This window comes from Myodes glareolus, chromosome 2, assembly GCF_982192425.1.
Source record: "Myodes glareolus chromosome 2, mMyoGla1.1, whole genome shotgun sequence".
NCBI lineage: Eukaryota > Metazoa > Chordata > Mammalia > Rodentia > Cricetidae > Myodes > Myodes glareolus.
The window spans coordinates 110,480,381-110,622,100 of NC_142027.1; the positions used below are offsets into that span (position 1 = coordinate 110,480,381).

At 48.8% G+C, this 141,720-nt stretch overlaps 3 protein-coding genes, 2 non-coding genes and 1 pseudogene across 5 annotated transcripts in view; 3 read left to right on the forward strand and 3 right to left on the reverse strand.

Annotated features, from left to right (window-relative positions):
• The first annotated feature begins 18,983 nt into the window (after positions 1-18,983).
• Positions 18,984-44,778, forward strand: Ywhag (tyrosine 3-monooxygenase/tryptophan 5-monooxygenase activation protein gamma). The gene is made up of 2 exons (XM_048433852.3): positions 18,984-19,285; positions 41,456-44,778. The coding sequence occupies exons 1-2, from the start codon at positions 19,199-19,201 to the stop codon at positions 42,110-42,112; spliced, it is 744 nt and encodes a 247-aa protein (XP_048289809.1). The 5' UTR covers positions 18,984-19,198; the 3' UTR covers positions 42,113-44,778.
• Positions 44,779-47,463: 2,685 nt separating this feature from the next.
• LOC125400221 (U6 spliceosomal RNA) lies at positions 47,464-47,570 on the forward strand. The gene has a single exon (XR_007231906.1). It is a non-coding gene; the product is annotated as a U6 spliceosomal RNA (small nuclear RNA).
• A 12,659-nt stretch (positions 47,571-60,229) lies between these two features.
• Positions 60,230-62,110, reverse strand: LOC125400188 (small ribosomal subunit protein uS17 pseudogene; annotated as a pseudogene).
• A 4,607-nt stretch (positions 62,111-66,717) lies between these two features.
• On the reverse strand, positions 66,718-68,428 carry Hspb1 (heat shock protein family B (small) member 1). Its single transcript, XM_048433851.3, has 3 exons — positions 67,852-68,428; positions 67,146-67,209; positions 66,718-67,030 (listed from the first exon to the last, which is right to left on the reverse strand). Exons 1-3 carry the CDS (start codon positions 68,249-68,251, stop codon positions 66,856-66,858), a joined length of 639 nt encoding a protein of 212 aa, XP_048289808.1. The 5' UTR covers positions 68,252-68,428; the 3' UTR covers positions 66,718-66,855.
• A 14,396-nt stretch (positions 68,429-82,824) lies between these two features.
• The window catches only part of Srrm3 (serine/arginine repetitive matrix 3), a 71,575-nt gene continuing 12,679 nt past the window's right edge, over positions 82,825-141,720 (reverse strand). The window contains exons 2-15 of the mRNA XM_087903540.1: positions 121,378-121,639; positions 117,437-117,538; positions 104,625-104,753; positions 104,467-104,547; positions 104,044-104,073; positions 102,857-102,919; positions 102,679-102,714; positions 101,095-101,145; positions 100,453-100,557; positions 99,752-99,929; positions 88,952-89,298; positions 88,350-88,574; positions 88,126-88,263; positions 82,825-84,504 (exon numbers count right to left, since the gene is read on the reverse strand). Of these exons, the coding sequence (XP_087759666.1) occupies positions 84,276-84,504; positions 88,126-88,263; positions 88,350-88,574; positions 88,952-89,298; positions 99,752-99,929; positions 100,453-100,557; positions 101,095-101,145; positions 102,679-102,714; positions 102,857-102,919; positions 104,044-104,073; positions 104,467-104,547; positions 104,625-104,753; positions 117,437-117,538; positions 121,378-121,610 (1,947 nt within the window). The 5' untranslated portion in view covers positions 121,611-121,639 and the 3' untranslated portion in view covers positions 82,825-84,275. The remainder of the gene's footprint in view (positions 84,505-88,125; positions 88,264-88,349; positions 88,575-88,951; positions 89,299-99,751; positions 99,930-100,452; positions 100,558-101,094; positions 101,146-102,678; positions 102,715-102,856; positions 102,920-104,043; positions 104,074-104,466; positions 104,548-104,624; positions 104,754-117,436; positions 117,539-121,377; positions 121,640-141,720) is intronic.
• On the forward strand, positions 131,517-131,620 carry LOC146895463 (U6 spliceosomal RNA). Its single transcript, XR_015000691.2, has one exon. It is a non-coding gene; the product is annotated as a U6 spliceosomal RNA (small nuclear RNA).

Genomic DNA, 141,720 nt, shown 5'->3' on the forward strand with positions numbered 1-141,720 from the left:
TGGAGGAGCCCATGTCCATGCCTAGTTTGACAGCAGTCAGCTCATGGGAGCGCTTTTCCATGTGATATCTTATCCAATCCACCTGGACACCTTGAAAAGCGCGAGTCGTCTCTACTTAGTGAGAACCCTAAGCATCAAAAATACAGCTTTGTGTGGGGCGGTGATGGCGCACACCATTAATCCCAGCAACTCAGGAGGCAGAGGCAGGCAGATCTCTGTGAGTTCGAGGCCAGCCTGGTCTACAAGAGCTAGTTCCAGGACAGGTTCCATAGCTACTGAGAAACCCTGTCTCGAAAAACAAAACAAACAAACAAATAAAAAATCACACACAAATAAACAAACAAACAAACAAACTAATTTTGGGCCAGTGATCAAGCTGCAAAAGCTTGGCAACCGGACTTCAATTCCCAGAACTAGCTGGGCGGTGGTGGCGCACACCTTTAATCCCAGCACTCGGAGCAGAGGCAGGCGGATCTCTGTGAGTTCGAGGCCAGCCTGGTCTACAAGACCTAATTCCATGACAGGCTCCAAAGCTACAGAGAAACCCTGTCTCAAAACAAACAAACAAAAATTAGGAGAGGACTGACTTCCTAAAGTTGTCCTCTAACTATTTCATGTACACATCTGCACTCTCTCTCACCAGACACCATGGAAATCTATCACACACACACGTTCTTACGTGCTCACACGTGTGTGCACACACACTTGCAGAGCATGCACCATAAAATAAAATGGGAAATACTAGATCTGGGCATCGTAGCTCATACGTTTAATCCCAGAACTTTGGAGACAGAAGCAGAGGCAGGTGGACCATTTTGAGTTCCAAGCCTGGGCTATGGGGTGAGAACCTATCTGGGGGAAAACAAACAAACAAACAAATACAACAACAGAAAAACTTGGCCTGGGTTGTGGCTCAGTTGGTAGAGCGCTTGCCTAGCACGCCTGGAGCCCCGAGTTTGATCCCCAGCACTGCTTAAACTGGGTGTGGCGGCAGACAACTGTGGTCGGAGCACTTCAGAGGTGGAATCTGGAGAAGTCTCCGAAGGCGCAAGTTCAAGGTCAACCTGAGTTACGTTAGACTGTTGCAAACAAACAAATAAATAAATAAAAATAGCGTTGAAGGTCATGGATGTGAATAGATGGAAGACGGCTTTCTCCGCGTCTGACAGGCAGCTTTTAGTCACTATGACAAATACCTGAAAAAGAAAAAATTAATTTCCATTTTCTGTTATTATTGTGTGTATGTGTATATACTGTATATGTATGAATGCAGGCATGCCTTGGCGACCACACACAAGTAGGGGGGTCAGTTCACTCCTACCTCCAACTGAGGCTCTTAAGGCTTCGCATCAGGCACCTTTACCTACTAGATCACCTTGCAAGCCCCAGTTGGTTGGAATTTTAGAAATTAAGAATCCACCAGGCAGTGGGGTTGCATGCCTTTAATCCTAGCACTTGGAAGGCAGAGGCAGGCAGGTCTCTATGAGTTTAAGACCAGCCTTGTCTACAAGAGATAGTTTTAGGACAGACTCCAAAGCTACAGAGAAACCCTGTCTTGGAAAAAAAATAAAGGAAAGGAAAGGAAAGGAAAGGAAAGGAAAGAAAAAATGAAATTAAGAATCCATGGGAGCTGGGTTCACAATCAGACGGCCTGGCTAACTTTTCCCCCTTAAATTTGTTCATAAAGCGGGGTCTCCTATGTAATGCAAGCTGCCCACAATGTCCTGAGCCTCTTGCTGCCACCTCTTGAGGACTGTGTTTACAGGCACTCAGCGGTATGCATCATTGCACCTGCCGAAATCTTTACTATCTTAGCTGAGCATAGTGACTTGAGCCTTTGATCCTAGCACTACTGAGACAGGAGGATCTCTGTGAGTTCTAGGATAGCCAGAGATATTTATAGCGAGACTCTGTCTCAAAATAAACCCAAAAACAAAACCAGAAATCTTTGCACTCTTTTTTTTTTCTGTCTTTCTTTTAGCTTAAAACAATGTTTATGGGGGCTGGAGAGATGGCTCAGCAATTAAGAGCACCGGCTACTCTTCCAGAGGACCTGGGTTCAATTTTCCAGCACCCGTATGGCAGCTCACAACCATCTGTAACTCCAGTTCCAGGGTATCCAACACCCTCACACAGACATACATGCAGACAAAACACCAATGCACATAATGTTTAAAAAATGTTTATTTATATGTATTTGTGCCTGTGTGCATGTATGTGTTACATGTGCAGGAACCCTTGGACGTCAAAAGACAAGTCAGCTCCTCTATAACTGGAACTTGTGAACTACCAGGTGGGTGTAGGAACCAAAACTAGGACAGTAATCACTTTTAAAGACTGGGCCATTTTCTCCAGCCCCCCCCCTTTTCTTTCTTCTAGAGGAGCCTGGTGCAGCCCAGCTCATCCTTTCTGTGTAGCTGAGGATGATCTTGAACTGCTAATCCTTCCGCTCCTACTACCTAGTGCTGCGGTTACAGGCTTGCACTACCCTACTGTGCCGTGCCTGCTCCAGCCTGGGCTTTTTCTGCACATCACACCGAGAGAGGAGACAGGCCAGCTGCCCAGAGTGGTGACTGCTACCTTCTCAAAGCTGCCATCCATCTTGCGCTGATTGGGTCCAGCCCAGCAGTTTCCAGGATGACCCTGGCATCTGACCAACTTGCTCAGCACCTTGTCTTTCACTGTCTCTGTCCCCATCAGGTTGACTTCCTGCTTGTTCTTCTGTGGGCTCCCTCTCTCTCCCCCTTCTACTCCCCCCACTGCCTCTTCCTCCCTTCCCTTCCAGAGTCTCATATTTCACAAGCTGTCCTCCAATCTGTGATATGGCTAAGACTGACCTTGAACTCCTGATCCTCCTGCCTCTACTTCCTCTGCTGTCAGTACACAATCCTAAACCTTGGTCAAATAGCTGTTTCTTTATATCTGCTCAAGAGGGGGAGAGAAAAAAAAAACTCACACAATTATAGTCAAGGTGCAAGTCCCCCCTTTTTTCTTTTTTTTTTTCTTCTTGTTTTGTTTTGTTTTGTTTTTTTGAGACAGGTTGCAGGGTTTCTCTGTGTAGTCTTGGCTGTCCTGAAACTCTGTAGACCAGGCTAAACTCGAACTCAGAGATCTGCCTCCCGAGTGCAAGCAATGAAACTTGGGCCTTGCTCATGATGGGCTGGGCTCTACCACTGAGCCACACCCCAGCCCCTCACTGGGGGATTCTAGGCAGGTGCTCTACCACTGAGCCACACCCCAACCCCTCACTGGGGGATTCTAGGCAGGGGCTCTACCACTGAGCCACACCCCAGCCCTCACTGGGGGATTCTAAGCAGACACTTTACTCCTGGGTCCTCAGCCCACCTTCCTAAGAGATCCTGGGAAGGCACTCTACCGCTGAACCATACCCCCAACTTTTGTCCAGGTCAGCCCCATTCTCCTGAGTGTTCTCTGATTGTCTAGGGGACTCTGCTCTTATTCTGTCTCTGGATTTCAGAGTCCACAAGGCTTCCAGTTCCCTACTGACTCTTTCCTTCCCTGCTCACACAGAGGTAAGGCCGATATCTACACCCACTCCTTGCCTGTACTATCCTTCACCCATCTCGTGGCCATACTGAATCCTTTCTATCCTGGTGGTCTGATTTCAACTTTCTCAACCTAGCGCTGTTAGAGAAAACCTCAGGGTGGGACAGATGGCTGGCTCCTTAGGACATGGCTTCCAGGCCCAGATGACTGCAGAATGGTCAGTCTTTCTAAGCCCTCACCCCCACCCACTTCAGGAGCTCCGGGGAAACCAGCAGCCTATCCTCTTAGCCTCCTCCCCTCCTCCTGCCATGACTCAGCAATGACTATAGCTTCTACTTTCCAGAGAAACAGGTTCCCAGGAACCTCCCTGCTAGTCACTCTCAGCCCAATCCCACTCACCTGCCATCTCTCAGGGTGCTCCTCCAGGGTCAGATCTTCCCCTCAACACCTCAGATGATCCACCTGTGCCCTCCAAACCACCCCAACCCTCCAGGCTGATTGTTTCCAGGCTCCTACATTTATTTTCAAATCTGTGTTTGTTTTGAGACAGGGTCACACTATAGAACTCTGGCTGTCCCGGAACTCACTCTGTAGACCCAGGCTGGCCTCAAGCTCAGAGATCCACCTGCCTCTGCCTGCCAATGCGGGGATTAAAGATCTGTGATGTTACACCTGACCCCAATTCTTGATTATTATTTTATTCAGGACCAGGTCTTGCAAACCCAGAGATCCAGAGCCTACACAACCCAACAGTCTCAGTATGTAGCCCAGACTGGCCCTGAACTCTTGCCTCAGCATCCTGAATGCTGGGATTACAAACATGATCCATACTAGGTTATCTTCATTTTTTTTAATTTATTGGTTTTTTGTTTTGTTTGCATTTATATCTTTACTGTGTTTATATATCTGGCTGTGCTCAGTGGAGGTCATGCGGACGACAGAGGACACTTACAGAAGTTGGTTCTTTCTACCATGTGGGTTCCAAGGGTCAAATTCAGGTCGTGGGGCTTTGTACCCAGCTCATTTACCAGCTGAACCATCTTGTCAAGGCTGAGACAAGAGGATCACAGGATTGAAGCCAGCCTGAGTGACTTACCTAGCCCAAGGCCAGCCTGGGCTTCATTTGGAAACCCTGCATCAGAACCAAACCCACACAAATAAACAACATAAAAAGTGGCTGGTAATTACACGTGTAATCTCAAGACGTGGGAGGCTGAGGCAAAAAGATCAGGAGTTCAAGGTTACCCTTGGCTACAGAATAAGTTCAAAACTAACCAGGGACATATGAAGCCCTTTCTCAAAGACAGGGCAGGGGCTGGTGTGATTGCTCAGTGGGCAAAGCACTCACTATGCAAAACTGATGAGTTCCATCCTAAGAATCCAAGACAGAAAGAGAATTGACCCCATAAACTTTGCCCATCCCATGGACAAACAGTACACACACACACACACACACACACACACACACTCACATAAATTCACACCAATCCAGTTTTAGGGCCAACAACATGGGTCAGTCAGTAAAAGCTCCTACCTAGAACCCTGATGATCTCAGTTTGGTCCCAGGGTCTTACATGGTGAAAGAAGAGACATGACCCCCACAAGTCAACCTCTGACTTTCACACATGTGCACACACAAAAACCCAAAATAAGTAAAATAAATAATCTAAATTTCAAAAAATCAAAATAGCCGGGCAGTGTTGGTGTATGCATTTAATCCCAACTCAGGAGGCAGAGGCAGGCGGATCTTTGCGAGTTCGAGGCCAGCCAGGTCTACAGAGTAAATTCCGGGACAGCCGGGACTGTTTCATAGAGAAACCCTGTCTCCAAAAACCAAAATAATAATAATAATGATGATAATAGCAATAAAATAACTAGCAAGTGCAAACCTGAGCCCACATTACCCTTGCTCCAGGTTCTTCCCCGCTGAAGAATCTGAAGGAGCAGCCGCTGGCCCACTGCAGGCTCACATCTCATGCTCCTCTCGAAATCAAGTGAAGTTTTAGGGCTGGTGACATGGTTCCATGACACCAACCTTGAGGCTGCAACCGTTAGTGCTCTGCTGGGACTTTTTTTATTTAATCCTCTCCTCCTCCACCCCTGGGACCCAGGAAATCTCCCATGAGGCCATTGAGAGCCAGAAAATCCCCAGGATATCACTTTGTTCTTCTGATCTGGATGGGACAGGTGGAGTTCAAAGGGTCTTGGGAGAAGGCAAGAAAACATGACGTTTTTAGTATTAGCCTGAAAGGCTTGTTCTGAGCCCCTGCACCACTGGTCTGTCATCTTCAAAACAGAGGCGCAAAGACCAGAAACTCAAGCCCTTTGGTTGAGGTTAATCAGGCTTTCTGACTAAAATGAAGTATAGAAACTTAGCCTCCTAACTTATATGTGGATAGTGTTTGGTAGCGGGGCCTTTAAGGAGAGAATTGGGAGAGGATGGTGTGGTCAGGCTGACTTTAGTGGTATTTGAGAAGGAGAAGCCAGAGTGAGTGGTGACTCGTACCTGGTATCCCAGCACTCTGGGGACAGTCAGGACCAGAGTAGACTATGGAGCTAGACCCTGTCTCAGAACAGCACACTGTGAGTTCAAGACCAGCCTGGTCTACAAGAACTACAGAGAAACCCTGTCTCAAAAAAACAAATAATAGAGGAGTCAAGTGTATGGGGGTCACCAGCTTAGTTCCCGTGTCCTGGCCATCTTTCTCTTTAGCCACCTTTCCCATTCCCATTACGCAGCAGGCTGTGTGGATATAGAGAAGAACATGGCCAGGTCAGGTGTGGTGCATGCAGAGGATCAGGCATTCAAGATTAGCCTCAGCTACATAGTAGGTTTGAGGCTAGCCTGTGCCACATCAGACCTGCTTTAAAATGAAGAGGGCATGGTAAGAATGTATGCTTCTCTCTTGGGGACTGTCCAGTTGTCTAGTGTGGAGGCAAATAGACCTCACATAGGACTGGTGGCCAGTTCATTAGTAGAGTGTCTGCCTAGAATCCTTCAGTGAGGGACTGGGGGTGGAGCTTAGTGATAGAGCACTTTCTTAGCATTACTGATGCCTTGAACTCTGTATACAACTCCACACAAAAAAAGAAGGGTTTCAGGTGGGTAGTGATGGTGCACATCACCCAGTGCTTGGGAGGCAGAGGCAGGTATCTCTGAGTTCGAGGCCAGCCTGGTCTACAGAGTCAGTCAGGACATTCAGGGCCACACAGAGAAATCCTGTCTCAAAAAAAAGAAGAGGGGGAGGGGTGAGGAAGAAAGACGGGTAGTGGTGTCACACATCTTTAACCCCAGCATTCTGGAGGCGCAGGCAGGTGGACCTATGAGAGTTCGAGGTCAGCCTGGTCTATAGAGCTAATTCCAGGATAGCCAGGGCTATGCAGAGAAACCCTGTCTCCAAAAGCAAACAGGCAAAAATAAAAAGAGAAAGAAAAGAAAAAAGGAGGAGGAGAAGGAGGAGGAGGGTTTTACACCTTCCCAACCTCATTGAGAAGAAAGATTATCCTCCTTTCTCTTGTAACACCCGCGATCACAATGAAGACACATTAGACACAAGGGTGTGGCCATTTGAAGGCTGTTTCCACCAAGCAAGAAGGACCCCCAAAACGGCAAATTGCTTGTGTATGGAAGTCTGCCGGCGGGGACTGACAGCGAAGGGATGGGTGCTATACTGCAGTAAGGGCTTTCTGTTCCGGATGAACAAGTTCCTCTCGCTGCCCCATCCAGTCTGCCAACCCCCGACTCCCAACAGGACAGAGAAGACACCTGCCTGGCTAAGAAATTTAGCTGCTGTGACGAGCTCCATGCCCTGAGTCACGTTGACTCAGAGGCTCAGGCTGGAATGGGTGCCTCTTGTCCTTGCCCGTCCCCATGTTTAGGGCGAGGAGTGGGTGCTGGGCATCCAGGCCTCCCTCCAGGCTCTGGCACGGCCCAGGCTCCCGTCTGCATGCTTCGTCAGCACCAGTGTTCCTATTACATGACCGAGTGGGATTTGTACTCTCCAAGCATTAGCGCCGGGCTGACTCTGCAGAACAGGCCGATGCCAGCTCTTTCACCCTTTCCAGGAGATTCTATGACCACTTGACTTCCTTATCTGACAGTTCAGCCTGGCCTCCTTTCAGGGACACCCCCCTGCTATGATGCTATGATTTGAATCAGGAACATCCCCCCACAGACTCATGTTTTGAACACTTGTTTTCCCCATGTGGCGTTGCTATTTTGGGGATTGTGGTACTTTTAGATGGGAATTAGCTGAGGAAGTCAGGTCTTTATTAGTATGTAGAACTTTGAAAGTTATAGAAATTTATAGACTGTTCCTTCCTTTTCTTCTCTTCCCTCATTTCTTCCTCCCTCCTCGTTTCCCTCCTTATCTCCATCCCTTCCTTTCTTCTTTGTCTTTATTGTTGTTGTTTTTTTTTTTAATTGTTTTGCAGTCGGGCAGTGGTGGCACATGCCTTTAACCCCAGCACTCGGGAGGCAGAGGCAGGCAGATCTCTGTGAATTCGAGGCCAGCCTGGTCTACAAGAGCTAGTTCCAGGACAAACTCCATAACTACAGAGAAACCCTGTCTCGAAAAACAAAAAACAAACAAACAAACAAAATTGTTTTGCTCATGTAGCCTAGGCTATCCTCCCTCAACTGACCAAATAGTAGGGTTACAAGTGTGTGCTACCGCATCCAACTCTCCATCGTATTATTAGTGATATCTCCAGTAGCCCAGGCTGGCCTTGAACTGACGATGTAGTGGAGGATGATGCTGAACTTCTCATCTTTGTTTTTCTGTCTCTCTAGTGTTGGGATTGTGGGTGTGTCTCTCCACATCCAGTTTATGTGAATCCTTCTTGCACAATAGGGAAACACTCTACCCATGAGCTCTAGCTCTGGTTGCACACCTAATTTATCAGTTGTTGTGTATATATAGGAATGAAGGCTGCTTGGATTGGACTGAAACTGGCCAGCGCTTAGCAGTTAGGAGTCCTCTAAACACACCCAGCACAGGTCTCTCTGCTTGTGGTCAGCAAGCTGTGCCCTGTTCCCAACACTGTAACTGTCCCATGAGTCTTTGGCCCTCTGCTGGAGTTCCAACTATCAAATCAAATACTTACTTCAGACTCTTTCCAAGTCCCGTACTGCCATTCTAGGGACTGGACTGAGGAGATGGCTCAGTGGGGTTAAGTGCCCGCTGCACAAGCCTGAGGACCTGAGTTCAGATCCCCCACAACACACAGAGCTGTAACCCCAGCTCTTGGAAAGGTGGAAGTCGGAGGAAGCTTGATAGTCAGCCAGCCTAGCCAATCAGTGAACTCCATGTTCAGTAAGAGACCCTGCCTCAAAAAATACCATGGAGATCTGGGCCTTGGTGGCACACACCTTTAATCCCAGCACTGGGGAGGCAGAGGCAGGCGATCTCTGTGAGTTCAAGGCCAGCCTGGTCTACAAGAGCTAGTTCCAGGACAGGCTCCAATGCTATACAGAGAAACCCTGTCTCAAAAACCAAAACCAAACAAACAAAAATACAATGGAGAATGATAAATGAAGATACTCAACTTCGAACTCTAGCTCACGTGCACCTTGAGAGGTAAAGAAAGGAAGATTGAAAGTGGTTTAAGGCAGGCTAGAGAGATGGCTCAGGGTTTAAGAGCACTGACTGTTCTTCCAGAGGTCCTGAATTCAATTCCCAGCACCCACATGGTGACTCACAGCCATCTGTAATGAGATCTGGAGCCCTCATGAAGGCCGAATGTTGTATACATAATAAATAAATAAGTCAAAAAAAAGAAAGGGGTTTAAGGCTACCCTAGACTACATGGCAATTATTGTCTTAAAATCACACCCACATACAGAGTGGGGAGAGAGGGAGTGGGAGAGAGAGACATGGGGGTCGGGTCGATTTATCCACAGTGCGATTCTGAGAGCCAGTTGCCAATTTTGGCTTACATGTTATGGGAAACCAAAGATCCCAATTGGTAAAGCCTGTGGCCACACTTGAACAACTCAGGTTGCTAAGAAGTTTCTAGCTCAGATCACATTGCTCCTCTCACTCCTGGAAATAATTTGTCTCTCTATTTGAGGCAGTGGATCTTCCCCTCCTTTGTTTCCTACACAAAGTCTTACTTTATAGCCCTAGCTGGCCTGAAATGTGCCATTTAGATACCAGGCTGGGGGCCTGTGAGATGGTTCGGCAGGTAAAAGTGCTTGCCACCAAACCTGAGGACCTGACTTCAATTCTCCAGATCCATTTGGTAGAAGGACAGAACCAGTTCCCACAGGTTCCCCTTTGATCGACACAGAGACACAGAAATATGAGTGTGCATATGTGTGTGTACATGTGCACACACACATACACTACCACGTGCACACACACACACCACATGGTAGTCCATATGTGCCATCCCACTAAAAAAAAATAAATGTAATAAAAAGAAATACATACTATACTGCTCTCAAACTAGTTTGGTACTGCCTCTTCCTGATCACTAGGAATATAGGTAGATTCCTCTGTGCCCTTCCGTGTGTGTGTGTGTGTGTGTGTGTGTGTGTGTGTGTGTGTTGCTATGTAGCCTATAGTGGCCTTAAACCCTCTTCAAATCAAATCTCTTTGTCTCTATCTCTCAAGTACAGGAACTACAGGCATGAGTCAATTCACCCATTTTGTATTGGCCATTTCTTTTTAGAAAGATTTGCTTATCTATATATTTTACATATATGAGTGCTCTATTTGCACATATGCCTGCAGGACAGAAGAGGACATCAGACAGAAGAGGGCCTCAGATCCATTATAGATGACTGTGAGCCACCATGTGATTCCTAGGAATTGAATCCAGGACCTCTGGAAGAGCAGCCAGTGCTCTTAACCACTGAGCCATCTCTCCAATCCCTGCCCTACCCCCCTTAAAGCAATGTCTCACGTAGCTAGGGTTGATCTCAAGTTCACTCTGTAGCCAAGGGTAACCTTGAACTCCCATCCTTCCGCCTCCACCTCCCCAGTGCTGAGATTACAGGTGTGTGTCACCAAGACAGACACCTAATTGTTCCCCTAGATGACAGAGTAGCGTGTTTGGCCCCCACACAGTGGGTGTGGCATCTGTGATGCAGCCAAAGCAGCAGATGGAGAAGCTATGACGTACATCTTCAAAGGCCTTTCAGATAATCTAAGGCAGATGGAAAGATGCTGATACCGTGGGCTTAGCTGCTGCAAACTTCAAAACCCTTCTCCTCCCGCCTCTTCTCAACTCACCTCCCTTCTTCCCTCCCCTCCTCTTCCAGATGGGTCTTGCTGTATTGTCAGCTGGTCTGAACCTTGTGGGCTCAAGGGATCCTCCTGCTCAAGCCTCCTTAGCAGCTAAGACTTCAGATGGGAACCATAGCTTAGACTGGAATATTTTGTTGTTATTGTTGTTTGACACAGGGAATCTTTCTGTAGCTCAGCCTGTCTTCAAATTCACTATGTAGTCTGCAGACTTGAACTTAGAGCAGTTCGCCTATTTTAGCCTCCCAAGTCCAGGGATTACTGTTGTGAGCCTAATACCTAATTTTAGATTGAAAGGATTTTTTTTTTTTGAGGCAGGGTCTCACTATAAGCCCTGACTGACCTAGAATTTGGTATGTAGCCCAGGCTGGCCTTGTATTTGTAGAGTTCTACTTGCTTCTGCCTCCTGAGTGCTGGAATTAAGGTGTATAGCATCCTCTTTTTAAATTTAAATTCTATTTATAATTATTCTTGTGCTTGTGGTGTGTTTATGTGTGTATGCGTGCATGAACCACAATGTGTGACGCCCACCATAGTTTCTGGGGATCATACTTTGGCCTAAGAATTGAATACCCTTTTAATTTTTGGACAGCCTCACTATATAGCCTTGGCTAACTAGACCTCACAGATCTGCCTGCCTCTGCCTCCTCGTACTGGAATTAAAGGTGTGCTCTATCTTTATTATGGAGCATTGATTTTATTTAATTTTACTTTTATTTGTAGAGGTGTTTTGTCTGCCTATGTGTCTATACACAGTGTGCACTGCTCTCAGAGGCCAGAAGAGGGCAGCCAATCATCTGGAACTGGAGTTACAAACCATTGTGAGCAACAATGTGGGTGATGAGAACCAACCCGAGTACTCTTTTTTTTTATTTTTTTATTTTTTTTTTTTATTTTTCAAGACAGGGTCTCTCTGTAACTTTGAAGCCTGTCCTCCTGGAACTAGCTCTTGTAGACCAGGCTGGCCTCGAACTCACAGAGATCCACCTGTCTCTGCCTCCTGAGTGCTGGGATTAAAGGCGTGCACCACCACCGCCTGGCCCCAAGTACTCTTAAAGAACAACCAGTGTTTTTAACTCTCCAGACCCTAGATTGGATTTTTTTTAAAAAAACAGAGTCTCACTGTGTTATACTGGCTGGCTTGGAACTCACTATGTAAACCAGGCTGGCTTCCTGAGTGCTGGAGTTAAAAGCATGCTTAGCCATGCCCCACTATAATGTAACTTCGTAAGAATCATTCACCTGGATTGGAAAGACAGCTCACTGGGTGAAAGGCTTGCCTTGCAAGCATGAGGACACCAGTTCGATCCCCAGCACCCATGTAAAATGCTATGTGTGGTAGTGTGTGCTTGCGATCCGGGCACTAGGGAGTTGGAAACGGATCCCTGGAGCTTGTTGTCCAGCCAGTTTAGCCTTATCTGTGAGGCTGTTTTAAACAAGGTGAGTGGTATTCTTGAGGATGACACCCAAGGTTGTCCTCTGGCCTCTACACGTGAACCTGCACACACACAGAACACAGATATACAGACATATACTTGAATACAAAATAATTATATATCCATTTTTTTCTAAAAATATAATTTCACAATCTGAGACCCAGAGAGAGAATGTACTTGCCCAAGGTCACCCTGCAAGTCCAATGGCAAAGTCAGGGTCTTACTATTCGAGTCCTGCCTCTCAGCACAGGCCTTTTCTGCTGATCTAGGACCTCTGGGAGAGGCTTGTACCAGGCTTTTTCTTTGGGGTCACCACCCAGCTCCCAAATCATGACACAAAGAATTAGCATTAGTTTTGAATGCTCTGCCTAATTTAGGCATATTTCTGGTTAGCTCTTTTAATTTAACCTGTTTCTCTTTATCTACTTTTTGCCTTGGGGCTTTTTACCTTTTCTTACTTTCTTGTTGTCTCTAAGTCTGGCTGGCTGGGGCTGCCTAGCTTCCTGACCTGGGTGTGTCCTTTTTCTTGTTCTTTCCTCTCTAATTCTTTTCTTTTTTTTCTTTTTCCTTTCTTTCTTCCTTCCTTCCTTTCTCCCTCCCTCCCTCTCTTTCTTCCTTCCTTCCTTTCTTTCTTTCTTTCTTTTCTTTCTTTCTTTCTTTTCAAGATAGGGTTTCTCTGTGTAACATCCCTAGCTGTCCTGGAACTAGCTCTGTAGACCAGGCTGGCCTCAAACTCACAGAGATCCGCCTGCCTCAGCTTCCCAAGTGCTGGGATTAAAGGTGTGCGCCACCACTGCCCGGCTCTCTCTTCTTCTCCTCCCTCTCTTCTTTTCTCTTGAACCTAGATTTCTCCTCCTATAGTCTCTCTCCCTACCAGCCCCACATACCCTTTTTTCTTCCAGCTACTGGCCATTTAACCCTTTATTAGACCAATCAGGTACCTCAGGCAGGCAAAGTGAAACAGATGCAACATATTGTTACATAATTAGACACTTATCCTTACATCCTTAAACAAATGCAGCATAAACAATGTAACTGTTAAAGTAACATTCTGCAGCATAAACAAATGTAACACATCTTTGCCTACTTAAAATAATATTCACAGCAGAGTCTGTCCACTGAGATTCTTCCTTCGTCTGAACCGGTATTTTCTGCCCCTACTGCAAACTGTCCACGCTAACAAAGTGACGGTGAAAGCAGTCCCAGAACACAGGATGGGTACATTGTTGGTAGGGTGTGGTTGCTGCTGCCACTGTTACCTAATTTGGGGAGGTCTTCAATTTCCCAAGGAAGCCAGCAGCCAGGGTACAGGGCTGTGATGATTTAGGGCCGCATAGAAACTGCAGGGCACTGATTTCCATGGCTGACCCGTTTGTCTGCCAACGGAGGCAAAGACGCAGTTAGAAGGTCATGCCCTTCAGCGTCTGAGAAGGATGGAGGGTGCTCTTGCATCAGATCAGTCAACGCAGCCAAGGCCCCTCCCTCTTTTTCTGAGCAGGTGCCAAGATAGATCAGGCCTCACGGCTGGACCTGGAGTGGGTGATTCTGCTGCTGAGAACCCAGAAGGCCTGCCAGAGTTTCATTTCATACTCAAGCTAGTCAATGTCCGTGTGAACTCTGGTTTATCAGGAAGCCTCTTTGTGCCTGAAAAAACGGGAACAGGGCTGGGGGCATAGCTCAGTGGAATGTAGCTCAGTTGAGGAGTGTCTGTGTTTGCATAGCATACGTGAGGCCCTGGCTTTAAGCCCTAGCACTGCATAAATCAGACCTGGTGGCTCACATCTGCAATCCTTGCACTTGGGAGGCAAAGGCAGGAGGATCAGGAGTCTAAGACCCTTCTCATCTATGTATTTTGTTTGTTTTGTTTTCACAGGTTCTCAGATTGTAGCCTTGGCTGGCCTTAAATTCACAGCGATCCTGCCTCCTGCACAAGTTGGCATTAAAAACAGCTGCCACCACTCACAGCTCCTTTCTTGTTTGTTTCCCAAGACAAGGTCTCTCTGTGTAGTCTTGGCTGTCCTGGAACTTGCTCCGGAGACCAGACTGTCTTCAAAGTCAGAGATCCTCCTGCCTCTGCCTCCTGAGTGCTGGGATTAAAGATGTGCACCACCATCATCCAGACATGTACTTAAATTTTTTTTTACATTTTTATTTGAATGTGAATGCATGTGCATGTGTGTGAGTGTGTGAGTGTGTGAGGCATATGGTGGTCAGAAGGCATTTTCTTTGGAGTCAGTTCTTTCCTTCCACCTTTAAGTGGGTTCTGGAATCAACCCAGATTGCCAAGCTTTCTCTGCAAGTGACATTATCCACTGAGCTACCTCGCACACTCCCCATTCACCCCTCTACTCCCCCCACCCATTTTTCCTTTGTCGCCTATCTTGGTGATAAGGTTTATAATCCAGTGTGTGGGAGGTGGACTGATGGGGAGATGCAGTTCAAGGAGTTGAAGGCTAGGTTGGGGCCACAAGGAGAGTTGAGAAACAGACCATCTCAGAAAAGAAATAAATTTAAAAAAATTCTTTTTTCTTTTGAGGTAAGGTCCAAGTTAGTCTAGAGGTCCTAAATAAATGAGTAAACAAATTGTTTCTTTTGCTTCTCTGAGACAAAGTCTCACCCAAGATGGCCTTGAACTCCAGTTCTTCCGTCCTCCACCTCCCAATTCCTGGATTTACTCAGTCGCTCTGCTCCACTACACTTTATTTATTGGCCTTTTGAAGGGCTCTCAGGTGGCACTGGCGGTGAATCAGCACAGACTGGATCGGATCTGGGTTTACAGAGAGGAAGACTGACTCCCGGAGGCTTCTTCTGAGCCAGAAGGAAGTGGGAAGGATTTTTTTTTTTTAACAACAGGGCTCTGAATATTGCCCAGTGTTGTAGCAGGAGAAGAGGCAGGGCCAGATCCTGTGCAGGAGACGGTGGAGAGCAGAACCATTTCTAGAATTTCTCTCCTCACCATCTGTGTCTTACACACGCACTAGAGTGGTTCCCTCAAACTGCATTCATTCACTTACTTATCTTCTCATTCATTCATTCTTAAAAATGTTTTTTAATGATTTATTTATTAGTATTTCACTTGTGTGTATGTCTATGTGAGGGTATCAGATCCCTTGGAGCTGGAGTTCTGGACAGTTGTGAGCTGCCATGTGGGTGCTGGAAATTGAACCCAGGTCCTTTGGGAAGAGCAGCCAGTACTCTTAACTGCTGAACTATCTCTCCAGCACCCAATCGTTCTTTGTTTGTTCATTGTCAGATTTTTCTTTCCACATTTTGTATGGAGAGGTGCATACACCATTATGTGTGTGTGTGTGTGTGTGCGTGTGCATGTGTGTGTGGTGGGGTGGATTATCTGTAGGGCAGAGGACAACTTATGTGAGTCATTTCTCGCCTCTCAGCATGTGGGTGCCTGGGATTGAACTCTCGTTGTCAGGTTTGGTGGCAAGCACTTTTACCCACTGAACCATCTTGCTGGTCATCTTTTGGGATTAATTTTTTTTAATTTTTAATTTTATGTGTATGGATGTTATGTCTGCCTGGATGGTGTGCACTCTGTACATGTCTGGTGCCTATGGAAGTCAGAAGAGGGTGTCAGATCCCTGGGAACTGGAGTTACAAATGGTTGTGAGCCACCATGTGGATGCTAAAAATTGAACCCAGGTCCTATGGTGCAGCTAGTACTCGTAAACACTGGGTCATCTTGCCGGCCAATCTTTTTGGACTTTTGAGACAAGCTGCTATTCTGCAGCTGAGTCTAGTCTTGAATTTATAGGCAATCCTTCTGCCTCAGTCTCTCTAAATGCTTTGATTAAAGGATTTCGATGCCATACCTACATCATTCATTGATTTAAAAAATTTTAATTTATTTATCATTTGATGTGTATGAGCATTTTGCCTGTATGTATGTATGTATGTATGTATGTATGTATGTATGTAATTGCATCACAAGTGTGTCTGGTGCCTGCAGAAGTCAGAAGAGGGCATCAGAATTCTCTGGAGCTGGAGTTATTGATGGTTGTAACCTGCCATGTGGGTACTGGGAACTGAACCCAGATTCTCTGAAAGAGCAGCCAGTGCTCTTAACTTCTGAGCCATTTCTCCAGGCCCTTCATTCATTGCTTGATGTTATATGTTCTGTATACTTGCTGTGGACCAGGTCCTGTGTGAGGCTGGCCTGGCTACAGAGTGAGGCTGTGTCAAAAGAAAAAAAATAATAAACAAATAAGACCAAAAGTAAACATCTGATACATACCCTAGTGCCTCAGAGGTGGAGGCGGGTTAGGCGTTCAAGGTTCTTCTTGGCTACCCAGGTAGAAGTTTGCCTGAACTATGTGAGGCCAGGTCTCAAAACAGAAAACAATGACCATTTTATAAAAGAGAAAGTTGCAAAGAGAGACAAACCACCACCAACTACGTGAAGAAAATTGCTCAAAAAATAATATAGAGGTTTTGTTTATTATTTAGAAATGACTTGATTCCTGGGCAGGGGAGGGGCTAGTTGAAAAACAATTCCCAGGCTAGGGAATATTATTCAGATGGCGAACATTCCTGTAAGACCCTGAGTTGTAGACTCAGCATTCTAAAACTAAAAAGTGAAAGCAGTCCCGCCCGACCCCATCTCCCAACTCCTGAACTACTTAGCCTATCATTCAATGCCTCTTAGAAATTAATGACTCCATTAGAATTTCATGAGACAGCCAGACAGCCAGACAGCCGATCAATAAATATGTCCCAACTAGGTGTGACAGCACATACCTTTGATCGCAGCACTAGGGAGGCAGAGGCAGGATGATCTACCTGACTTTGAGGCTAGCCTAGTCTACAAAGGGAGTTACAGGACAGCCAGGACTACACAGAGAAACCCTGTCTCAATATAAAAGGAAAAAAAGAAGAAAAGAGAGAAAAAAAGGAAAAAGGAAGAGACTAGAGATATAATCCAGGTCCAGAGTGATAGTTAACATGTTTAATCCCCAGTCTACAAAAAACAAACAGACTATAGCTGGGCGGTGGTGGTGCACACCTATCTATCTATCTATCTATCTATCTATCTATCTATCTATCTATCTATCTGGTTTTTGGAGACAGGGTTTCTTTGTAGCTTTGGAGCCTGTCCTGGAGCCAGATCAGCCTGTCTCTGCTTCCGAGTGCTGGGATTAAATATTGGAACTTGCTAAATAAATTAGCCTTGCTGGCCAAGGATCCCCATGAATTTATTTTCTTTTGCAGTGTTGGGATTACAAATCTGTGGCACCACACCCTGCAACTTGTTCTTGAGACCAGGCTGGGCTTGAACTACCTATTTCTATCTCCTGAGTGCTGAGATTAAAGGTGATGGTGGTATGCCTTTGGAACTCACAACAATCTGCCTACTTCTGCCTCCCTGATGTTGAAATCAAGATGATTACTACCAAGCTTGTTTGTCTCCTGTTGTCTTTCCTTCTTTTTTCTTCTTTCTTTTCTTTTCCTTTCTTTCTTTCTTTCTTTCTTTCTTTCTTTCTTTTTTTTGTGTAATCCTGACTGTCCTGTAACTTGCTTTGTAGACCAGGTTGGCCTTGAATTCAGGTAAATTTGCCCGCCTCTGCCTCCCCAGGGCTGGGACACAGCCTGTCTCATTTTCTTGGGCAGAGTTGTCTATTTTGCTCATTGTCGTGCTCCCTCTGTATATAATCTGTAGATGCTCAACATGTTGAATAGATGAAGCAACTAAAATATGGAGTCAACGTCAAAGTGTTGGTACATGCCTCTAATTCCAGAATTTTGTGTGAAGGAAGGAATTCAAGGCCAGCTTTAGTTATGTAAGGAGTTCGAGGCAACCTGGAGAGTAATGGGACTCTGTTTCAAACAAAACAATCCACAAAAACCTAACGAAAATAAGATACGCAGTAAAACTATAGGTGGGGGTGTTGGCGATGAGCTTAGGCAACTGAATTGAATCTTCAGTACTCTCCACTGGAGAGGAAGAAGGGTGTTCCCCAGGGTCAGCCTGCACACAGCTACATCACTGAGGGAAGTTAATGAATGTGCAAGGCGGATATGTGTCATTCTATGACTTCACCCAGTGAAGCCTCATGTCAAAGTGCAACCTTGGTGTGTGTGTGAGACAGTACTCTGAGGGTTGCATCATTTACGCAGCCATCTCTCAGGCAGGCTCACCCCTTCAATGATGCTGATCGGGCAGTTTGGATTTACCATGTCTGCCCCTATCTTGCCTACTCTATACCTGTGATCTTCCGACCATGATCTGTTTCCCAGAGTTCAAAAGTGAGCCCCTGGACTTCTCTCCTCTCAACTGCCCAGAAGCCATGGGGCGGGGCCGTGAATCAGCACTCGCGTTTGGACTAGTACAGGCTGCATCCCCGCCAGGGGTCCCCAGCGGCTGCGGGCTTAGACCCTACCCCCACCCGGTCGGCCTCTGCCTGCGCTATGCCCGCTGGGAGATGTAGTCTCCACCGCCTCTTTGTCCTTAGTCTCCTCTGCCGGTCAGTTCGCTGCGGGTCGAACTACTACTCCCAAGAGTCCACGCGCCAGAAGCGAGGTGAACGGTGGGGGCGCTCAGAGGGCGAGGAACGATTTGAAGAAACTGAGGCGAAGGATTTGGGGTGAAGAAAGGGGTACAGTAGAGATCAGTGGAGAATTGGGGAAACGCTGAAAAAACCTCTAGGAATTACAAGTTGTGTTCCAATAGGGGAGAAGCCCAGTAAAGGAAGGGTCGGGCGGGGCCGGGCGGGGCGCGCGCATGCGCGAGTGGGAGGTGACTTTTACGTCACTTGTGTGGGCGGGACCGCAGGGGGTTGTCCGCCCGCGGCACGCATTGGAGCCGCAGCCTCCTTGCGCCGGGTCCCGCGGTCGCATCTTGTGCCGCCTTCTGCGAGTCCTCGCCTGAGCAGCTTGCTTCGTGGGTCGGCCCTCCGACACACGAGCTCCAAGCCGCCTCTCTCTTTCCCTAAAGCCTTTCAAGGCGGTCTTCGGTTTCCTTCTTTCCAGCCGACCCGCTTCAGCCCAGCGAAGATGGTGGACCGCGAGCAACTGGTGCAGAAAGCCCGGCTGGCCGAGCAGGCGGAGCGCTACGACGATATGGCCGCGGCCATGAAGAACGTGAGTGTCTCCTCCCCTCCCCCCTGCCTCGCCCTAGCGCTCCCTACACCACGATCCTCGGCGTGGAAGGCATGCCCAGGGGCAAGTCGCCTTGTCGTGACTGTGGGGTCACCTCTCCATCTACTCTTCGGAGGGATTAGGGACGGGTCCTAATGAGCGACTCAGGCACCCGAGTGGTGACGCGGCCTCTTTCCCAGCCTCTCCGAGCTCGGGGCTGGGGCGGGGTCTTGTGTGGCTGCTCTCTGCTCGGGGTGGGGGGTGAGGGGTGGTCTCTATGTGACCCTGAATGTCCAGGGATCTGAGTTGGGGGCCGTGCGCATCCTTTGTGCCCCACTTCCCCTCCTCCCAGCTCAGGCGTGGGGGCGGGGGGACCGCATGGATGCGGTTCCTCTTTTCTCTCCCTGGTGTCTGGGCGGCGCCTTTCCCATTCACTCAGCAGGTCTCCCAGTTTTCCGCCTCCCCACTCCCAACAGCCCCCATCATCTTCCCCACTGACACAACCTTTAAAGAACATTTCGGGAAGAAAAAAAAAATGTAGATCCCTTCCCCACAAAAAAAAACCCGAGCTTAATGGTGTAAAATCGAAACCACCTTGCTCACGTTTTCTTAACAAAAGGTTTCCCTTTACCCATTCCCCAAAGCAAGTCCTCTGGTTTTTACGGAGGGAGGGATAAGGGTGTCGCTGGCATTTCCGTTCGTGGCCCTCAATATGCCATCTTCATTTTTCTTTTTTTTTTCATTGAAAAGGGTTAAATATGCCTTTGAACGTTAACTGATTCAATTTGTGACATGCAGTTTCTCTTTTGAATGTAGGCACGAGTCTCCCGAAATTCCCATAAGTGTAAAAAAATATTCTGTCTGATCTGATATTGCAAACAAAGCGCTGGTGGGAGGCAGTATCAAGTCATTCCAGAAGATTCTGCATTTGTCATATTGCAGAGAGCCTAGACTGGGTGGAGGCTGGGAGGAGTTATTTTAAAGGGGAAAAAGTCTTTTAAATTTTTTTTAAGTTAAATGTATCAGAGGCTTTTTCCCTCTGACCGAATGCATCCTTACACTAATGATAATACTAGTCTCCGTCTCCAGTTGTCGCATTTTTGTCTTAGATGCAAAATCCTTCCTGTTTGCACCATTTTGTCAGTAACACTCATTTATTAATGAGTTGGGGATCAGTTTGCCAGCAGAGGAGGGGGCAGTACTGCATATTGCAAAATTAAGTAGGCAAATTAATAATTTGGTTTCCCACTCCCTTAATATTTAACTTCCTACCTTATGTAACAAAGGTTGTTAAATGCAGCTCCTGGTGTGAAGTGGATGCCAGAGTGTGCCTTGCATGTTCAACCTTTCAAGGAAAAGAATAGAGAGATGGTATTTTTTTAGCTAATTTTTTCTAGTTTTTTTCAAATGCCAGGTGCTTATATTTTCCCAATTCAATGAGCTACAATTTTTTTGTCATCTCTTGAAAAATAATTGACTTTAAAATTAGAAATACTGTTGTATTAGTGTGTTTCAGTTGCATTTTTGTAAGGGTTTAGCGATTAAAGGATACAAGCTGGACTTCAGTAGGTCACTAATGTTGGAAATGTCTTCAGATTGTGATATTTAGACTCTAATTCTCCCTTATTTCTAGTTCCACAGGAGAGCGAGTGACCTCGCACCTATATCCATAGCAACCCAGTGATGTCACACACAATGACACAGAGGCTGCAATGCACCTAAGGGCTGGTAGGGAGTTTTCAGATGGCATTTGTCCAAGGTAATGCAGAAATGAGCTGATAAGCCAGGTGGCATCGAACATCTTCTACCATATAGGCCTTAGTCTCCAAAATAAAAAAAAAATGATTTCCCTGTAGACACTCACAAGGACAGTGACTTCTGGAGACAAGCCCATTCACTGTAAATGTCCCTTCACAAAGCACCATAGGATACTTTCATATTTTTTTTAAGTATTCATCTCACTTATTTTAAAAACCCAGCAATGAAGAAGTAAGGGAATTTCTAAATAAGAGATGTCTCTGTGGTCATAGTGCAGAGGTGGGGTGTGTATTTAGGGTTATCTCAATGAGGCAGGCTTTCATAAAAGCCGTAAAACTGATGGCTGACCCTCTGCAGTCACTGTTAGGAAATAGGCACCCGATACACAGTTTCCCATCTAAATGTGGGGAGGTGGTGCTCCGCTCAGCTCGTGTCTGCTCATGCTCACCATACTGTGAAAGGGAGAATTGATTTGTAAAATAAAGGTCTCAGTAAACATGGTTTTCCAAACCACATCAGCTTGCCTCTCACCCCCAGTTTCCACACAGTACTAATTTGAAACAGTGAGGAGCAGAGTTGGTTCCCCAGTGTGGTGCTAGCTCACCCACCGTGTCTCAAGTGTGACTCTCTGGTTTCAGCCCCCGCCACCAGGAAAATGGAACAGTCGTCATTTGGGAGACTTTTAGTCCTCTTGCCCCAGTTGAGCTTCTCTTAACTTTCGATGGTGAAAGAAATTAAGGTTTAGTTGCTTCTAGGGGGATTATTCTGGGGAAGCCATGTTTAGAATCCATGCATAGCCATGTGTGTAGGTGACTTGGATAGGAATAGTCAAGGAGCAGGATTCTGAACTGGGGAAGGAGAGTGAGATCATTAGGATAAATGTACTCTTGCAGTGGAGCCGAGTGCCTACAGGGTTCCAGCTTGTTAGGTAGCATCCCCGCTCCCCTACCCACATTGTCAGTTGCTGTCTTCTCACTTGCCTTTGGCTACTCACAGGCCAAAATTATTACAGTGTAATAAAGTCTTCAATCTCTGTTCCAGTCTGTTGTTATAATTGTTTTATTATCAGTTATTACTCTTACTGTGCCTGTCTTAGAGATTAAATTTATCACAGGTATGTGTGAGAGATGCAGTATTTGGGATTAGTTGCAATTTCAGGACTCTCCTAAGGATCTTGGGACACATTCTTTTGGGCGAGGGGGAGACCACTGGGCTATCCTGTCTTTGGCTTTCAGTAGCCTCTTGAGAAGTTAATATATACTAAGTAGGCCGCGGGTACTTGTATCATGGGGGAGAGGAGGTTCTGGACTCCTCAATTCCTTGGAGTTCCTGGGTTAGGAACTCTCAGCTGGCTGAAGGCGGCCATAGTTACATAAACAGATCTTCCTGGTGGAATCAATGGATTTCAGAACCCTTCCTCTCTGCTAGTTCTTCCAGGAGGCAGATCAATAGCTGTTCCCCTAATGGAGTAATGCTGCCTTCGCAGGTCCCTCCGAGGCGGATCCCTGCCAGCTCTTCTCAGTTACGTGGTTTAGGCTGCTCTCTTTAGAGTGGAGAGAGCGTATAACTTCCTCACATTATCCTTCACAACACCAAGATGAAGATTAAATTCTTTTTTTCTTCCTTTAAAAGTTACCAGCCAGAGGACCAGCTTGCAGGATTTGGTTTCCACCATGTAGATCTGGGGGATTGAACTCGACTCATGAGGCTTGGCTGCAAGCATCTTCACCTGCTGAGCCAACTAACCAGCCCCGAAAGTACTTAATTCAACCAAATAATCGAAAAACAAAACACAAAAAGCCCTCATGTGCTTCCTGAATTCTTTAAAAGATGTGTTTGAATATCTGTTATTGTATTCTTTTAAAGGTAGAGCCCAGCAGCTGGATCCCGAGTCTAATACTTGAGCTGTCATTTATGAAGAATACTTCTATATTGTTGAAAAGAAGGGCTGGGCAGTGGTGGCGCACGCCTTTAATCCCAGCACTCTGGAGGCAGAGGCAGGTAGATCTTTTGAGTTTGAAGCCAGTCTGGTCTATAGAGAGAGTTCTAGGACAGCCAGGGATACACAGAGACCCTGTCTTGAAAAAAGAAAGAGAATGTTGTTTTTTTGTCCCCCCCCCCCTTTTTTTGAGTCAGGTTCTCACTGTGTAGACCAGATTGGCTTTGAACTCAGTTCCACCTGTTTAGCCCCTTTGTCTCCCAAGTGCTGGAATTAGAGGACAGACACCACACCCAACTGATGTGTGTGTGGGTTTTTTTTTAATGAGTCACATTTTAATCTCACCCAGTCCAATAAAAAAATTTAACAGTATAATTTAGTGATATTTAATATTTCCTACATAGTTAAGCAGCCATTGCCCTTATTTAGTTCAAAAATGGAAGCTGGGTATGGCTTGGAAAGTGGAGAACCTGCCAAACAGGAGGAAGACGAGGCCATCTGTTTAAAAAGAGATACTGGCCTATCAGCTCTGGATTGTGCCCACTGCCACCCTCAGCCATTGGTAATTAATTGGTTGTTCCGTGGTCTTTATTTTCAGATGTCTTGACTGTTTCCTAAAGCAGAGGAAGAGACCTAGCTTTTAGCTGGGTTTGTATTTCCATGTAAAGAGTCACAGAACTTAAAAACCATATGATGTTCACCTAAACAAACGAGAGTAATTCATCTGAAATCTGAGCCAACTGTTAAGCCTTGGGAGATTGTGGAAACATGGCTGGTGTTCTTACAAGCCCAAGACTGACTCTTGTGAATGACTTCCCTGCTGTGTGGTAGTAGGTCCCACACGAGCACTCCCCAGGCAATGATTGAGCCTGGTGAGCTGTAGAAGCCTGCATTCTGCACAGGGAGATGTTGAGAGTGTACCTTGGTTCCCGGCATGTTCTGTGGCTTGTCAGGCTCAGGGCACATGCTGCCTTCTCACTCACCTGCAGTTCCCCCAGCCATAGCCCTTTATCTGACTGGGCTCTGATTGTTCTGTATTCAAGCAAAGGATTTATGTGAGTGCTTTGCCTCCATGTAAGTGTGCCAGGTGCATGCAGGGCATTTGAAGGTCAGAAGAGGGCGTCAGACGTCAGATTCCTTGGAACTGGAGTTACATAGAGCTTTGAGCTGCCGTGTAAGTGCTGAGAACTGACCCAGGTCCTGTTAAGAGCAGCCAGCCATTGTTAATTTAACAACCAAGCATCTTTCTGGCCCTTTTAGTGTTTGGTTAGTTCAGAGGCAGGTCTCATGTAGCCCAGGCTGGCTTCAAACTTGCTTTGTAGCTGAAGATGATCTTGCATTACTGATCCTTCTGCTTCTACCTTCCAAGCCACCTTTCCCACCATCTTAAACTGTAAGCTGTATACAGCTACTGTATGGCCTTTAGTAGTCATTTTTCTGCTCTCAGATTTCATTTTAGTTATCAGGTATCATCTGGTTGGCTCTAAAAAATACTTGTTTTTATTTTGGTTATTTTTATATATGTGTCTGTGTGTAGGTATGTGCATGTGAGTGTAGGTGCCATAGAAGGCAGAACCAGTGACTCCTTCTGAACCTGGGGTTAAAAACTCAAGCCCTCAGATTGGGTGGTGGTAGCACACACCTTTAATCCCAGCGTGTGGGAGGCAGAGGCAGGTGGATCACTGTGAATTCAAGGCCAGCCTGGTCTACAAAGTGATGTCCAAGGCAGGCTCTAAAGCCACACAGAAACCCTGTCTCAAAAACAAACAAACAAAAAAAGCCCAAGTAGTCTTAATCAGTACCCTGGAAACAGGTCTCAGGCAGGCAGCCTATGCTGTTTTAAGGTTTACTATAGTAGAAACTGGCCTTGAATTTAGTATCCTCAGACATCTGGAGTGCTGCCCTGGTAGGCCTGTGTCCTTGGACTCAGTGGGCCCTGTAATTTTACAAAAGTAACACAAATGTAGCCTTTAAACATTTTCATGTAGACTTTAAGCACTTTTTTCTTACTTGCGGGGCTGGAGATTGAAGCCAGGTCCTCTACATGCCAAGCACGTGCTTTAGCTGAGATAGATACATGCTCAACCCTCTTGCTTTTGAGACAGTTCTAAGTTGCCCAGGCTGCCTTGAACTCTATTATCAGTGGGCCTTGAAATTGTGGTTGAATTGGGGTTCAACCATCAGCAGACCCCCCCCCCCCTTTATGTTTTTGGAAACAAGGTCTCTAGTCCAAGACTGTGTAGACCAGGGTAGCCTTGAACTCATAGAGACCTATTTGCCTGCCTCTGCCTCCAGAGTGGTGTGCCCCTGGTTTGTGACACCATGCCTTTTCAGATTAGTTTGCGAGGGAGCTTTAGACTAGGCAGTAGCTGTTTTACTTGATTGATTGACTGAGGCAGAGACACTGCCCCTGAAACTTTGTAGCCCAGACTGGGTGGTGGGATTTCAGAAATAAACCACTATGTCCAACTCTTGTAAGGGGCTATTGGAGGTAAGCAAATTACCACCAGCATTTTACTTGATTTGAATGTCTCTGTGCTGTGAGCATTAACTTTGTGAAATGGTAAAAAGGAAAAAGTTGTTTTTCCATTTGTAAACGTGTTCTCGCATATGGAAAAAAGAAAAAGCCAGGTTGGCATTGTACTCACCATGTCACCTGATCTTCAACATCTGATCCTCCTGCTTCCACCTCCCTACTACTGGGGTTACAGGTACCACCAAGTCGGACTTTAGAGCTTTTTAGATAGAGGTTTTCGTTGGCTTTTTTTTTTCTTAAGATTTACTTGTGTGTGGGTGTGGGTGTGTTCATTCTGGAATGTACATAATGTGTAACACATGCTTGCACATGCCTTCAGGGACCAGAAGAGGGCGTTGGTACCCTAGAACTGGAGTTCCCGGTGGTTGCCAGCCATCTGATATGGATGCTCGGAACTCATGCAAAGCCCCCAGAGCTCTTAAACTTCTGAGCCATCTTTCTAGCCCTGTTACTGGCATTTTTTGAGATGGTATCATGATGAAACCCAGGCTGACTTGCTGTGTAGCTGAGGCTAGTCCCTGGATTTACATTTTCTCATGCCTCTCAAATTCTGGGATTATAGGTGTGTAAAAACATGCCTGGTCTTATGCAGTGTTGGGAATGGGATCAGGATTTCTGGATGTTAAGTGGGCCCTCTGTGAACTCAGCCACATCCTCAGTCCAGGGTATAGAACATTTCTTTGGATGCCGTGGAAATCATTTTGGTATCCTCAGCTTGCTGAAAGCTGTGATTGGTGCTTGGGACGCCATATTTAAACATCTTTATCTGCGAGATGCGCCCTGTGGTGCTGTACTTTTGAGGCTGTGGGAGGCCAAGCTGTGGGTTTTTTGTTTTTTGTTTTGTTAGTAATTGAACTCAGATGTTTACCTGCTACTCACCTAGATTAGATTTCCCTGTGTTGCTGAGTCTGGCTCCATACTACTGAGCCATCTCTCTAGCCCCTAAACTTGTGGGGTTTTTTTTTGTTGTTGTTTTTGTTTTGTTTTGTTTTGTTTTGTTTTGGGTTTTTTTTTTGCATTTATTGGGGTAGGAGAAATGGCTCAGCAGTCCCTCTTGTCCCTCTTGCAAAGGACTTGGGTTTGATTCCCAGCACCCATATGGCTCACAAGCATCTGTAACTCCAGTTCTAGAGGGCTTGACTCTGCTGACATCTGGGCATTACACACACATGGGACACAGACATGCATCCATGCAAAATGCCCATATACGAAGGAGGAATGTTACATTTTTAAAATAATTTTTATCGCATTGTGCCTTACTTATATTGAGAGTGTATTTAGGTCTGAGACTAATGTGGGGGGTGGCTGTCTCCTTACACCATGGAGATTTCAGAGAACAAACTGGTGTTGTCAGACTTAGAGACAGACACCTTTACCCCATGAGCCATCTCACTGGCCCCGAATACCTTTTTCCCTTACTGACAAGATTCTACTGTGTAGCCTAAGTTTTCCTGGAACTTGATGTTTGCCTTAGCCCTTTGAATTCTGCAATTGGATGGCGTGCAGTTCAGTGGTTAGAGTATTTGCAGCTCTTTAGGAACACTCATCACCCACACCGGGCAGCTCACAATGTTTCTTACTTTGTTGTTTTCTTTAATGGAAACTTTCAAAATCAGGCCTGGTGGTATGATAAACAAACCCCTCTACCCCCCCCCCCCCCACACACCAGTGTCTGGTATGATAAACCCCTCTACATACACACACACACATACACACACACACACACACCAGTGTTCCACTTTGCAACATTGGCAATCTGTGTCTAAATACTTTGTTGCTCTCTTGGCCCCCTTTGGGATTATTTACCATTTCAGAAAATGGCTTTTTGACTACTTAAAATTACCCTTTATTTGCCACAGATGCTCAAATTACCAGCAGTATCTTTACATTCACAGTTAGCAACCTCAGAGTGTAGTGTTTTTTTTCTTAAGGCATTAAATGCAGATGGTAGGTAATTTCCTTTCTCCCTTGGTGTTAAAGAGATGCTTGCCCACAGCTCCTGCTCCCATGAGGGACCTGAAATCTTGGGTGAGTTGGGAGTGGGTGGAGAGGGTGATGCTGACTACTGAGCTGGTTGGTAGGTGAACTCTGCTCCGTATGGGGTGGGCTCCTCTGCCCTGTCCCTGCTGCTCTTCTGCTTGCTTGCTCCTCCCCCCCCCCTTTTTTTTGGTTCTTCCAGACAGGGCTTTTTTCATAGCTTTGGAACTCACTCCATTGACCAGGCTGGCCTCCACCTCACAGAGATCCACTTGTCTTTGCCACCCGAGTGCTGGGATTAAAGGCAGGCACCACCACTGCCCAGCTCTTTTCTATCTTTTTGAGATAGGGTCTCACTGTGTAGCTTTGGCTGCCCTGAAACTCGCTATGTGGACCAGGATCTCCTTGAACTTGGGGATTGACCTGTTTCAGCTTCATGAGAACTGGGATTAAAAGTATGCACCATTGTGCCTGCTTGGAGCTGCTTCTTTAGGGGTAATTCTTGTAACTCTGGTAGACTAGTAAACACCCAGTTGATTTCTTGGCAACTACATGTTTTCAGTCCATTTTGCTTTTAGCTTGGCACTGTTGCCTGCCTAGCGTGTGTGTGCACACCAGTGCGTGTTTTTTCCTCCTCTGTAGCTTTGGGTGGAACTCCTTGAAGAGTCCAGGTTGACCTTGACTTTCTGTTCTGTTCTGTGTGCTGGGATATCAGGCTGTTGACACAAAGGCTTATGTTTTTCTTCCAATGGGGTCTCTCTAGGTAGCCAAGACCGGCCATAAATTTCATCTTTCTTTCCCAGTCTCCCAAGTGTTGGTACAGATATTCTCAAATGGTTTATTAGTTGATGCATGTGTTAATATTGGTATGTATTCATTGCAGGTGCATGTAAGATTCTTCGTATTTGTTTATTTGGCCCCTTGCCCTTGTAACTGCTGTCCAGTTTAGGGCTACTTTGTTTGGGGAATCTCAAGATTCTTTTATTAACTATCATTGACCCCCATCGTTCAATATGCTTAAATGTCATTTAACCAAGGAGAACTTGGACTTTTTAGCATGAGGAGGTAAGTGCTGTAGTTTCACTACCAGTCCTGGAGGTATTGTCAGGAGGGAAGGGATAGAAGGTAGACAACTAAATGGAAGCGCCTTACCAGAAAGAAATAGATCTGGGAGAAGGTGGAGCCTTTTTGACACCAACAGTGTTGCACCATAGTACAGCTCTTTGGGAGGCCTGTGCAAAAGAACTGCTTGAGCTCTGGTTGAGGCCAGCCTGGGTAACCTAGGGAGTGAGTCTGGGTTTAGAAAACAACAGATGGGCTGGGGAGATGGTTCAGTGCTGAGAGGCTTAAATTTGGAATTTCTAGACCCACCCAAAGCTTGATGTGGTAGTGCCCATCCGTGACCACGTCGTGCTACCTTAGTCCAGGTGGGATGAATTAATTCACAGCCTGGTGTATTATGTGGACAAAAATGAAGAGACCTCATTTCAAACAAGGTAGAAGGAGAAGACACATTTTGGGAGCTGAACTGTGGTGGTGGTTCACACCTTTAATTCTGGTACTCAGGAGGCAGAGGCAGGCAGATCTCTGTGAGACTGAGGCCAGCCTGGTCTACAGAGTGAGTTCTAGGACAGACATTGTTACACAGAGAAACCCTATCTCTCAAAACCGTGTTTGGGGGATTTATGGATTATCAAAGGGGAGAGATGGAAATTGTTTTTATTTCTTTTTCAATGGGATGTTTTTTTCAGATGGAGTGATACCTGGGCGGTGTTTGGCAGGGTTGGGAGTTTGAGATGTAGAAGGAACAACTTTTTTTTTTTTTTTAAGATTTATTTATTATGTATACAATGTTCTGCCTGCATGTGTTCCTGCAGGTCAGAAGTTGGCACCAGATTTTATTACATGTGGTTGTGAGCCACCATGTGGTTGCTGGGAATTGAACTCAGGACCTCTGGAAGAACAATCAGTGCTCTTAACCGCTGAACCATCTCTCCAGCCCCAAGGAACAACTTCTTAAACAATTCTTATCACCATAGGCAGCATTCAAGGCTGTAGTCTGAAGTGGTTAGTACCAGCTCATGAGGGAGGCTCTCTTCAATGTTTTTTGTTAAAGTTATGTGGAAGAAGTGTGTAGTGGTGTGAGTTTATGTAATCTTAGCATTCAGTAGGCTGAGGCAGGAGAATTGTGAGTCCCAGATTAGCCCTGACTACATAGCAAGAGCCCATTTCAGTAAACAAAGTCTGTAGCCAAGGCAGCCATTTGAAATCATAAATGTGTAAAAAGGAGGTGTCGGGTGGGAGGGATTAATTAATAGGGGCAGAGGTTGAGTGCCTGGCTGAGGCCCCTGAGAAAAAGGAGTGACTGGAGAAGAGATGGAAAGAATTGTTATCACGTGCTCAGCAGTTGACACGTTAGGTGGCAACATGAAAGACCTAGAGTAGTGCACACACTCAGAAAAGGGTTGGTTCATTAAGTTAATAAACACCAGGGTTGGAAGTATAGTCCAGTGGCTGCATGTGGGCTTGGCATGTTCAGGGTCCTGTATGGTTTGTCCCTGATAGCTCAGGCTGACTTCAAATTCACGGTAATCAAGGATGGCCTTGAATTTAGTCTTCCAGTCCTGCACCAGCAAAAGCTGTCTGACTTCTGATACATCTCCAGCCCATGTGTGCAGCTTTGCCTTTGAGCCCCAGGACCCTCTTAAGAGTGAGTTGGTTCATTAATTTCCAGGCTGGCCTAAGACCCAAGCTTGGCATCTTTCTAACCATGTTCACTACAGCTGTAAGGTCACCACAGGAGATCGGATTGAGATGGAGTGCCGGTTACATAGGGACTGGGACAAGGGCGGACTAGAGAGTGCTGGATGAAGAAGTCGGGGAAACCATTAGCAGAGGGGAGGTAGAGAGAAGAAAGGGCATGGCTAATGGAGCTTTGTTCCCGGATATTGATCCCAAGGCTCTGTGCGTGCTAAGGTACCATTGCACCTTATTCCCAAGCTCCAGTGAATTAAAATATAAGATGAAGCAGATTTCCTCTTCCCAAAAAGTCAGCAGGTGCGGAACATGGGAGATGATGAGTGACAGTGGAGTGCTGCTGTGCTGGTAGACAGACCATGGGAAGGGTGGGGATGCTGGAGACCGGCTTCCCATGCGAGCTCGGGGATCCATCTGCCTTCCTAGTACTGGGACTAAAAGTATGTGCCATTGTTCCCAGCTAAGGTTTTTTTGTTTTGAGACAGAATCTTATTGTGTAGCCTGGCTGGCCTTGCCTCTACCTCCCTCCCTAGTGCCAGGATTAGAGGTGTGCCATCACCTTGGCTGTCCTCTAGGTAAGTATTTAACAACGTAACAACAGTTTGACTACAATCCATTAACTGAGAGGAGGGGTTTGGATGTGTGCCTGTGTGCACCCTGGAGCTTGTGGACGTCAGGATACTTGCAGGAGAAGCAGGGGGAGGTTTTTCCTTCAACCACCTGAATCCTGGGGACAGTCATCAGGTTACGCACTGAGCCATCTCTCTGGCCCCATTTATTTACTTGAAACCTAAATTTGGACTTTTAATCTGGGTGGGGGCAGGAAAGAGGATGTGGAGAGCAGAAATCAGTGTTGGTTGGCTTAGCCCTCCGGGTTCTTTGTGTGCTTGTGCTGTGGGGTCCAGGGAGAATGGCTGCGAGTTCTTAGGAGGAAGACTCTTAGGCACAGGGTGTGCGGGCGCTGAGAGGATACAGTGTCCTGATTGGGTCACAGTCCCCAGAAAAGGCCTAAGGAAGGACCATCAGGTATTCTGCAGTAAAGCCAAACCCTAGTTCCATCTACATCTTGGCTGGAAGAGGAAAGGCAGGGACTGAAGCAGACGTCGTGGGCCTTGCCTGTAACTTTAGCACTGGGGAGGTGGAAGCAGGATGAAGAGTTCATTGTCATCCCTGACTTAAATACACAAACTGCTGGAGAGCTGGCTCTGCGGTGAGGGCTTCCTGTTCTTGGAGAGGACCCAGGTTCAGTTCCCAGCACCCCAGCTCCAGGGATACCTCTTCTGGCCTTACACACACCCACATGCAGACAAAATGAAGCACAAGCCCAGGCACATGTGAGATAGTTTCACTGTGTAACATCCCTGGCTGACCTGGAACTCTTAACATAAAATCCTTTTATTTTTTTAATTTTTTTATATATATTTATTTATTTATTATGTATACAATATTCTGTCTGTGTGTATGTCTGCAGGCCAGAAGAGGGCAACAGACCTCATTACAGATGGTTGTGAGCCACCATGTGGTTGCCGGGAATTGAACTCAGGACCTTTGGAAGAGCAGACAATGCTCTTAACCACTGAGCCATCTCTCCAGCCCCCATAAAATCCTTTTAAAACATTTTTTTTGCAGTTTTTATTTTATTTTTGTTTGGGGGTCAAACTCCTCAAAAACAAAAGTACATAAGGCCCAGAGAGGGATTGGAGAGATGGCTCAGCAATTAAGAGTACTGGCTGTTCTTCCAGAGGACCCAGGTTCAGTTCCCAGCACCTACATGGTAACTCACAAATTCCTGTAACTCCACCTTCGGGGGATCTGACACCCCCACACAGACAGACATACGGGCAAAACACCAGTGCACACAAAATAAAAATAAGTCATTAAAGGGGGGCACAGAGGTTTAAGGAGAAAAGTCTTTGACTTTAGGAGACACTGAAGGAGCAGAGGGGAGGGGAGAGAGGAGGTTATGATTCTGTGCAGCTGTGTTTTAAGAATATTTTAACTAACTTGGGGTTACCTAGTTTTTGGGAAAAAGCTGTTTTGATAGCTAAGCCAGTAGGATTCCTGGGCATGGAATATCTTTCCTGGACATGGATTTTTCTTTCTCGCTGGTTGGCTACTGTCCCTTCCTCACCAAGCTAGTGCAAGTTCTCCACAGGGAGCTACTTCCTCAGTGGCTATTTTTTTTAAAAAATGGTTACTTTATATGTGTGGGTATTTTGCCTGCATATATTCGTGGACCTCGTGTGTTCCGTGCCTGTGGAGGCCAGAAGAGGGAGTCAGACTCAGTGATGATTGATTGCTCTGTGGGTGCTGGAAACAGCCTGGGTCTGATGGAAGAATAACCTGGTGCTCTGAACCCGCTGAGCCATGTCCAGCCCGAGTCCATGGCCGGGGTTGGGGCATGCTGCACAGCTGGAAGGAAAGGGGTGGGTGGTGGGTTCAGGGCCCTTTTCACAAACACTGGGTTGGATTGATCCCGTGCATTGAGAACTGCCTGTTAGGACACTGGATCACGGCGAGTCACAGCAAGCTTGGGGTGCAGGGTAGAGGACGAGTGGGGCGCTAGTGAAAAACGGCCTCTTGGAGGCCTGCAGCTGCAGAAGAGAGCTGCCTGGAGGTAGGAACCAGGTCGTGACTCAGGTGTGTGGCCTAAAGTAGGCTTCGTCCTGACCCTTGGTAGAGGTGCAGTGGTGCCTGTGGCCCCTCGCAGGAGGAACAAGCATGGGGCTGGGGAGTGCCTGCCCCGGGGGAGAGTTCGCAGGTCCAGCACCCATATAGAAAGACACGAAGGATGGTGCATGTCTGTAATCCGGGCTCTAGGGAGGCGGCGGCAGGGGCTCTGTAGAACCTCCTGGCCAACTGATTTTGCTTACTCTGTAAGGTTTCGGTTCAGAGAGACCTGCAGAGTTGGTCCTGGCCGCCATTACACATGTCAACAAGGACACAGAAGGCAGGTGCTTTGGAGGGTGGTTTTTTTAATTTAAGATTCATTATTTTAACTTGTGTCTACAAGGAGATATGTGCCCTTAGAGGCCAGAGGCATTGAACCCCCTGCAGCTGGAGTGGGCAGACCTGAGCTACTTGACCTGGATGCTGGGACCCCGACTGCTCTGAAAAGCAGCAAGTGCTTCTCCCTGCTTAGCCATCTCTCAAGTGCTGTGCTCCTACCCCCCCCCCCTTTTTGAGACAGTTTCTTTATGTACCCCAGACTGCCCTGAAACTTAATGTATAGATCAGGCTGGCCTTGAACTCACAGAGATCTACCTGCCTGCCTCTGCCTGAGAGAGCTGGGATTGAAAGCGTGCTCCATCACACACAACTTGTTTTAGTTTTTAAAGGTGAGTTCTCTTCATTCCAGGCTGGCCTAGAATTTGTGGCAATGCTCCCTCCTCGGTCTTCCTAGTGCTGAATTTCCTGGTTTGGGTCACCCTTGCTTGTGAATGGCAGTTCTTTTTCTTCTTCCTCTTCCTCTTCCTCCCTTTGAGATAGGGTTTTTCTGTAACCTGGCTCTCCTGGTTTGTAGACCAGGCTGGCCTTGAACTTAGATACCCTCTTGCCTCTGCCTCCTGAGTGAGGATTAAAGGCGTGCCTGTTGAGAAGAGCTATTTTTATAGTGGAGAGTGTTTAAGATTTGGAACCAGTTGATGTGAGTTCTGATTTTTGGCTCTTAAGTCGGTCTCTTTAATGGGAGCTTTATTTTTAGATACATTTTTATGAGATGGGGGTCCCATGTAGCTCAAGCTATCTTCAGAGTCACTGTGTAGTTGAGAATGACCTTGACTTTCTGATCTGCCTGTCCCTACTGAATGCTACCACAGTTTTATTGGCGGTGGGGGACACAGGCTTAATACATGCTAGGGAAGGCAGCCCTGTATGTCTCTACCGACTGAACTGTACATCACAGATGTCAAAAATTTATTGTGATTTTTAAAAAATGATTATTTTTTGAGATAGGATCTCACTGTGTAGCCCCAGCTGCCTACAACTTGCTGTGCAAACCAGGCTAGCTTCAGACTCATGGAGGTCCGCTTGCTTTTGTCTCCCGGGTGCTGGGATTAAAGATCTATGCAACCATGTCTGGCCCTATTGTTTTGAGACAGGGTCTCACGTAGCCTGGGCTACCCTTGAATACACTCACTTCCTGCTTTCAGACTCCAAAATGCTGAGATTACAAGCCAGCCTGGGTCACCACACCCAGCTTTATCTTTCTCGTCTTTAGGAATAACAGCGCTTAGTCCAGTTGAGGGCTGGAGAGATGGCTCAGGGGTTAAGACCACTGACTTCTTCCAGGGGTCCTGTGTACAATTCCCAGCAACCACATGGTGACTCACAACCACCTATAATGAAATCTGACACCCTCTTCTGGCCTGCAGGGATACATGCAGACAGTATACTATAAACATAATAAATAGATCTAAAAAAAAAAGACAGTTGAGTAGGAACCCATTTCTGATTATAAAGTTTGAGAACTTTATAATGTGGAACCCAGGCATTTAGCTGTAATCTCTAACAATCTCTGCAAGACCTCCAAATGTCGAAGAACTGCACTCATTCTTTTAAAAATGTGTTTGAAGCAGCTTGAGCCGTGGCTCAGGAGCTAGGAGCGCTTAACGCTCTGCTCTAGTGCCAGAGGACCCGGGTTCGAGTCCCTTTGGCTCTACTAGCGATCGATCAGCGATCAATACGGAATCACTATCGATTGATCAGTCGGAAAAAAATACAAATGTTTTTGAATGTATACCATGTATATGCAGGAGCCCTTGGAAGATGGAAGAGGGAGTTAGGTCCTCTCCAGCTGGAGTTACATAGAGGAGTCTGAGCCTTCTGAGGTCCCCTGGGAACCAAGTTCAGGTCCTCTACACTAACCGTGACTGTTTTAGACTGCCAAGCCACCTCTCTCTGGTTAGTATAAAATCTTCGAGGTAGGGTTTTTATGTAGTCCTGGGATGGTTTGGAACTTGTGATCCCCCTGCTTCAGCCTCCAAATACTGGGATTATAGCAGTATGCCACCATACCTGCTAATCCTGGGATTTTTTTGGGGGGGGGTCTTCTGAAACAGGGTTTTTCTGTGTTGTCCTGAATGTCCTGGAACTTGCTCTTGTAGACCAGGCTAATCTCAAACTCACAGAGATCCTCCTGCCTCTGCCTCCCGAGTGCTGGGGTTAAAGGTGTGTGCGCCACCTGGTGATCTTAGGAATTTTTAGTCTTTAAGTATTTGTTAGTGAAGTTGCCGTTTTCTCTGATATGACTAGACCTACATCATCCTTTGCTCCTGTGCAGAACACGTGTGAGCTCTGGGACTGGGGAAGGACATTTTCTCACTCGTGGTCACACTGTAAAGTGAGTTTAGTTGCCCACTTTACAGGGTGGTTGAAAGACCTATGGACTCAGTGGCCGTTACAAAGTCTTGGGTTCTAGCCCAGTTTTATCCCCTTTGAGACCTTGATCTTGGGTCTGAATGTGTCCTTAGTGTCTCGTGATTCTTGTAGGATTTTTTCTGGATTGTTTCCCTTTTGTCCCATTTGACCCGGCGTGATAGATGTTAGCCGTTTTGTAACTTTCCTGAGCTAAGTAAGCCTGGTGGTCCACACTGTCTCTCCGGAGGTGGAGTTTGGAGGATCCAGATCAGCCTCAATTTTCTAGTGGCTTGGAGGGCAGCGTAGGCTACGTGAGGTCCTGCCTCAGACAACAACAGAAAGAACAAAGCCTGATACACAGTGAGCCCTGGAGCCTGGCTCCTCAACGCAGCACAGGGCAGTGTGGCTGACTCCGGTGCTCCGTGAGGCTCAGTGCTGTCCCTTTAAGGACGAGTTCCTTTGTCGTGCTTTTTGACAGAATCTCACTGCATAGCCCATGGTCTTCCTCCCCTGGGCTGCTGAGTGCTAGCTCATCAGATCTTAAGAGATGTGCTGCCTCAAAATTTCTGGGATAAGCTTACCTTGGGGTCCCCAAGTTATACTTACATTCATTAATTATTCAAGGCCAGTTTGCTCATGGCTAAGATCTGGTGTGGTGAAAGTTGTCCAGGCATAGGCTTCCAGGGACATCACATGGGGTGCACTTCAGCCAGACAGGTGGCAGATGACCAGTGCTCACCAGGGGAGTCCTCTAAAGACTAGTACATTAGGTGTTTCGGGGGACCTGTTCTAGCACCCAGAACTCCCAGAAAGACTTCGGCCTAAACCATATAGTTTGTACAGATGGATCAACCTTACAGAAAGGCTTTCTAAAGATGGGCAGTGCTGAAGCTGTCATCTCAACCTTTCTGCACAGATGATATTCAAGTTAAAGGCTCTTCGGTTATCCAAGGTACAGCATTTCTCAAGTTTTAGTTGATTAGTAAGTATGGGCCATCTGTTCACTACATACAGATTTAGAACTAAGCAGAACTGTGCCTGGTTATTTTTCAGTGGGTCATTCTATTAACCCAAGCAGAATGCACACTCTGGAACATTCTGTAGATGCCCATGCATGTCTATGGAGAGAAAGTATGTGTGTGTCTCACTAGGTGAAGCAGGCTAGCCTCAGATTCCCAAAGAGCTCCTGCCTCTGCTTCCTGGGTGCTGGGATTAAAGGCGTGTGCTGCTACGGCTGGCCTTATTCTTAGCTGGCCCAGTGTTGTGTTCCAGGTATGTGGTGAATGACGTGGTACTCCAGGGCTTTAAGGTCTCCATAGCTGCTGATCTTAGGGAAGATTGTGCAGTGCTGTAAGAACTCGGGGAGAGCAGTTGGCACTACCACTACCTGGCTCCTTTCGAACAGCAGACTTTTAACATGGTGAGAATTACAGATTCTCAACCCTTTTTACTCAAAACTTTTTATTCCTGCCATTTTCAGTCACTAACAGAAATTTGAACTTGAGTTAGGAGTTCAGAAAGCGTTTCCCTCATACACACACACACACACACACACACACACACGGCTGCAAATTAAACCCAGCATCTTTGAATGATTCCAGGCTGGCAGTCTTGTCCGTCTCCACCATCTCAGTGTGTTTAGGCAGAACACACAGCTCTGAAGAACAGGGACTTGGACTCTACCTTTTCTAGTTACTAAGAAGGTAGACTTTGATCACGTTCACACAATAAACAGGCACGTGAAGGACACTCAATCCTAGCACCCCGGAGGCAGAGCCAGATAGATGTTTGTGAGTTCCAGTCCAGCCAAGGCTAGACAGTGAGATTTGTGTCCAGAATGGAGGTGGGGCGGAGGGACAATTTAGTGGTGGTGCTGACCTTTTCCTCCCCAGTGTCAGACTCTTTGTTCCATGGGAATAGTCTTTCTATCGTGGTTGAGCCTTCCTTGAATACCACTAGATTTTTTTTTTTCCCCTCTTTAAACAAAACAAATCAAAAAAGGCTTTGGGGCCAGGTAGATGATTCACCTAAGAAGTTACCTTAGTTGAGTCCCTGGAACCCAAATGATGGAAGGAAGGATGAACTTTTACAAAGTTTTCCTCTGATTCCCATAGATACTACATGGAGAAAAAGTTCAGAGCTCTTGATGGGGATCCAGGTTCAGTTCTCAGCACCCATACAGCAGCTCACCACCATCTGTAACTCTGATTCCGCTACCTTCTGGCACCTTCAGGCACTGCACACACTGTGCACCTACATATATGAAGCACAACAGTCATACACATAAATGAAATGCTTAGGGGCCTGGAGATAGCTTGGTGGTTGGAGTGTGTGCTGCTCTTGCAGAGGACCTAGGTTTGGTTCCCAGCATTTACATGGGGTAGCTCACAACTGCCTGTAACTTCAGCTCCACAGGACCGGGTGACCACTTCTGACCTCCGAAGGCACCTGCACTCAGGTGTACACAATTAAAAATTGAGTAAGTTTTAAAAGTTAACCATAAATAGTGTGGCTAAGTATCTTTTTTGTGTTTGTACATAAGTGTGTGAGCATGCCTGGTTATGGGTGCTTTGGCCTTCTTTGTACTGGAGTTAAAGAAGGTTATAGGCCGTTGTGTGTGTCTGCGAGCCAAACCTGAGTCCGCTGAGAATAGAAGGGCTTTCAAATGCTGAACCATCTCCCTTCCTGACTTGAGTTGTCCTTCGTTTTTGTTTTGAAATTGCAACAGGATCTCTGTGTACCTCTGGTCATTCTGGAATTTGATTTGTAGCCTTAGCTGGCCTTACATTGCCCCCTTAGTGGCCCGGATTGCAGGTCTGCCCCTTGGCTCCTTTTTCTTTGAGCAGACGTCTTAGAGCCTAAGGTTTCCCTCTAACCCTCTAACTTAGTTTTCACTGGCAGAGAACATGGAGACTGTCCCAGATGTGGCTGAGTTACTCTATCTAAAGGTTTCTGTTGGCCTTGCACAATCTCCATGTTGCAGCTGGTGGCAAGGAGTCTTAAACTCTGTCTCCATAATCGCCCGCTGCTGCTTCTGAACTCTGCATCCAGAAGTCCTGCGGCAAGAGCAGAGCCAGTGTAGTGTGCTGATGAGGTCACTGGAGCTTTAAATAGCGCCAGGCTCTTGAAATAAGGACAGCATGATTTAGGGCAAAGGCCAGAACTGGATCTCTATGGCTTGCAGGCACTTGAGCTGTCCTGGCATCTGAGACAGTGATTGGGTTGCACTGCAGCAGGGCTTTAGTTTCTGCAAAGACCTGAGGACAGGCCAGGGTGGTGGCCTGAGAACCTCAGGGACCTGGGTACTAGGAGTTCGTTTTTTTACAGGCTGCAGTTGGGGTTCATCGAAGGCTAAAGAGAAGACCTCAGAGGTGGTTCTGTGGGATGCTGGTGCTGAGTGAAGAATAGTCACGGTCTCAGAGGCGCCATCCCACACCTCAGCACTGCAGTGTCTGCATGGGTGCCAGAGCCAGAGACAGGTGGATAAGTTAGAGATCAGCCAGGGCTGTGTTATAGTCTCTCTCTTTTTGTTTTGTTTTTGAGACAAGGTTTCTCTATGAAGCCCTGGCTTCCCAGGAACTCTCTATAGACCAGACTAGCCTCAAACTCCACCTGCTTCTGCCTCCTAAGTGCTGGTATTAAAGGTGTGCACCACCACAGCCTGGCTAAGGGCTATGTTGTAGTGAGACCTTGTCTCAAAAAAAAAAAAAAAAGTCTCAAATGCCTGAGGATAGCAATGAATATGTCTAAATAGTATGTGGATGAAAGACTGACTTAGCATGCCAGGGCCCCTGGGTTTGCTCCCCAACACCACCTAAAATGTAATGATGACCACACAGAACAACGAAAACCCCGAGAAATGGAGGTCACTCAACAAGCTCCCCCTTCGGGAGTTTTGTACTGACTTAATAGGCTCAGGAGTGAGCAGGAGTGAGGCAAGTTGGCCACATATGCAGTCCATCCATGAAGAGGCTAAAGCAGAGGAAATGAAAGGTCAAGGCCAGGTGCCCTGGCTGCTTTGGGTTTTTGTTTTGTTTTGTTGTTGGTTTTTTTTGGGGGTGGGGGGTGTTATTTTCTTGGTTTTTGTTTTGTCAATTTGACACAAGCTAGAGTCATCCGTGGGCAAGGCTGTGGGGTGTTTTCTTGAATAGTGATAGATGAAGGTCCAGCCCACTGTGCGGTGGGGGGGTCTTAGAAGGGAAAAGTTGAGTAAGTCATGAACAAGCCTCTGTGGTCTCGCCTGACACCCCCCCAAAAAAAACCCCCCAAAAAACCAAAACCAAACCAAACCAGTGTGATCTGAGAGCTCTAAGAAGAGACACTGCTTTTGGTCCTGTGTTCCTCACAGCAACAGCACCTGACTGAGGTGATGGCAGCCTGTGTTCTTCAGGCTGCGGTTGGCACAGAATAGTAATACACTTACAGCAAAAAGTGCTTCTTGCTTGACTTCCGTCTTTGAGTCTTAGCAGAAGGAGAGCCCAGGTCTTTCCTCTTCTTGACTGTATTGAAATGAAGAAGGCCAGAGGTTAGCTTCACATGCTGGGCTCAGCATGGTGCAGTGGCGGGACGGCTTGCGGCTTATCACCCTGGGTTCCGTCTCTAGCACCAAGTGGCTGCCTCTCTTGTCCCTGCTTCTTTTCCCCAGTGCTGCAGGTTGAACCTGGAGGACAGTGCTCTGCTGCTTGGCTGCGGCCCCGCCCCGAGAGCTGGTGTAGCCCTTTAGAGATTGTTAGTCCAGTTCCTCGGCCTGCTGCAATCGCACGTGATCAGAGTCTTACATTGCTAGTCTCGTTTTCTTTTGAACTTACTATGTAGACCAGACTGGCCTCAAACTCAAAGATTCTATGTATATGAATATTTTGCCTACATGTGTTTGTACTATGTGTGATATGTGTGCCTGGTACCCGCAGGGGCCAGAAGAGGGCATCAGGTCCCCTGGTCTTGTGGTTACATATGGTTGTGAGTCATCATGTAGGTGCTGGGAATCGAATCCACGGTCCTGGAAGAGCAACCAGTGTTCTTAACCACTGAGCCATCTCTCCAGCCCATTTTCTGAGACAGGGTTTCTCTGTGTAGCCTTTACTGTCCTGGAACTTACTCTGTAGACCAGTTTGGTCTCGAACTGAGATCCACCTGCCTCTTCCAGAGTGCTGGAATTAAAGGCGTGTTGGCACCACTGCCTGGCCCCATTTTTAAATTCTTTATTCCATTTATGTTTGTGTGTGTTGGGAGCACATTTGTATGGCGTGTAGAGGTCGTCGGACAACTTGGGAGTCAGCTCTCGCCACTGTGGATCCCAGGGTCACATCCCAGTTGCGAGGCTTGACAGTAGGCGGCTTTACCCTCTGAGCCATATTGTCTGGCCCAGTCGCCCAGTGTTGACTTCCTTTCTGTGATATGTCATTTGTTTGGTGTTAGCGAAGGAGTAGTTTAAAAAGTTCCTTTTTTTTTCCCTCAAAGGTCAGTTTGAGGGTGAGTCATTCTTTCCCAGAGGGACTAGGACTCAAGGGAACAGAGCAGGTTGAGGAAACTTGCTGGCTTCCTATGAACAGCCATCTCACGCTAGCATTGCCGTGTGCCCATGGCACATGAGAGCCCTTGACGTTTGCACGTGATGGATCTGGCTTGTGTAAGACCTGGACTGACAGGCACACTTCTGGGGGCACACTGGTGCTCACTGCTGTGGAATTGATTGCTTTTCTCCCTTTCTGTCACTTCTTCCCCGTCTGCCCAGCAGAGCAGTTTGTCTTCCTGCTTACTAGCTCTCTGGGTGGGCTGGTGGGAGGATTTGCTTTTCCCATTATCATCACCTAGTGTCCTAAAGATGCTTGGTTCCTTCTTCCTCCAGGTGACAGAGCTGAATGAACCACTGTCCAATGAGGAGCGGAACCTCCTGTCAGTGGCCTACAAGAACGTGGTGGGGGCTCGCCGCTCCTCCTGGAGGGTCATCAGCAGCATCGAGCAGAAGACCTCCGCGGACGGCAATGAGAAGAAGATAGAGATGGTCCGAGCCTACCGGGAGAAGATCGAGAAGGAGCTGGAGGCCGTGTGCCAGGATGTGCTGAGCCTGCTGGACAACTACCTGATCAAGAATTGCAGCGAGACCCAGTATGAGAGCAAAGTGTTCTACCTGAAGATGAAAGGGGACTATTACCGCTACCTGGCCGAAGTGGCCACTGGGGAGAAGAGGGCGACCGTGGTGGAGTCGTCTGAGAAGGCCTACAGCGAAGCCCACGAGATCAGCAAGGAGCACATGCAGCCCACCCACCCCATCCGGCTGGGCCTGGCGCTTAACTACTCCGTTTTCTACTACGAGATCCAGAATGCCCCGGAGCAGGCGTGCCACCTGGCCAAGACCGCCTTCGATGACGCCATCGCCGAGCTCGACACTCTGAACGAGGACTCCTACAAGGACTCCACTCTGATCATGCAGCTGCTCCGAGACAACCTAACGCTCTGGACGAGCGACCAGCAAGATGACGACGGCGGCGAAGGCAACAATTAAGGCCCAGGTGGACTGGCAGCGCACGCTGATGCTACTACTGCAGTCTTTATTTTTTTCCCATGAGTTGGGGGTCGGGTGGGGGAGGGGAAAGGGAGGGCTGACCTTCCCAGGGAGAAACCCACGACTGTCCTGTCTTTGATCGCCTCTTTGACATTTTTGCCAAAATACCACTAGTGGAAAGTCAGGCTTGCTATGCTGGTATCGGAGTAGCAGCCTCACACGGGCACCCGGACTGTTGTGCAGGTTCGTGCAAGTGGAGCTGTCTGCCTTTAGTTTAACTTATTGCTAGACGGTAGGGTTGTAAGATGAGAAGAGAAACCGGAGATGGATGGCCCTCATTCAGTGTGTTCTGTGGTTCCAGGAAGGATTCTTACGTCCATACGCTCTCCTCTTCAGCTCTGTGGCTGTTTTCTCTCTGTTGTGGCTGTGCTGGTTTTTGTTTTGTTTTGTTTTGTTTCCCCTTTCCCCAGGGTGATCTCTACCAGAGAAAGAGCATAGTTTAAATTGCCCAAGTGGACAGGCTTATTGTGGAAGACACAACGTTTATTGACAGGTCAGACCTGGCCCCAAGTCTGGAAGTCTCTGATAGGTTAACAGTATTAACACTAAATTCTAGTTTACAGTATTTCTACATGACAGCCATACATGACATCAAGCCATTGGTTCTGGGTTTTTCTTCGTCAGCTCAGCTTTGCATCCATATTCCACTGTATCCAGGTTGGTCTGACGGTTCCTCAGCTCCTTCTTGTTGAGAATCAGAACTTCTTAGGTTTGGTTAATGGGTGCTTGGCAGGTGACTGGCCGTGGATACTTTTCTTTCTTTCTTTCTTTCTTTTCTTTTCTTTTCTTCTTCTTTTTTTTTTAAACTCTTTACGTTAAACCCATCACAAACAAACTGTTAAGCAGCACACACAGAGAAGATGGAGAAGAATCAGGTCTGTATGTCGTTTCTCATGTTGGTATTTTCAGAGACTCCGCTCTCCAGCAGCTGGGGCTCCTTCCTCAGTCACTGCCTGTCTTAGTTTCTCAGCACTGAGTCTCCCCCGCGCCTTGTGCTGGCAGCGTGCAGGTGTCTCGAGGCCACTGAATTAGATAGTAGGGCTGGGTGGTCATCAAGAAAGAGGAGCGTCAGGTGCAAGCAACCGAGCCAGCAGGAAACCCACTGGGAAGAGACAGCTTCACTCAAGCCTGTCCAGTGTGGGAGCCTGGTCCCCAGGTCAGTTGTCCTTGTCACCTTCCCACGGCCCAGCGCTCCTTCTCCAAGTGCTTGGTGAAGGGTAACTGATGTTCAGCAGGGGGCAGTGCTCACCACCTGTTTGATCTAAGCTTTCCTGTTTTTCCTTTTGAGTGAAAGCATAGATGCTGGAGATGGGCTTCTCAATCGTGAGGTCACTGTACATGTGACGTTGATGGAAGCTATGCTGCTATGTCCTACATGGTCTGTCTCACTTAGAGTCCTAGGTCCCTCATTCTCACTGTGGATAAGTTACCCACAAACATGCCTTGTTGCATGGAGAGTGTACAGTTTGTCTTATAGAGGATCCATGGTCGTGTGGATTCCCAAGATGGGCAACACCCCAGACTTGGTTTCCTCATGCTCAGACAAAGATCTGGCAGCCACCTTTTCTCATACCAAAACCAAGCTTCCACTCACGAAGTGAGTACCTTGCAGGATGCTGGTGATGTCCCTCTGCACAGCCCTAGCATGCCTTTCCTCAGAGGCCCCTCCTTTGTTAGTGCGCAAGGACCCACTAACTGAGGCCCACGGAAGAACGACTGGAGGAAGCTTGGTCGCCAGAGCCGCCATGGACAGAGGGGTCAGTGGGGCTTTCCCTAGTTTGTCTCTGTCCACAGTGGGCCTGTCCTTGTCCCGCCTGTAGCGTTTGGAAATGACCTACTGGAATTGCAAAACCTAGTTTCTCTTTCAATGTCAGCCTTTGGCTGCGCTCAAGAAAAATCATGTGCGAGAGTAGAACTGAAGAGGGAAGAGCGGGACCTGATCTGATGTTTGAGCTGGGATGGTTTCTTCTCCTCTCCGTTCCTGTTGAGAAGCGCACCTGCCTATGACGCTGTCTCCAGTGCCGCGGTTGCTCCTCCGTCCTATTGATACAGTATTTGTGCATGCTGGTGTTGCATTTCTATGCGGTAGCTTGACATTTATTAACTTATACTGTAGGTGTTATGTATTCCTATGACAAAAAAACTAAGACTTCAAAATTTTTTAAACTTTTTTTTTTAATTTAATTTTTTTTTCCTTTCAGGGTAAAGTTTGCTTTACCAAATAGTGATTGTAACAAATTGACCCGTTTTGGATGTTGCTATAGTGACATGCAGTTCTATATTTTGTTTTTCGGGGGGAGGGGACAAAAGAAACACCAGTGTTAGCTTACTCTTAATGTCTGGTGTTTGTCATGGTGAAATTCTAACTATTGCAGTGCAGGAGAACGCCGCGGACGTTCTCTGAATGCCTGTGCTTTCTCGTCATGTATGCAGTGAACTACTTTTAAGGTCTAATCAAGTGATTTCCCCCCCAACTCCGTGTTTCGCTAAGGAATTATTTCGCACACGGACCATTCTTAGCAGTTTTCCTCAGTGATGGAATATTCATGAATGTGAGTCACTATGTAGCCGTCGTACATTGAGCAAAATAAACGTGCAGATCCTGATGGCGGTGCTCCCTAGCTTCATTTAATAGGCCTTAACTGCTTTGTTGTTAAGGGTTTGATTGGAAGTGGGTGTCCTCCACCCCCACTCGGGAATGAGGCTGGGTGGTGCTGTGGGGGCATAACGATACATAAAAATCAGGGCGCGGGTGGCGCTTGGTGGTAGAGCACTTGTCTGGCAGGTGGGCGGATTTAGGTTTGATTTCTTGGCACCACACACACACACAAATGACAAAGCAAGTTGAGTGTGGAGGTTTACACTTGTGATACCAGTACTTTGGGGTCTGAGGCAGGAGGATTACAGATTCAGGGCCAGCCTATATTCTACAGTGGGCCACTTGTCTCAAGAACCCAAGAAGTGATTCAAGTGTGGTGGCATATGCCTTTAGTCCCAGCACCTAGGGCGGAGAGGCTGGGGGAGCTACTTCTGTGAGTTTGAGGCTAGCCCAGACTTCATAGCAAGTTCCCAGGCTAGTGAGACTCTTCTGGGAACACAAGAAGTGGGGATATGTGTAGTTTAGCTGGCCTAGATGCTGAAGGCCAAGTTCAGTCCTAGCACTTCGGTATTCCAGTACCGTGGGGGTCCCTTGTGCAGTTCCTTTGTCCTCTGGACTCAGGTGCACATTTCCCTCTTGATGGTTCTGTTGACATTTCCGCATCGCAAGTTTTTAAGAGGGATGGATGAGCCTGGGTTGAGGCCCATAGAGACAGGTGCCAGGGACCAGGGTAAGGCTCTGGCTTTCATGTTTTGAGACAAGGTCTAGTCCCTGTCAGTTAGGCTGTTTAAAATGAAGACCATCATCCATCCTGTTTGGCAGCCACCTGAGTGTTGGGAGCTGATGCCGGTACCTCTGCTGCGGGCTGGTTTAGAATATACTGCCCAAGAGGCACAAAGCACCTTGGATCCTGACACCGGGTCTCAAGTTCAAAGCCAGGCTAGACAACCCACAAGCAGAGCCTGTCTCAAAAACAAAACAAAAAAGCAATAAAAAAGGTGATGGACAGGAATGGGGGAGTGACCTAACCATGTGTTCGGGACCCCTCTCCACCCAGGTAGAGCTAGCTGCATCCAAGAACTTTGGAGGTGGGATCACGGCGGGACCTTTCTGCCCAGCAGATCCTTTGCTGTTTGAAGTGTTTTCTCCACTCTATTTATATGTGATTACCACATGTGTTGGCCTTGACACTGGTCAGCTGAGTCTCCGTGTTGACTCAGAGAGTGATCTGGGTGGCTAAGAATGACAGCCTAGACCTCAGAGCAAGCTTGGGGAAATGGCCTCTGAAAACTAACCAGATAATGCTGGTCTCTATTTCTGGGTGTTGACATTAAGTAACCAGCAGACTAATCAGAACCCTGAGGTAGGATAGACTGCTCGGACAGACAGTGTGCCTAGTGAGCCTGCCGCTGTCCTCATTCTAGTGCTTGGGAGCCTACAGTTAAATCTGAATGACCACAAATTTGGCCTGGTCATAAACTGGATATCTGTGGGCAGAGCAAGGGTTGCTGCACACAAGACAGAGCCTTCCCAGGGCAACCTTCCCACTGTTCTCAACCTTCTATGCTGTGACCCTTATGTACGGTTTCTCATGTGACCCCAACCATAAAATTCTTCTGTTACGACTTCATAACTAATGTTACTACTGTTAGGAATCGCAGGTAAATATCTGATATTCAGAATGATAAGCAACCTGGAAAGGGGAACTGTGGGGCTGGAGTGAGAGGCCCTGACTCAAAAACACAAAACCCCAAACCAGCTGGGTGTGGTGGCACAGACTTTAATCTCAGCCAGAGACAGGCAGATTTCTGAGTTGAGGGTCATCTAGGGCTACACAGTATGATTCTGTTTCAAAAAACCAAACTGATTTGCATGTGAGACGGAGATAGGATTCTATGTAGCCCAGGTTGGCCTCAGACTCCTAATTCTGTGTCTACCTCCCAAATTCTGAGGTGGCAGGTTTTGGTCACCACACCCACTCCAATGGCTGGAGACTTTGCTTTGTCCTCCAGTCTTTGCCTGACTCTTAAGCAGAAGTGCCCATGACCTATGCTGCCAAGGCCCTAACTGCAGCAGTGGGTATTGCCAGCGCTCAGAAGAGACACCAGATCTCTAACCTCAGACCTTTAGAGAGGGAGGTTTGACTCCCACACAGTTCCCCCACCTCCCGTATGTGCCTGGTGAGGTCAGACTCTGCTGGTCTGGAGTCATCCTGCCTCCAAAGACAAGGCCAGGAAACTGTAGCTCCCCATGATCCCAAGGGACCTCAAAACAGGAAAGCATGTCTGAGAGACACCTTCATTTTGAATCTACATTGTTGGAGTCTGGCTACCAATGTGATGAACGTGACTGGATTTTTTTTTTCCAAAAAATGATTTATTTACTTTATGTGCCTTGGTGTTTTTCCTGCATCCATGTCTGTATGAGAGTGTCTGGTACCATGGTATTGGAGTTACAGACAGTTGTTAACTGCCGTATGGGTGCTGGGACTTGAACCTGGGTCCTCCAGAAGAGCAGCCAGTGCTCTTAGCCACAGAGCCATCTCTCCAGCTCCTTGTTATTTTTGAATCACATATAGAGCCAGATTTTCAGGAGGGGTTCTTGAGGTTGTAGGTTTTGAGGTTTGGGTTGTTTGGGTGGTTCTGAGGATGGAACTCAGTGATTCAGACACTCCTTAAGAATCACTCTACCAGTGCTCGCTTCGGCAGCACATATACAAAAATTGGAACGATACAGAGAAGATTAGCATGGCCCCTGCGCAAGGATGACACGCAAATTCGTGAGGCATTCCATATTTATGTAAATTATAATTTTTAAAAAAGAAAAGAAAAAAAAAAGAATCACTCTACCACCGGGTGGTGGTGACGCACGCCTTTAATCCCAGCACTCAGGAAGCGGAAGCGGATCTCTGAGTTCAAGGCCAGCCTGGTCTACAAGAGCTAGTTCCAGGACAGGCTCCAAAGCCACAGAGAAACCTTGTCTTGAAAAACAAATACAAGTCATTCTCCTGGGCTGGAGAGATGGCTTAGTGGTTAAGAGTACTGGCTGTTCTCCCAAAAGACCTGGGTTCAATTCCCAGCACCCAAGATCTGATACCTCACACAGACATTTATGCAGGTAAAACACCAAATGCACATAAAATAAAAATAAAAAATGGTTTAAAAAAGTACTGGCTGCTCTTCCAGAAGTCCTGAGTTCAATTCCAAGCAACCACATGGTGGCTCACAACCATTTATAATGAGATCTGGCGCCCTCTTCTGGTGTTCGGGCATATATGCAGGCAGAACACTAAATACATATAATAAATCTTTAAAAAAAAAATCAGTTTACATCCCTACCCCAGCCAGTCACTAGGGAATGCTAGACAAGTGCTTTGGCTGAATGACCCCTTGATGGGGACCACCACCAACCTATGCCCTGGTGTTCTTAGTTGGAGGACTGTCAGCTGTTTGGATCTCACGTGGCTTATCAGAACAGTAAGTAGTGCTTTCTAAAGGTACCCTTTCCATGCCGGTTAGGAGTTTTGCCAGCTGAGTGGTGGCACACACCTTTAATCACAGCAGAGGCAGGCAGATTCCTGAGTTCAAAGCCAGCCTGGTCTACAGAGCAAGTTCCTGGTCAGTCAGGGCTATGTAGAGAAACCCTGTCTCCAAAGAACCAGGAAAGAAGAAGGGGTTTGGCCTGCAGTGCCAGACTGCCTGCCTCGTCCTGCAATGCTGATTGTTGGAAATACTGCCATGCCTTCTCAGTGCCGGCGAGTTCAGCCGGCGAGGAGTAAGGCAGGGGTAACGGAACAGTGAGAAATCTTTACCTGGCCCTGAATCGATGAATTAGGGTCAAGAGAGATTTAGCAACCAACAGCTGGGTAAACCTATAAGAAGGTTCCAACGAACTATAAGCATTTTAGGTCAGTCCTTGAATATTATCATCCTAAATGTCCAAATTACCACAATGCCCTGTCCTACTGCTGGGAAAGAAGCAAGAGGAGCCATAAAAGACAGGGCCACACTATGTAGACCATGCTGGCCTGGAAACTCGGCACCATGCTCCCACCCTCACTGCCTCCCAAGCGCTGGGATTAAAAGCAGGAGCCAAAGACTGATAGCCTAGTGGTCGTGGACAAAACGAAGCCGGGTAAGTATAAAATAACAACATGGGCTGGAGCTCAGTTGGTAGAGTGTTTGCTTAACATGCACGGAGTCCTGCGTTCCATGCTCAGGACGGCGGAAACCCGTGTTGGGCACACCTGAAACCCCAGCACTCTGGGAGGTCTGACGATCAGTTCAAGGTTGAGGGCTGGGGCCGTGGCTCCGCCGTCAAGAGTGCTCCATGTACCCATGTCTGTTCACCAGGACCCAGCATCCACTTGGCAAGCCCGGTGACCTGTGCTCCAGAGCACCATCACCTGGAACTTTCTGGCTTCCAGGCTCGCTGAGGAAATTCAGATCTCAGGCTCAGGAGAAGGACCCTGCCTCAGGAATAGGTAGGAAGTGACAGTCCAGCACCCACTTCCGGCCTCCGCATATGCCTGTGTACATGCACCCACACAAAATCTTTTTTTAAAATTGCAAGGATATGTTCAAGACTAGCCTGGATTCCATGAAGCCAGTCTCGGAAATAAAATGAAAAGATGAGGCACAAAAGTAATGTGTGTGTGGGGGTGGGGGGAGGGGGGTTCGGCAGGAAGACCTGGAGTTCAAGCCTGCTTCTGTAAATTTGAGACTAGCCTGGGTTGCGTGTGACCTGCTCTCAAAAAAACAAAACAAAACAAAACAAAAAGCAAGTCCTGCCAGTCCCTAGGAGGAGTCATTCATCTGTAGTCTTTGAAGGAGGAGGTAAGGAGTGCTGTGAGTTCGAAGCCAGGTCACCCAGAGCTACAATTACACCACCCTCTCCCTCCCTCCCTCCCCCCCCTCGACATACACACACACACACACACACACATATTGTCTCTCTGTCTCTGTCTCTCTCAAACACACACACACACACACACACAGGCTAAGGAAGCAACAGTGTTAACTGGCCTGACCTTGAATCATTACCTAGTTACAGTGAGGCTGAACGCAAGGGTTGGGGCGGGGGGCGGGGGGGGGGTGAGGTGGAGGTGCTTGGGATTCAGGAGTCTTCCTGGCCCAAGTCTGGGATCCGTTCCCCATAACTCTAAGGGACTCCAGCACCATCGTCCTCTGCCTCCTCCTGGTGGACACTGCCAGTTCTGCAGCTGTCTCTGTTAGTGCGAGTGTCTGCTTAAAGAACCCTGATGGCAGCAGCGACCTCGAGCCCCGCTAATCAGAGATCTCCATTCCCGAGTGTCTGAGTACCTACACCTCTCCCCAAACACCTGGACTTCAGACGAAGTATTGTGCTACTTGCGTGTGCAAGCCATCCTAGAGTGACCACTACCCCATCTCTGGCCATTTCGGGATGCCCAGGTACCCGGATGTGAGCTAGGCGGGGCCGCGGCTCAGTCACGCTCCACCCCGCCAGGAGATCTTCCATCCTGCGCGTGGCAAGAGCCAATCACAAACCAGCATTTTGCCTCCGTGCCAATGGCCGGCCTGTTGCTGGGACTCCCATCCCTGCTTTGGAATCTGCCTGCTCAGCCGGCCAAAGCGCTAATGCGGGAGCTTATCCCGGCTTTCGGGACCTCTTTTCTCCCCTCCGTCTCCGCCTTTGCGGTCTTTACGGAATAATCTGCTCTGAGTTTTTTTAGGGCGTGAAAACCTTCACGGGAGTTGTCCCTGGAGGATGGGGCATCAGGCTCCAGGTGGTCCTTGCCGTCCGGGTTGCCATAGGAACCTCTCTCCGGCCTCTTAAAGCTTGCCACTGTTCCTCATCTCCAGATTACTGTCTGGAAACCACCCAAGAGGCCTACATTGTACCTGTCTCATAAAGTGGGGAAGCAGGGCTCAGTATGTTCGCATGCCAGTCCACACGCTCTTTGGGAGGGCTCAAAGGTGGGTGGCGAATCTGTCCATTTTCATCTCCTCCCACGCTGGCTCTTTGACAATGCACTAAGTGGGCGTGGGGCACACAGCTGAAGTCCTGAGGACCTGAGTCCCTTCTCTCTTTAGTATGCAAGGCTCCCAGCCTACCTGCCAGCCCTGGCCAAACATTGATAGCTTTAAATGAATGGTGGCCAGTTAGGAATTAGCTTGCAGTGAGGTCAGAAGAAGAAAGGATTGAAGGCCCCCTCCCTTGTCACCTCCTAACATAAAATTAGGGAAATGAAGCTAGGCGGTGATGGCCCATGCCTTTTATCCCAGCACTCAAGAAGCAGAGCCAGGCAGATCTCAGTGAGTTCGAGGCCAGCCCGGTCTATATAGCTAGTTCCAGGGCAGTCAGGGTTACACAGAGAAATCCTACCTCAAAAAACAAACAAACAAACAAACAAAGCTGATTAGCAAGTTCTGCCTCATGGCTCAGGTTTATAATCCTAGCTCCAGGGGTGCGGTTGGCATATGTGGGTGCTGAGACAGGAGGATGGCAAGTTGAAGTCCAGCCTGGGCAACTTAATGAGATCCTATTTGAAATAAGAATGGATAGGGAAAAGGGGATTAGATTAGCTCAGGGCAAGTAGACCTCTTGCCCAGAATCCCCCCGTGAGGGGCTTCCTGGGTATGTGACCCAATAGTAGAGCACCCGTTTAGGTTTAGAATCCCCCAGTAAGGAGATAGGGGCTTGGCTTAGTGGTAGAGCCCCTGCCTAGAATCCTTCAGTGAGGGGCTGGGATGTGGCTCAGTGGTAGAGCACCTGCCTAGAATCCCCCAGTGAGGGGCTGGGGGCGTGACTTAGTGGTAGAGCCCCTGACTAGAATCCCCCAGTGAGGGGTTGGGAGCGTGGCTTAGAGATAGAGTACTTACCTAGCATAAGTAAGGTTCTAGGTTCCATTCCCAATGCCACAGAATCAAATACTTGGAGCTCACTGTTTGTGCACACACTAAAATGGGTTCGACCTCCAGCACCGCAAAAATGATAAAAGATGAGTGTGGCTTTTTGCTTGTTTGTTTGTTTGTATTTGATACAGGGGTTCTCTGTGTAGCCCTGATTGTCCTAAAACTCACTCTGTAGACCAGGATGACCTCAAACTCACTGAGATCCACCTGCCTCGTCTCCTAAGTGCTGGGACTAAAGACTAAAGGCGTACACCACCACTGTCATGTCATGTATACTTCTAATCCCAGTATTTGGGAGGTTGTGGCAGGAGGATCAGGGGTTCAAAGCCAACTTGAAACAAAACCAGGTATCTCAGTTAGCAGAATGCTTACCTAGTCCTCACAAAGCCCGTGGCCCCACCCCCACATAAGTCTCCTGTGAAGCATGCCTGTAATATTGGAGGCCAGAAGATTAAGAATACAAAATCCTTCTAGGTTACATAGCAAGTTCAAGATTGGACTGCATGAGACCCTGTGTGTGTTTTTTTGATTTTGGGGGGTTTGTTATTATTGTTGTTTGTTATGCCCAAATCCTCGAAGTCCCTGCAAAAGCCAACAAGGAAACCGAGTCCTGTATGTAAAAGCAAAGAGCCTTTATTTTAATCAAGTTTGCAAACTCGGTCTCTTCGCATGTCCAACATATTGTAATAACCGGAGAGCCCCGAGCTCAATTAGAATTTTTATAGTAGTAAAGGTGAGGTTGAGGGGTTTCTGAGGTTCAGGACCCCTGATTGGCTGACATTTGTCTAGGTGTTCTGGTGAATGTGCGCTGGCAGGTGATCCTATCTACAGCGGTTGGAATGTTAGGCATTTCCTTTGGATGTCTGTTCTTGGGCGGTGGTCGGGCCCTGCAACCAGGTATTGCCTCAGGGTAAACTACTGAGACTCGGGCCTCTTATTAAATTTATCGAGGGCCGAGTTCTACTCTGGCGGATGATAATGGTTAGAAAATAAAGAACTTTCTTTGGGTGACCTGTCCATACTTAGCTTATCATGGCTGGCCCCTACATTATTATTTTGTTTTTTGAGACAGGTTTCTCTGTGTAGGCCTGGCTGTCCTGGAACTTTTTCTATTAACTGGGCTGACCTCGGACTCAGAGATCTGCCTGCCTCTTCCTCCAGAAATGCACCACCACTACCAGCTGAGAACCTGTTTTTAAAAGGGGGAGGGGTAGCTGAAACTGGGCGGTGGTGGTGCATGCCTTTAATCCCAGCTCTTGGAACGTAGAAGCAGGTGAATCTTTGTGTTCAAGACCAACCTGGTCTACACAGTGAGTTCCAGGACTACTAGGACTACAGAGAGACCCTGTCTCAAAAACAAAACAAGACAAAACAAAACCAACCAAATAAAGATGGGGAAAAGCAGGGGGTGATGGATGGTTCAATAGTTACAAGTTTGTATTGCTTTAGTAAAATTCAGTTTTCAGTACCCACCTCTGGTGACTCAAAACTACTTGTAACTCCAGTTCCAGGGGATCCAACGCCCTCTTCTGGCCTCTGCAGGCACCTACACTTATGTGCACATACCCACACACAGATTTAATTAAAAAATAGTTTTTAAAGGAGGTGGTGACACATGCCTTTAATCACAGCACCCAGAAGGCAGAGGCCAGTAGATTACTGAATTTGAGTCCAGTCTGGTCTAATAGTGAGTTATAGGACAGTCAGAGCTACACAGAGAAACCCTGTCTTGAAAAAAACAAAACCAATACCCAACACAAAAGCAAAAATCAAAACAACCCCCAAAACTAAAACACTAGGGCTGGAGCGTTGGCCCATCTTTTAAGACTGTATCCTGCTGTTGCAGAGGGCCTGAGCTCAATCCCCAGCTTCCATGTTGGGTGGCTCACACTCATCTGTAACTCCAGCTCCAGAGAACTCGGTGTCTCTGGTTCGTCAGGTACCTGCACTCATAAGCCTGTGCCCAAACACAGACACATACATACACACATAATTAAAAATGAATAAATGATACTCAGGAGGCAGAGGCAGGTGGATCGTATGAGTTTGAGGCCTGCCTGGTCTACAAAGTGAGTTCCAGGACAGCCAAGGCTAAACAGAGAAACCTTGTTTTAAAGAGGAAGAAGGAGAAGAAGAAGAAGAAGAAGAAGAAGAAGAGGAAGAGGAAGAGGAAGAGGAAGAGGAAGAGGAAGAGGAAGAGGAAGAGGAAGAAGAAGAAGAAGAAGAAATTAAATTTTAAAACACGCACAAAAAATGGCCAGAGATTTGATTCCAGGCAGTTTGTCTCAAATGCTCACAAGTACAAGAATGGTCCTCTGCTGCCTCTTAGTGGCCTAGCATTGCTGATGAATGATTGGCAACTAGCAGGTGCCGGCTGGGAGCAGCAGCATTAGACACAGTAATCAACAATTCTTGTCCAGAAGACACACCAGGGAAGGCCAAAGGCCTAGAACCCAGATGTGGCTGCCAGACCTACGATAACAGAATGGGCTGGCAGCCAGGGGGCTTGAGCACAGCCAGTCTCACGGCAGAAACAGGGTTTCTCTGTGTAACCTTGACTGTCTTGGAACTTGCTCCGTACACCAGGCTGGCCTCAAACTCACAGAGACCTGCCTGCTAGGAACTCCTTTTCAATACTAAAGATCTCTCTTTCTTTCTCTCTCCCTCCCTCTCTCTTTCTCTCCCGCTGTTTCCTGCATGTGGAGGGCAGAGGACAGTGCTAGTGTCCAGAAATGCCACCGTCTGCTTCCTTGGAAGCAGGTTCCTTCTTTGGTCTAGAATTTACTGATTAAGCTAGGCTGGCTGCCTGCGAGCTTCTGGAATCCGCTATTTCCGCCTCATTGGAATGGGATTACAAGCATGCTCCACCATGCCCAGGATTTTCACATGAATAAAATCCCCCAGAAGGGATCGAACTCAGGTCTCCATGCTTGCTAGGCAAGCTCTTCACCAACTGGGCTGTCTTCCCAGATCGTAAAACTTCTTCTCTAGTCTGATAAACCTAAGAAGTTGGGTAGAGATCCCCTGGGTACTGTGGAGTATCTGGGCAAGTATCTGGGGACTTTGGTGGCAGGGAACTAGGAATATGGGCATCATTCAGGGCTGTCTCAAAGCCTGATGAAGGTGGGCTTCTTCCCTGGATATGACTTGCTCAGCCCTGAACTTACCCTCTGAATTTACCTGAGCTTACTTGAGCTTACTTGCTGAGGATCAGGGACTTTTCCCCCAAAGATCACTTTCTCCTTCCCTGAGGCCATGGCTCTGGGACTTCAGGACACCAATGAAAGATCAACCTGTGTGGACACTATCTGGTCCAAAAGAAACAAGAGACATATTGCTCTTCCATTAACACATGCCCGGGGGGCCTATGCCAGCCTCCAAGATCCATGTTAGCCTCCAGGCTCCCCCAGACCTTACTCACAAGTACTTGTTTATACCTCAAAGCCCCCACCCAGCTCACAGGCTCTCTCCTTACTAGTCTCTTATAACCATGAAGATTCTACCTCCGGCCCCAATTCTCTGCTTTCCTGAGAGACAGCCTGGGCAGTTTGGAATAAACTTTCTCCCCTTTCACCCACAGAGTGACTGTTTTGATTTCTTTGTTGTTGTTGTTGTTTTTCCAGACAGGGTTTCCCTGGGTAGCCTCGGCTGTCCTGGACCTCGCTCTGTAGGCCAGGCTGGCCTCAAACTCAGAGAGTTCTGCCTGCCTCTCAAGTGCTGGGATTAAAAACGTGCAACACCACTGTCTTGTTTGTCTTGGCTTCTCTGCCTGTGCCCCTCAAATTCAGACCCCAGCAGGGCTCAAGGCCTGAGGCTGGGATGCTAAAAGGGTGCTTGTTCCTGGAAGGAAGGTGGCACACACCTGTAATCCCTACACTTGCTAAGCAGAAACGGGGCCGAGCGTGTACAAAACCCTGGCTCCCATCTTCAGCACTGCATAAAACAGGGAAGATGGCGCGAACTTGTAATTCCCAAGCTCAGCAGGTGGAAGTAGGAGGATTAGAAGTTCAGGGTCATATTCCTGGCTACATGTCAAATTGGAGGCCAGCCTGGGCTATGGGAATCCTGTCTGTCCATCCCATCCATCCATCATCTATCTATAAATGAATATGTTAAGTCAAGTTTTTATAAGTCCAATAAACAAACAAGCGAACAGCATCAAAAAAGAGGGAACATGATGTCCCAAGCTAGGACAGTGTGGGACAGAGTTAAGTAAGTGGGTGGAAGTCAGAGAGGGACAGAAGGAGATAAACCAGAGTTCAGAGGGTCCAGGCTGGATAGAGAGCTGAACTGGGTCAGAACCCGGAGAAGGCACGAACTTAGAGAGGAGGTCAGTATTGACTCCAACCAGCTTGATTTCTACCATTGCAAGGGACTAACAATATGTCAGAGGTCAGAAAATTGAACTCAGGGTGGGCCTGAACCCGGGAGCATGTCTCCTGCAGGAAGCTCCCTGCTCCTCAAAGTTGCCCAAACAGCGCCACCTGCTGAGGACCAAGTGTTTAAACACGTTTGCCTACGGGAGACCTTTCCCAATTAAACTATGGCCAAAATGGGATAGAATAGCTTGGGGGAAAAAAAGAAAAGAAAAAAATATATATATTTATGAAAGAAAGGGGGCCGGGTGTGGTGACACAGGCCTTTAATCCCAGCATTTTGGAGGCAGAAGCAGACAGTGTTGGGTCTACAGGGGTCACACAAAGATGGGGGACAGACCGCCAAAGTCTATTAAACCAGGAGCAAACTTTATTCCAGGGAAAAAAATTAAAAAATAAATCTCCATGGGGCACAAAAAGCTTATCAACTAGCTGAGACCACAGCCAGAGATAGACTTGTAAGGCCGTGGCAAAGGACGGTTTCTGACTTCCCCTTTTTATAGCAAGAAGCAACAAGCATTAGGCATGAACAAAGGAATTTTTACGATCTTGAGGTAAAACTTAGATACAAATTGCCTTTTTTTACATTTTCATTTGCAGAGTTTTTCTGTTAAGCTAGTGTTTGTGTTTAGTTCATTGTTTTTCCCTGGCGCCCCCGAGGGTGCTTACCAAAGCTCTGCACACCCCTGGTACCGCCAGTTTTGCATAGCAGGGAAGGGTATGGGAAAATGCACAACCAAAAAGTCAGATACATCCCATCATTTGAAAGCTAACTCAGCTATCATCAATTGCTGGTTATGAGTGGCTGGGGGGTATCTAAATGCTGAGCCTCCGTTTGCAGAGGGACCCTCAGTTTACAGAGGACGCTTCAGCCTTGCAGACAGAGTTATTGATTGTAAAGAAGAGTAGCCCAGTGTCAATAATTAATCCTTAAGCTACTGACAAAGCTGCTGACCGCCTGCTCTCATTCTCCTAGTCTGACAACTTTGTATTGCTTTATTTCTACATTTTTATTTCCGGAATCTATATTTCTATATTCTTATTCTTGGACTCTTCAGCAGATCTCTGTGAGTTTGAGGTCAGGTTGGTCTACAAAGCAAGTTCCAGAATAGCCTAGACTGTTAACACAGAGAAACCCTGTCTCAAACACACACACACACACACACACACACAAAAAAAAAAAGGAAGGAAGAGAGAGAGAGAAGGAGGAGGAGGAGGAGGATTTGGGGTTCCAGCATCCAATGAATGAAATAAAGGAAATACAAAGGACAGGACTCCACTGCTCCTCACTGTGATGGAGAAGAAGGTTTATACAGAGGTGTGGGAAAGCACGTCTAGAGGCAGGGAAATCTGGGAGAGTCCAGAATGGACACGACCTTATGACCTTGAGCCATGTGAGCAGGGGGAGGGAGAGAGGGGAACAGGTGCATCAACCAGGAGGCCCAAAGAGTAGAGGAAAGGGATCAGGTAACCAAAGTGGTTGGATTATCTAGGGAAGGGCAGCTGGGGGAAGGGCAACCCAGTCCCTGGGCTAAAGAGTTTAGGGTAGCAGGGTGGGGTGTGCCAGCCAGGAGGACCCTGTAACAGGTCGGGACTGAAGGATGCAGGATGAACCCAGAGGCCAGGTTCACTCTGATATGCTAAATAGACACCTTGGTCATTTGTCCCAGGTTTGAAACCTAACAGGAGGTACTTTTCGTCTGTTTTGAAATAGGGTTCCGTGTAGCCCAGAGTAGCTTCGAACTCTATGTAGCCAAAGTATGGCCTTTGACTTCCGATCCTCCTGCCTCCACCTGGTGAGTGCTGGGGTTACTCGTCTATGTACCGTGAGAATCACAAGGTTGGGCATGCGTCCTAGGACTTCACACACTAGACAAGCATTTCACCAGTTGAGCCCCAGTCTTCTCATAATGCCTCTTTTAGGTTGTTTCCTTCACTTGCCTCATCAAGAGCATGGATTTGGACAACAGGTGCCAGAGGACCTGCTTGGACTGACTTGGAGGGCAGATGTTATCACTAGGAGAGGCATAGAAAAGTACAGGACCTGCCGGGCAGTGGTGGCTCATACCTTTAATCCCAGCACTCGGGAGGCAGAGGCAGGTGGAACTTCATGAGTTCGAGGCCAGCATGGTCTACAAAGTGAGTTCCAGGACAGTCAGGGCTCTACACAGAGAAACCCTGTCTCAAAACAAAACAAAACAAAAATTACAAACAAGCAAAACAAAACAAAAAAAGAAATGAAAAGTTTAGGACCATGTATTAGCCCGGGACTGAGGATCACTTGGGTGTCCCATGGGTCCCTGGGAGACCCAGAGACAGTGAAATTTGAGCAATGGCCACAGGAACATGAAACCATAAGGAATCTAGACCTACCACCCTCAGCTGGGGACCAGAGGATACTGCATTAGCTGCTCTTTTGTCCCTGTGACAAAGACACTTGGAAAAATAACTTAAGGAAGAAAGGGTGACTTTAACTCATGGTTTCTGGATTGTGTGGCCCACCGTAGCCTTCCTGGTGTGCTGTGGGTGTGTGAGGTAGCTGGTGTTCACGTGTTGCCAGACCGAGGAGAAGAGAGAGTACGGACAGAGCTAAGAGTGGGCTGTGATCTTCAAAGGCCTCCTGGAAGAGACCTGGGTCCACCAGCTAGGCTCTGCTTCCTAAGGCCCCACGATCTTCAAATCTGTCACAAGTCTGTGATCCCAGCATTCAAGAGGTAGAGACAGGAATATCGGGAATCCTCATCCATCTTCCTTGGCACAGTAGGTTGAAAACCAGCATGGGCTACACGGGAACCAGTTTCAAAAAACAAAGGAATGGGGATGGGTGTTACTGGAGAGATAGCTCAATGGTAAAGAACACTGGCTGCTCTTCCAGAGGTTCTGAGTTCAATTTCCAGCAGCCACATGGTGGCTCACAACCATGTAGTTGTTGTAATGGAATCTGATGCCCTCTTCTGGCATAAAGCCATATACGCAGGTAGAGCGCTCATCTATAAATGAAATAAATAAATCTAAAAAAAAAAATGGGCATGGTGGCACATGCATTTAATCCTTTAATCCTAGCACTTGGGAGGCAGAGGCAGGCAGATCTCTGAGTTTAAGGCTAGCCTGGTCTACACAGTGAGTTCCATGACAGTCAAAGATACACCAAGATCTTTGTCTTTTCAAGACAGGGTTCTGTCTTGAAAAAAAAAGTATACACTGTTCTTGGAGAGAAACTTAGTCCAGTTCCCAGCACCTATTTTGGATGGCTCACAACCACCAGGAATTTCAGCTCCCGGGGATTCAATGCCCTCTTCTGGACTCTGTGTGTACTGCATTTACATGCACCTACACACACACACACACACACACACACACACACACACACACAAATTATAAGACTGATGGGCACTTACTGGGCTAAGGAGGCAAATACATTCAATAATTTCAAATAACAGGTGGGTTAAGATGCAGCATATATTTAATCATAGTACTTGGGAAGCAGAGGCAAGGGGATGTCTGTGAGTACAAGGTCAGCCTGGACTATACAGAAAGACTCTGTCTCAATAAGTCAGAAAACCAACCAACCAATAATAATAACAACAATACCAAAATAAGGCCATATGGGCCTCTGCACCAAAGGTGGTGAAGGAGTTGGCTTTAGGCTCATGGAGACTCACAATGGCAGCCACCATAGGCTCAGAAATTTGAAAAGCTGAGAGCATTAGAAAGAGCAGGAGACCCCACAATTCCCTGGGTCTAAAGAATGACAAAGCTTGGTTCTGACAAGAAGGACTGGGACCATAATTAGCTCCTAGAACAATGTATGGAAACATAGTTTCAAATAGAATGTGGTCCCAAGAGTGGGTGTGGAGAGCTGGAGAGATGGCTCAGAGGTTAAGAGCACCAGCTGCTCTTCCAGAGGTCCTGAGTTCAATTCCCAACAACCACATGGTGGCTCACAACCATCTGTAATGAGATCTAGTGCCCTCTTTTGGACTGCAGGCATACATGCAGGCAGAACACTGTATACATAATAAATAATATTTTTTTTTTTTAAAAAAAAAGAGTGGGTGTGGACTCCTGAGAGATGGTGGAATTGGGAAAGAGCCGGGGCCCGAGATCCTGAGGTGGAGGAGCCAGGTTGCCTGTGGAGAATTTTAAACATGGTGCTTAAGGGTTTGTCAGCAGCAGCAGTCGGAGGTCAGCAGAAGTGGGAAGTAAAGTGCCTACAAAATCTCTGCTCCTGGCTGAGTCGGCACAGCTCCCGGCCCCTCAGAACCTGGACGATGAGGGGTCCTGGTGGAGGGAGCCGTCTTATAACAGAGCCTTTGCCCTTTCCTCTCAACCTAGGCAGCTTGCCTGTCGGGATATGGGAACCCCTTCAGAATCTAGCTGATCTTAGGGTGTCCCCAAGCAGGATTCTTTAGCTTTTTGGAGAGACTGAACTGTCCCCTTCTGTGACCCTTAGGTCCCGAAAGCTTGGTACAGCTGACGTCACTGACCGCACGTGCTAAGCTGAGGCCTCAGAGACATCCCAGCAGTCCCGCCTCCGGGTGCAGGAGAAAGAAACACCAGATGCTGGAGATCTTACCATCTCTGGACTCTCATGCTGCACTCTATGAAGGCCGTGGGACTCGCCCTGACACAAACTCTACTTGTGAGACAAAGCCTCTGGGCATGGAATCGGGGATCTCACTGCGGTCTGGGACTGAAGCGCCATCTCCCTGTTCGGTTGCCCAGCCAGGACTTGCAGACATTATCTCTCACTTTTCTCCCTCCATAAAGACTAACAGAAGCTGAATTAGAATTTATTTATTCTGGTTTGGGGGACTGAACCCTACCCTGGACTATGCACTTTCTAAGAATTTATGAAGTCGAGGCAAAATCAAGGTGGTGCCTTGTCTCTCATTTTCTCACCATTTTCTTCTTCTTCTTCTTCTTCTTCTTCTTCTTCTTCTTCTTCTTCTTCTTCTTCTTCTTCTTCTTCTTCTTCTTCTTCTTCTTCTTCTTCTTCTTCTCCTCCTCCTCCTCCTCCTCCTCCTCCTCCTCCTCCTCCTCCTCCTCCTCCTCTCCTCCTCCTCCTCTTCCTTCCTTCTCCTCCTTCTCCTCCTCCTCCTTCTTCTTTCTTCTCCTTCTTCCCCCCTGTTTTTCGTTTTACAGGTCAGGCTGTAGCTCTGACTGTCCCAGGCTGGCCTTGACCTACAGAGATCCACCTGCCTCTGCCTCCAGCATGCTGGGATGAAAGGCCACCACTGCCTGGCTGGCCTTGTCTCCTGTTGACCCTGGTCACAGCAGTTGACTCCTGGGTAGCTGTATGGCTGCTGGCGCCCTAGGTGGCCTGTGGTAGTGTGCATAGAGGCTCCTGGAGACAGAGATGGAATCTCCCCTCTCCCACCATTTCACCTTTGTTGTCATCATTTACTTAATCAAGTTCTGTTCTGTAAAACTTAAAAAAAGTGGGCCTGAATTCCCAGAAGCCCCCTCCCTCACCCCCTGTTAGATTTGTAACAAAAGTAATGTGGATGGAGATAGTGTTTCTTTTCTTTTCTTTTTTAAGTTGGAAAGTAACTATTTGCTTTACGGAGTTGGTCAGAGTCCTCCCAGAACTTTTGGAACGTCTTGGTGCCAGCAGCCTTGGTGACCTCCAGCACACTATCTTGCTCACTCAGGGGCCTGCCCTCTCCATGGTGACAATATCATTGGTCTGGACATCTCTGAAACGGGGGTGGGAGGGAGGACGGGGCACAGACATGTTCTCGTGGTGATTCTCAAAGCGATTGGACTTTCAGGGTGTAGTAGATAGAGATTGTGCCAGAGAATGACGAAGGTCCTCTGCATCTTCATCTTGGTCACTACACCAGACAAGATCGGACCTCCGATGGAGATGTTATTAGTGAAGTGGGGGGAGGTTCTTGTCTATGTAGGTGCCCTTGATGGCCTCCTCGAACTTCTTGAATCCTGGACTAATGTTCTTGTACCAAGGGAGGGTCTCTTTGTCAGTTTCTCCCAGCAGAATCCACTTCTTGATTTGAAAGATTGTGGGCTGCTTTTGGGAAGCTCGCAGGGTCTGAACGGTCATCATCTTTCTGGCAAACTGGGGCAGGGGGAGGGGACATAGTGTTTCTAAAGCAGTGTTAGACCCAGGAGCTATGGCACAGCTGGTAAAGAGGCAATGTGATAGAATTCCCACAGGACCAAGGTCATCCTGCAAGAGCCTTGTAACTCCATCTCCAGCCTCAGGAAGGCCAGAGGCACACCAACCAATCACCAAGAAAACTCAGCCTCTGCTTCCCCATTCTATCTAGGTCTTCATCTCCATGGTAGCACATTTTCCAGATAGACATCTCCTGGGAGCCGAAAACATTGAAGCTGCTGCCCAAAGACAGCGATTGCAACATCGCTGAGACTAATTCTTCTTGTTCTTTTGAAAAATGTGTGTGCGGTGTGAAAACACTTTAAAGAATACATCTAGGGGCTGGAGAGGTGGTTAAGAGTGTAAGAGTGCTTGTTGCAACCAGACCAGCAGAGGTGGCACATGACTTTAATCCCAGCACTCGGGAGGCAGAGGCAGGCGGTTCTCTGTGGGTCCAAGGCCAGCCTGGTCTACAGAGTGAGTTCCAGGACAGCCAGTGGCTCACAACTGTCTCTAGCTCCAGTTCCAGGGGATCTGATGCTCTCTTCTGGCCTCCGATACACCAGGCATGCTTGTGGTGTGCATACGTGCATGCAGGCTTAATCAAATATCTTTAATAGGATGATCGTGGTTATTCCCAGCATCTGGAAGGCAGAGGCAGGTGGACCTCTGTGAGTTCGAGACTAACCTGGTCTACACAGTGAGTTCCAGGATAGTCAGGGCTACACAGGGAAACTCTCTCTCAAAAAAATCAACTATCTATAACACGTATACACATAAAATAAATATATACACATAAATTTGCATATCTATACATATATCTATATTTATGTACTATATATATGTATATGTATGTAAGTATGTATTTCAAGCTACAGAATCCTTTCCTCTTGAGTTGTCTTGCTTCTGATCCTGGGCTAATCTGTCTTCCTGTCTCTAGCCACACCCCTCCAGCAAGTCTGTCATTTCTTTGAGTCTTGCTGTACCAAGTTGTTTCTCTCTGTGTACCCCGTTGTTAAGCGGGAGTGACCGTACATCACTGCGGAGTTATCTGAGGCAAGGGCACCTCAGGGCAGCCTTGCTATAGCCATCTCTGATGCAGTCACACCTCTGTAAGCCAGGCCATCCTTAGTGCCAGCCACAAGACAGCTGGCCGGCAGATCCAGCCTGGGCCCTAGCCAGCCTGGATCTCTAGGCTCTGTCACGCGCATGTGGAGACAACTGGCAGAGAGATGTGTTATACAAAGTGAGGGTGTTTAGGACCCGGCCAGTGAGTGGAAGTGGTAGGAAGGTGGGGCAGACTTCTGAGTGACGGGCTCAGACTGGTACTGCCAGCTGGACCAGAATGATTCCTTCTGCCAGGACCTGTCCTGGCTGCATGCCTGCTCCAGGTGTTCCGACCCAGGAGCTGCCCCGCAGAGGAGCTTACAATGTCAAGAAGCTGAGAGAGTGGGGGAGTTGGTGGTAGCAGGGGACAGGGTGTGCCAGTTAGGTCCCTGCAGGAAGCTGCTCCTCCCATGAACCCTGGGAGAGCAGGACTATGGCTTTAGGAAGGTGTGTGTGTGTGTGTGTGTGTGTGTGTGTGTGTGTGTGTGTAGTACACATTTGAGGGCAATTGGACATGTTGGTGCGAATGCATGTAGCTGTGTGCATATGTGGAGGCCCAAGGTTGATGCTGGGAATCATTCTCCTTTGCTTCTACCTTATTCATTGAGACATTGCTTAATCAAACCCAGAGCTCCGAATGAGGCTGGCCTTCCAAACTAGACTGACTAGACATGAAGGTCCTCTATCTCCACCTTCCAAGGCTGGAATTACAGATGGACTCAGGCATTTGTGTGGATTCTAGAGCTCTGAACTCTGGTCCACATGCTTGCACGGCAAGCATTTAACGGCTCAGAGTCACCCCTGCCCTTCATTTTTCCTAAGAGCGTCACAGTGGTCCCCAGGCTAGTCTTGAGCTCAAGCTCCTCCTGTCTGTGCACTCCAGGCACAGGATTACAGACCTGCTCCATCACACACAGCTCTCGGCTCTTCTTTTTGAGACGGCCTTGTATAGCTCAGGATGACTTCTAACTCGCTTGGTAGCTGAGGCTGGCATTGAACTCCTGAACCTGGCCTGGCAGTGCTGATAGTAAAGACGTACATCATCTTTCCCAGGTGGTGCTGGGGCTGGAACCCAGGCTTCCATATGTGCTTGGTCTGCCCTCAGCCACTGACCCACATACTAAACCTACTTTGGCTGTTTCCTTCTTATTATTTTTTGTTCATTTACTTTGTGTGCTTGTGTATATGTGTGGGCGTAAGTGTGCCACAGTGGGCGTGTGAAGATCAGAGGACAGCTTTCAGGAGTGGATTTTTCTTCTACTAGGTGGGATTCAGAGGATTGAATTCAAGTCATCAGGCTTGGCCGCAAGTGCCTTTACCTTCTGAACCATCTTGCCAGAATTGGTTTGGGCTTTTTTGAGACAGGTCTTACCATGTTGCTCAGGCTAGCCTGGTGCTTCTGACTCCTGCATGTTAGGGTTACAGACCTGTACCACCACACCTGACTGCTTCTCTGGAATTCTAATTCTTCCATTCCTCCTCCTCCAAGATTTTAAAAAATTCCATGTGTATGTGTGTGTGTGTGTGTGCGCACGCGTGCGTGCATGCATATATACACACACGCACACGCATAAGCATGCGGTGCTTTCAGAGGCCAAAGGCATACAGTTCCCTGGAGCCGGAGTTACGGGAGATTGTGAGCTACTGATATAGGTGCCGAGAGCTGAACTCAGATCCTCTGAAAGAGCAGACCATGAGCAATCCCTCCAGAACCAGTTCCTTAGATTTTGTGACACTAGGCTCCGGAGCCCCCTAGGGCCCCGTAAATCTCTCCCTGGGCCTCCTGGAGGAAGACGGATGAATAGAGAGCAAAGCAAGCAAGAGTGGAGCTTTGTGTAATCGCTCTAACCTGGGCTAGTCAAGGCAAGTTCTCCAGAGCAAGCAGATACTAGGATCACTGTCAGTCGTGACCAAACGTCAAACACAATCCACGTTCTCTGCTTAAGAGCTCAGAGACCAGGTTCCATTCTGCAGGCATCTGCACAGGAGGGTGTGGACTGACTAGTTGGCCTGCAATTGCCACACCCCCGTACCTTCTCTATGACTCTCCTTCTCCACACTCAGCCCTTGGATATTGCTGCTTTTGATAGCATTTTTAATTTTTTATTTGTTTATTTTGTTGTTACTGTATTGACAGAGCCTCAAAACAGGTTGGTTTGGAACTTGCTCTGTAGCCGAGGGTCACTTTGAACTTCTGATCCATCCCCCCGGCTCTTGCCTGCCTATGCCTTCTAAGTGCGAACTAGTATATAAAGTAAGGATTTTGGCACTGTGTGTGTGTGTGTGTGTGTGTGTGTGTAAAATGGGAGTATGACCGATGCAAGGTATGATTGAGGGGAGGTTTTTTATTGTAGATACGAGGGAGCATACAGTCCGGGAACCTGGAAGAGCCCAGAGCAGAGAGAGAAAGTGGTGAATTGAACATGACCAGCAGACAGGATGCAGCCATGAGAGGAGGGGGCAGGGAGAGGAAGAGAGAAAGACAAAGAGAGTATGGGCAAAGGAGATCAAGAGAGGAAGACAAGAGAGAGGGAGAGAGAGGGGAGGGGACCAGGAGAGGGAGGAAAGGAAGCCCATAAGCTGGAGAAGTTGAGGGTGGGGGATAGGACCAGAAAAGCCCGAAAGAGCCACAGGTACTTGGAATACTGAGGAAGCCTGGAAGCCGGCATGCACTTTGATACACCAATAAGCACCACAGACAAGAAAACTCTTCCTTTAATAAGGGGGAATGGTGTCAGAATTTGGGGAGGAGGAGTTTCCTTTGGACCTGGAGAGTGGTAGATCTGCCTGACTCTTTACTGTTTTACTCTTCAAAGTTTATTTTTATTTTACGAGCATTAGTGTTTTGTCTGCACATATGTCTGTGTGAGGGTCTTGGATCTCCTGAAACTGGAGTTACAGACAGGTGTGAGCTGCCATATAGGTGCTGGGAATTGAACCCGGGTCCTCTGGAAGGCACTGCTCTTAACCACTGAGCCAACTCTCCAGCTCCTTATTATTTTACTTTTGAGACATATTTTTCATGTGTCCCAGGCTGGCCCCAAGCTGGCTGTGTAGCCACGAATAACCTTGAACTTCGGTTCCTCCTTCCTTTACTTCCAGAATACTGGACTTACAAGTATGCACCACCATGCCATTATATCCCCAGCTCCTGTTTTGTTTTGGTTTGTTTTGGAGACAACAAGTATGTGACCTGGAACTCACTCTGTAGCCCAGGCTGGCCTCAAATTCACCACGCTCCTGCATCAGCTTCTGGTTACTGGGTACATGTACCATCATGCCCAGCCCCATCCTGGTAAAATTTTAATCTCCAGATTATCATTTTTTCCCATCTTCCTATGAAGATGTCAGACTGGACCCAGGAAGGGCCCATCGCAAAGACACCAAAGGACGATCCAATTGAGAGCGTTCATCCCAAGCCTGCCATAAACACCAGGGCTGAGCCGGTGGCAAGCAGTAGCTTCCAACTTTTATTTGAGAAAAACAGAAAGTACATGTATCAAAAGAGCATACAGATTGACAGAGGGGTGGCCAGTGGTGGCTACTGGGGATGGGCATCAGGCTGATGGCTTCTACTTGGCTCCAGACTATTCTGACTTCGCAGCTTCCGGACCCCCAATCTGGGCGCGGGCCTCGAAAGTGACGGGAATGGTGATCTCCGCTGACTGTGTGGCTGTTTTGGGCAGCGGAGCCTCCACGGTAAGTGTGCCCTCAGGGGACAGCGAAGAGGACACCAGGGTGGGGTCCACACCGGGAGGCAGCCTGGACGCGAAGAAAAACAGGACAAGGGTTACACATCCCTTCAGACCCCGGGCCCTCTGCTCTCTTCCCTGGATCCGCTTTCCCCCACCCCTCCATGCAAGGAACCAGAACTCACGTGTATTTCCGGGTAAAGCACCGAGAGATGTAGCCATGTTCGTCCTGTCTTTCTTCGTGCTTGCCTGTGGGTGGGGACCGAAGGAGGTCAGAGGCAACCCTTTGCTGTCCTAGCCGGCACCACCACCTGCTAAGGAGTGGCTGGGGCTCTAAGGCAGCACACAATTCAGAGGGCGGCGGGAAGCCTGACTGCCTGGAATCTTAAAACTTTCCAGAGAGTTGGTTACTGGGATTTGGGATGCTAGGAGCCGCCGCGCTGGGCTTGGCTCTGACCTAGACTGGACACCAGCGCAGGCGCACTCGGAGTTGTGTGCACGCCCCCTCCGCTGCTGGGACTAGGGACCCTGGCAGGAGTCCCAGCACTTCCTTATTTGGGAATGGGGTCTTCCAGAAGGTGCGTTGCTGCGGGTAGAACTCAGGGCCTCCCGTTGGCTAGGCAAGGCTCTTTCCGGAGCTGCATCCCCAGCTGTTGGTCCTTATCATCGAGGATGACAGGGCTCTTAGGAGCAATCTGAGCCCTGGGTTCCGCAGCAAGGGAAGCTGCCTAGGGAGAACGGTGCTGACCTCCCGGCCCCTGAACTCATTTCTAACTTTCCGGGCTCCCATCCCTCTTGGTTTCACACCCCCCACCCCGTTCACCCCGCCTACAGCCACCATGGCGCTCAGCCCGCCAGCTTCTTCGCTTGTGGGGGACAAGGGAGACTCACCGGTGATCTCCACCACGCCTTCCTTGGTCTTGACCGTGAGCTCCTCCGGAGCGAAGTGGTTGACGTCCAGGGACACGCGCCAGCGATCGGCCGTCTGCCTGATCTCCGAAATGCCGCTGCTCAGCTGCCGGTTGAGCGCACGGCTGAAGGCGGGCGCAGCCAGGGGTGCAGCCAGGGGCGCGGCCAGGGTCACTGCAGCGGGTCCTTCGGCGGTCGCGGCGGGTAGCGGGCGCACATAGCCGGGCCAACCAGCGGTGCTGAACCACTGAGACCACTCATCGGGCAACCGAGGCACCCCAAAGGCTTGATCGAAGAGGCGGCTGTGGGCCGGATACCAGTCCCGGAATGGTTCCCAGCTGGGGCTCCGCAGCAGCGAGAAGGGCACGCGGCGCTCGGTCATGTTCTTGGCTGTGTTGGTCAGGGCTGAGGATCAAGAAGCACTGGGCTGAAGATCCGAGAAGTGCCGAACTGGAGCCCCGGCTGTGCTTTTATGGGAGTCCTGCGGGTATTTTTAGCAGGCGGTGCTTCAGGTCTCTATTAATGGCAATGACCGTCTAGGGGCCTCCCCTCCCCGCTGCATTCCTCCCCGTAAGCTTACAGAGGGGACGGGCAGGCGGGGCCAGGAAGGTTCTGCCCCCATCTGGAAAGTTCTCTAGTCGAAGAAAACAAATGACTGTAATACCGGTAGCTGGAGCTGTTCCCACTGTGGGGCATTCACAGCCCGGGCTAGAACGCTGCCGGCTGAAGGGCGGTGGCCTGTGACCGGTCCCATCCTTCTGTTGAGAATACAACTAGGAGAAGTTAGGTCCTTTGTGTCGCAACTAGAAGCAACTGAGCCTGATCTGAACCAGACGGTGGCCTGTGGGGACACACACATGCCACGGCACACCTGTGGAGACCGCAGGACGACCAGAAATCCTCAACTCTCTCCTCCCATGTGTATCCTGGGGAGCGAAGGCTTGGTGGTTGACAGGGTCTTTTATTGACCCTGGAGCTTGAAAACTGGCTGGGCAGCGAGCCCCTACAATTCTTCTGTCCCTGTAACTGCCCTACCCCTCCAACCCAGGACAAGGATTGGTGGCTCAGGCAGCTACACTCAGCTCCCTGCCTCCACCCAGCCCGGTCCTCCCCACCAGACAGGCTTTGACTATATAGCTGTGGTTGTTCTGGAACTCTCTGTAGACCAAGCTGGCCTCGAACTCAGAGATCTGCCTGCCCCTGTCTCCCGAGAGCTGGAATTAAAGACATGCACTACTATGCCCAGCCATGCCTGCTTTTACATGGGTGCTGTGTGTCAGGTACAAGAAAAACTCGGGACAAAGGGCTATCTGTGGTGTTGATTAACATACCAAAGTGGCATGCTGGCCTCCAGGCTCACTCAGTGTCAGGGATACCTGTTACCTAATCTTGGCTCTTCTCACCCCACCCCTTATCCTAAAGCTCTCCAGTTCATGAGCTTCCCACCCCAGCTTCCCATTGCCCTATAAGGCTACTATTTTGGCCATGCATTCTCTTGGTCCCCTCTCTCTTTTGTCTTCTCTCTTGGTCCCCTCTCTCTTGGTCCCCTCTCTCTTGGTCTCCTTTGCCCCTACTCTTTGCTTTCCTCTCCCATTCTCCCCCATCCTCAGCCTGGCCCAATCAGCTGGCCACATTCAGCCTACTTTCTCTCTCTCTACTGGACTCTTCCAGATGTCTCTGGCGGTTCCCTTCCTCGTAACTATAACAAAAACCCTTCCTCTCAGTCATTGCTCAGAGCTGTCACGTCCTCAGCTTACACACTGTGGACCTAAACTCAGTCCCCAAGCTTGAGGGGAACAGCCAGCTCTTTACCCACGTTGGCATCTTCCCAGCCCCTTGGTTTTTGCTTCTGAGAGGGGGTCTCATGTAGCCCAGGCTAGTCTGGAATTCTCTATGTAGCCAAGGACGACCTTAACTCCTGATCCTCCTGCTTGTACCTCTGCAGGACAGGAACCATAGGCAACTGCCACTCAGACCACACACTGTTTAATGTGGTGCTAAATGGCCTGGTGGGCTCACTGGGAGTGGCAGCTCAGACAGACTACTTGACTGCTTGAGCTCACAGGTTCCGTGGCCAGGTAGGGGAGTCTGTAGAAGTTAGATTCTCTGCCCTTTCCTCTCTCCCTCTGCCAAATGGAGATGAAGAGGATAGTAATAATGCTGATGTCATTGCCTTGGCATGAGAATCCAATGACGTCATAAAAGTGAAGATGTAGCCCAGGGCCCGGTGAGTCATGATTAATTATTGGTTATTTGTTATCCTCCTTGGTTAGACAATTGGTAGGGTTTAGTCATTCCTATCCATCAAGAGGTGGACCTGACAAACCAGGCTGGTTCCAAAGCTGTGGTGACTCTCCTGCCTGTGTCTCTCAGTCTGGGGATACAGGCCTGTGTCGCCACTGCTGGCCAAGAGTTAAAGATACTAAAGTGCACCTTCAATACTAAATAAGCACTCTACCACTGAGCCACACCCCAGCCCCTCACTGGGGGATTCTAGGCAGGTGCTCTGCCACTGAGCCACACCCCAGCCCCTCACTGGGGGAGTCTAGACAGGTGCTCTACCACTGAGCCACACCCCAGCCCCTCACTGGGGGAGTCTAGGCAGGTGCTCTACCACTGAGCCACACCCCAGCCCCTCACTGGGGGAGTCTAGGCAGGTGCTCTACCTCTGAGCCACACTCCAGCCCCTCACTGGGGGATTCTAGGCAGGCATTTTATTGCTAATCTGTATTATCATTGGTCATTTTGCCTTTTAAAATTAATTTACTATTATTATTATTATTTGTGTGTGTATGTGTGCCCATGTGCACGTGTGATGGGACAGGCAAGGTGTGTGTGCCATGGCACGTATGTAGAGGCCAAATGATAACTCTGGGTAGTTGGTTCTCTCTCCTGCTTTCTATGGGTTCTGGGAAACAGAAGGCAGTTATCAGGCAATGAAGCATGGTTATTTTTTGTTTGTTTTTTAAAGCTTATTTATTTTTCATGCCTTTTATTCCAGCACTTAGGAGACAGAAGCAGGTGGATCTCTGTGCGTTGAAGGCCAGCCTGGTTTATAGAGTGAGTTCCAGGACAAACACATTATACAGAGAAACCCCATCCTCCCCCCCAAAAAGACATTTTTATTTATGTGTAAGAGTGTTTTGCCTGCATGTATGTGTATATGTATGTGTACTATGTATGTCCCTGGGGCTGAGGAGGCCAGGAGAAGCCTCCAGCTCCCCTGGAACTGGGTTTCAGAGGGTTGTGGCCGCCATGCGGATAGAAGCTAAACTTTGATCTTCTGCTAGAGCAGCAAGCGCTCCTAACTGCTGAGCCATCTCCCCAGCCCTAAAGTAAATGATTTTATCCACTGGGTCATCGCACCAGCTCCCATTTTACTTTTCGAGTCAGGGTCCCACTAACTCGCCCAGGCCAGTTTTAAACTCACTCTGTAATCCACACTGGCCTTGAACTTGTTACCCTCCCAACTCAGCCTCCGGGAAGTGTGGATTAAAAGCCTTTCTCACCAGGTCTGACTTAGGTTTCCTTTCTGTTGTTTTATGACAGGTATTTGTGTACATGTGCATGCAAGTGCATGTTAGGGGTCGGGGAACAGGCAGTGGGAGTGGGTTCTTCCCATCTATGGTATGGGACCTGGGGATCAGAGTCAGATTATCATCCTTGATAGCAGGGGCCTTTACCCAATGAGCCATTGCCAGCCCCCAAGTTTCCTTGTGAGAGAAAGCTGAGTCTCCTATAAACCTCTTGGGATAGAGCTTGTCACTAGTCTGAAGTTCCCTCAGAAAGGCCTTTGAGATGCCAGAGGTCTCTTAGGAACCAAGGGAAGCATTCAGGGCCTCTGCTCTCTCCCTTACTGGGTCCCATTGTAACTGGGAACTCCTGGCTACCCATCTCCACAAGATGTTTCAAGAACCCCAAGCCTTTGTTCCCAGCCCCACCCATGCCCAGCTTCATAAATCTGTGGTGAGGTCAGCAGGCATTGAGGATGCTCGCCAGCCCCTGCCTGCCCACCTTAGCCCAGACTGGAGTTCAAGGTGCCCCACCCTAGAGGGTGCTGTTAAGTGTGGTCATGGATGCTTTTAAATGTGACCCTGCTGGGCCCAGCCTCGCTTGGGAGGTGGGGGCTGCTGGCTCTTTGTAGACACAAGCTTCCTTCATCTTGCTTTCAACCAGGGCAAGAGGCAGTTTTGCTTGATGCCATGGCCAAGAGAAGTTGTGCAAGGTGGGACGGGCATCCAGTCACTCTGCTCTCTCAGGTGGCATTCACATCCTTTTCTTTTTTAATTTTGAAGCCGGGTCTCATCCTGCCCAGACTGGCTCACACTGTAGTATATCAGAGACTGTCCTCAATTTTCCTACTGTCCCTTCCCATGTACGAGGATTGCAGGCACGAACCATCACACACCCAGCTTCAATTGTCCCCTGACCTTCACATATGTGCCACGGCATACACAGCCATGTGTGCGCACGCAAACACACGCAAGGAAATGTCAGACTAAAATCAAAAGTTTAATTGTTATTGTGTTTATGTGTAGTTTATGCACGTGATAGCCTTGGTATGGAGGTCAGAGACTGCTTCCAAGAGTTAGCTCTCTTCATCCATCATCTACCTTTTCTTGTTTATTTTATTTCTTTTGCAGGTTTTGGAATTTTGTTTATTGTTTATCTTGGAGACTGTATCTCATTATGTAGTCCCGTGTGGCCTGGAGTTTGTTGTGTAGAACAGGCTGAACTCGAACTCATAGAGACTAGTTGGCCTCTGCTTCCTGAGTGCTGGGATTCAAGGAATGTACCACCTGAATGCCTGGCTTTTTCATCTTGATTTTTGAGGCAGGTTTCGCCTTTCATGACTCTCTGGATGTCTGTGCTTTCCATCCTGCTGTGGGGTGCTGGGGTTACAGGGTGCAATCGCGTCTGGCTGTCTAACATCCAGGCTCTGGGCCTTACATAGCCCAGGCTAGCCTGAACTTCACTGTGTAACAGAAGTCGGTGTCTAGTGTCGTGACCCTTCTGCCTCAGCCTCCCCAGTGCTAGGAGGAGCAGAGGGCATCCACATCTGGTTTCCTACTCGCCTTCAGCTGACCGGTTTCACGATCAATCTGCCCCACCACAAGGGCAGGGCCTTGGTAGCTCTGTGAACTCTGAGATGAGAAGCGGGTGGGGGAGAAACTGGGTTTTGGGGTCAGACAGGCTGGGCTGGGCTTGGAACTGGGTGTTGGTTTGATGGCCTCTTAAACCTACATTTCATGATCTGAAAAGCAGGGCTACTTCACCTGCCTATTAGAAATTCTTTTAAGTAAATTTATTTTGAAGGGGAGGCACATATGCCATGGCCTGTGTTTGGAAGCTAGGGGACAACTTGCCAGAGCCAGTTCTCTCGTTCCATCACGTGGGTCCCTGGACTTGAACTCGGGTCATCAGGCTTGGCAGCAAGCACCTTGACCCAATGAACCATCTCAATAGCTCTTTTATTATTATTTCTTTTATTCCTTTTTTTTTTAATTTTTCAAGACAGTGCTTTTCTGTGTAGCCCTAGCTGTCCTGGGCATCGCTTTGTAGACCAGGCTGGCCTTGAACTTACAGAGAAGCAGCTGCCTTTGCCTCCCTAGTGCTGGGATTAAAGACGTGTGCCACCACTTCCAAAGGTCTTTTATTTCTACTTTTTATTTTTATTTTTTGGCTCGATAGCTCTTATCTGCCCATCTTACAAAGTTGTGCTGGGTCCCAAACACCATGAGGCGTCCAGTAAGCTGGCATGCTCTCTTGGTAGCATTTAGGTCTTTCTTTTCAATTTGTTCTGTTTGGTTTTGCCGCTGGGCTCAGCTGGCCTGGAACTCACCATAGATGGGGTTGGTCTCAAACTCGGAGCATCTTTCAGCCTCTGCCTTCCAAGTCCTGGGGTTATGGGTGTGCGTGCCACTATACCCCACTTGTGTTCTTTCATTCCGGACAGTGAGGTTTTTGGATGCGTTTTATGACTTGTCAAAATAGCTTCTAAGAATGGCATTTCTTGGACTGGAGAGATGGTTTAATGGTTAAGATCACTGGCTGATCTTCCAGAAGATCCAGGTTCAATTCCCAACACACACACAGTGGCTCACAATTGCCTGTAACTCCAGTTCCAGGGGACCCGACACCCTCACACAGACGTACATGCAGGCAGAATATCAATGCACATAAAATAAAAATGAATAAATTAAAAATACGTATTGTATAAAAAAGGAATGTCATTTGTTAGATGAGAGCTGGGTCTGGGGGCATAGGCCTGCTGTTCCAACTACTCTGAAGGCTGAGACAGATGGGTCGAAGTTCAAGGCCTACTTGGGTTACAGAGTGAGACCATGTCTCAAAATAAAAAGCAAAAAGAAGGGAGGCGCTGGAGAGACAACTCAGGGGTTATCTCAGCAGTTATGAACATTGGGTCCTCTTCCAGAGGACCTGGGTTCGAGTCCTAGTTCCCAGCTTCAGTTCTAAGAAATTCAAGCTCTCTTTTGGACTTAAATGCCTGTCGGGCACAGATATCTGTGCAAGCAAAACACCCATACACATAAAATAAAAATAAATAAATCTAAGGGGAAAAAGTCAAAAGACACAGAGGGAATAAAGGGGGGGATAGGAGAGAAAGAGGAATGCATGGGGGAGCATGGGGTCCAAGCCTTTGATTTCAGCACCTGGGAGACATTTAAGACTAGCCTGGTCCACAGAGTGAATTCCAGGACAGCTGGGGACATATATAGGAAGAGGGTGAAAGGGGAGGATAAGGAACAGACATTGTCATCTAGCGGTCTCCCTGGACTCCGAGGCAGACAGGCTATAGCCCCATCCCTTTCGGTGCCATCTGCTGGGTCTGGGGTTTCCTCCGTGGAAAGGCCCCTCCTCTTGTCTGTAATCCCAATGCTTGGGGTGCTCGGAGCAGCAAGTGCTCCCCGCTTTGTAAAAGTGCCTGGGTTTTTGTCCATGCTTGCCACGCCCTTGACAGGCTTCTGCCAGCTGCACCCCAGCTGGCCCCTCCCTTTCTGGCTCAGCTTCAGAGAACTCTCTGGAGTCTTCAGGGAGCTGCCAGGCAGAGAGGCCTGACAGCTGATGGATTGTAGGAGTCACCCCCAGTTCTCCTGAGGACCAGAAATAAGCCGAGTCATCAGTATGGCACACACGACTTGGGGGTGTCTGGGGTCTGTTCAGAAACAGCTCAGTGTGTTCCCTCTGGAAGTCCTGAAATGCAGACTCCAGCAAGGCCCAGGCTCTGATCTCAGGCTGGCCTGGAGGCCGGCTACCCCCATTATCACAGAGGGGATCGACAAGGGGCCAGGTGGCAGGGCTGGGGAGCCATCCTCCAACCCCAACTGTTCTTGGCTGTCTAGCTCGGGACCTGAATGGATGTTTTTGACCTTGGCCAGAGGCCAACAACTGTGACTCATTTTCTTCATGCGCACAATGAGACCATTGGACTGGATGTTCTGGAAGGCTCCACGGCTGTGAATCAAGTTTCTCCTCTGCTATTCTGCCCTCCCCCGCCCCGTGCCGCCTGCTCCTTCTCTGCTCTGTGAAGGCTAAAGCACTGTGGTATGTCAACGGGCCTCCCTGATGGAAGAGCCGGCTTGACCAAACTTGTATCTTTCCTAGGCCCTGTTCTTCATTCCTTTGTCAAATTCAGTTTTAGCAAAAACATGCTAAGTGAGTTTTGTGTGGGCCCTCATATCCAGTCAGGACCGTCACCCTCCACTACCCCCAGGCTCTCTGGACCACCTCAGCCTGCCTTCAAGCAAGAAACCAGGTAAAGGGCTGTTGAAGTGGCTCAGCTGGTAAAGGCACTTGCCACCAAGCCTGGTGATCTGAGTTCGATTCCTGGGGCTCATATAGTGAAAGGAAAGGACTGATTCCTGCAGGTTGTCCTCTGACCTTCGTAGTGTGTCGCAGTATGTGTGATATGCCTCACACTCACACGTGTACACACACAAATAAATATACATAAGAAAACTAATTAATCCAGGTGGTGTTGGCGCACAACTTTAATCCCAGCCCTCGGGAGGAAGAGGCAGGCAGATCTCTGTGAGCAAGTTTCAGGACAGCCAGGACTACACAGAGAAACCCAGTCTCAAAAAACAAACAAACGCAGAAATTAAGAACCCTAGGCTGGTATCGCCCAAATTGCCTTCATCATCTCGATGGTCCATTCCTTTCTTCTTTCCCTTCCTTCGTTTCAGCCCCGGCTTTAACTTCCCATGTAGCCAAGAGTAAGCTCTGCCTCCACCTCCTGAGTGCGGGATTGATTACAGCCACATCCTACCATGTCCCTGTTCACCACTTCTTCCTCCCTCCCTCCCTCCCTCTCTCCCTCCCTCCCTCCCTCCCTCCCTCCCTCCCTCCCTCCCTCCCTCCCTTCCTTCCTTTCTTTCTTTTTTGGTTTTCAGAGACAGTTTTTTTCTGTAGCTTTAGAGCCTGTCCTGGAACTAGCTCTTGTAGACCAGGCTGGCCTCGAACTCACAGACATCCACCTGCCTCTGCCTCCTGAGTGCTGGTGCCGGGGTGTATGTAAGTGTACCCTGTGCATGCCATGCTGGAAGAGGGCATTGGCGACTCTAAAATTGGAACTCCAGACACTTGTGCGCCACCATGTGGATGCTGGGGACTGAACCCTCATCCTCCACAAGAGCAAGAAAGAGTCCGAACCTTTGAGCCACCTCTCTAGTGCCACGCCTTTCTTTTTTGAAACAGGGTCTTGTGTAGCCCAGGTTAGCCTAGCCTGGAACTCAATTCTGTAGCAAAGGATGACTTTGGTCCCCTGACCCCTGTCAGAAAGGATCTCATTATGCAGTCTGGCCAGGAACTCACAGAGCTCTGCCTGCCCCTGCCTACTGAGTGCTTAGATTAAAGGTGTGTACCACCACACTTCGTGATCTTGAAATTTTAACCTTCCTGTCTCCACCTGAGATTACAGGTCTACGCCACTACACCCAGTTTTATGTGGTGCTTGGGATCAAATCCAGGACTTCACACATGCGAGGCAAGCCCTCCATCAACCTCCCGCTCTTTCACCCTCGAGTTTCTGCTGAGATCTTTCCCATCACTTAGTCCGGCCCCTGCCCCTTGGCCCATTTGCCGGAAGAGTCAAGCCTAGCCTTTCCCCCACTGCTTGCTGTGATCCTATGTGTTCACATGACGGCATGTCAATCACAGATAGCATGATCTAAAGCCTTCTTTGGACCTCCTCAGGCACACAAAGCACTTGTACATAAAAATTAAAATAAATCTTTAAAAAATTGAAAATAAATCTAAAAATATCTCACACACGAGCCATAAACTGGCCCTGATGGTAGGTATGTGTATAAATGAGGGTGTCAGGAACTCATATCAAGGTAGAGGACAGCTTTGACTGTGTGAGACTCCCGTCTCAAAAATAAACAATACAGCCAGGTGTGGTGGCGCATGCCTTTAATCCTAGCACTTGGGAGGCAGAGGCATGCAGATCTGTGAGTGTGAGGCCAGCCTGGGCTACATAATGAGTTCCTTGTCTGCCAGTGCTACCTGGTGAGACTCTGATTAAAAAACAAAAACAAAACAAAACAAAAATTGGGCTGGAGCAATGCCTCAGCAGTTAAGAGCAGTGGCTGCTCTTCCAGAGGACCCCGGTTCAGTTCCTAGCAACCACATGGCAGCTCACAACTGTCTGTGGCTCCAGTTCTAGGGGACCCTTATTCCAATGTACATAAAATAAAATTCAATACATTACTTTTTTATTTCAATAAATTACTTTTTAAAAATTGGCTGGGCAGTGGTGGTGCACAACTTTAGTCTCAGAACTCAGGAGGCAGAGGCAGGTGGATCTCTGTGAGTTTGAGGCCAGCCTGGCTTACAGAGTGAGTTCCAAGACAGCCAGGGCTATACGGAGAAACGCTGTTTTGAGAAAAACAGTAAAACAATCAATATAAATGACTGTAAAGTCAAGAGAAGAAGGGTATGATTAGGACTCCCCAAACCCATTAGAGAAGCAGTCCAGTCTGGGGGTGGGTTTGGGTGTCCCCCAAGAAGTAGTCAGGAGAAAGTAGGGGCCCTGAGCTGTGCCATCCTAGTTTGTGACTTGCTGGGTCGATGCTGACTAGGAGCCAAGTTTAGTGAATGAATACACCTTTGATAAGGGAAGCAGACTTGGGAGGGGGCCTGCTTCTGGAAGTATGTCAGAGAGGCAAGGATTAGTGAGAGCAGTGGACTCAACTTGACTTACTCACCAAGTTCCCTGGGGGCTTTGGGTGTAGGAAATTGATTAAACTGACTAAAGACACCAGGACCCCAGGGAGATTGCTTCCTTGGTAAAGTGCTACTTTTGCAAATGTGAAGAACTGAGTTCAATTCCTAGCTCTCATGTGGAAAAAAGCTAGGCGGGACGAGTTATGCTTGTAATTCTGGGGGTAGGGAGGTGGAAACAGAAGGATTCCTGGTCTTCTAAGCCAACCAGGCTAGACTCTGGACCAGTAAGAGACGACTTTCCAAAAGAGACTGGCCCCCAAGGAACAACACTCAAGATTGTTCTCTGGTCTTCACAGGCACACATTCGTGCTGTTCCACATACATACACAGTTACACCCCCCCCCCCCCAGCAACGAACACACCAACATGCACAGGCACACGTGGCCTCTTGCTGTTGTGTTTGGAATAGAAACGATGACGAGCGTCATGTGAGCCCTATTAGATAGTGATTGACCAAGACAGGAGTGAGTGGCTACACCTCCAAGCTGTGAGAGCTAATTCCAGGCTCCCGAGCTTGGGGTGCCAAACGCCCGACATCCTAGGGAAAGTCAGTCCCTCCCAGTCTCCTGGCAACGGAAGCGGGGCGATGTTTCCTTTTTTTGTGCCCTGATTCTGGTCGTATTTTCTCGGTGCGGCAGGAGTAGAGCAAATGGCAGATTGAGCCTCAGCCCTGAAGCACTAGGTCCGGATTTTCTTATCTTGCAAATAGCCAAGGAGGACTAGGCAGGCTGGGAGTCTCCGGCCAGGGAGGTATCCCTCTAAACCACCTTTCCTTCACTCTCTGTCGCCCTCTAGTGTCCTCATGCTGCCAACGCCCTTATCTTTGGTCTTGGGCTTCTGGAATTGTTCCTTTGGTTTTCATTCGCTTACTCATTCAACAAACATTTCAAAGATGCCTTGTACGGGTGTTGGGGTAGGGACGCAGAGGGAAGATTTTGCGTCTCCCTCAGACTCTCAGAGCTTTGAGGAGGGATAGATAATGTCTACGAATGAACAAGTGGGACAAGAGTCTGGAGCCCCAAACACATGCCCAGAGGATTGCAAAGGTGGAAGCAGACACATCCGGGCATCTGCACAGCTCCATGGAGTAGGGGAGTAGGAGGTGGCTGAACGGATGGGGGAGGGATTGTGCAATGAGCTCACTTTGAGCTGCGATGACGGAGACCCCCGGGAGGCATCTCTGACAGCGTAGGGCTCAGGTAGTTGGGGAGATAAGGTTGGAATTGCTGCAAGGCCTATGAACTTCTTGGTCGTAGATCGGCAGGAAAGCCGGTGCCATTCGTTCAGACTGCCGTGTTCAGAGGCGGGGACTGAAGCTGCGTACCTGGGAGACTCAAGAACTGCTGGAGGATGAGGGTCGGAGAGATGGCTCATCTGTAAAGACCGTGCACTGCTCTTGCCGAGGACTTGAGTTCTGTTCTCAGCACATGTGTCAGAGGCTCACATTTCCTTGTAATTCTACCTCCAGGAGATCCAATGCCTTTTCTGGCCTCTCTGGGCCCTGCATGCACTCGTCCGTGCGTGCGGGTCCACACGCTCGCTCACTCACACACACTCACACGCGCACACACACACACACACACACACACACACACACACACACACACTTTTTAAAAAGTCCTATTTTGGGGGGACGTAGTATTTTCTTAAAAGAAATGTTTAAGGGATCAGAAATTTAATGATTATATGGGGGTGCATTTTGGAAATAACATTGTACTGCGGCTGAAGGCATTTCCTGTTTCCTGTGGCTGTTTGGTCTGGGAATCTGGCAGAATGAAGGACTCTGCTTTGGAAGAAGCAGTGGTAGAGGCCATTGAGATGGCTCAGCAGGAAGAGGCACTGGCCAAAACAAGCTTAATAACTTGAGCTGGATTCTGGGGACCCATGTATAGGTGGGAGGAGGGAACTGACTCCCTGAAGTTTGTCCTCTGGCGTCCACAAGTACATTGTAACATTTGCCCCACCACACACACACACACAAATAAAAATTTAAAACTAGAAAACAGGGTCTGGAGAGATGACTCAGGGGTTAGGAGCACTTGCTACTTTTGCAGAGTACTGGGGTTTCATTCTCAGCAACCACAGGGTGGCTCTCAATCGTCCCTAACTCCAGTTCCAGTGATCTGACCCCGGCCACACAGGCCATGTGGTGCACGTACATATATGCAACCCAGACACTCACACACGGGGAATACTAGAATAAATTAAAAAACAAGAGAAAAAAAAGAAAAGAAATAGTAGGAGAGAAGCTCTGTGTGTGTGTGTGTGTGTGTTGCTGGGGATGTAATCCAGAGATTCCTAAATGTTAGGCAAGCGCTCTACCACTGAGCCACACCCCAGCCCCTCACTGGGGGATTCCAGGCAGATGCTCTACCACTGAGCTACATGCTTAGCTCATTTGCTTTTTAACTATCTAAAGGGCTTAAAAGGTATCACCAGGGTTTCCTTTAGACAGCTTAGATCAGGAACAGAGCTTCTGGCTATATCAGTTCTGAGGAGAAGAAACTGGACAAAGGTTTATGGACTGACAGGCTCTAGGGACTGGACACAAAGGACATCTCCTGTCTGTGGCTAACCCAGAGACAAGGAGCCAGCAGGGCCATATCAGCTACACCCTCAGCCAAGATGGAGAGTGTGTGTATATATGTGTGTGTGCGATTCTTTTCGTTTGTTGGTTTTTATTTTGAGACAGGGTTTCTCTATGTACAATTCTGGCTGTCCTGGAACTTGCTCTGTAGATCGGCTGGCCTTGTACTCACAAAGATCTGCCTGCATCTGCCTCTCGAGTGCTGGGATTAAATGCATGGGCCACCACCACTTGGCAATGTGTATACTTTAAAAAAAAAAAAAAGCCTTGCTATGTAAAGCCCAAATTGGCCTCCAGCTCTCATTCCTCCTGTCTCTACCTTCTGAGTGTTGAGTTTACTGTCTGCATCACCACACCTAGCTGGACCAATGTTCTTGATAAGGGGACTTGAAGCACTTCAGAATGTCTGTCAGTGACATCCAACATGACGTACCTTGTGGGAGCCCATGTGTGACTCAGTTTCCAACTGGAGTCCATTCTGACTTATAAGTCATCTGAATTCAAGCTTGCCTGCTCTGCTTTTTCCAATAACCTTGAGGCCTGTGAAAGACTTCTGATTTAGCCCGTGGAGAAAAGAACACTCTATCTAGTAGAAAGAATTCTGCTGACGTCAAACCTCAGGAACATCCAGATAGATCGTAAGGCTGCTTCTGAGCAGCAAGCACGTGTTGGAGAGGAGAGGAGGCTGCTCGCTCAAGGACAGGAATGGTCTTGTGGTTAGATACTGACTGACCATCTGTGCCGTGCTTTGTTCTGCTTTGTATATAAGCAAGCTCTGAAATAAACTCTGGGCTGTTTGGCTGTTTCGGCATGACCAGACAGACCTCCCGAGTCTATCCTGTCTTCTGTCTCAGCTTCTTTCATCTGACTTTCCTTTGACCTTGAGGGTCCCCACTCCACGAACCCTGGCTGACTTTGTAGAACAGGCTTCTACAGAGCCTGCCAAGTGTGGGCAAGGACCCGTTCTGCGGAAAGACGGGCTCTTTGCTTCTGCCACATCCCCAGGAAACGCTTGACTCAGCACCAGGTTACAGTCTGGGAAGTTGGCTCTGGTGGTAAAGTGCCGGCTGAGGACCTGAGTTCGGATCTCCTGCACACATGTAAAAGCTAGGTATGGTGACAGACATCTGTAACCCTAGTGTTGGGAGGGATGCGGGAATCCTTAGCCCTAGTGCTGGGTGCGAGGGTGATGAAGCAGGGACAGAGGGAACCTGGGAGCTCCATGGTCCGGCAGTGAGCTCCAGGGTCAGTGAGAGACCTTGACTCTAATTAGGGCAGTGAAGCTTAAATAGAGGAAAGACACTTCATGTTGATCTTTGTCTTACACAGTGTGTGTGCACACTACACACCACAAACTACACTCAGCACATATACTACACACATTACATACCACACAGCCACACCACACTCACACACACACACACACACACACACACATACACACGAGACATCTTTGAGACCATAAAAAAAAAAAAGGGAGAAATGAGGAAGAGGAGTAGGAGGAAAAAGCCCAACCAGGGCATTGTGGCCCATGACTGAAATCCCAGTAATTAGGAGGTTGAGGCAGGAGGATTGCAGAGAGTTCTAGTCTAGTCTGGTCTACTAGGCTAGTCAGGGTTACACAGTAAGACCCTGTCTCAAACAAACAGACAACAAACATGGGCCAGCAAGATGATGCAACAGGCACAGGTAGGTGCTCATCTCACCTGCCTGGGGGCGGAGCCAGAGCTCCCTTAAAGGTGGAAGGAGAGAGCATACTCCACAGAGTTGTCCTCTGACCTCCACACACATGCAGGGACATAGGCACCCCACAGTCTTGCACACATAGACACAATACATTTGAACAAACACCCACAAGACCTCCAGGCAGGAGGGACATTCTCTTGACTCCGTCTTCCTCCCCGCTTGAGTTTCAGGAGGCTGTGTAGTCTCTCACTCAGAGGCAGGGGGCTGGACATGATGGGACAGATTTCCTTGATGCCACCTCTTCTCATAGGGCTCACAGGAGGAAAGTGAGCCCTGATCGGTCCTCCCAGGGAAGGACCCCAGCCCTTTTCCTTCCTCCTTAATCTTCCCCTGATGGTCGCAGCCACAGTGACCCAGGCTCACTCAGTCTGTCATCCGGGCACCTAATGTATTTATTACAGTCCAATTTTTTTTTCCCGCACTGCGGAGAAAGAGGGAAGGGGAAACTGAGAGAGGGTGGGAACCCGGATCAGACCCCAGACTCCTCCCCCCAACCAGAGCCCAGGGCATCTGCCCTATTGGGCCAAGGAAGACTTCGAGATCCCTGAGGGCCCCAGCAGGGGGAGGGCTGGGTGCCACGGAAGAGGGCTAGAGGGGGGACCACTGCTTCCCCACCATGCCCCAGGTGGACGGCTTTGGCTGGAACCTACCACTCCTGTTCTGAAAGCCTTGACCAACCCTGACCTATCAAAGCCTGGTAGCGAGGCCTCCCTTGGGCAGGCTCTGATGTGCACTGCATGCTGGCCTCTGACCATGAGCAATCATTTGGCCTGTGACCCAGACAGCAGTCGGTATATGTCTCCCAGTAGCCCTTGACCTGCCTCGTCATCTGACTGCATTGTTTGGGCCCACACTTAAAAAAAAAAAATCCCTCGGCTTTCTACCCGTGTTCTTTTTTATCTTCTGACCTGAATCCCCAGTCTTTCGCTCTCTCACATTTGAGACAGGGTCTCCTGTACCCCAGATTGAATTCAAACTCACTATGTAGCCTAAAATGACCTTGAACTCCTGGTCCTCCCGCCTCTCCCTCCAGAGTGCTGGGATTACAGGCATGCACCAGCATGCTTGGTTTTATGCTTTGGGCTGGAACCCAGGACTTCATGCATGCTAGGCAAGCACTCTACCAACTGAGCTATGTCCCCACCCCTGAACCCCCATCTTTGACTTCAGGGTTAGATACAGATGTGGTATATGCCACCTCTTGTGCTGATGAAGCCCTGGATGGTGTGGCCTTGGCCTCCGGCTTGCCATGAGGGCAAGGGAGAGAGGTGGGACCAAATGTGAACATCTCATCCTGCCTGGCGATACACCAAGAGTTAGGTGGGTCTTGCTTCCCCCTGAGATCTGGCTCGCTTTGCTGTCTTGCAGATCAACTCCACGGGAGATAGAGAGGAGGGGAAGGTCCCGGGTTTGGCACCTTCCAAGCTGTGCAGGGGTCCACTGAGCAGAGGTGAAGTGAGAGCCAACAGTGGACTCTTGTGCCATACCCAGGCAATGGGCCCCAGGCTGGTAAGCTGGCCTCAAGCAGAAGAGGGGCGTGGTGATCTAATCCGTGTTCGAAAAGGCTCTTTGTTCCCTGGTCATGGTGGGTGGGCAGGGCGTGGGGGATGGGCGCACTTTAGGGACAAGACAATTCGATTCCTCCTTGTGGGTGGGACACCCACCAGAGAAGCTCTTCCCTAGTCCCAACTGCCCACGTGCTGCCTCCCCACCCCGGGACCTCTGTAGCAATATGGGGGTACAGACCCCTCCTTCCCAGGTCTCAGGGCCCCAGCCTCTCCTGGTTGTGCCAGGGCCTTCTAACCCCAGATGGGTCCGTCTGGACTTAGAAGCCCCCGCTCTCAGAGCTGCTCCTGCTGTGGTAGCTGGGACTGCGGCTCCTGGAGCGGCTGCATGAGCGGCTGCGGGTCCCATGACTGCGGCTACTGTAGCTCCCGTGGCTGTGGCCCTGACTTGGGCTCCGGCTGTGGCTCCGGCTTGAGTAGTCGCTGCTCAAGCAGCTGGAGGAAGAGGAGGGGCTGGGTCGATAGTAGGGGATGGGACGCTTTCGGGCACTGTAAGAGAGAAAAGCAGATCCTAGTCCACCCCGGGCTCTGCCCATCCGGGGCTCTCAAGGGGCCTCAGTCCCCATCACAGCAGTGGCGAGGGTTCCTGCCTAAGTTTCCTCTGAGCCTTGGCCTCAGGGACAACAACTCCAGTTCCAAACTTCTGTGTACTTTGCCAGATTCATATCGATTGTTTTGTTTTTTGTTTTTTGTTTTTTGTTTTTTTCTACCCACAGGGCAAAAAGTCCAAGTTTTTAACTGACCTGAGTGTTAGGAAATATTTTCTGAAAAAAATCAGATATTTCATGAATAAATGTAAGTTTATTAGTTGTTGTTGTTGTGTGTGTATGTTTCTTTTTCTCCTGTTTGTCAATGCTGGGGGTAGAAAGAAGCCAGAACCTCACAAATACTAGTACCCCTGAGTACACTGAACTTCATGAACGAAACTTTTTCTTCTAAAAAAATTGTTTAATTATGTGTCTGTATGTGGGGTTTGTGCCCATGTGCAGGGGTTTGTGCCCATGTGCAGGGGCCGTGGAGACCTGAGATTGCCGGTTCTCCTGGAGCTGAGGCACACAGACCTTCCCACGTGTAACCTGAGACTTGAACTTAGGTCCTTTGAAAGAGCAGCAAATGCTCTTAACCACTGAGTCAACTCTCTAACCCAAAACTTCATTTTATTTTTATTTTCTGAGGAAGGATTTTTTTTTTTTTTTTGAGACAGGATTTCTCTGTAGCTTTGGAGTCTGTCCTGGAACTAGTTCTTGTAGACCAAGCTGGCCTCGAACTCACAGAGATCCACCTGCCTCTGCCTCCCTAGTGCTGGGATTAAAGGTGTGCACCACTACCGCCCGGTTGAGGAAGGATTTTTTTTTTATAGCTCAGGCTGGCCTTATCATGTAGCCAAGGCTGGCCTTCAACTCCCGATTCTCCTGTCTCTACCTCCTGAGTGCTATAATCACAGACATGGGTCACCACATCTGACTTTCTCTCTCTTCCTCCTTCTCTTCCTTTATTCTTTATTTTCTTGCTTTATTTTACTCAGCATCAATATGTAGCCCAGACTAGCCTGTAATTTTCAATCTTCCCGCCTCAGTTTCTGAGTTCTGGGATCACATGTATGTATGTGCCCTTATGTCCAGCAGAAATAAAACTTTCATTTTTGAAACTGAGTTTCACGTATCTAACCTCAAACCTACAGTGTAGCGGAGTGTGACCTTGAACTTCTGGTCTTTCTGCCTTTAACCTCCTAAGTGTTGGGACTGCAGATTTATCTCACCTGCTTGTGCATGCTGAGGACGGAACTCTGGACTCTGCAAACCCTCCAGTAACTGAGCTGCATCTATAGACCTTTGAATGAAGCTTTTAAATAGGGACAACTCACATAAAAAAGGCCAGTAATGGCTTCTTTGCTTGCAAGTATTATGACTAAGTCCTATTTTTCCTGCCCTCCCATCCCTGTTCCAAATAGAAGATTTAGGGTTTTTTGTTTTTGTTTTGTTTTTTTTCTTTTCCAAGATAAGGTTTCTCTGTGTGTAGCTCTGGCTGTCCTGGAATCATTCTGTAGACCAGTCTGGTCTCAAACTCACAGCAATCCGCCAGTCTTTGCCTCCCAAGTGCTGGGATTAAAAGTGCACACTACCACCTCCAGAGTGAAGATTTAGATTTTTAAGGTCACTCAAAGAGAACAAGGAGGAGACCCTTGGCCACTGCTGTCTTTGTTTCAGTCTTCCTCCCTTTCTCCCCTTCACCCCAACCAACTATCCCACCCCCACTCCACCCCACCCCACCCCCGCTGGCCCGGAGTTAGTTTGAAGGCAGGAGGCTATGACCCAGAGAAAAGAAAAGAAAGTGGTTAAGGGGGTTCTAAGGCCCCATCTCAAGGGTTAAATCTGAGGAAGAAAAATAGGTGTGCATTAGTGGGAGGAGGAGGCAGCCTGGGACAGAGGGGCTGAGGTGGAAGCCCGGTGGAAGATGTGAGGTTCTGGCCATTCTAGGGCCGGCAGTGTACAGCGGGAGTGTGCGACCTGTGTGTGTGTGTGTTTCTATCTCCAGTATGGCGGCCCGGCCTTTCGGTCTGAGTAAAGGAGGAGCCCATGCTGCTTTATTGGAGTCCAGATTATCAAAGATGAAGGGGAACTATTTTGAGAATCAAGAACTGGAGCTAAAAAGAGTCTTACAGATTTCAGCTAATTATGGCCACTATTATTCAGCTAATCTGGCCACTGAGGTGCATCAGTCTCCCGCAGGCGCCTCAGCAAGGCAGGACAATGCTGAGCTCAGCGTATGGCAATCTATTCATACTGGGGCAAAATCCTGGACTGCAGTGTGACTTTTAATTTGTTAGTACTAGGGATTGAATCTAGGGCATCATATATGGTATACAGGAGCTCTCCCACTGAGCCACACCCCAACCCCTCACTGGGAGATTCTAGGCAGGAGCTCTACCACTGAGCCACACCCTAACCCCTCACTGGGGGATTCTAGGCAGGTGCTCTCCCACTGAGCCACACCCCAGCTACTCACTGGGAGATTCTAGGTAGGAGCTCTACCACTGAGCCACACCCCAGCCCCTCACTGGGGGATTCTAGGCAGGTGCTCTACCACTGAGCCACACTCCAGCCCCTCACTGGAGGATTCTAGGCAGGTGCTCTACCACTGAGCTACACCCCAGCCCCTCACTGGAGGATTCTAGGCAGGTGCTCTACCACTGAGCTACACCCCAGCCCCTCACTAGAGCCTAGGCAAGGGCTCTCCTACCCAGCCATGGCCTTCACTGGAGGATTCTAGGTAAACATTGTATCAGTCTTTTTGTTTTGAGGCAAGGTCTTGCTAGGTTCCTCAGGCTGGGCTTGAATTTTCCACCCTGTCTACTTCAGCCTACCTAGTAGCTGGGATGAGAGGCCTGAGCCACCAGTCCCAGCTTTAGGGTGATTTAATCTACAGACTCAGAACCCTATTCTTCCATCAAAACAGCCACACTCCTCATTCTGCATTGGGGTTCCTCAGACAGCTGCGCCAGGATACTAGGATGCTCTGCCCCCTCCACCAATTTCCCCAGGTGATGGGAGGTTAGTGAGAAAAGGAGCCACAGACGACCAACATCTGGCCACCACCAGACTAGCTCACATGGGTATCACTTGGGCTGCCTGTGGAGCCCGGTCCACACGGCCCCCAGGCTGGCCACAGGCCACGCAGCAGGAGGTTCCTTGAGATGAAGGAAAAAGTACATATCACTGAGGATGTGACAGACACGGGGAGGGGGTAGGGGGGAAAGAGGCGCTCCAGATGAATGAATGGAATCTCCCAGAGCTGAACTCCATGCCCGCATCTGGCCACCCCTACCCAAGTACAGACTGGCTTGGGTCCATGCATCTGCATCTTTCCTTCCCAAGGTGTCTGATGCCCTGGCACCCTCGTCCCTCCCCAGCTCTTCGATGACCCCTGAATCTCTTCACTCAATCCCTCTCTCTTTTAGTTCCATCTTGGCACACCCATCCTTTTCCTTCGGATCAGAATCAGTCCAATCTAGAAGGCCCCCAAGGTCTGTGAATCTCGACTCCCTGACATCCCTGCCACCAACTAGAGTCAGCAGTTCTATTCCCACCTCACCCTCAGGCCCCTTTGTACCTGGTGATGCGCCTTGGCTCCATGAAACTGGGCGAGTCACGACGCCGCTTTCGGATGGGCGAGTAGCTGCGGGAGCGACGTCGGGTGCGGGCGGCCTCAGCTTCGGCATGCCTCGCACGGCCTTCGCTGTCTTTGTCCCTGTGGGACCCACTCGTGGTGAGGGATCCCTGCCATCTGGGCCCTAAGCCGGGGTTCTCCGCCATCCGCCCCCTAGGGACACTTACCGGCCAAGAGGTTTCTTGGGCGAAGGGGAGAGGCTGGGGCTGCGGGTCCTTTTGTCTGGGGAGCGTGAGCGGGATTTGGATGGCGAGCGGCTGGAGCTCCAGGACCCCGGATGGGGGCCGGGGCTGCGCGATGAGCTGTTCCCCTCTGGGCCACCCCGCCGGCTGTGCGCGCCTGGAGATGGCGAGGTGCTCGTGGGCCGAGCGCGCGGGGGTCGCTCCTTTGCCCTAGAGGAGGGAGCGTGGGCCAGGGTTCAGGGGTGTGGGCCTGTGGGGCGGGGCTCAGTGGCTGGCTGCGGGGCAGGGAGAGACGAAGGTTGTGTGTGGGTGGCAGTAGGGATCCGTGAGGCCAGCACAGAGGAAATGAGGCGTCAAAGGGACAAATTAGGGAGTCCATGTGGGGTGACTAACAAGGGAGGTTCCCTTGGAGGTGATGGGGGATGCATGTGGAATGTCGAGAGGGAAATCCCATGTGGAGTGATCAGTGATGGGTTGTATGTGGGGTGACCCCGAGGGCTGTATGTAGGGTGACCAACGAGGGGTTCCGTTTGGGGGTGACCAGTGAAAGGGTACTCCTGTGGGGTGCAGGCAGGAGGCGGGCTCACCGTTTCCCGTGTCCGCTGTGACCTCGCTCTGAGCCAGGCTCGGGCCCTGGACCCGGGGCGCAGCCGCCCGACTCGCTGCTGGAGTGAGCTCCGCTAAGCGAGCGGGACGAGCCCCGGGGCGGCGCTGGTTTTGCACGCCGGCGCCCTCTGCGGCGAGGCGCGTTGGCCGAGGATCGCGATCGCCGCCTCCTTCTCCGCCGGCGACGGCGTCTGGCTGCCCCTCCCGCCGCGCGGCCCCCGCGTCCCTGAGACGACGGCGCGGAGCGCGGGCTCTGACTGTCTTTCCCACGCGCGGGCGGCGTGGGCGCGGCGGTCACTTTGTCGCAGGCCCGAGGCGAGCTAGGCTTCTGACGGGGAGAGAGGCAGAGAAGGGCACGGAGGGGCGGAGAGGGGGCGAGAGAGGCCGGGAGGGATGCACAGGGGACCGGAGCAAAGAAGGTTGCGGATGCGGAGGACAGACACAGGGGATGAGGTGGAGTGGGGCAGTGAGGAAGCAGAAGGGGAGCGGTGCAAGCAGAACAGAGAGGTGGAAAGAAAAAGAAGAGAGGTCGAGGGGGGACGTGAGAGGGCAGTGGGGTGGGGGGAGAAAAGGAGAGAGGGCTTTCACCGGGCCTAGGCCGCGGGCTGCAGCCCCGGAGCATCGCACACACGGTTCCCGCGCCTGCCCTGCCTCTACCTCTCCTGAGTGTTCACCTTCTGGCCTCAACATAGCAGACCATGCAAGGTTCTCGGCATGCATAACACAAGAGGGACGGAGCGGTGGGGATAGGGGCTGCGGGGGAAGGGGAGCTCCAGGATGGGGTACCAGAGGGGCTGGCATTGTCCCCTCATGGGGGACAGACAATTTCCCTCCCAGTAGAGAGAAGAGAGAGGGACGACACTGGTAGGTCAAGCCAGGGCCAGCCCACCAGGGCCAGGCTCCCCCCACCAGGATAAAGGGCATGGAGGGGGCGGGTGTCACACGGCACACAGATGGGGGAGGGGGCAAGATAACTGAACTCAAAATTAAACCGAAGGAAAGGAGTCAAAACAGAAATAAAAAAGAAAACCAAAGTAATAATAATAACGGAAACAAAAAAACCACAAATGTCATTATATACCCAAACCAAAATGATCTGCTGGGGAACCTGACTTTTTTTTTTCTTTCTGTTAATATTTGACTTTGTTTTGCGACCCTGCCGAGAGCTCAAGGGTGTTCAGTAGCTGACCAACTGTCTTTCTGTTTCTCTCTTTTCTTTTTCCTTTTCTTTTTTTTCATTTCTTTCTTTTCTTTTTTTTTTAACGTTCTGATTTTTTTTTAAGTCCCTCTTGGTTAACGTCCACTTACCAATAAAGTGGCACTTCCTCCTTTAGTAGGTGAGTTGTGTAAGAGAAGGGAAAAGTGTGGCAGCATAAGTTCATCATTAGAGTCACAAAAATGCAAGAGAGACAGAGAGAGAGAGAGAAAAACGCAACCACCCCAACTCTAGGCCCAAGAGGAGGCCGATTCACCTCTAGAGAGGACCAGCCATGTCCAGCTCCTTGGGCCTCAGCCAGTGCCCTTGGCTGACATCTGGATAGGGCTGTTAATTATTATTTTTTTTTCCAAGAGTGAGGACCAGAAAGGTAACCTGACACCATCCAAAGGTCCCTGGCTGGGAACTAGGAATCTGAGAGCCTGTCACTGCCTCAGTACCATGGGGCCCCCGGACAAATTAATTTCCCCAGTCTAGGCCTCAGTTTCTCCATCCGCACAATGAGGGTTTGGCTTTTTGCTTCCCGGTGTCTGTTATGGGGTAAATAGTCCAGGATTCTCTAACTGTGCCCTCCCCAGTCTCCCCACCCATCCCTGCACAGAAGGACCCTTCTGACCTCGGGCACCAACCTTGCAAGGGCAGATGGTACTATTCTGTTTGCAGATCTGTCCCTGGTCCTTCCACAATCTTTGCCCAGCCAGATCCGCTGTCTGTAACCTCAGATTTGCTTGTTTGAGACAGAGTCTCACTACGTAGCCTTGGCTAGCCTTGAGATTCCCTTGCTTTTGCCTCTGAGTGCTGGGATTAAAGGCATGCACAACCATGCCAGCCATGCACAACCATATATATATATATATATGTATGAAAGGTTCTATACATATATATGCAGCCCAGGATGATGTTGGGCTCCTGATCCTACAGCTGCCATCTCTTAAATGCTAGGCTTACAAACGCATACCATGCCTTGCTCAGTTTGTTTTAGACAAGGTCTTACAATTCAGCCTTGAACTTGAGATCCTTTTACCTCAGTCTCCTGAATGCTGGGATTACAGGCACGTGTACCACCATGTTGGGCATAATCTCAACAAAACATGACACTAAGTTCTTAATACTATTGGCTGAGGAAGGCAGAATTGGCCTAAGAGCCAGGGCCAATCAGGGCATTCCAGGTGCCAGGAGGGGTCTGAACTGAGTTCATTCAACTGCCTCTTTGACTCCTTCAGGAGTTCTCTTGCTGTCACAGGTAACAAAATATGGTTTCCTTTGCCTGGCTCTGGATGTTTCTGGCAGAGGGGATCAGAGACCCAGACCCCTCTCTGAAAGGCTCCATAGAGTCCAATAAAGATCTAGAGCCAGGAAGTGGGCCTTGTTGCTGGAAATGTACGGCCAGTTTGTGACTGATGGCTGAAGTGATCTATGAATACCAGTCATAGCTGATCAGCACACTGCGGGAGTCAGTGAGGCCATGAAGACTTCTCCTGGGAGAGCTGGTCTTTTTCCCAAAGCAGAGGCAGGCATAGGTGTCCAGAGTGAGTATGATCTGGCAGACACTTGCTCCACAGATCAGTCTTCACTTCCTGAAAACTGGAGGCTTAGGTTTTTTTTTTTTTTTTTTTTTTTTTTTTTTTTTTTTTTTTTTTTTTGACTAGGTCTCGTGTAGCTAAGGCTGTCCTGGAACTCTGAACTCTTGATGTAACTGAACTGCTGATTCTCCTGACTTCACTACCCGAGTGCTGGGGTTCCAGGTGCTCTTACGCAGTTCTAGGGTTCGAATCCAGGACTTCATGCATGCTTGCTAGGCAAGTTCTCTACTGACTAAGCTATATTCCAAGTCCCATTTAAAAAACTGAGACAGGGTCTCATGTAGCCCAGCCTGGCCTCAAATTCTCTACGTAACCAAAGATAACCTTGAATACCTGAACATCCCTGCCTTTGCATCCCAAGTGCTGGATGACGTGCCCAGATTATACCATGCCCGGTTTGAGGCTGGTTGTTGTAAAGACGGTTTCATTCTCAACAGACATCTCCAGGAGAACCCTCAGCTCTCCTCCCCGGCCCCGAGCGGACAGCCTCTCCCAGTCCCCAGGCTGTACCAAGGTTCTCTCACTGAATTTCCTTTTAGGAGGCAAGCAAGAAAGACATCTCTAGGATCTTTGGATGAATCCTATGCCCAGGGTGGTCAGCTTGTTAAGTAAATAGAGATATCAGGTAAGGGAGCCTTAGGAACGAACACATGGTAACGATAGCTCGGGGTCACCACAGACCCCTCCTTTAAGGCTACTCTGGTCAGGGGAGGCAGCGAGGCCACTGGTAAAGGACTGCATATTGCGATCAGGACCACAGTCTGTATCTGAGCTAGAGATCTGGCTCAAGAAAAGGAACAGGGTCAAGGAGGAAGGTCAGGTCTATGATGTTCCTTCTGTAGACATGCAGAGCCCCCCTCCCATGTCTTTTCCCCCCCTGTCAGTACTAGAGATTGAACCTAGGGCCTCACGCATGCTAGGCAAGTCGCTCTATCACTGAGCTACAGCCCCAGCTCCTAACTTGTCACTTTTCTTTTAACAGGATTCCACATAGCTCAGTTAGGACTCAATATACGGTCAAATTTGACCTCGAACTTTCAATTTTTTTAAGCTAAAAAAAAAAAAAGATTCTTTTGTAAAGATGGACTCAATTCAGCCAGAAGGTGGCAGAAGGTGGTAGCTTATCCCCCAGTCAAGTCACTATTGCATCAGTAGACACAAGTTGCCTGACACTGAACTTCTGTTTTTCCTGTTTCCACCTCCATGAGGGTTTAAGAGATGTCTGGCTTATAACCCAATGTTTCATGCATGCTAGGCAAACACTGGCGCCTGAATGATATCCCCAGTCTCATGCAGAACCACCGTGACTTCCCACTGTATCACACTGGAAGTTGGGTAGAGTATTAGGAGCAGAAAGGTTCTGGAATGGATAGATGAATACCCCAGTATGTTTCTGTCCCCAGCCATTGAGGTCCAAGCCAAGATGGTGGCTTCCTACCCGGTAATGTCTTGAAGTCTCAGTTCCCCATCACTCTCCTCTAACTCCTTTAGCCTACCGATCTCACCCTCGTACAAGAACCCTTTGAAGGGATTCAAGTTGATTATGAGAATTTATGCCAAGTCTCATACTAGGTGGGCTCTGATTCCCTGCCGATAAAACGGGATGATCAGAATCTTTGTTGGGTTGGCTTATAAAAGGATTGGCTTCTGTGGCCCCCAATAGACTAGAAGGATCAGAACAGGGAAAGAAGGTCTGAGGTCAGATGGGAAGGGTCCAGTCCCCTGCAGCCTAGGATGGCAGAGATGGGAAGACGGTGCTGTCGGGGAGTCCTTGGGGGAGGTCAGCCCATTCATCTCTCCAGAAACTGCCAAGAAGAGGTACCAGGATCCTGCCAGAGGCTGTGCCTCATCCTTGGCTTGGTTAGGCTTCATTCTCCCTAGAGGTCGAGTGATAGTCAGGGGGTAGTAAGGTTCTTCTTTTTCCTTTCCTTCTTTCTTTCCTTCTTTCTTTTCTTCCTTCCTTCCTTGCTTTCATCTTTTCCTCCCTCCCTCCCTTTCTGTGTGCGTGTGCATGTGTGCGTGTGTGTGCATGTGTGTGTATGTGTGTGCATATGTGCAGGTGCATTTGTATTGTGTGCATTTAGAGGCCAGATATCAATTTTGGGTGTCATTCTTCAGGAGTCAGCAACCTCTTTTATTTTTATTTTTTTAGAATTAATATATTTTAAATTACATTTATTGGTGTGTGTGTGTGTGTGTGTGTGTGTGTGTGTGTGTACATACTCACTCATACCGAGGACAACCTGAAGAGGTTGGTTTTCTCTTTCTACCGTGTGAGTCCCAGGAATTGAACTCGGGTCATTAGGTTTGGTGGCACACTTCTTTACCCACTGAGCTGTTTTGAGGACCCAGGGCTAGTTATTCAAGCTAGGCTGACTGACCAGCAAGCCCCAGGGATTGCTCTGCCTCTGCCTTCCTGGATCTCTGGCTTTCTAATGTGATTTCTGGGGCCTGAACTCATGCCCTCAGGCCTGCAAAGCAAGCGCCCTATACACTTGTTTTCATGGCTCTGCTAATGACATCATTTTTAACTTGTGTAAGAAAAAGTTGAGGATCAAGGGGAACAAACAACTGAGGGATGGAGCAAGGGGACAGTGTGATGGACAAGAAACACCTGGAGTGCCATGGTGTCCCCTGTGCATCCCAGGCCTGACGCCGGCTTGCCTCCGTCTCCCCGTGTTTGCCCCTTTGTGGAGGTCCAGGTCTTGAAGGGTGGAATCTCCAGGCTTTCATCAGGCTAGAACACACCCCTTTCCAGACTAGCAGTACTTATCCTCTCGTGAAGAACAACTTCGTCATCTCCCTTCCAGCGAGCACCAGCCAAGATAGGCCGAGTGTTCTGAGGAGTGAACTATCCTGACCCTTCCTGGGATAAACACGAGAGAAGGATCTAACGCTCTCCTTGAAGTTGAAGATGGAGGACTACCATGACCTGGATGTGGCCACTGGGCTATTGGGAGCTCAAACTTCTGTGGCCACCTTCATTCAGGCAGAGCCGAAAGCGGGTGGAGGAAGGGTGGAGTGGTGGTGTCCCTAGGAGCCACTGCTGACTCTGCCACTCTCTGAGCAGCCAGCTGAGCACAGGAGTAGCAATCACAAGTCTCACTCTGTCCAGAGTCACTGTGGCCACTAGCGATCGTCTCCTCTGCACCACTCTGCACCAAGGGACACTATTAAACTGCTCCAATTTAGAAGTCCAGAAGAAGAAAAGACACCGGGGACTTGGAGGAGGCCTTGTTCTGGGGATAGGTAAGCTAAGATTTTATCCCATTCTGAAATCATCCCAGAGAGCTTTGGCCAAGTAAGGCCTCAAAGTTTAGTGCCTACTCCAGACTCTGAATCCATTCCATTACCACACCTAAAGCCCAGAGCTGTGACTCTCAGTGGTACTTATGCCGGCTGGTGTCCCAGGCCCCGGAAACTTGCACCTCTGAGCTCTACTGTGCCGTCATAAAAGAACTTGGTCGAAGTCTAGCGATCAGCCTGGCATAGTCAGCCCCAAAGGCTGCAATGGGACTTAACTTTGAATTTTGTCTTCAGCCAGAAATCCCTTCCAGATCTGGAGACCAAGAGGTTCTCAGAGCCCTTCTTCTACCGCTTACTGTCTAGGTGGGCCCTGAAGGACTGGAGTGCGTGTGACCAAAGTCACTAGCTAGGAGCTGGCAAGGATGAAGGGTGAGGGTGTTCAGCAACCACTCCAGACAGTAGCAATCAAATCGCCCCACCCCACAAGCACACAGGATGGGAAGAGACACAGAGACTGAATGTTAAACCACACACAAATGCATTCAGCCAACAAAATGAGAAGGAGGGAGAGTAAAGGAGGCCTTGGGGACCAGGATCAGGAGGTGGATAGGAAGAAGCAGAGGTAGGGGAGATGAGAGGGATGCACCTGCAAAGTCATCAGGGGTTAGGGAGGGAGAGCAATGGAAACCAAACCATAGACCAGGGGACAGCTAAGAGGTGGCTTGTTTGGAGAAAGTGCAAATGAAAAATTAAAGGACGAAAAAGAAAGAGAAAATAAAAAAAAAAAACAAATCAACTCAGAGCAAAGTGAGGGGAGAGAGAGAGAGAGAGAGAGAGAGAGAGAGAGAGAGAATTCAAACTAAGCAGAGTGGCCGGACTTATCTGAGAGGGAGAGAGCAAGTGCACAGCTGAGCTGGGATACCTACCTTTTCAGTGGTCAGGGACAGGGATGCAACAACAAAAGAAAGACAAGAAAGTGTCTGCAGGGGAATGCTGCAGGGACATGGTGATTCCAAATGGACCCCTGCCTTGAGCCAGCAGAGGGGAAACAGCCTGCCCTGCGGCTTCTCAGGGATGGAAGGGGCCACTTTTCAGCCATCTCTGTTAGATTCATTATTTATTTACTTATTTATTTACTTATTTTAAAATCTTCAGCTGCAGGCTCCAAAAGCCAAGCTTTCCTTAATTCTTTATATAACCAATTCCCCAGAGGGCATGCATGCAGCAGCTAATAAATGCAGAAACCACAGGGTGGATAGAGAAGGGGCAGGTAGCTTGGGAGAGAGGCCCAAATCAGGAGGAAAGAGAAGATAAACAGGCACAGAAAGACGGGGCAGAGAGTATGGGGGGGGGAATAGAGAGGTCAGACAAAGGAGCAGAGAGAGAGGCTGGTTAAACAGGGAGGATGAAGAGGGCAAGAGGAAAGCCACATATTTAAAAGGAAAAACAACTATAAGTTCAATTGGGAAGCTGCATCTTGCCTCTCAGATCAACCCAAGACTTCCCTATGACTTATTTAACTGCTTTTTTGAGACAGAAACTCATGTAGCGTAGGATAGCCTCAAACTCAGTATGTAATAGAGGCTGGCCTTGAATAAGCGATTCTCCTGCATCTACTTCTCAAGTGCGGGGATTACAAGTGTGCACCCCTAGCCCCAGATTTTATGTGATGCTTGGGAGCCAATCCAAGGCAAACACTGCCAGCGAAGTCCCCGCCCATCACTCTCTTCCTTTTTCTCTATGGTGATTGAACTACACAGGTAGGCCAGAACTCTATTACTGGGCTACATCCCAGGCTCTCCTTTTTTTAATTTTTGATACTGATTTTCGTTCTCAGACTAAGTTACCAAGGGTGACCTTGTCTGTCTTTGGCGTTGCAATCCTCTTTCGTCAGTTTTCTGAGCGCTAGGATTCCATGTGAACACCACCAGTCATGGCTCTGTTTTCAGACTGTCTGGAGCAAAGACACCAATGGCTTGTCCCCCAACTAGAACAGTGCTTCTCTCTAGTCTAGACTCTTTAGCTTGGACAGCTTTACCAGAGTGGAACTTGCAGTTGCCTTCAGACCCCTGCTCTGGGCCTGGGCTTTCTAAGGACATAAGGCCCGACACTGCTTCCTCTGCCTGTCTGCAGCACCCAATTAGCAACACAGGACAAGTCCCTTCTCTCTGTGTGGTCACTCGCTTCTTGCAAGGTCCTCTATGGACTCGGAAACACCAGTGTTGTTCATTTGAAACCTGAGCTAACTCTAGTATGCCCCCTGGGGTTAGCAAGAGGGCTAGTTGCCCTTCCTTACTAAGCAGGTATTGTCAATGTGGCTGTCATTCATATTTGGAGTTGTGTTCCCTTTTAAATTCTGATCACAAGAGGAGAAAGTATATAAAGATATGGGCATGACTAACGTAGACTAGAAATTCAGACATCATCTCTGCATTAGAAGAAAGGCTTCCACAGTAACACACACACAAGCAAAGTTCTAGAACACAGAAGAGAGAGAAAAGGAAAAACAAAACCCAAAACAAACCCAGAAAGATAGCTTGCATTTTGGTACATTACAAAATTGTTTTCTTTTTAAATAAAGAAAAGGAAATACAAACAAAAACAAAGTAACAGGGAAAAATAACATAAACTCCCCCACCCTCAGCTAAACAAGATATGGAGTTATAGCATTACCACATTTCAAATGGGAGGCTAAAAAACAAACAAAGACATAGGTGGGGTTAAAAAAACATTGAGCTTTTCTTTTTTCCATATCTTTCTCGCTCCTTTTCTTAAAGACAGTGTCACAAGCTCTAATCCCCAGTTCTAATGCCCAAAAACTTTTTTCAAAATGGTGATGGTTATGGACATCCCGGCCCTCCCTCCATCTCACCCTTCCATTCTGGGTACAGGAGAACTAGCCTCTATAACAGTCCCCTGTTAAAAGTCTCTCTCTTTTTTTTTTTTTTTGAAAAGAGAAGATCAAGCAAAGTTGGAGACCTGGGATGTTCAAAGTCTCAGATTGTGCAGGATGCAAAGGTGAGGAATAAGACTCTGAGCTCTGCATTGTGATAAGAGTAAACAAAGTACTTGTAAACTCCCACGGCCATGTGAAAATGGAGTCCAGTTTTGGACAGGAGATATAAAGTGCTGCTTCACAGCCATCTAGTTACTGTTGCCATTTTGTCTGCTACTGATGTGTCTAGTTACTGTATCCATTTTGTTTACACATATTCATATGTGCTGCAAGGGGCAGTGGACAGGGAAGTTATTCAGATTTCCAAGACCCCACAGAAAGGATCAGAAATGGGACAGGATCTTCTTTCATCCCTGGTTTGGAAAAACAAACCCCTGTGTTTGGGAATCTTAAATGAGGTCACAAATGAGAGACTGAGCAGGTAGGTGTTTGTACTAAGGAAGTTTCGAATGGCCATGCTTCTTTTTAGGTTAGCCCATCAGTTCTAGCCCTTGCTGATTGCTTTAAGATACCCCATTGTAACGTCTCACACTCCCAAGACAGATCCAAGGAACATCAGTGACCTTGACTGGTGGCCTATCCAAAGCCCCAGAAGCTAGGCTAAGAACCAGACATTCTTTTAGGACAGTCTCGAGGCAGGCTTTCTCACAGAAATCCTGAGAACAAAAGCTTCGTGCCCTACCTCCCTTCGCCTTCCTCTCTGACGCCACAGGAGGAAGAGTAGTTCAGAAAAGGAAGGGCATGAAAGAAAACAAATAAACAAAAAAAGCAAAATGAAACTGACAAGTACAGGTTCGTGTTAGCTGCTGAAACCTGCGGTCTGGGGAGGGGCGGCTTGTCACTTGGATGAGGCATCTTGGGCAATGCTTTAAGGGTGTGGGAAGGACCCTGCTATTCTACCCCAAGTTCTTGAGTACACCCAGTGGCCCTGTCAGGGCTGCAGCATCCTCTCCTCAGAGGCCTCAACCTCATACTCTGATTGGCAGACAGATGGGGTCTACAGACCTTTGTGTGGCCCATGTGGGGAATAAAAATGTCTAGTGTTTTGTTCGGATTCCTAAGATCACCTCACCTGCCTGAAGATCTAGAGGTGATTGTGTCCCTTCCTAGGATGGATGGGGACAGTTTTGTGGTGGGGACCGTAATGGTAGGAGTGTTTTGGGTGTCTTGGTAGTGAAAGCCTGAGAAGTGAAGTTGGCAGGTTTGAGACACCAATCCAAATTGGGCAGTTCTGGGGCCAAGAACAATAAAAGCTCATTGGAGGTCCCAAGAGAAGAAGAAAGGACTAAGGAGGGGTTAGGGGAGGAAAGGACTTAGAGAAGGGGTAAGGGCTTGGATGTCACATGACACCCACTGGAATTTGAATCACTTCTCTCCAGTTCCTGACTGAAGTGTTTACTGCCCACACCTGTTCCCTGGAAGGCAAGAAACCTAGGTTCACCTTCAGCGGTGTATCCCAACTATCTCTATGGTCAGGCCTTCTCTGACCTTCACTTTGCCAAACGCGAAAGTGGCCCAGGCCTGCAGGTCCCCACCCCTAACCCCTCACCAGACCACCAGGTCCAGGTGGGAACAACATCCAATCGAGCATTCCAGGTAACTCCAGGCACCCGATGCCCCTTGCAGAGCACAAGGGAGGACTGGGAAGGGAGAGAGTGTCGAACGGGTCGCCCGGTGACCCATTAACGGCCTCGCCCCTCCAGCTACCCGCCGCTACCCCGCACGGCGCAGCCCGCGAAAGCGGGAGTGGCGAACCCTCCGCAAAGCCAAGCCTACGTACATCGGGCGGGCTGTGCGCCGAGCCTGGGCGGCCCCCGTGCGCTCCGCTGCGTTGCCTGCTGCCTCCGTTCTGCTGGGGCGATCCCCATCCGCTGCCGCCCGATGGGGACGGCGACCGGCTCCCGCTGGAACGCTGGCTGCCAGTCTTCCGCCCGTCATCTCGATGCTTGGGGCTTAGCCTGGGGGAGCGGAGGGATGGGGGGGAGCCGGCGTGGGACGCCCCCTCTGCTTGATTCCCAACTCGCGTTTTCACGGAGAGAGCAACCCGAGCGAGCCAGCCATGCACTGCCTTGAATTCCCATTTAGGCTCTTCCTCCAGGTGGGCACCAGCTTGCTTCTGGCTTGATGAACTTTGGTCCTGGGAACTACTCCCTCCCCCGCGCACCCCGGCCCTTAAGGGATGCAAAACTAGCTTCCGTCCCCAAATTGCACTAATTTTTTTTTTTTTTTGAGACAGCCCAAGCTGGTCTTCAACTCTACGCCTAGTCTAGAATAACCTTGAACTTCTCCTACCTCCATCTCTAAAGTGCCGGAATTGAAGACGTGCACCCCAACAATTGAATTATGACCCTGGGGAGAGGGGAGGTCAAACCCAGAGCTTCGTGCACACCAGGCACACAGCCTACCAGCTGGGCTAAATCTCCGCCCCCACCTCCACCCGCCAAGCATCACCTCTTGAGCCCGCCCCACGGTTTAGCCTACCTGCTGGGTGATCCGGAATCGCTGTAGTGTGAGGTCACCGAGGGACTGTGGGAAGTGACGCTGCTGTGGTGGTGAGACCTTCGGCCTGGGGACTCAGCGTGAGGCCTGGTGTGGGCAAGGGGAGTCAGCCGGAACTGAAATGTTATCCACCTTAACCGTGGTGTTGCCTTGCCTGGCCTGACCTCGGGGATTTGATGTAAGTGACTGAGGAAGGTCACTGTGGAGTCAGGCCCACCCCCAGCACAGACTCCGACAAAAAATGACCTAAATGGGATTGGGGCTGGGTGTAGGGTCCCCAAAGGTCACCTCTGAGAGTTAGGGAAAAGCGCCTTTTCCTGGAGACAGCCCCAACTTCCAAAGATCATCTCATCTTTCACCTGGTCTTCTTAGAATGGAGGGTGTGGGTGAAGGAGGTCAAAGGGCAGAAAAGATGGATGGGTGGCAAGGAGGCTAAGCGCCACCAGTTCTATGTGGCCACTGGCTCACAGGGCTTCCCCAGCCCATTGGAACGATTAGGGGGCTATCCCTTTTAGCTCAAGTTGCCCTTGGAGGTTTGATTCTAGGTAAGTTCAAGAGGTTGGTTTTGGGGTGCTAAAAGGCCAGGTTCTCTGGGGGAGCGGGAGGGGAGCGGAGTGTTCTTACCTCTTGCGCTCTTTGTTTTTTTCTTTTCGTTTGCTCTTGAGGCTTCGAGATCTGCAGGAAGCAGAGACCAGGTCTGAGCACCACCATGGCTCCAGACTGACCAGAGTGACTGTAGATCTCTGGCGTCCAGCTGAGCTCAAACAAGGAACTTCAGTTTGCTCCTCTTAGACCTAAGCCTCTCTGGCTGAACGGGATCTGCCCACCTCACCCCATAGGGCACAGCCAGGCTTCATGAAGTGGGGTGTGTATGTATGTGGGGCTGGGGTAGAATCCATGGAGTTCACATGTAAGCGGGCCCTCTACCACCAAGCCATGCACGCCCAGTTTGTAACCTTCTGCTTTCCATATAGAAAGGATCTCACTGTAGTAAAATCTCATATCCCCATGTAGCAACTTCTCTGATACCACAAAATCCTTTCCCATCCCAAACAAATATAACAAACACCGAGATTTAGGAAAGGGCTGGGATAGAGGAGTTCAGCTTGCTTTGGTCGTCAGTTTCACAGGGAAGCTGATGTAAGGGGGACTAGCTCAAAAACCAAACCAAACCAAACAAAAAAACAAAAAACAAAAGGCCGGGGACGACTAGCTTTCCGTCCTGGTGACCAGGGCTGTACATAGGATGGTTGCCACTAGGGGGCAGCAAAAGCCCATACCATAATTCCATCCTGGGAGGGAGAAAGCGGGCAGAAATGGGGAATATAGGAAGGGTAGTGTGGAATTATTTCCATACTCCCAGGTATGGATGGCCTTTGGTAAATTCCTCCAAGGAAAGGGCCTGGAGACTCTGTCCCTAGTCAAGGTTGTAGGGAGGAGTCCGACTCCCAGGGTAAGGGCACAACTGGTCTACACCTTTTTTATTTTTTTAAATTATGTGCATTGGTGTTTTGCCTGCCTGTATGTTGTGTGTGGGTCCCCTGGAGCTGGAGTTACAGATGGTTGTGAGCCTGTATGTTGTGCGAGGGTGTTGGGTCCCCTGGAGCTGGAGTTACAGATGGTTGTGAGCTGCCATGTGGGTACTGGGAATTGAACTCAGGTCCTCTGGAAGAGCAGTCATTGCTCTTAATTGTTGAGCCATCTCTCCAGCCCCCTGGGCTACACCATTTGATCCCTGATTCTGAGTTTACTCACTTCTGCCTGGCTTCCTTTTTTCCTCCAGGCGTCCCAGAGGCCAGTACCATGGCCACTGGCAGTCAGCCCTGTAGAGGGCTAACGATCTAGGTTCTAGAAGCTCCAGGGCTAGCCCCAGGCTGGCCACCCCCATCTTCTACCCACTGAGCCTTTCCAGTTCACAGAAATGCTTTGTCCTGGCCTGCCCCTTTCCCTGCAACTTGGGGTTCTGGTGCTTCCACTATCGAAGAGGGCGCAGGCCCACGGCTCGCAGCTCTCTCTGAACATGGGGCTTTAACACGGAAGCTGGGCTGGGACAGGCAAAGGCCGACCTGCGCTCCAGCCCCATGGGCATCAGGGAAAGAACCGCTGGTGTGGAAGATGGGACTGGACTCCCCGCCCCCCCAACCCCGGGGTTTTGGTCCCTCAAGGAGTCTGGCAACCTCTGTGCCTGCTCGGGAAAGCACAGCTGACCTGTATCGCCTCTTCCTCCGGGACCCAGAATCAGACCTGTGGGCGATAGGCAAATTCTTCTGAGTCTCCCTGGGAAGGGCCACCGAGGGCCACAGCCCAGGTCCTGAGCCCAGGTCCTGAGCCCAGGGAATGAGACAAGCTGCAGGGGCAGGGGTGTGGGAAGGAGGGGGCAGATTACCGATCTCGGCGGTGCTTCTTCACACCCTTCTTCTTCTTGCGCAGGGGGGAAGCACTCCCACAGCTGTGGAGACAGGGGTGGGCACTCGTGAGCTGGGGGTGGAGGGGAGAGGATGGGTATGGCTGAAGGGGCTTGGGGTATGGAAGCTGGGAAGAGGTCCCAGGGTACAAAACCCAAAGTCCTTTGTATAGAAGGACCTTGTATAGAAAGCCAAAGACCCCTAAATTGATACTTTTGCCTGTCCCTTAGTTGTCCTTTCTCCTCTCTCTCTCTCTCTCTCTCTCTCTCTCTCTCTCTCTCTCTCTCTGTGTGTGTGTGTGTGTGTGTGTGTGTGTGTGTGTGTGTGAGAGAGAGAGAGAGAGAGAGAGAGAGAGAGGGTGCATGCATGGAGCTCAGAAGATAACCTCCACTAGGTAGGTCCTGGTGACTCTACTCAGGTCATCAGGCTTGGTTACAGTTTCTTCGGCTGCTGAGCCATCTCACCAGCCCCTATTTTCTTCCTTCCTCCCTTCCTTCCTTCCTTCCTTCCTTCCTTCCTTCCTTCCTTCCTCCCTTCCTTCCTTCCTTCCTTCCTTCCTCCCTCCCTCCCTCCCTCCCTTCCTTCCTTGCTTTCCTGGAGCTCACTCCGTAGACTAGGATGGCCTTGAACTCACAGAAATCCCCTGCTTCTGCCTCCTGAGTGCTGGAACTAAAGGCTGCGCCACCACCACCCAGCTGCCCCTGTGTTTTCTGAGTCGGGGTCTTTTGCTGACTTCCAAGACATGCCACCTTGGCTAGGCCGGCCAGTGAGCCCGCTCTTTGGTTCCTTTGTGGTGTTGTTTATTTGGTTACTTTTGTTTGTTCGTTTTGAAGACAGGCCTTGCTGTGTAGGCCAGGCTAGCCTCGAACTCATGGTTCTTCTACCTCGGTCTCCCAAGTGGTGGGATCACGAGAGTATGCCCCCTGTCATGTATAGGGAAAGAGAAGACATGTTTCTGCTGGTCTGGTTTCCTTACTGGGCCACGAGGCAAACTCACCAGCTCTGAGTGTCCCCAGCCCTTGGGATTTCTGGGTTGGGTAAGCAAACACTGGCACTGGAAAGTCCAGCGTTCAACCCCTGAGGTGCCAGGGGTTCTTTCCCACCCACAGGTACCTCCACCCTGGGCCCCAGGTCCCCCCACCCCGTCTCTGTTCCCCCCATCACTGACCTGCACTCTGACTCTAGTCTCCTCTTTTTGCTGAAGGTGGATACCAGAGAGAAAGGACAAACAGATGGACCCGATTAGCTAGCTAGTGGCCTCAGCTTGTACCTCAGGACAGAGGAGGGGGAGGACATAGAAACGGGGGAGTTGTAGTTGAGGGCCGGTAATGATCCCCTTCCCAGGGACACCCACACTTGGCATGGGGTTTACCTGAACCCTGGGAGGAGGGTTATGCCCAGTGGAGGTGGGACTTAGAGCCGGGCAGGGCTTAGCGAGTGGGCGGGGCTAAGTGATGAGGGGTTAGGCTGCAGGATAGGGATTCTAGTGGGTGGAGCTGGTTTAGGTTCCCGGATCCCAGGTGTAGCTTCCGTGTCCCGCACATTCTCAAGGCCCCTCCCGCCTTGCCCTAGGACCATGCGCCGCTCTCACCGGCTCCTCCGATGACTGCCTTTCTTTTTCTTCTTCTTCTTGGGAGGGGGCGATGCGGAGCTGCTGGACCAGTGCTTGGTCCTGGACGAGAAGGGGCGTCGGGGGCGGTAAGGGAGGCGGCCCCGTTTGCCCTCCCCTCCGCCGCGGCGGCCGCTCACCTGTACCCCCGGTGCCCGCGGTAGCAGGCGACCGGGCAGTCGCAATCCACAGGGCCGTCGTCCTCATCGAAGGGTGGGTACTCCAGACCCGGTTCCAAGCCGTCCATCCTCCGCGGGGTCTCTGCCACGCTAAGGAAAGACAGACGCTGCTCATCCGCCTGCGAGGAAAGGCCTTCCAGCTGCTGCAGCCTGGGTATGGCGCCATGGCTGGGCCTATGTCCTCTGGGTTATATGTGACTGGTATGTGAGGGGGGAGGTGCTTGCAGACCAGGGGGCTTGCCATCCTCAGCCCTGGAGGGTCTGATGAAGATTCGAGTAGCCCAGGCTCCAAGGCATTGGTTTGCAAAGAGAAAGAACCCCCAAGCCTGGTAGTGCAGGGCTGTTACGTTAACTATTAGCAGTGCTGAAGCTGGAAGAATTCAAGTTCAAGGCTTGTTGGACCAACCTAGCTAAGAATAAGCAATCAGATAAATGGCTGGGGACGGAGCTTCGAGGGCCAGGACTCAGCTGTATAACGCTGGCCTATAGGAAAGCCCTGGGTTCCAGCCCCAGTAACCCGCGAGCGCGCACACACACACGCGCGCACGCACAACCAACCAACCAACCAAACATACAACAACAACAAAAAAACCCAGGAATGCAGAGATGGTAGAATGCTCGCCTAGTTTTCATGAAGCCCAGGGTTCCCTGTGCAACTGGGTGTGGTAGGGCACTCTTGTAATCCCAGTACTTGGGAGGTGGAGGCGGGATGAGGAGTTCAAGACTTATCCTCTGATATTCGAGGTCAGCTGGGTTGCCTGAGATCTCAACAAGGAAACAATTAGATCCGTCCTGTTTATTGAGCCCCTTCTTACCCTTCACCAAGTCTCCTCCTTGTAACGTTAGCCCTGTTGTCCTATCCTGGTGTCCCCACTGCCCTTCCTTCCCCTCCCTGGATTCCCTACTCTTTCAAAGAGCCCCTCCCCCATCACTGACATCTGCTTCTCCAGATCCTTAATCTCACCCTCTTCCGCCTGCATCTCCTTTCCCTCCTCTTTCCTTCAGCTTTGGCTTCAGCCCCTGAAATATTCATAACCTCTCCTCACCCCCACCCCCCCCCCCTCGGCAGCCTCCAGAGGCCTTCTGAGCTTCGAAGCTCCAGTTGCCGGTTGTCCTCATCAATCACGGCTGGCGCCGGAGGGTGAGGTTGGAGGCCTCAGCTCTCTGCCGTCCCCCCCCTCCCCCCCGCTCTGTATCCACTCCCCACCAGGTTCAGGCTCCCAGCTCCTCTGACAGCCCCCACCCTCAGGCGTCCTCTGCTGCAGATGCCTGGTTTGTGGTTGCCTGGTCCTCAGGGAAGAAGAGCTATCTGGTCATTTCACTCGTCTGAGGGACTCACAGGAGCCCTTGTCATGAGGACTCTGTCTCTAAACCATTATGTGATCTGGGACTTGAGTAGGTCCCTGACTGAGCCTCTTCTTCAACTTAAGAATTCTTTTTAAAAATAACTGGAGTGTTTTTCTCCCCTTCCCCCTTTTTTTTTTTTGCTTCTTTTTTTCCCAGTGTTTTCCTTTTTTTCTCTTTTCTTTCTTTTTTTCCTTTTTTCGATTTTTTTTTTCAAGACAGGGTTTCTCTGTGTAACAACCCTAGCTGTCCTGGAACTCACTTTGTAGACCAGGTTGACCTTAAACTCACAGAGATCTGCCTGTCTTTGCCTCCCGAGTGCTGGAATTAAAGGCGTGCGCCACCACTGCCCGGCTTAACATTTATTTCTTTACTCATGTGTGGGAGTGGGCTCACATGCGCCGCTGTGAATGTGAAGGTCTGATACAGCCTGCTCTCATCCCTTCTCTACTTCCGCCGCGTGGACTAGGGATCAAGCTCAGAGAGTTAGGCTAGTGGCAAGCTCCCTTACTCTCTGTGCCATCTCAGTGGCCCCAAGTTTCTTTCTTTCTCTTTTTTCTTACTCTTTCTTTTTTCCTTTTTTATCTTTATTTTTAAATTGAACAGGACTTCAAATGACCTTCCACAGACCTGTCTCCACAGTATGGGCTCCAGAGTGGCCCCTTCCCCTCATCTCCATCTTCCTCATCGTCTGTGCTGGTGGGGACAGTTCCCTGACTTCGGCAGGACACTCACACCCTCTCTTGGAGGTCATCCACACACAACTCACCCTTTCCCGTACAGAGGAGGGAGGCCAGGACAAGGGTACAAGCTTTGAATTCTCAAAATAGATTTGAATCTATAAATGACTATGTTGGCTGACCGCCAGGGACCTTATCTACACAGGAAAAGAGAATCCTCTGGCTTGGAGCAGAGGATTAAGGAAGATTGTTCATCCGAGGCTCCCGACACACAGGCTGGTTCATGACCCGGCATTCCCTAGCAGTGATTACTTTGCAGGGGACATCTGCTGGCTTACTCATCACAGACGCCTCTTCCTGGAAGGGACTCGGGAACAGCACACAAACGGTGGAAGGGAGGGAGACTAGCTATGGTGACGGGTAAAGAAAGGCATGCCATCAGGCATGGTGGCACATGTAATCCAGGCACTCAGGAAGAGCAGTCAGGAGGATCCCAAGTTTGAGGTCTGCTGGACTATATAGCAAGTTCAGGGTTAGCCTGAACCAGCCTACAGAAACCCTGTCTCAACAACTAACTAACTAACTAACTAACTAACTAACGACTGACAAAATGCCTCAGTCGCTAAAGGCATGTGCATCAAAGCCCGATGACCTGAGTTCGGTTCCCAGTGCCCACATGGTGGAGGGAGAGAACTGACTCCTGTGAACTGTCTTGACCCCACACATGCTGTGATATGTGCATTCTCTACCCCGCTCCTTTCTCTTCCCTTTGTCTCTCTCAAAAATCAATTTTAAAAAGAAATAAAAGGGCTGGACCTCAGCAGATAGCTTACCACACAACCATCGGACTGGAGTCCGGATTGCCAACACCTGCTTAAAAACCAGGCATGGAGCACACACAGGAAAAGCAGCCCTGGTGCTTCAGCCAGCCCAGCAGAAGTGATGAGTACCAGTTACAGAGAAACTCTGCTGCAAAAATCTCAGGTGGAGAAAAATAGAGGGGAACATTTCACTGTCCTATGACTTCTACATGCACACACGTGTATACACATGGGTGCAAGCATATGCTTGCATTCATGAATGCACATGCCTATACCAACTCTGGCAATTTAGAGGAAACATGCTCTCAAATTGAAAAGTAAAGTGATGGCTGTGAGTGTGGCTCAGTGGTAGAGCACCTGCCTAGAATCCCCCAGTGAGGAGCTGGGGCGTGGCTCAGTGGTAGAGCCCCTGCCTAGAATCCCCCAGTGAGGGGCTGGGGTGTGGTTCAGTGGTAAAATTCTTCTTTAGTGTGAGGCCCTTAAATCAGTCCCTAGCACATTGAAAAACAATAATTATGATCCAGCTTGTAAACACTAGGCTGTCCCTGACAGCCTTGGAGCCACGGCACATATTTGGGAGGCTTTTTTTGGGGGATGAAAGAATAGTGTGATCCTCCTACCTCCACAGAACCAACACCCCCACATGCCTTAATTCAAACCTCTTTGCTCTTTCTCATCTTGAAACTGGTGACTCCCTCCCATCTGTCCTTGTCTCCTGCCTCTGACGTGTCCAGCCCCCTTGTGCTCTAAGGTCCATCACTGCCCACACAACTCCCAGCCACACAAATGCCTGACATGCAAAACACAGTCTTCAGTGAAACTGGTAAAGGTAAGGGCAGCTCCAGTCGCTCGTGGGTGAGCTGGTGGGAGGAGGGAGCTTCAGTTGATACAGACTTGAACACGATGAAGGTTATTTACAAAATCAAGTTGCTCCCTTTAGGCCATGCCTGATACAGGACCTCTCTGGTCTTTGTAACTGCCCAGTTAAGCTTGCCCCGAATATCCTTCATGCGCCCCTTGCTCCCAGTTTCGTCCCCTTCTCTTGTGCTTCCTTCTCTGATGGTGCCGTCTCCAAGGTGTCTTTCTATATAATTCTCAACTTTATTTGAAGAAATTTAATCCATGTGTATGATTGTTTTGCATGCGTCGATATATGTGCCCCACATGCATGTAATGCCTGCAGAGGCCAGAAGAGGGCATTGGATCCCCTGGGACTGAAGTTAGGGATGGTTGTGAGCTCGCAGGTGGGTGCTGGAGCCGAATCTGGTTCTCTGCGAGAGTGGCAAGTGCTCTGAGCCATCTCTCTAGCCCCTCCGCCTTAGTTTTGGGAGACAAGGTCTCTCACTGAACCTGGAGATCTCTGTTGGGACTAACTAGCTAGCCAGCAACCCTGGGACCCATGTGGTTCTGCATCTCCGGTGCTCAGCCTGCAGATGCCCGCTGGCACACATGGCTTTTATGTGAGTGCCGAGAATCCAAATGCAGCTCCTCACGCTTTTGCAGCAAGACTTTTATCCACTGAGCCAGCATCTCCCCAGCCTGTTATCATTACTTTTTAACTTTTATTTTTGTGTTGCTGTGGCCTCGTGTGCCAAACACTAGATTTACTTAACATGTTTTGCCCTTAAACCCATGCTTGTCACCTATCCGATGGCTCATCATGTCTATGGAATAGGAAGATGCGAGTGTCATTCCACCATAGAGGTGACCAACATAGGCATAGACAGTTGGCTAGGACGTGAAAGGGTGCATTGAGTCAGACACAGTGGTGCTCACCTGGGATCCCAGCATTTGGGAGGTGGAGGCAGGGGGATCAGGAGGTCAGCAAGTTGGAGGCCAGTCTAAGCTGCATGAAACCTATTCTCAAAGAAATTCAAAACAGAAGGGGAATGGGGGGATAGCTCAGTGGGTAAAGGGCTTGCCATGCATGCAAGAGAACCTGAGTTCAAGCCCAGAAGCCATGTGAAAAGCTGGTATAAGGGTGTGCTCAAGTGATCCCAGCACAGAGGAGAGAGAGACAGGAGGGTCTTTGGAATAGGCAGGCCAGACAGTCTAGCCTAATGGTGAACTCCCAGCCAGTGAGAGATTCTGTCAGAAAATATAAGATAGATAGAAATTGAAGATGCCAGTGGTGATCTGTAGCCTCCACAGATATGTACACACACACACGCACACATGTACACATATGAGGTTACTTTTTACTGGCTGTTCTTAACGGCAACTTTTTTTTAATAAAAAAGAGTTTGGGAGTAATTTTTATTACATTTATTTAGTGTGTGTGTGTGTGTGTGTGTGTCTGTGGTGTGAGTATGTGTGCTACAATGTGTCTATAGAGCTGACTGGCTGGATTTTATTATTTTTGTTTGTTTTTCAAGATAGAATTTCTCTGTGTAGCCCTAACTGTCCTTGAACTCACTGTAGACCAGGCTGGCCTCAGATTCACAGAGATTCACCTGCCTTTGCCTCCCAAGTGCTGGAATTAAAGGCGTGCACCATTACTGCCTGGTGATTTTATTCTTTTTATCCACTATGTCGGCCCCAGGGATCAAACTTGGGTCATCAGGCTCGATGGCACACAGCTTTACCCACTGAGCCATCTCACTGGCTGGTGTGCCAACACTATTTGCTTAACTGCTTTTGTTTTCCATTAGCCAGGAGCATAGCGGTCCAACCAGCAAAGGAGTGAGCCGAGATAGTGGCGGGGTTCTGGGCGAAGGGTCTTTCTTCTCTCCTCGTCCACTCAGCCACCTGGCCTTACACATGCGATAGTAGAACAGGAAAGAATCAGGGTTGCGTTCTTATATCTTGTGCCTCACAGTGCAGGGCAAACATTGATCCTATGTCTATTATGATAATTGCTAGTCCGGGTGCCAGACAGTATTGCAAGCACTTTCCATGTATTTATCTCATTTAATCATTGAGTATTCAGAACAAGCGTTTGACATGGGAACCATCATTAAAATTCCTATCTCACAGATAAAATGATGAGGTACAGGGAGGTCACACCATGTCTAAAATTAGACGTGTTGAGAAAATGACTAGATTTTGTTCACACTGTGTAAGAAAGTAGCTTGTAAACATTGCCTCTGTAAGCCTGCTTTCCCAAGCACTTTGCTGTATTATATAACCACCTCTCTCTCTCTCTCTCTCTCTCTCTCTCTCTCTCTCTCTCTCTCTCTTAACTGTGTCTGACTGGGGAGATGGCTCGGAAGGTAAAGGCACTTTTGCACTTGTTGCCAAGTCTGATGACCTGAGTTCAATCCTTGGTGCCCACATGGTGGAAAGAGAGACTCGATCCCTACAAGTTGGCCTCCATACGCATGCCATGGAACATTTACACACACACACACACACACACACACACACACACACAGTGTAAATAAACAAAACTATGGGGAGGTTGTGGACTTTGGGAGGTGGAGCCAGTTGAAGGACATGGGCCATCGTGGGGAATGTCTTAGACGGACTTTTCCTGTCCTTCCTTTCTTGTCTCTGCTAGCTTCTGGCTGCAGTGATGCATGCCATCTATTTCACAGCGAATTAAACCTCCGATACCACGAGCAAAGCAGCCGGAGTTGTCTGTGTCACGTACTTGGACTACAGGTCTGGAAAGGTAACAAACACACTGCGCTCCCAACACTCAAGGGATCCACCTTCCAACGTTTCCAGGGAAACGTGTCCAAATAACATGGATCATAGTCTGCTTTTTGGCCAAATCCTTCTGGCTTCTGCCAGCAGTATAATATTCTGATGACGGTGTGGAGAGAAGATTGTCACAGAAATGATCTCTAGAGTCAGCCTGTTAACCCAAGGGCAAGGAGCGGCCGCTTTCTAGGAGCGATGCCACCTCTGTCGTGAAGCCAGTGTGATCCCCTAGTGACCCCCAAAGGCTCTCAGGGTGGAGCCCCTTTATTCTGGGTATGCCTCCATTGTTTAATTTTTAAAATTAGATTTATTTTTTATGTGTGATTGTCTTGCCTGCCTGTTTATTTGTACACCATATACAAGCTTTAAGCCCAGAAAGGTCAGAAGAGGACATCAGATCCCCTGGAACTGAAGTTAGGGATGGCTTTGAACCACCATGTAGGTGCTAGGAATTGAACCTGGGTCCTCTGGAAGGGAAGCAAGTGCTTCCAATCACTGAGCCAACCCTCCAACCACCTACGCTTGTCAATTAACTGTAGGAGCTTCCAAACTTGGTGGCCAGAGGTGTATATTTGTGTGGTAGAGAACTTATCTAGCATGCTCCCAAACAGTAGTCTATAATTCATGGAAGGTCAAATTTGGAGGCCTAGGCATAAATGCGGGAACTGGGGGCTGTACGGAGTCTGGCAGGTGGCAGTTGGTAGGCAGCATGGAGACAGTCAAGCAGAAGGAAATAAGTCAAAGATAACTGAGCATATGGTATTGTTGGCAGTACGTGGATGATGGCGGTGGCCACCTAGCAGTGTTGTGTGTTTGCCGTGTGCCAGGTATTGATCCTCACACTGACATTCATTTGTGTTTTTCTCATGCTGGGGATGGAAATCAGAGTCTTCTGCATGCTACATTGGGGCTTTAGAGCTGAGCCACGCCCTCAGAGCCTTACTGGGGGTGGGGTGTTCTAGGCAAGCACTCTACAGCTCATTCATACACCAGTCCTTCCCTGGGGGAGCCTAGGCAAGTGCTCTACCACCAGGCTAGCCTATGAGATGGGTATCAGTACCTTCATTTTAAATATAAAGATATGAAGAGCCAGAGAAGTCAGGGCCTGCCCAAGCCGTACTGCTGGGGTGTGGTACAGCTGGGATCCAGCAGCCAGGATGGTATCCTTAGACTTAGAGATCTTTACAGATGTATGGAGTGTCTGTCTCTTTCACTTACACATCAGAAATGTGAAAACTGGCTCAGAGGCTGGTTCCTAGGAAGGTATGTGGCCAGACAGTGACAGGTCTTCCTCACCCTTATCCTTCGGCTGTAGGTAAGCTTAGTTTCAGCACCACGGACAGCCCTTAGCCTCTGGGCGGTCCAGTATGGCTGGGTGTAGTTGTTGCAGTTCTATTATTAATGTCTTTATTACTAGTTTATGTGTGAATGCGTGTGGTGTATATGTGTGTGGGCTATGTGTACATGTGTGGGTGGGTGCTGGTGCCTGTCTGCATGAGCACAATGGTAGGAGGAGGGCAGCAGTGTCTCGCTCTGTCACTGTCTCATTTTCTGGAGTCAGAGTCTCTCATCGAACCTGGAGCTAAGTTGGCGGTCAGCAAGCCCCAGAGAACCTCCTGCCTCTGCCACCCATAGCACTGAACTTCTGATCCTCCTACCTCTTGCCTCCCAAGTGCCGGGATTATAAGCACGTGCCATCAAACACCGTGTCTTTACTGGTATTGTAGGCACTGAGCTAGAAGGCTTACTACATGAGTAATAAAACTGGAGCTTTGTGCAAAAACTGGGGAAGCTGCACTGCATTAGGAAACACAAGTAAAACCAATAATGATTCGGTTCTCAGGGTGGGAATAAACATCAAGCTATCGGCGAATCAATCCCACACCAGTTATGTTTTAAGGGGTTATTTATTTGGGGGGTAAAACTTACATACACCATAAACCGTCAGGAAGGGAGCCTAGTCGCTAGAGCAGGAGCCAGGAGCAGGAGCTGGGACCAAGCACCGGAACCAAGATGGCCTGATCCGGGATCTGTGGCTCTTTTTAAAAGAGAAATATACCACGCCCCAGTGGGCTGGTATTTTAGCGGCTATTGGCTGACAGAGTGGAAGGTGCTCTCCGTTGCACTGTGGGCTCGTGCTTCAGCGACTATTGGCTGAGGCAGCGGAAGATACTCCCACAACACCTCCCCCTTTTGTTTAAGTAAGAGAGTTCTAAGCCTACTACGAAATTATATACAGTAAGTACAAACCTACACAATTATATACAATAAGTACAAATATCCTATTCTAACTAGCTAAAGTCTTGTATAATAAATAACTTGGCCAAGTCATGAAAGGAAAGTAACTAAGTTTATATAATCTTTAATCCCATCAAAGATCTGAGAAGGGAAATAATGTTACCTGAGTAATTAGGAAGTGTAATCAAACTTCCAGGACATGTAACAAATCACAGAAACAACTGGCTACCTGGGCAAACACCCAAAGTCACGTTTGCAGCGTTGAAGCAACCAACTTTGGCTAAGGCCTAACGTAACTGACATACCATTTTCAAAGGCAAGGAACTTTTTAAAACTATCTTACCCTGTCTTGGCAGGATATGACAGTCCTGTTTTATCCATTTACGGATACTCTGTAACTCTGTTAGTAGTTGAGGTATGGGCATTTCTTTACCCAAAGGCCAGTTCTGCCAAGAAGAAAGGCTTTAGGTGGAGTGTCTTTGGTGCTCAACATTCTCTCGGGAATAGGTTCTGTCAATCATGTATTTTAATAAAACGCTGATTGGCCAGGCAGGAAGTATAGGCGGGTCAACCAGACAAAAAATAAAGACGGGACAATAAAAATAGAATAAGGCTACAGAGGAGAAAGGTTCCTCAGCCACTCCTGTGCAGACCACTGAAGAGACAACATATAACCTGCCCTGCTGAAAAAGGTACGAAGTCATGTGCTAACATAGATAAGGATAATGGGGTAACATAAGTTATAAGAGTTAACAAGAAGCCTGACCTAATGGGCCAATCAGTTTATAACCATATGAAATCCTGTGTGTGATTTTCTTTGGGGTTTGCCGGCTGTGGGATACTGGACAGGACAAAAACCCCAACAAGCCGGCCCCTCTTGTTACATCAAGCAAGTTGAGTACATACTTGCCTAACATGTACTGGGCTCTGCCTTCCACCCTCAGCATTGTACAAAGTTGAGTGTGGTGGTGCACACTTAGAATCCCAACACTCTGGTGGTGGAGGCAGGAGGATCAAAAGTTCAAAGCCAGGCTGGGAAGACGACTCGGTGGTTAAGAACACTTGTGCTCTGCAGAGGACTGAGTTTGGTTCCTAGCACATGTGTTAAGTGGCCCACAACTGCCTGCAGCTCCAGCTCCAAGGGAGCTGACCCTCCTTGCTGGCTTCTGTAAGTACATGCACATGTGCATGCATGCACGTGCACGCACGCGTGCACACATACACATATAACCTTAAAAGAAAATCTTTTTATTTGTTTGTTTTTGAGATAAAGTCTCACTTTGTAGCTCTGGCTGTCATGAAGCTCACTCTGTAGACCAGACTGGCCTTGCCTGCCTCTGCCTCCTGAGTGCTGGGATTAAAAATGTGTGCCACCATGCCTGGATGTAAAAAATAAATAAATAAGTAAATTCTTAAAAAAGAAGTTCAAGGTCATCCTCAAATACATAGCAAATTCCAGGCTATCTTGAGGCACGTGTTTTACACACACACACACACACACACACACACGCACGCACGCACACACATGCATGCGCGCACACACACCACCACCCTGTTTGAAAATAACACACTGATTGAACATGTTGTTATGTGGACAGAGAGGAAACCACAAAGGAAGGTGCTAGGAGTAATGCAGACTGGCTTGAGCTGGAGGCTTGTCACCGAGAGCATGTCAGGAGGTAGAAAAGGCAAAACCCAGAAGCCTTGTCCTTCTCACTCATGGGAGATGAAGGAGGAAAGGGGCATTTTTATTTTCACGAGCGGCTCTAGGTTGTGATAGGTCCCAGATGTAAAGCATATGATCTTGTGGGGCTGACAAGACAACTCAGGGAATAAAGGTGCTTGCTGCCAAGCCTGTGGTGTGCACATCGCGGAAGGAGAGAATTGACTTCCCAGACATTGTCTTCTCACCTCCACACTGGAACACACACACACACACACACACACACACACACACACAAAGTGGTAAATGTAAAACAAAGGAAAAAAAGGTAAGGAAAATATTCATCCCCTAGCAACTATTAACAGCCCACAGAGGCTCAGAAACCATTTCCAAATTGGATTTGGCATTTTGATTTATGAGTGTGTGTGTGTGTGTGTGCATGCATGTGCGTGCATGTGTGCCAATGCCTGGGGAGACCAGAAGTGGGCTTTGGATCTCCTGGGGTTGGAGTTACAGGCAGGTATGAGCAGATCAACAAGGGAACTGGGAGCAGAACTCGGATCCGCAAGAGCAGTTATGGGTCTTAACTGATGAGCTGTCTCTCCAGCCTCTGCTGCTTGTCTTTTTTGGTGACCCAATGAGTTGCATTAAGGTTGCATACAGGATCGTGAGTGAGGGGTTATTTACAGAAGAATATGTGCCTCAATAATGGTACATCATTAAAGAAAAATTTAAAAAAAATTTATTTCTATTTCATATACATTGGTGTTTTGCCTGCATGTATGTTTTGTTAGGGTGTCAGATCTTGGAGTTACAGGCAGTTGTGAGCTGCCATGTGGGTGCTGGGAATTGAACCCGGGTCCTCTGGAAGAGCAGCCAATGTGCTGCTAATTGCTGAGCTATCTCTCCAGCCCCATGAAAACGTTATTTTTCATTGGCTGTCAAGATGAGTCTGTGGGTAAAGGCACTCGCTGCCAAGTCTGGTGACCCGGGTTCTATGTGCAACACCCACATGGCAGAAGAAGAAAAGTAACTCCCAGAAGTTGTCCTCTGACCTCCACAAGCACACCCTGGCATGCATGTACACTCACATGCTCATGCAGATGCACACACACTTGTATAAGCACATGAGTATACACACACACACATACACACACGCATACACACACACATACACACACATACACATGGAGAGAGTAAATAAGTGTTAAAACAAAAACAAAATGTCTCTTCTTTCCCTAGCAACCATTAACTGCTCATAGAACCTTGAAGAGTGTTTTCTTCTCTTTTCTTTTTCTTTCTTTTTCTCTTTCTTTCTTCCTTCCTATTTTGAGCTCACAATGTAGCACGACAATCCTCCTGTTTCAGAATCTAGAATCACTGATTAGGTTTTGGTGGAACCAAAGTAGATAGATCTGGGGATTCTGGAAGATGCTTGCTCTTGAGCTGGTGGGTTCCACTGCTGAGAGAAAGACCAGGAACGTTTCCCCCAGCCTTTTTTACAGCCTCAGAACTGGGTAGGGAAAGGATCATTAGCAAGGAGGTTACCCTCAGAATGTATCCTGTAGGATTAACTGGCATGGGGATGGGCTATGCTTTGCCATCTCTCCAATTCAACATGCACCATTTTCTACACTTTTTTTTTTAGTTCCCATGCTTGAATTTAGGGCCTCTAGCATGCTAGGCAAGTGCTCTAGTGCTGAGCCCCAACCCCACACTGGAGGATTCAAGGCAAGTATTCTACAACCACACAACTGCAGTCCTTCAGTGTGGGATTCTAGGCAGGTGCTGTACCACTGTACTACAGCCCAGCCCCTCACTGGGGGATTCTAGGCAGGGGCTCTACCACCGTGCTACACCCCAGCCCCTCACTGGGGCATTCTAAGCAGGGTCTCTACCACTGAGCCACACCCCAGCCCCTCACTGGGGGATTCTAGGCAGGGGCTCTCCCACTGAGCCAGTCCCCTGCCCATTGGCATTTGAGTTTCTACATTCTAGGACACATTACACGCTTACTCTGGAGTTCATTTCACAGGTGGGAATAACCAACCCACAGATTAAGTTGTAGCTTGCCTGTGGTCACACTGTCAATCAGTGGCATTGTTGGGGTCTGAACATCTCTGAAGCACCCTGGTTTGTAGCCATGATCCTTGGTCTGACATCTGGGCCCTCCTCTGCTGACCCAGGTGGGCATCAAATGGCCCTCGAGGACCTCAGATGTGTACATGTACTCTGTCTGGTTCAGGCCAGAACTTCCAATGAACAGAGTCCACGATCTCTCCTTCACTCACCCCAGCCCGTAATGGACAAGCCTCCCCTCCCAGGCACCCAGTTGCAGCATGAGATGCCCCCTCCCTCTCTGTCACCCAGGCAAATACTCACATGTGGGCCCCAGGCCGGTCTTCCCTGGTCAGTACGCCCTCTTTCTCCATCAGCATCTGCCGGAAGGTCCCAACCTTCTGCCGGATCTCCTCCTCTAAGTACCTGTGGGGCACAGGGACCGGGAGGGCTCACTGCTAATTTTAGGTCACTCCTTCAGCTCACTCCCACCTGCTCTCCAGTCCTTGGTCACAGTGCATGCTCTCATTGGCAATTGCTTTTTTGTAGGAGTTCTGTTATTCTCTCTCAATGTATCCTCTCCCTCCCCCTTCTCCCTGCCCTCCCCTCCTCACCTTACCTTCTGCTTTCTTCCAGTCCCCTCCTCTCTTCTCCTCTTCACCCTTCCCTCCCTCGTTTCCCCTCTTTTCCCCTTTATTCCTTCCCCTCCCTCCTACTCACTTGTTCTTCCTTTCCCCTTCCTCTGTTTTCCTTTCCCTCTTCCACCCCTCCACCTCCTTTCCTCTCTCTCTATTCAATATTTCTCTCCCTCCTTCTTTTCTTAATAATGTTTATTAGGCTCATCTAACAAACATTGAAAAGTTTTAATTACTATTTCAGTGTTTTGCCTGTATGTCCATCTGCGAAACATGTGTGCCTGGTGCTCAAAGAGGCCAGAAGAAGACAACAGATCCCCTGCAACTGGAGTTACAGATGCTTGTAGACCACAGTGTGGGTGCTGAGGATCAAACCCAGGTCCTTTGGAGGAACAGCTAGTGCTCTGGACTGTTGAACCATCTTCTCAATTTCTCATTTTTTTTTTGGTAACAGAGTCTTACTATGTTGATGTGGGATTCCCCTCTGTGTTCTGTGAATGCCATTGGTTAATAAAGAAACTCCTTCAGCCTGTGATAGGGTAGAGCAGAGCTAGGTGGTGTGAGGGAGAACTAAACTGAATGCTGGGAGAAAGAAGGCGGAGTCAGGAGAAGCTGTGTGTCCTGCCTGGCTCACACATACATTTTAAAAAATACTTTTTAATGTTTTATTTAAAGGGCTGGGTGTTGGTGGCACACGCCTTTAATCCCAGCACTCGGGAGGCAGAGGCAGGCGGATCTCTGTGAGTTCGAGGCCAGCATGGTTTACAGAGTGAGTTCCAGGATAGCTAGGGCTATTACACAGAAAAACCCTGTCTTGAAAAAAGGTGTGTATGTGTGTGTGTGTGTGTGTGTGTGTGTGAATGTATGCACACATATTCATGTTCCCACAGAGACCAGAAGAACACAGTATTAGGTTCCTTGGAGCTGGAGTTGAAGGCATCTTAAATTGTCTGAAAGCTCTGAACTCTGTCTTCTTAACTGAGCAGTCAGGTTTTTTTTTGTTTGTTTGTTTTTTTGTTTTTTTTTTTTAAAGCAGGATCTTACTATGTAGCCCTAGCTGTCTTGGAACTCACTATGTAGACCAGGCTAGCCTCGAACTCACAGAGATCCACCTGCCTCTGCCTTCTGAGTGCTCAGATTAAAAGCATACAATCTCATCCCTGGCCTTGGGTCTTTGTTTTTGAGACAAGGTCTCACATAGCCCAGGCTGATCTCAAACTTGCTGTGTAGCCAAGCATGTCCTCAAATCCCCGATCCTGCGGCTCTGCCTCTGCAGTGCTGGGATGATGTACAATGCACCACATCACCTGGGTTTATGTGGTGCTAGGAATGGGATCCAGGGCTTCATACATAGTGGGCAATCATTCTACCAAACAAGTCACACCCCAGCCGAAGGTCTGGGTTTTTATTGAGACTTGAGGTATCTCATATTATAGGGGCCAAGGGCTCTCTTCAGATCCTGTAGATCCCAGGCAGGTACCCATATTCAGGCTTGTGTTTACTGCGAGTTGTGAATGACAGACTAAAACCAACTATCATGGTATTCTTTAAACAGTCTTTCAAGTTTATTTCATTTTTCTAAAAATATTTTGGTCAGGCATGGTTGTCTTTAATCCCAGCACTCAGAAGGCAGCCAGGGGGAATCTCAGCTAGTTTGAGGCCAGTCTGGTCTGCATAGCAAGTTCCAGGTTAGCCAGGGTCACATAGTAAGACCCTGTTTCTAAATTATATATTTGATGTGCATGTGTGTGAATGCACGTGAACCTGCATACGCATGTGTGTGTGTGCATTCATGTGTGCATGTGTTCACGCATTCATGTGTGTGAGTGCGTTCATGCATGTGTGTATGTGTATGTGTGTGCCTGTGTGCATGCCTGTGTGTCTATGTGATCATGTGTGTGTGTGTGTTCGCACGTGCATGTGATTGAAGACAGGAGTGACTTCCAAGGCCAGTATTACTAGTTCAAGGGGAAACCTCAACTTGCAGTGTTAAGGGTCACGATGACTTAGTAGAAGCTGCAGAAAGCCTGGATACTTACAAGGACCCTTGTGTTTTCTTGCCTGACTTGGCATCTCTATCCATTTTATAGATTGTGGAAACGAAGGCCTTGAGTTGTCATATATGTTTATATGTGCTTCAAGACATTGGATATATCCAGGGCATGGGAATGCATCTCTGTGGCTCCTGTGAGTTGTCATATATGTTTATATGTGCTTCACGACATTGGATATATCCAGGGCATGGAGATGCATCTCTGTGGTTCCTGTGAGTTGTGGCTTAGTCTAGAGCATCAGAGACAGTTTCTGAATTGTCTGAACTGACAGATAAAGGGAAGGTGGCCTGGGTTTGTGGCTTTACTTAGCTGGTCCAGACCCTACTTCCTTGCTGGATTAGGCTGCTGGCTCCCAGTGCTCTTTAGATTCAGCCTCAGGCTACTAGGTACTCAGGTCTCTCTGAACACCCCCACCCAATTCCGACCTTGCCTTCTTTCTGCTGGTACCTTCTCTGGCTCCACCCACATCAGCACTGCAAACTAAGAAAGATCAGCCTTCAATCAGTCTCTCAGACGTTGGACCTGCCACAGGCTTGATCAGACCCTGGTCACATCCCAGTCTAGCTTCTTATTCCACTCCCCGTGCAAGGCCAAGCAAGCTCCCTGCCTAGTCCAGTCCTGGTCTCCGCCACAGGCCGCCATGCTGCACCAATATCCTGGGCACGGCTCCATCACATCCAGGTCAGGTAGCCTCAACTAGAACAGCTAAGCCCCTTGTTGGTGTACCAAACTCCGGAGTGCAGCCCAAACACATGTCTATCCCTGCCCTAGCTCCCTCATACCTCCCCCACAGCCTACCTTGTCCAGCACACTCCAGCCCTGCCAAACCTAGTCCCTGGTTTGACACAACTCTGCCAAGTTCACGGTCACATCCCTGTCCTGGCCCCACCACATCACACTCCAGACACAGCGCCTTCCAAGTACAGACTAATAAAACCTCAGCACTGCTCAGGGAAACAAAGCTTGACTACCACCCTGTCCACACCCCCTTGGCGAGTTTAGCCACACCCCTACTCCTGTCCTTTCTCACCAAGTTCCAGAGCACAGCTCAACCACTTACACCCACACCCCTACTCTGGCTTCATCTTATCTCTTCCTAACCGGACGGACACTCTGCCCAGTCCCGCCTCTCCCTCTGCACCCAGACTCTGGGCACTACTGGATCATTCTCTGGTCAGAGTCGCTGCATAGACCGGCCAGGCCCATCACAACCACGTACCAACCATACCTACCCTGTCTAGACCCGCCCTAGCCCCCTTCTTCACCATGCCCAGAGCACATCCCAACCATGCCCCTACTCTGAGTACCAGGTACGCAGACACCGGTCTTGCCCTGCCTCACCCTTCTCTGATTCCGCCTACTGTAATCCAACCACGCCCCCTGCCTGTCTGCCCCGCCCTCCGGCGCCAAGACCCAGAGTGTTGTTTAACCACGGTCCTACCCTTCCTTGTCCTAGCCCCGCCCCACCTCGCCCTAGCCCCGCCCCTGACGACTCCAGCACTAAGTCCTAATGATAGCCTGACCTTGCCCCACCTCATCTCCCCTGGCCCCGCCCCTCTCGCCCCGCCCCGCTCACCCCTGCTCCTCCATCATCTCCTGCAGCTCCATACACTTGAGCTCCACGCGCCGCTTGCGTTCGTGGTCCAGGATCTCCCGGTGCGCGCGCTTGACCAAGCCGGGCTCGGCGGCGCGCAGCTCCTCCTCCGCGCGCGGCCAGGTCCCGGACGAGGCGCCGGGCTGCGGGAAGCCGTTGGCGGCGTCGGGCGGGGATGGTATGCCGGCTGCCCCATTGTTTACGGTGGAGGACATGACTGACACGGTCCTCTGGGCGGCAGGCCCTGCGGCACAGACAAAAACACAAGGCGGTGTGGTCACCTCTCGGCCATCCACTAAGCTTTCACTATACGACTTAATCCAGAAGGTTTAGGGCCCACTCGTGGCTCTAATCCGCTTGCTCTCAGGCTGCAGAGGGAGGGCCGATGACAAGTTGGCACCGTCACTTCAGAACATGAATGTATTTCACGATAGTCTTTTCCCATTTGTAAAGGGCACACTGCGTCTTTGTGTTTTGTTTATTTCCACTACATTTTTTTCTTAGACAAGTGTTTCTATATCCCAGCCTGGCCTCCAACTCTTTATGTAGTCAAGTATGACTTTAAACTTCTGGTCCTCCTGACTCGGTTTCTAAGTGCTGGGGCTACAGGTATGTGTCATCCCACTGTGGTGGGATGTGGTGCTAAGGATGTAACCCAGGGCATTGTACATGCTAGGCAAGCGCATTACACACTGCCTCAGTCCCTCCATTTCCGGTGAACTTCAAAGAAAATCTTCTATGGAACCAGACACATGGCTTGGAGGGTAAAGGCACCTGCTGCCTAGCCTGATGGCTTCAGTTCAAAGCTCAGAATGCAAATGATGGAAAGAGAGAACTGACCTCCACACACAAAATGCAATAAATAAATGTTACAAAATTCTTCATCTCTTTCTTTCTTCCCTTCTCCCCCCCCCCCCTTTCTTTATGTAGCTCTGGCTGTCCTTGAACTACCTCTGTAGACCAGGCTGGCCTCAAACCCAGAGATCTGCCTGCCTCTGTCTCCTGAGTGCTGGAACTAAAGGCATGCGCCACCATGCATAACCTTTGAATATGAATGCAAATTTTCAAAAAAAAATCTTATTTTCTGGTGTTGGGATTGAACCCAGGACTGCATGAATGACAGGTAAGCAGTCTGCCACTTCAGCCAAAATATAGAGTGCCTACATTTAATCCCAGCACTAGAGAGGCAGAGGCAGGCAGATTTCTGAACTTGAGGCCAGCCCGGTTTACAGAGTGAGTTTCAGGACAGCCAGGGTTACACAGAGAACCCTGTCTCAAAAACTAAGTCAAAACAACAATAACCAAATAAGCAAAAATAAGATATTACAGGGCTCAGTAGTGCACGCCTTTGATCCCCAGCACTGAGGAGGCAGAGGCTGGCAGATCTCTGAGATTGAGGTCAGCCATGTCTACAGAGTGAGTTCCTGGACAGTCAGGGCTAGAAAGAGAGACTTTTTCTCTAACAACAGCAAAATATCACATGAAATAAAAGATATTAAGACTTATTTTCTTTTATGCGAGAGAGTTTTGCCTGCATGCATGTATGTGTAGCACCTTTGTTGCTTAGTGCTTGAGGTCAGAAGAGGATAATGGATCCCCTGGAACTGGATTTATGGGTAGTTGTGAACCACCGTGTGGGGACTGGGAATCGAAGCCCAGTCCTCTGCAAGAGCAACAGACAAGTCCTCTGGTTTGCTGAGCCATCTCTCCAGCTCAGCTTCAGCCTTTCTGTTTGCTTGCTGTTCTGGCATTCAAACCCAGGACCTGGTACCTGCTAGAGTAAGTGCTTAATATCTGAGCAGCACCTCCAGTCAGCAGGCTCATAGCCTGGGGTGCTGTTCTGGCTCTTGTCTGTGTCCTGACTTCCGGTCTGCATCCACAGCAACCCTGCAGAAATGGAGGTTTCCCCAGGTTTTATTCCCTTCCTACTCTGGGTGCAGTTTTCAGGCTCCACTGCATCTGGCTAACTTTTCCAAAGCTAACATCGCAGGGGGTAGTCTCAATAAGACTATCTCTTCCTTGTTCTAGAAACACTGCCCCCAGACTGCCCAAGGTGACATGGAAAACTAGCTTCCCAGGCAGCTATGTCCTCCTGCGTGCTAGGGGTGGAGTGGGTCTGGAGGCAAGAAGCACTAGGTCAAAAGTAGAACACACACACACACACACACACACACACACACACACACTCACGACCTCTATCTTAACAGAAGGAACCGCCTCCTAAGCTATTTCCGGGTCCTTTCTCCAAGGCTCTGCTAGTTGCTAAGCAACTGAAGACCTCATTCTCAGGGTGTGGGATGTGAAGGATACAGGGAAGGGTTGGGCAAGTACAGTTAGGAGCCATTGCAGCAGCACCCTTTCCTTTCACCCCACTGGGGATGGATTTTGGGGTTTTGCACATGCCAGACGAGCACTGGACCAACTGAACTACAACCCCAGTCTCAGTTAGCTTCTTTAAAAATGGCCTGGCCACCTGGCCTGGACAGATTGCTCAGGAGTTAAGAGTGCCTGGTGCTCTCACAGAGGACCTGGGTTCAGTTCCCAGCACCCATATTGGGCTGTTCACAACAGTCTGTTGGTGTAGTTACAGGGGACCCCGTACCCCTTCTAGCCTCTGAGCACACTGCACATGTGGTACACAAATAGACAAGCAGACACACAGAAATAAACTCTTAAAAAAATTCTTATTCTGGGGCTAGAGAGATGGCTCAGAGGTCCTGAGTTCAATTCCCAACAACCACACTGTGGCTCACAACCATCTATAATGAGATCTGGTGCCCTCTTCTGGTGTGCAGGCCTATATGCAGGCAGAGTACTAGATACTAAATTAAATAAAATCTTTTTTTTTAAATGGAGGAAAAAACTCTTATTCTGGGCCTAAAGAGATGGCTTAGACGTTAGGAGCACTGACTGCCCTTCCAGAGAATGTGGGTTCAATTCCCAGCACCCACATAGCAGCTCACAGTGTCTTTAACGCCATTATATGGGATCTGGCTTCCCTTTTATGGATATACCTACAGGCAAAGCACCAATGCACATAAAATAGCAATTAATTATTTAAAAATTCATATTTAGCTGTGTGTGGTGGCACATTCCTTTAATCCCAGTGCCTGGAAGGTGGAGACAAGCGAATCTCTGTGAGTTGGAAGCCAGCCTGGTCCACATAATAAGTTTCAGGCCAGCTAGAGCTACACAGTAAGACCCTGTCTCCAATAAATACATAAATGAGGATTGAATTTTCTACTCTTGCTGAGAACCACAGCTATAGGCAGGCAGACAGGACTGTCCGAAGAAACTCAGTGTTGTGACAGCTGTAAGGGAGACTTAAGGCCCTCTCTATGTCCTCGTGAATCCCAGCCAACAAGGTTCTAGGCAAGGCTCCTCTGCTCTTAGCTGTGTGACCTTGAACCCCTGATTCCTAACTGTGGATAGGCACCCACATTCTGCAAACTCGGCGAGTTCCTGGGGGCTTAGAGAAGAAAGTTGTTCAAAGTGGTTAATTTTAATTGTCATTTTGATGTAATCTAGAGTCATCTGGGGAAGGAGTCTCAGTGAGGAACTGCCCAGTCTAAGCTGGCCCATAGGCACGTCTTGTGGGGGTTATCTTGATTGCATTCATTAAAGTGGGAAGACCTGCCCACTGTGGGCGGCACCATTTCCTAGGCAGGGAACCCTGGGCTGTGGAAGAGTGGACAGTGTGAGCTGCACCCTGGTATGCAGGCATCGGTTCCTTGTTTTCTGCTCCTGGCTGTGAATATGATGAGACCAGCTGCTCCAGGTCCCTAACACTCGACCTCCCTGCAGCCATGGGCGGTGACATTGAATTGTGAGCTTTCTCCCTTTTACATTGCTTTCTTCAGAAGCAATGCTTTTTTGACAGGGTCTCATTATGTAGCTCTGATCTGGACCTTGCTTTTAGACCAGGCTGGCCTCAAATGTACAGAGATCTGCCTGCCTGTGGCTCTGAGTGCTGGGATTAAAGATACATACCTCTGATCTTTGTCAGAGTGTTTAGCACAGCAACAAGAAATTAAAACAAGGTACAAATCCGTCTCTCTTCATCTCCGACCTTGTCAATTCCCTCCTCTTGCCCATGGAACATCCCTGAACCCCAAGCTCAGTTCTACTCAGGTACACATACACACACACCCACACACGCACACACTAAAATAAAACATAAAAATTTGATCCCTCGGTCTGGAGAGATGGCTCAGCAGTTAAGAGCATTGCCTGCTCTTCCAAAGGTCCTGAGTTCAATTCCCAGCAACCACATGGTCGCTAACAACCATCTATAGTGAAGTCTGGCACCCTTTTTTGGTGTGTAGTCATACACACAGACAGAACATTGTATACATAATAAATAAATAAATTTAAAAAAAAATTGATCCCTCATCTCTCTCTTACGGTTCCCATTCATCCACTCATTCTCCTCCCCTGACATCATCTCCATCTCAGATCCTGCCTGGCTTCCCTGCCCCCAGACTCCTATCTTCCATGAGCCCCCTGGAAGACCAGCCCAGGGCCACATAGGCTGAGTCATGTCTTGACTTAGACTCTAGATACCCTATTATCTTATCACTGTGACACAGTCCCGCCTCATGGTCTAGCCATGTAATCTTCCCTCCCTCTTCCCCCCAGGCCTGCCAGCGTCAACTCACTCTCTCGCCATGCTCTTTGTTTGTGAGACGCGTTCACTCCATAGTCCACACTGATCTTGAACCTGGCCGATCACAGGTCGGCCACCCATTCACTTTTCTCCTCCCTCGGCCTCCCAGTACAACTTCAGGCTTCAGCCGCCAGGCTGAGGTCCCAGGATGCCCTCCCCCAGACTCCTCATCAGCGCTCACAGACACCATCAACTCTCCGAAGATTCTTCTTCCCTGCTGGCTGGCACCACCCTCTGCAATTCCTTGACACTTGCTGTTGTCACCATGGATTGGCAAGCCTAGAGTAGCCTCGGAACTTCTGAATCCCTACTGCCAGTCAAGTGCCTGCATGAGAGGAGCTCAATGAGTGGGACTAGAAGAAATCAAAGGCCGTTACAAAGGGCGGATGGGAAAAGAACACATGCCATAGTCAGTCCTGCTGTCGCCATTCTCCCTTTGCTCTGCCTTTTTCTCCTTGATTACTGTGATGGGGATGGAAGCCAGGGTTCTCCCCACGCTTGACAATCTGTCTGCTCCTGAGCTACGCCCATAACCCCTCACTAGGGGATTCTAGGCAGGTGCTCTACCACTGAGCCACACCCCAGCCCCTCACTGGGGGAATTCTAGGCAGGTGCTCTACCACTGAGCCACACCCCAGCCCCTCACTGGGGGATTCTAGGCAGGTGCTCTACCACTGAGCCACACCCCAGCCCCTCACTGGGGGATTCTAGGCAGGTGTTCTACCACTGAGCCACACCCCAGCCCCTCACTGGGGGATTCTAGGCAGGTGCTCTACCACTGAGCCACGCCCCCAGCCCCTCACTGGGGGATTCTAGGCAGGTGCTCTACCACTGAGCCACACCCCAGCCCCTCACTGGGGGATTCTAGGCAGGTGCTCTACCACTGAGCCACATCCCAGCCCCTCACTGGGGGATTCTAGGCAGGTGCTCTACCACTGAGCCACACCCCAGCCCCTCACTGGGGGATTCTAGGCAGGTGCTCTGCTGCAGAGTTGGGCTCCCAGACACTGGCAGGCATATTACAGAAAACATTCTAGCACTGAGCAATGCTGCCATCTTGAAACTTTGTCTCTTGCCACATTCTATTCTAAACCAGCCTCCAGCTCCTCACTCCTCCATTTTTGGTCTTGTCTCAGGTAGTTCAACTAGGCTAAAATTTTTGTTCTCTTCTCCACCCATCCTCTGGAGTCCAGCTCAAGTGTTACCTCCCCCTGAAAGTTTTTCAGTTGGTAGGAAGTCTGAATCGCTCCCTTGCCATTTTAGTCTGAACCTTTGATAGGGCATCTGGCTACCATGCCTGCCTATGGGCCCATAACTGGGCACTGCCCTAGCTTCTCAGAGTGGATTCCACACTCACAGTGCAGGAGGGGCCTGAGAGCTGTAGAGAGAGATTTCTGAGGCTTCAGCCCCTAGAACATATCTCTTTTAGGAGTTCAGATGCTGTAGCCCCACTTGGTCTGAGATGACGTATGATATGGATTGACTAACTTTCACTGATCCTCCTGCCTGCTTCAGCCTCCCAAGTGCTAGAATTACAGGCATGGGTCATTGCACCTGACTGACAGGCATATTCATCCCCTGTCCCTATACACCAAAAAGTGTCCCGTGTAGCCAAGACTGCCCTTAAAAGCATGTAGAGCTAGGATGACTTTGAACTTCTGATTCTCCTTCCTCACCACCTTGAGTTCTGGGATTAGAGGTAGGTGCCACCCATGCATGATTGGCATCGTCTTTTATAAAGCCATGTGAGCCTCCCAAGGAGAAGGTTGCACTGTACTGATGCGAGCTAAAGCACCTATAACAGTCCTGATCCTGAAATCTAAAATGAGCACCTTTGGGGGAGATCAGCACGACCCTTCTGTGTAGAATCATGTGATGGGCTGCAGCATAACACAGAGACACTAAAAATCCTGTTTAGAATGACCTACAGGGCTAGCAGGATGGCTCAGCAGGTTAATGGTGCTTTCAGCCAAGACTGATGATCTGACTTTGAGCCTTGGAACCTATGCGGTGGAAAGAGAGAGCCTACAGCGCTCTCAGAGTGTCCCCTGACCTCCGCATGTGCACTGTGGCTTGTGTGCCTGGGCACACACATACACAATTAAAATTAATTTAAAATGCACAATAATCTATGGACTAGGTGCAAAGATATACATGAAACAAATAGTTGGGCATGGTGATGCATATCTGCAATCCCAGCTTGGGTGGCTAAGGTTGGAAGGTTATGAGTTCAAGGCCGGTTTGAACTACAGGAGTGCATAAGAGACAGGGTTTGTCTCAAAACAAAACAAAACAAAACAAAACAAAACAAAAAAACAACCTCCTCCCAAGAAAAACAGGGGCTTGGGCGATAACCCAGTGGGCAGAGTGCTGGCTTTGTAGCCAGTATGACCCAAGCTGGGTCCCCAGAAGTCTCTTAAAACGTCAGGTGTACTGGTGCATACCCCACCTTATGGGGAAGGTGGAGACAGGTAGATCTTTGGAGTTCACCGGCCTACTTGGTGAGCTCCAGGTCAGTGAGAAACTCTCAGAAAACAAAAACAAAACTAATCAACCAAAACCAAACCAAACAAGCAAAAAACAAAACGCAAAACCCACATTGGACTCTGCCTAAGAAATGGCGCACAAGGTACATAAGGTTTATACAGTCTCTTTCTCTCTCTCTCTCTCTCTCTCTCTCTCTCTCTCTCTCTCTCTCCCTCCCTCCCTCCCTCTCTCTCTCCAAATCTGGAAATGGAGATATGGCTCAGTTGGCAGAGTCTTGCTTAGCATGTGTGAAGCCCCAGGTTCCATTCTCAGTACCACATAAACCAGGTTTGGTGGGGGCATGCCTGTCATTCTAGCACGTGGGAGGTGGGGGGCAGAAGGGTCATAAGTCAAGGTCACCTTGGGCTACCCTAATGAGCTCTAGGATACATGACACACAACCCCATCTGAGACAAAAAATGTGTGGGGGGAATGGGCGGGATACAGCTCAGTGGTTGAATGCTTACCTAGTCTTCACAAGGCTCTGAGTTAAATACTCACACACATGAAAACATTCCAAAATCTGCAAAAATACAGTTGAAATTGGAAACATTTCTGGGCCCTAGTATTTTTTGATAAGGGAGCTATACTCTGTCTTTTGTTCTATTGATTCACCTGTATTCAAAATAGAGGTTAAATAGCATAATGCACGTAGGTTTACATTGGAGGATCACGGTGCCCTATCCTGTTCCAGCATGCTTGCTTAGTGAGTGGATGGAACAGTGACACCCTGAAGATCAGATTTCCTGAGGACACAGGCTGGAAGAGCTCACAAATATAGTCACAGTCCAAAACGACTGAACAGATGGAAACAAAGAAACGAATGTATAAAGGTAGGGAAGGATTTTGGGAAGCAGCACATGTTGAATCTTGCCCCCACCCCCAGCTAAATTTCTAAAATTGGAATGGGTTAGGCAGTGTTTAGGAGTAATATATTTAGGAAGCATTGAGAGATTTTCATTGATCATACACCCAATTTAAGTCAATATGACAAGGAGGATGCCAGAAGTCCAAGCTATCTTCAGCTACAGCAACAAAAATATTGAGAAGCAAGGAGATGAGAAGACACAGGTAGCCAGAATCCCCATCATCACACATTCGAGGGACCGCAGAGGATTCAGGTCACACTGGACTGAGACTTCTGCTAAGAATTCTGATAGCTGTTGTCAGATTTGGCAAATAAAAACATGGACTCCCTCGTTAAATAAAATTTGAATTTCATGAAGTTCATATTTGGGACAGGCTTCTAAAAATTATTCATTGTTTCTCTGAAGTTCAGATCTAATTGGGTGCCCTATATTTTATATGTCAATCAACCTGTGATACATCTCAGATCCAAATCTCAGGAGGTGAGATTATTATAGTTCCCTAGGTGATGCATTTTTATTTTTTTCCTCTTTCTTTCTTTTGACAGAGCCTCACTACATAGCCAAACGTGACCTGAAACTCTCTCTTTTAAAATAAAAAAATTTGAAACAGTCTGAAGTGCCCAGGTTGTCCTTGAACTAACTACTGCAGTCAAGGATGATCTTGAACTTCTGGTCCTCCTGCCTCCATCTCCCAAGTGCCAGACAGATTTTTTTTTTCTCTAGAACTTTTGATCTTCCTGCCTTAGCCTTCTGAATGCTGGGTTTACAGGTTCAAGCCATAACCTCTGGCTTTTCCTTCTAAGTTGTGGCCATGGATGAAGGTTTGGGGAAGGAATACTACCTCAGGACACGACGGCTTGCAAAGAGCACCAGCTGTCTTTAAATTGGCAGTCTGTTGTGGGGGGGTTCTGTCCTGCCTGGTTCCCACAGTCGTTAGGTCCCAAAGAATCACACAGAGGTCTGCACTAGTTATAAACTGATTGGTCCATTAGTTCAGGCTTCTTATCAACTCTTATAACTTATCATAGCCCATTATTCTAGTATATGTCAGTCACAAGGCTTGGTACCTTTTTTAGTAGGGCAGGTCACATCTTCCTTCTTCTGTGCCTGGGCAGGACTGCAGAGGAATGGGCTTCCCTCTTTGCAGAATTTTCCTGTTCTCATTGACCCGCCTCTACTTCCTGTCTAGTTGTCCTGCCTATACTTCCTGCCTGGCTATTGGCCAATCAGCGTTTATCTAAAACACAATTGACAGAATATAGACAAATGTCCCGCACCAGCAGTCAGCAGTGTTTGTTCTAGTTTGGACATGAAGGGCATTAGGAGCTCCTGGACACCCAGGGAAAAATCTCCGAAAGTGTCACTATTGGCTTAATTTTGGAGCCCCATAACAGGGTAGCAAAGCAGCCAGAGGGTAGAGTGTGGCTCAGATGGTAGAGTGCTTGCTTAGCACGTGGGAAACCCTGCCTTTGATTCTCAGCGCCACACAAGCCAACCAAAGCGCTCCACGCCAGCTGCGATGCTCATCTGTTACCGTCAGCTCTCGAGGCATGGAGGCAGGAAGACCAGAAGTCTGAACTCATCTACAGAGCTACAGAGTGAGGTTAAGTGGCTCTGGACTACATGAGACCCTATTTCAAAGCAGCATAGGAAAAAAAAATCCATCAGAGCGAGCAAAGTCCTTGAGTGTTTGAGGACGACCCATGGAGGAAGAGGACAAACTCAGGGCAGGCTAGAGAGTGGAAGAGTTTACAGAGGTTCCAAGCCATCCAACCCCTCCCCACAGCCTCCCTCCCGTCCTGCCCTTTGCTGATCTCAGCAAAGGCTCTCTTTATTGCCCTTAGGACTTCAGTACCACGGACAGAGCACACGCCTCTGGTGGGAAAGGGGTGGGGAGTTGTGGGGAGAGTTAGGGGTACTTTTTTTTGTACCTAGGACTTTCTTGCTTAGTTGGAACAGAACTTCCCCTGCCTTTCCCTGCCCCTGCCTGCTGGAGATTTCCATACGCAGTGGGACTCTCAGGATCCAAGACCTCAGCATTCTCAAGTGTACAAGTTTCCATGCTTGCTTCAGCAGCACATATACCAAAATTGGAACGATACAGAGATTAGCATGGCCCTTACCCAGAGGGTTTTCTTTTTCTTTTTAGCTCGAATTTAGTTTTATTTTTAACTATTTTTTTTTGTACTGGGGGTTGAACTCAGGATTTTGTACATAGTTCTTCTACCTATGAGTCATACCCTAGCCACTGAGTCACACCCTCAGCCCCTCTCTGAAGGACTCTAAGCAGGTGCTCTACCACTGAGCCACACTCCAGCTCCTCACTGGGGGATTCTAGGCAGATGCTCTACCACTGAGCCACACCCCAGCCCCTCACTGGGGGATTCTAGGCAGGGGCTCTACCACTGAGCCACACCCCAGCCCCTCACTGGGGGATTCTAGGCAGGGGCTCTACCCCTGAGTCACACCCCAGCCCCTCACTGGAGGATTCTAGGCAGGGACTCTACCACTGAGCCACACCCCAGCTCTTCACTGGAAGACTATGCAGATACTGCAGACTCTATCTTGAATTCTGGCAGACTTTAGCCTAGTTGATGAGGGGAAGTGAAATTGCTCTGGGACGTACTTCTTCCAATCTGTGAACGAGCCTGTTATCTAGTAGCTGGGTGAGATCATTCCTCCTTTCTTTTTTTCTCTTGCGATAGAGAGGGAACTGATGCCACGCCCCTATCCCCCGCCTCCTGGTATAACAGCAAACACCGTCCAGGGAGAGTGTGCTTTTGTCTGGAATGGCCACGGAGGGTGTTGACTGAATGATGACCGGGTGTGGCTGCAATCCCAGAATTCAGGAGACTGAGAATTTCAATGCCAGTCTGAAATACACAGTGAAATGAAGGACATCTTGGGCAACATACCTTGGGATCCTGTCTCAATAACTGCAATATAAAATGCTTGACAAGGCAGAACATACCTGCAGTCCCAGTCCTTGGGAGATGGAGGCAGGAGGACCAAAAGTCCAAGAGCATCTTTGACTACACAACACTTTGAAGCCAGCTTGGACTACACGAAACATCAAACAAAGAAATAAGCGAGTAAACCGGTTAGAAATGGGGAGGGGCTCAGTGGATAAAAGGGCTTGTCTCGCCGGCCTGAGGCCTCAAGTTTGATCCCTAGAATCCAGGTAAAGGTGGAAGGAGAGAATCAATTCTATGAAGGTGAAAGGTGGCCCTGGAATATCCCCCATTATATACACAATAAGAATGACATAGCAGGCTGGAGAGATGGCTCAGCGGTTAAGAGCATTGCCTGCTCTTCCAAAGGTCCTGAGTTCAATTCCCAGCAACCACATGGTGGCTTACAATCATCTGTAATGAGGTCTGGTGCCCTCTTCTGTCCTGCAGTCATAAACACAGGCGGAATATTGTATACATAATAAGTAAATAATTCTTTTTTTTTTTAAAAAAAGAATAACATGCTATTGAGTAAGGGTGGGGTAGAATACACACACACACACACACACACACATACATATTTTATGGGATTCTCCTCTGCATGCTATGAATATGTTTTTATACCACTGGTTAATAAAGAAACTGCTTTGGTCTATGGCAGGTCAGAATATAGGTAGGTGGGAAAACTAAATTGAATGCAGGGAGGAAGAAGGCAGAGTCAGGTAGATGCCATGTAGCTACAAAAGGAGAAAGATGCCAGAGACTTACCGGTAAGCCACAGCCTTGTGGCAATACACAGATTAATAGAAATGGGTTAATTTAAGAAATAAAAACTAGCTGGGCAGTGGTGGCTCACGCTTTTAACCCCAGCACTTGGGAGTCAGAGGCAGGTGGATCTCTGTGAGTTCGAGGCCAGCCTGGTCTACAAGAGCTAGTTCCAGGACAGGCTCCAAAGCTACAGAGAAACCCTGTAAAAACTGAGAGAGAGAGAGAGAGAGAGAGAGAGAGAGAGAGAGAACTAGTTAGAAATACCCCTGAGCGAGCCATCCACCAAACAGTGTTGTAATTAATATAGTTTTCATGTGATTATTTGGGTCTGGGCAGCCAGGAAATAAAAGTACAGTCTCTATTTATGTATATTGTCAAAAATATGCTTGGTGCGTCTGGTGAGAACCAAACCAAATGAAACCAAGGTTCAACAACATTTTGTCAATGTATTTTATCAAGCTGGTAAAGAAAGCCAACCTCATCACGGTCAAGGTGGATTACCCTGGCTTTGAAGTCAGAACACTCACATTCCTAAGGGCAGAGTCCTGTCAACTCCCCTCGTGCCATGGGAACCCGCAGCTTCTGCAGCCTGAGAGCAGAGAGTGGTACAGAGCGGCAGCCACAGTGACTGGTGCCTCCATTGTGATCCCTGCCCATGATGGCAGCCTAGAGGTCAGGACTACAGCACCCTGAGCCTTGGAATCTGTCCTTCAAAGTTACTCACGGAGTGGGTGCTCTAGCGCCCTCTAGAGGAAAATCCAGGAACGAAGACTGGAAAGGAGATGTTTAAAACGCTGTCTGTGTGGGGTTTGGTGAGTGGAGACTGGCATGATGGCGGGAGTTCTTCCTGGAGGAGTGTGACTCCGCCTTCTCTTTCTCATTTTAAAAACTGCATTTATCAGGGGCTGAAGAGATGGCTCAGTGGTTAAGAGCACTGACTGCTCTTCCCGAAGACCCGGGTTCAATTCCCAGCACCCACATGGCAGCTCACAACTGTCTGAAAATACAGGGGATCTGACAACTTCACACCAATGCACATAAAATAAAGTTTTTTTAAAAAAGGGCTGGAGAGATGGCTCAGCGGTTAAGAGCATTGCCTGCTCTTCCAAAGGTCCTGAGTTCAATTCCCAGCAACCACATGGTGGCTCACAACCATCTGTAATGGGGTCTAGTGCCCTCTTCTGGACTACAGGCATATACACAGACAGAATATTGTATATATGATAAAATAAATAAATATATAAAAACTGCATTTATCGTGTGTGTGTGTGTGTGTGTGTGAGAGAGAGAGAGAGAGAGAGAGAGAGAGAGAGAAGAGAGAGAGAGAGTGCGTGTGCACACGCAAACACACGTGCAAACGCTTTCACTGTGGCACAAATGTGGAGGGCAGAGGACAACTTGGGAGAGTTTGTACTTTCCTTCCACCATGTGGGCCCTGGGAATTGAACTCTGGTTGTCAGGCTTGCTGGAAAGTGCCTTTACCACTGGGCCATCTTTCCAATGTCTCTCTTTTCTTTTTTGACAGGGTCTCATGTAGCTCAGGCTGGACTCAAACTGTCTATGTAGCCAAGGATAACCTTGAAATTCTGGTCATCCCATCTTCACTTCCCAAGTGCTTGGATCGCAGCTTCATACAAGATAGGCAAGCAGCCTACCAGCTAAGCTACATCCTTACAGTCCTGCTTTTTCCCACCCCTTTCCCATGCTTATTTGCTTTTGGCACAGGGTCTGGCTATGCATCCCTGGCTGACCTTGGACATGTAAGCTTTCTGCTTTGGACTCCAGAGCACAGAAATTACAGATATGTGCTATCACCCTGCCCCTTTGTCTGTAAAATGAGGCTTAACATAAGTACTTCCTCTCAAAGAGGTTATGAAGAGCAAAGAAACTGATCTGTGTACAATTTATGTGCCAGCCAGCTGTGGACACCTATAGTCCCAGTACATGGGAGGCTGAAGCAGTAAGACCATGAGTTCAAGTTCAGCCTGTGATATATGGTGAGTTCCAGGTCAGACTGGGCTGCCGTACAGTGAGACCGTGTCTCTGTCTCAAAACAAACAAACAAACATGCGTACATTGATGGGGATGTCGCTTAGTACCATGTAAAAAGCCCTGGTTTTGATTTCCAGCAGAAACCAATTGTGGTGTCCCAAACTTGCAACCCAAGCATTCATGAGATCAACACCATCCTCAGCAACAGAGGGAATTTGGAGTCACCCTGGGCTATATGAGATGCTGAGCTATGGAGAAGGAGAGGAAGAAAAAGGGAAGGGGAGGAGGGAGGAGACAGGAGATGTCACAGTGAGCCTCAAGAGCTGGAAGCCAGGAGAAGCTGGCGTCTCCCGGCAGTGAGAGGGTTACAGCGGCTTCCTCCCAGCCGCCTTGGTGTCTCTGGGGGAAGAGTTGGAGCTGCTGTTTGTTACCCAACCCTCCAGAAGACGCTGGTGCAGCTGGGAGGAAAAGACCAAACTGCTTCCTTTCAATTATTCAGTGACTGGAGCTTCCTGGGGCCCCTGCTGGAGCCGGAGGAAAATCTTGGCGGGAGCTTCTTCCACTAGGGCACCTGGGCTGGAGCCAAGGTGGGACCTGGGGGAGAGATAGGCAGCCTGGCTGTGCAGGGCTGGGACCTCAGTGCTGTGCCTTGACAGTCGGCCTCATGGTCCCTGGCCTCATGGTCCCTTCTCCTGCCCTCCCGTTCAGTCTAACCTCCTGGACTGGGCCAGGATTTGGCCCCACCCCTTCCCTGCAGCTTCAGTCTCTGCTGTTGAATACGGATGATCGGGCGATCGTGCATAGCCTAGGAGAAGCATAGGCTGTCCTGAGAGTATGTGGGCTTGGGCAACCTGTCCAGTCATAGGCTAGCTCCCACCTCCCCTGCTATATTCTGCACTACTCAGAACACACCAGCCGAAACCGTTCCTTGGGTCTGGAATGCCCCACCTTCCATTCATTCTGACCAAATGGGCAATGTCACCTCTTCTCTGAAGCCTCCAATGACTTTCTAAACTATGTCCTCCTGGGGGATGTGCCTCTGGGGTCACTTTTTTGCTTCTGCTCTTGTTCTGCTATGCTCTATCTCTGGCTGAGTGGCAGGCTTATCTGTTTCTTTGTTTACGTATTATTTATTGCCTTATGTAGCTCAGGCTGGCCTTGAACTCTTTCTGTAGCCAAGAATGACCTTGAACCCCTGATTCTTCTGCCTCTTCCTCCTGAGTGCTGGGCTTACAAGCATTAATCAACATGGCCAGTGTCGTACTCAAGATCAAACCCAGGGCTTTGTGCACGCTACCAACCAAGACACATCCCAAGCCCTGTTTTTGAGATAGTGTCTCACTAGGTAGCCCTGGCTAGCCTGGGATTCACTTCATAGACCAGGCTGGCCTCGAACTCACTGAGCTCTACCAGCCTCTGCCTCTCAAGTGCTGGGATTAGAGGTGTGTGCCACCATACCTAATTTCCTATTCTGGACTTGACTCATGATGCATGTGTCTCGGTCTTTTACGTGTTGGGATTACAGACACACACCACAATGCCCAGCTTGGTCGAGGTCTCTCTAAGAATGGTTAGTTAGTCTGTCTTCCTGATCTTAGTGTCTGGTAGGGGCCTTCACACAGGGCAGCCAAGTGTGACCACCTCAGTGCCTGCAGGTGGATCAATAGTTCGAGGCCAGCCTTGGCTACATAGTGAGTTCAAGCTCTGCCTTATGTCAAAATGAACAACAATAGCAAAAACAATAACAATAATAGCAAAAATCCAGCCTGGGGCAGGCAAATAGCTTAGTGGAGGAGGCTGTTTGCCACCCAGCCCGAGGACCTGAGTTCAACCCCCAGCTTACATGGTGGGAGAGAGAACAGACTCCTGTAAGCTGTCCTCTGACCTCTGCATGTGTGTGTCAGGGTACACGCCAACCAACTAACTGACGAGCTAACTGTAAGAAAAATCGAGCCCATGAGGCTGGAGAAATGGCGTAGCAGTTAAGTGCACTGGCTGCTCTTCCAGAGGACCAGGGTTCAAGTCTCAGTACCCACATGGTGGCTCACAACGGTCTGTAACTCCAAGATCCAAGATCTGACACTCTCACACAGACATATATGCAGGCAAGACGCCAATGCACATGAAAGAAAGAAAGAAAGAAAGGAAGGAAGGAAGGAAGGAAGGAAGAAAGAAAGAAAGGAAGGAAGAAAGAAAGGAATCAGCCTGTGTTTGCTTGCAGTGGTAGGGAACTCACTTCCTGTGTGTTACTCTGTCACTTGTCATCTCCAGGGACCTCAGCAGAAGCTGTCCTTAGTCTTTGCTCCCAACGTCCAGTCTGCGTACTTCTGACAGTGCGCTAGCACCATCACCCCCGACACAAGGCTGGGAAGCCGGCCCAGCGTCTGAATGAGACGGGAAGGACTTGTCTTCTAGCCAAGCTCCTCCCCCTATTCTAGAGCTTCCAACTTGAATCCCCAGATCAGAAGTTGGAATGGCAGATTCCCAGAGTCACGGTGGCCTCCGCTATGTGCTTGTCGAGGAGGAACTACAGTCTGGGTCACACAACCCAAGTGACCCCAGTTCAGACCACCAAGGTCCAGAGTTGGCCATACGGAGCTTCGTATGGGACAGACCCCACCGCACCAGGTGTTCAGACGAGCATCATCAACCAGGGGCGACAGATACTCTACACTCCAGGCTTACAGAACAGGCAATACTGCTCTCGAACACCACACAGACCAGCCCAAATCAGCAGACAGCTATTGAAACCAGAGATGGGGGCTTAGGGTGTGGGTCGGCTGCTACTGTGCTTATCTAGTGTGAACAAAGCCTTGGCTTCCATCTCTAACACAGCATTACATCAGAGTGATGATACACACTTGTGATCCCAGCACTTGAGAGGTAGAGGCAGGAGGATTAGCATTTCAAGGTCACCCTCAGTGGATAGTTGAGACATTCAGCAGGTAAAGGCACTTGCTGCCAAGCCTGAGTTTGGTTCCCAGAACTCACATGGTACAAAGGGGAGAAATGACTCTCATTCTCTAACCTCCGCAAATGGGCCTTGCTATGTCATGTGCACTTGTGTATACGTGCACATGTTTGTATATGCACACATGCATAAAAAGGTAATCCTCAGCTGTATAGGCAGTACAAGGTCAGCATTAAAAAATAAGATTCTATCTTGGCTGGGCGGTGGATTAAGGTACACACCTTAATCCCAGCATTCGGGAGGCAGAGGCAGGCAGATCTCTGAGTTTGAAGCTAGCCTGGTCTACAGAGTGAGTTACAGAACAGCCAGGACTACACAGAGAAACCCTGTCTCAAAAAACAAAAGCAAACAAGCAACAAACAAAAATGCAAAACCGGGTAGTGTGCATTTGCAATCCCTAATGAATCCCTGGTGCTTCCTGCCCAGCTAGCCTGCCTGAGCCCTAGGGTTAGTGAGGCCCCGCTTTTAAAAATAAAGAGAGTGCCATGTGAGAAACAAAATTTACGACTGTCATCTAGCCCCATACACAAGCGCACAAATGTGCATGCGCCCACATACACATACACATACCTGCACATATCACACATGCACACTTGCACATACCATAACACACACCTGCACATACCATATACACACACCTGCACATACCATACATACTTGCACATACCTTCACATACCACACACACACAACTGCACATACCATACATACTTGCACATACCTTCTCATACCACACACACACCTGCACATACCACACACACACCTGCACATATCATACATACCACCTGCAAATACCACACACACACCTGCACATACCACACACACAACACACACCTGCACACACCACATTCACACCTGCACATATCACATATGCACACACCTACACATACCACACACATACTTGCACATACCACACATACATCCCTGTACATGCCACAATATACCCCTGCACATACCGCACACATACGTGCACATACCACACACATACGTGCACATATCACACACACTAAACAAATAAATATATAAATAAATAGAAGTTGGGAGGTGATGTATCAGCTCAGAAGCTTTCGTAGGAGAGGCAAGTACTGGCCAGACAGCTGGTTTCTCCGTTTAGAGAGAGTGTTGGTGGAGTATGGGGCAGATGCCGCCTCCATCCACATAACCTCATTATGGAAAATTCGCTCTATTGACTTGACTCTAATCAGGCAGGCTGCCCTGGGCATCCCCCTCAGGTTCCTGCTGGGCCAGCTGAGATCAAAGAGAGAGCCAAAGAGAGTTGGGTTGGGGGCTGGAGCATCGCCTGCCTTTCCTATTGATCCAGATGCGACTCTAGTTGCTAGGCAACAGCCTCCAGTCTCTCCTGGTCCTTCCTCCCCCAGGGGCTGCAAGATTGGGCAGTAAAGGGAGTAAGAGACAGAAAGAGACATCACGTGCGTTCCCTGTGTCTTTCCACACTAACGATCTCTGTAATCAAGCCTGGAGTCCTCTTCCTGCTGGGGAAGCACTTCTGTGCCGGGAGCTCCATTTTCTCACCAGATAGACCCCTTTATTTTGCCACACATTTATATGCATCTCTAGTGACTAAAAATCTACACACTCACTGCACCAAATGGGGGGATGTAGTCTTCTAGGAAGACCAGAGACTCACCACGAAGGTTCAGAGAAGGGGAGGGGAGAGATGGAGGGGTCAATAGAAAAATCAAGGCAAGACTCGGGTTCAAGCAGGGGCGGCACACATCTGCAATCCCAGCACCTGGGAGGTGGAGGCCAGAGCGTCAAGACCACGCTCCCAATAAGACAAATTCACACAAAAGAGAAAATTCACCGAAACGAGACTGCAGGCTCCCGAGTCCTTTCTCTGCTTTCAACTTGGATCTGATGATTTGATTTGGGGGAAAAGTCTCTGAAGACAAATTCACACTCGCATTTTTGAGTGGGCTGACTTTTTTTTTCTCCCTTCTTAAAACGTAGGATGAATTTCATAGTAATTTTTCTTGTTGTTGTTTCAAGTGCTGTAATCTAAAACGGTAAGTCATGTTTTTTCAACAGGCGTCGAAATGTACTGTGGGCTTGAGGGGCTGAAATTGACTAAACAATGCAAATCAGCCTCTCTCATCACTGCTACTATCTGACACATTTTATCAGACCTAGTCTGCTCATCTTTCCTAGTTTTTATTTTTTGGTGTTTCATGACAGGGCCTCTCTGTGTATCCGTGGCTGCCCTAGAACTCACTCTGTAGGCCAGGTTGGCCTCGAGCTCGGAGATCCGACTGGCTCTGCCTCCCAGGGATTAAAGGTGTGTGCCACCACCTCCCAGTGATTTGGCTTTCTTCTTCTTCTTTTTCTTTGTTTTTTCATTTTTCTGGGTTTTTTAAAAAGTTGTGTGTGTGTGCCACACCCCAGCAGTTGTTATATGGTGACCTACTTATAGCACATTTAGAATTAGGTCTCTCTTCAGGAGGACTTCCCTTATGGATGGGGGAAGGAGAGTTTTCCTCCTTCCCTTGGTTCCCCTTTCTTTTTCTTTGGTTCGTGTATGTTACATACAGTGAAGGTTTGCCGGTGGAGGCCATAGATAACCCCAGACACCATTCCTCAGGAGCTGTCCACCCTGGTTTTTATTTTTATTTTCTAATGAATTTTTTGTTTTGTCTTGTGTTTCAAGACAGGGTTTCTCTGTGTAACAGACTTGGCTGTCCCAGAACTCATTCTGTAGCCCAGGCTAGCCTTGGACTCATAGAGATCTGCCTACCTCTGTTTCCCAAGTGCTGGAATTAAAGGTATGAGTCACCAAACCTGGCTTTCCTTGTTTTTTGAGATGGGCCCTTCACGGGGACTACAGCTTGTCAACTAAGCCCAGGTTTGCTGGGCAGTGAGCCCCAGAGATCCTCCTGCCTTCATCTCCCTTGCACTGGAGTCACGATTATGCCCTACCACGCCCAGCTTTGGGCATCAAATTCAGGTTCACACATGTGTGGCAAGCACTTTATGACACATCCATCATCCCCCAGAGGCCCTCCCCACCCCCCACTCCCGCCCCGACTGTTTCTTTCAAACCTTTTCTTTCTTTGAGAGGCTCTCCCTCTGCAGCCCAGGCTAGCCTCCAACTATGTAACTCAGGAGGTCACTGAGCTTGTGACCCTCCTGCCTCAGCCTCCCAACCACCATCCCCAGGTATCAAACCTTTTTTGTTTCATTTTATCTGAAGCTGGAAGATGCTTTCGTTACAACTTTGAGAGAAAATAAAAACCGCAACAGGGCAGGCAGGCTCATGGCCAGCAGCTGTTGGCGTGGGGGTGGAGAAGAGGAAGGAAAAGGCCATGCATGCTGTTCTGAGCTAGGGTGCAAGAAAACAAGTAGCTCCATGGCAGAAGGGACGGCCGGGGCTTCAGAGAAAGCAAAAACGTGCAGAGCAGGGGGAAACCATGCTCAGACGTCGGCTGGTGTATCAGAGAGAAAGGGAGAAAGAACAACGGGAGAATTTACTTTTCTGAGCTCTAACTCATAAAAGTAGGCAGCCCCAGCCAGGCTGCGTGGTAGAGGCGCCATACACAGCTGCCTCAAACCATTTAAAAAAAATAAAT

What these genes read in the sequence shown, in the direction of transcription:
- Hspb1 (XM_048433851.3), bottom strand. Translation starts at nt 68,251, where the DNA reads ATGACCGAGCGCCGCGTGCCCTTCTCGCTGCTGCGGAGCCCCAGCTGG. An exon ending in AGGCGTGGTGGAGATCACCG is followed by an intron (nt 67,210 to 67,851) that starts GTGAGTCTCCCT and finishes CCCCACCCACAG; the next exon opens with GCAAGCACGAAGAAAGACAG. An exon ending in TGCTTTACCCGGAAATACAC is followed by an intron (nt 67,031 to 67,145) that starts GTGAGTTCTGGT and finishes CTTCGCGTCCAG; the next exon opens with GCTGCCTCCCGGTGTGGACC.
- Ywhag (XM_048433852.3), top strand. Translation starts at nt 19,199, where the DNA reads ATGGTGGACCGCGAGCAACTGGTGCAGAAAGCCCGGCTGGCCGAGCAG. An exon ending in TGGCCGCGGCCATGAAGAAC is followed by an intron (nt 19,286 to 41,455) that starts GTGAGTGTCTCC and finishes TTCTTCCTCCAG; the next exon opens with GTGACAGAGCTGAATGAACC.